The following is a 144,179-nucleotide window of genomic DNA, read 5'->3' as shown; positions in this document are numbered from 1 at the left end:
GGTGAGATATCTGCACTACCCCACTGAACTGTCTGCTGTGTTAAACTCTATGCATGACAATGAAGTCTTTTGAAGCTGCACATACAGAACAATGCATACAGGAAGTAAGGCTACATTCACACAGTCAGTGTTTGGAATGGACAAGTATATTTAATAACAGATGTGACTCTCAAATTGACCTGTTCAAACAACTGCTTACTTAAATGCTGTCTGTATGAATGAATAAATAACTGAAGTTAAGCCCCTTTTGTCTTCTTGTCATATCCATGAATAAAGCCTGAAACCATAGTGACATGACTAAACTAACAGTAAATTAGATATTAAAGATGGTGACTTCCATTGCACTGGAAAGTCTTGACATAATTAACACATTATTTAAAAACAATAAAAATGAATTAAAATTGTAATGATTCAAAAACACTTATCAATCAGTTGGAGCAGTTACTAAATCAATCTGAATCACTTACTGGATCGCAAGAAATTGACAAAATCATGTCCAACTCGAAATGAACTGTTACTGTGTTATGTGTACTTAAAAGGATAGTTCACACAAAAATTAACATTCTGGGATCATTTACTCACCCTCATGTCTTTCCAAACCTGGATGACGTTCTTTCTTCCTTGGAGCACAAAAGCAGATGTTAGGCAGAATGTTTGTCTCAGTCACCATTCACTTTTTTACTGTATGGCACAAAAATGTAATGCGAAAAGTCGATAAGTCCTTGAGGTATTGCACTGAATCAAGTAAGCCATACAGGTATGAAAAAAACAGATTAGGTATTTTTAGGGTTAATGCTCTATCAAGTTTTAAATCAAATCCCTGCACCTTAATAAGGAATATTCCTACCATCGGAGCAATTCAAGCTTGAAGTACCACCTGTTTTCTCAAGGGGGCAGTAAGCACAAACTCCAACTGTACAGGCAATGCACAGCTTATACAGAGAACAAATCACATTTACCGACAGCTGACATCACTTTGGCAGGGTGGAGGGCGGGGCCGGGTCGTGATTACACACACCCGGTCCCTTATCAGGCTAATTAAGCCTCCGAGAGGGATAAAGGCCGATGGCAGACGGTGGTGCGATGAGAGAGAAATCGTTTACGGACATATTAATTCATGTCCGTCATGTGTGTGTTTGTGTCTTTTTAAGTTTATCATTAAAACTATTATTTATATCGTCAATATTTTTTTTTCTTTCAGTTCTCTCTCCTCTCTCACTCTCTCTCACTGCCGCTCTGCGTTGGCCTTTTCCTTCTCGTTTAAATTTTTGTGTTTTTTTTGGGGAGGTACTACACTGTTACAGGAAGTACCCCCACATTTTAATTATTTCTGTTTCCCTCCCCTTGTCCCCTCCCTCGTCCAGGTAGATGGGGATGACCTGCCGGCAGACCAGGCTTAAAGCACGCCCTCCCCCAGGGAAAGGGGGTGTACATCAGGCCGGGGGCTCCCCAGCCTGAGAGAACGAGGGAGGAAAGTGGCAGGGTGGAGGGCGGGGCTGGGTCGTGATCATACACACCCGGTCCCTTATCAGGCTAATTAAGCCTCCGAGAGGGATAAAGGCCGATGGCAAACGGTGGTGCGACGAGAGAGTCCTTGTTGTCTAGTGGTCATTTCACCAAGAAACTGCCGTGCGATTCATACAACGAACCATGTAAACATAATTAAGCAAACATGTAGGTATACTAACTTCATTCTATGAGACCAGGTTGGTATTTAGCACTCTAAAACAGGCCTGACTACCATATTCTGCTGCTGTGTGATCGCAGCCTCAGAGAGCTGAGGGGACATTAGAGAACGAAAGGACACAGGACAGACAGCACGATGCCCTCTAACCACCCAGGACACGGTTTATGGTCTATTGCATACAGTGTGATTAACCCAGTGGAAAAACACACTCAACTAGATTAATCCTGTTCCTTCCAAGAAATTCACCTTCTGCTAAGTCTCACGCATGATTCAATGCCACTTCACTAGTCCTGTCTAATGAGCAATAATCGCACCCGAATGAGCTGATTAATTGCAGTAGGATGATCAAATTGTGTGTGTATGTGTGTGTGATCGCTGGGGTAAGGGTGCTTTATGGTAGATAAAGCTGAAATCATCCTCTAGCGCACTATATAGCTGGTCTGTTTGGGGTGAGATTACACACCGAACCTTTGTGCAGAATTATAGACAGATGGTTAAGACTCATACTGTTTCATTGCAGCCCATTTGGACAGACACACACATAGACTGCGGCAAACCGATAGGCTTTCAATTCCCCCGCGGCTTCCAACATCTCCTGCCTTCATTCGATACTATAATTAAATCCTCTCAAGGCATGCTGCGAAGGCGTCCTTCGCGATCTGAGCTTATGGAGTTAGTGAGTGGCATGTTTGATTATTCAAGGCATTTTGTGCAGCTTCAGAAACTCTTTATGGGTGTAAAACAGGATCCTTTTTTTCTTTTGTTAGTTTTTAGTTCACTGTAATGTAACTTAAGTTAACATTTATTATTGAAATTTCTTTTCGCTATATATAGTATTATCACTATATAGTGGCATTTGTTTTTTTGTTTCACATTTTATAATATATTGTGTATCGAAAACTACAATTAATTTGTGGTGATTTTTATTTGATATTAGGTAGTTTTGGAGTCTGAAAATCTATATTTCTTTAGTTTCAGTTTTTCCAATTACGTGTTATTATTATTTCTGTTTAACTCAGTAGAGTTCATGCAAAAATGAAAGTTCTGTCATCATTTATTCAACACCATCATGTTGTTCAAAACCCGTAAGACTTTCTTTCTTCCCTGCAACACAAACAGGAGATGTTAAGCAAAATTATAGCCTCGGTCACCAACGTGGACGGATTAGGGAAACTAAATTTTACAGAGCATTTTTAGTTTCTGCGGCCCACTGGACATACAGTAGGTTCATCATAGATATCTACGGTATTATCTGTTTTATTATTATTATTATGTAATATTAATTAATTTGAATTATTTATATGAATTATTATTAATAGTATTATTAACAAATGTATATAGTTCATATAGTCCTGGAGTGGATTATGGTAAGTAGATTTGGTGTGCTGTCCATAAGAGAGGGGCTTCTGCTCTTGAGTGCAAAATGGGGCCATGTACACTGATCGTGTTTTTGCGTTCATCCAAGCTTTTTTAAAATTGTTTGATGTAAACATGCTAGATAAAAAGTTAAAAAGAACTTCAACCATTAAAAAAACAATTGAGACACCTGCATTCTGCTCTAATCGTAGCGCTTTGTCTAGCTTTGAACAGCACCTTTTTGCTTTTTTCACAAAGCTGAATGCGTGAAACATTCACCAATGAAGCATTATGGGGACCGTTTTATATTCAATATGTTTTACCAAAATGTTTTATTTTATTTTAATCAATTGGATATTTTAAATGTATTTTTTATGTTTTGCATTGGCCTGCTAGTGGCCCAATCAGCTCACCGGCTCATGGGGAATTGTCCTGCCCCTCCCAATGGCCAATCCAACCCTGGTCACCATTCACTTTCACTACATCTTGTTTTCTTACATTGGAAAGAAAGTCTATCATTTTGCCTAACATCTTATTTTTTGTGTTCCACTTTTGAAAGAATGTCTTAAATCACACCAAATGTATATTTGTGTTTTCAATTGTTTTTTGTGTAAACATGCGATTGACGGACTTCTTTAACCATTGAGGTGCGTCATGCGCAAAAGCTTTTTTAGCTGCCATGTCAAGATAATAAAAAAAAAGTTACCTGTTTAAAACATGCGTCGAGACATCTGTATTCGGCTCTATTCGTGGATCTATTTTAAGGCATTTTGTGTCGACGACCCCATATTAGTTTGGAACAATATAAAGTTGAGTAAATTATGATAAAATGTTTATTTTTGGGCAAACTATCCCTTTAAGTTGGGTGAACTATTCCTTAAAATTTGTGTTTTACTTTTTGTCTTCCTTGCCTCCTCTGAGAAAACGCCCCTGGTGTAATCCTATCCTGATTCCTGTACTGCAGACTGACTCTAAATTAAAGAGCCATGTCTGTAACAGTATTTGTTTTCTGATTGAGTTTTTCAGTGCTGTGCGGTTTGAAGAACATTGATTGAGCCTTGTGGAATGAATCGCACACACTTTGCTCTCTCTGTACAATACATATTCATTCATCGAGCTCAGTGTTGGTCTCTCTAACAGTCTGCACTCTCGAGCTCTTCACATTGATCTCAGAGTTGGAGAGATACTCTCATAGACACTGTAGGGTAATGAGCTCTGGAACCGATGGGAGATTCAAGCACAGCAGTGCAGGAAGATAGACTCAATGGTGCAGGAAAATGCATGCACACCCATGCACGCTGTTTCAGGCTATTAAATTTGACTACCCCATATCAAGCCTACAAACTCTGTAGGGTGTTTTGATTGATCAAATGCTGAAAAGACTTCTTTATGATGGTTTGGTGTTGGTCTAGCTGATGATAAACCAGCATGGCATTTTTATGTGAAGTTGGTTGACCATGGAAAGATTTGTGGTTAAGCTGTGAGTGCCAGAGTGCCAGGTATACCAGTTTTCTACAATGAGCACTTTAAAAAAATAATTTGTTTTTCCCTTTTCAAGGTAGGCTATACGGCATTGAATCTTTGAAAGAAGCTGGTTTGATGCAAATAGCTGGTTAGATGATGGATCCCCAACATCTTAGCTAAGGTGGTCTACCAGCTCTAACCAGGTCTGCCTCTTCCTGGCTAGTTGTCCAGCTGTTCAATCATGTAAACCAGCTTGGACAAGCTAATGATGATAACAGACTAGCTTCAAGCTGGAAACCATGTAAAATAGATATCATCAGAAGCTCATTTTAGCTGGATTTTCCAGCAGGGAATTGACTAATAAAGACAGAAAATTGATTTGACTTAAATGTGGGGTTTTTTTCATATTCAAAATGAACCTGTCTTTTAATAGCTAAACCGCATTGATCACCACTGAAGCAAAAAAATGGCTAATGAATGGCAGACATAATATAGCCATCCAGGGAACACATTTGTTAGTCTTTCAAGACTTTAAAATGGATTTTCTGGTAGCTTTTATCCTTTGATGTTAACGAAGACGATTCACTGCACATCTTTTTAGCGAGTTTCTCTCAGAGGGTTTATGAAAGGAAAGAAACAAAGCTTTGCGTTTAAACTTTTCTCTGCAAAGAGAGAGTGCTTACTATAGCAGGAGCTGTGAGAGAAAATGACTCGAATGAAAGCAAAAAAGAATGACTTTTGATGACTCTTAGAAAATTAATGAGTGTTAGCATTAGCGCCTTAGCATTAGGCTAGATATCACAGATTGAGATATGGAGACAACCTAGCTGAAAATAAATGCATCTTAAACCAGCATAAGCTCTGTTTGGCTGGTTAAAGATGGGGTTTAAGGGCTTTTCAGGTGGTCAGGCTGGAAAACCAGCTGGCTAACCAGGTAAACCAGATTGACTTTTATAAAAACAATCATTCTGACTTGAGTTAGAAGAGGTAGAATTTGCCTTGATAGCATGCTAATATTGATAGCATGGTAATAAATCAGCTAAAACCAGCCTAAACTTGTCTAAAAAAGATAGAAATTGCCCAACTGAAACCAGCCAGCTGGCCAGCCTGACAAAAGACTGTTATATATATATATATATTAGCTATAGCAGAGGGGTTTATGTATGAGGGGTAATACTGTATAAACCTTTGGTCAGTAATCATGTGTTTGTAATAAACTGCTGATATTTGTGTACAAGGATGTGCATGTCCTAAATTCCAGTTCAAGTTTATGCAGAAATGAGAATCGTGATGGAAGACGACTGCTTGAGGAATTCCTCTCACCCATTTCAGAATTACACAGAGTCGTCACATTGTACAGATTAAATGAAATAAACACAATTTCTTCTATTAGTGCACAACTGCCAGTTGGTCTGGAATAGCCCACTGCTGAACTACAGCAAAAAGCATCTGTGTGGTGCAGAATTTAATTTAAGTCTTAATTAGTGTGGATGGTGATTTACTCAGACCTCCGGTAATAGTTCACAAATGCTTTAGATTGACCAAAGACAACTACAGTTATGTAACATAGCACAGCTGTTATTGTTTACTGTTTATATATATATATATATATATATATATATATATATATATATATATATGCCCTTAATCATTTAACAATTAACGTACTACAAAGTGCAGTAAACATTAAATAAATTAAATCAAAATTTGGTGTGACCACCCTATGCATTTTAAAAAAAACACCAATTATCCTAGGTACACTTGTGCACCATTTTTACAGGTTGTTGGCAAATACTGTAGTTTGTGTTTACCACACACACGCACATACACACACACATACAATGGCAGCCAAAAGTTTGGAATAATGTACAGATTTTCACCAAAGTGGCATTCAACTGATCACAAAGTATAGTCGGGACATTACTGATGTAAAAAACAACACCATCACTATTTGAAGAAAGTCATTTTTGATCAAATCTAGACAGGCCCCAATTTCCAGCAGCCATCACTCCAACACCTTATCCTTGAGTAATCATGCTAAATTGATAATATGGAACTAGAAAATCACTTGCCATTATATCAAACACAGCTGAAAGCTATTTGCATCGTTAAATTAAGCTTAATATTGTTTTTGAGTTGCCACAGAATGAAATAGACTGGCATGTCTTAACTTATTAGGTCAATATATAGAAACTTGTCAGTCAATCATTGTTTTGAGGAATGAAGGCTATACAATGCTTGAAACTGCCAAAAAAACTGAAGATTTCATACAAAGGTGTCACTACAGTCGGCTCTAACAAGGACAGAAAGAGATGTGGAAGGCCAGATGTACAACTACACAAGAGGACTACACAAGAAGTACATCAGAGTCTCTAGATTGATAAATAGACGATTCACATGACCTCCGCTGATAGCTTCATTGAATTCTACCCGCTCAACACCAGTTTCATGTACAACAGTAAAGAGAAGACTCAAGGGTGCATGTCTTATGGGAAGAATTGCAAAGAAAAAGGCACTTTTGAAACAGAAAAACAAAAAGAAAAGGTTCGAGTGGGCAAAGAAACACAGACATTGGACAACAGATAATTGGAAACGAATGTTATGGATCTTAACCCCATTGAGACTGTAAGGTGCGTGAGAAGTGCACGACAAGACAGTCACACCTATGGCAAGTGCCTATATAAGTGACTATACAATGTGATCAGTTGAATGCCACTTTGGAGAATAAAAGTACCAATTTCTTTGCGTAAGAGCAAAATCTGTTCATTATTCCAAACTTTTGGCCACCAGTGTGTGTGTATATACATATGAGTATATAATATATATATATATATTTGTTTTGAAACGCTTGACTGAAATGTTTCTTATGATCTTAAAAATATTTTTTTTTTACTTAAATTTGACTCCATGTATACTTATTTCCCATCAAAATATTCAGTCAGTTTCTTCTTGGAAAATATATATATTTTTTTAAATGTTTATGTTTACCAAACAAAGTATTCCACAGTATAAAGATAAAATAGCACCATTTCAAGTAACATTAAACATTTCTCAAAATATAAGTGTGAGGTTGAATAAATTAAAGAACTAAAGGATGAAATATCTGAAACCCTCATCCTCCAGAATATTAATCGCATATTAAAGTCGCATTCACATGATTTGCGCCTTTTCGAAGTCTTTTGAACGCTGGCACTGCGCACGTGAATGATACTTCATCTGAACTGTTCAGCAAGACAGAAGTGTAAATGTAGATGTAAATTTAGGTGATTATGTAACGCAAACGTTAAAATGTATGCCTTACAAGTCATGCACTATAGTAAAAGTGTTTAGATGTTATAAGATAGCATTGTGTGAGAAATAGAGTGAAAAGTAAGCGTTTATTAACTGATAATCTGCCATTTTACTTATGATTTGTGTGAAAGGTGTAAAAGTCATTGTTGATGTTGCACCTCTAGTGTTACTTTCATCAGGAAACTGCTGTGTTAAAATAAAAATATTGGTAAAAAAATAACAATGTGATTCTATAAAAACAGGTTGGCTTTTTTTTTTGTCCAATTACTAAACAAGCAGAAATGCTCTTTGTCTGTCAGGGCAAGGTTTTGGAGGGAAGGTTGTTGATGTTAACAACATGGCAGAAGGCTAAACTATAAGAATAAAGTGATATTTTATTGTTAACTCACAAAAAAATGTTTACAAACTTTGGTGGAAAAATGTGTGTATCTTTGCAGAGTTTTGATGATTTATCTTGCAACTCCCATCTGTTGGCCAATCCATTTTCATAACAGCAGCATTCTCCCTCCTTCCCAAACACAGATGGAGAGCAAGTGCAGATGAGAGCAGACAGGTGTCCTGCCTGTGTCCTGATTTCATCTGAAGGTCTCCACGCAGTAGTCCTGCAGACATTGGATCAGACAGCAGCTCAGATCGCATTGGCCCGGCTGCTGGAGCTGTATGGTCAAAATCCAGCACCACAGTGCAAAGCTGCCTAAAAACAAGACAGCCAAGTCACTCTGCATTCACATTCTCTCACATCCAAATGCTCATCACACAATGCCTCTGAATCACTGCTTGCTTTAAAGTTTTAGATGTATTGTTGTTTGCCGAGTGTAATTTATTTACCAACAGAAGGGTGAATTCAAGCGCCCACATCATAGAAAACTCGTAAATTCTACAGAAATATATTTCTATTGTATCAAATGTTTGTTTTTTAGGCCACTATGTATTCTTGCAAATGTCATTCCTCCTCAAGGAAATATTACTTCATTACTTTCAACCAGATTTTTACTTTTTGCATTAAACATTTTGAATTTTCTGGGCTACATTGGCTGTTTGAGTGAAATAATAGTTCCTCGAATTGAAAAAAACATAACCTATTTTAAGCTATCTCTGAACAAATACATAATGAGATAAATATCAAATATCGCAAAAATAATTATAATAACAATATTGAGATATAATTTTTGTAGCCATATCGCCCAGCCCTAGATGTTACTAGGCATTTCAACTCTTTCTAACTATATCATGAGGCAGATCAGGTGAGCGACACTGTCTTAATTTCCATTAGTTGCTATGCATTTGCATAAAGTTTAATTATGCTCAAATTTGTTGCCTGGCCAACATGTCTCAAATCCCCAAATCACCAAATCTGTTTTAAAGTTAACCAATTTTTGTCCCTTTGTTCTTGCAAATGTTAGTGTGGAAGCTCGTAACTTTCACAGTGCACAGCTCAATACCTGCTCTGTATTCAGAAACTTGGTCCAGCCGGATTAACTACAGTGTGAACTACGCTAATATGTGGAGGTTAGCCAATACTAAAGGCTTTAAAGCCTCAAAGGTAGAGTAGCAAAACCAGCCTGTTTGATTTTAGGGGTCAGAGAGAGGGTGTTGGGAAAATGTTAATATAAAACTTAACTACAGCTGTTTTTGACATAAGCTCGTTCACACGGGAACTTATTTATATTTTTGTTTTCACGAGGTTTAAGCAAGCCGTTGTGAACAACTCCAGTGGCTTAATCCATGTCTTCTGAAGCGTTATGATTGGTGTGGATGAGTCCTTTTTTACTATAAATTCTCCTCCCTTCCCAGTAGGTGGGGATATTCATAAATAAAGTAAATCACCAGAAACAAAAGAAGAATGTGAACGTGAAAGTGGACATTTATAGTAAAAAAAGGACTTATTTAATAATATTACCTATTATGTCACTTCTGAAGACATGGATTTAACCACTGGAATCGTATGCATCACTTTTATGCTGCTTTATGTACTTTTTGGACCTTTATAGTTCTGGTCACCATTCACTTGCATTGTATGGACCTACAGAGCTGAGATATTCCCCTAAAAGTTCTTTGTTTGTGCTCAGCAGAGAAAAAAAAGTCAAACACATCTGGGATGGCATGAGGGTGAGTAAATGATGAAGGAATTGTAATTTCTGGGTGAATTGTTCCTTTAAATGTCATGTTGTTTTTATCTTATGCCTTAAGAAGACTTGAAATACAATGCACAGGTCACATGGTCCACTATGAGCTTTTGTGTCAATCTAATCTTCTATACTTTAAAGTGAGTCACTATTAGCTGCCACTGAACAGAAATTAGCGAAAGAGACATTCTTTAAAATATCACCTATTCCATTCTGCATAAGAAAAAAATCCTTATGGGTTTGAAACAACATGAGGGTGAGTAAATGATCACAGAATTTTCATTTTTTGAGTGAGTTTGGGACCATTCAGCATTCTTGCGCTAAAAAAGGTTGCGGCACAACAAATATAACAGACTTGGGTGTCTCGAGACACAAGTTTTTTGACACAGAGTCTAAAAATGCAGCACTCCTGCACAAGACTGAAAAAAACAAAACATTGAGAGTGTAGTGCAGCAGTCAAAAACGTCCATCTAGTGCATGCTTACATAGAAAAACAGTTAAAAACTGCACATACGTATTAAAAAAACATGTTCGGTGTGAACAGTCCCTTATTCAATTAATATTAAAGCAGCAGAAGTGACTTACTGTAAATATAGTGTTGGATTACTTAATAGAGTGCATACAATAGTATTTTTGGATATTAATCCTGCATAATATAATTTCATAATTTTTCAGGTGTTTTAATTCAGGGAGTATTTGAGAGAGTTTTCACTGACTCAAAGAAGAAATGGACTTCAAAGAGGTGATTTGAGGAATGATTCACCACACCGAGGAACAGCACTATCGACTTCCTGTCTCTTCACGCTTCCTGTGAGCTAGGCTTTGTCTTCCATAATGAGATTTTGTCCCCCTTGAGTCAGTTTCACACCCTGCGTATATTGACTGTAAAACTGTCTACATTTATATAGCCTAAATTTTTATATTGATATCCTTGACTTGCCTGCAGATATGCCCAAAACGTCTTGCTGATGTTTTCTATGCACACATTTTTCTTTAATCCGCCCGTACAGCTGCTTTGAGATCAGCGAACTGTCTAACCAACGATGCCGATAATTAATTAAATTATTTAAGTTATATTAAGGTTCAAGGGTGCATAAATTCTTTAGTGCTTAAATTCTTACGTGACAAATTTCACGGCCAATGAATAAAAATGAGCCTCAAACATTGTAAGGCTGTTTTGCATCTCGGAGTGCAAAGATGTGGCTCTCCAAACTTAATGAAGGAAGATTCACAAAGGAGGTTTTTAAACCAGATGACTGATAGAAACGTGTTTGTATTTCTGAAGAATCTTCACATGGCTCTTTTCCATACAATGACTGTTCGTAGTGACATAAACAGCCTATAAAGGGATTAATGGACAGGAGGAGGTTAGAACCGGCTTGACGAGATAAATAATATTTTAATATGAAACTTAAACATAATACAAACACAAAAAGGTGTGTCGCACTGCCACCTTCGGTCGGCCCTTATCCCTCTCGATGGCTAATTAGTCTGATTAGGGGCCGGGTGTGTAGCATCATGACCCAGCCCGCCCTCCGCCATGTCACACGGTCCATATGACTTGTGCACGACATCAAGGTTGCCAAGTTTGCATTTTTTCCTGTAAAATCTAGCTACATTTAAAGGAATAGTTTACCCCCCAAAAATACTAGCATTGCCCCTGGTGAAGTAATCAGTGAATAACGACTTTATTTTGGTTCTGGACCTCATACAAATCTATCGTATGGCTTCATAAAACTTGGAATATAGTTGTATGGATTACTTTTATGGTACTTTTATAATGGTTTTTGTACTTTTTGGAGCTCAGCACTATGAATTTGCCATTGAATAGCAAAATTCCAGAATTTATTAATGTTAGTGTTGCCGGTCCTTCTCGCCCCCACTCCGAACGGGACTCGAACCGACGTCTCCGTCGTGGGAGATGTTCAGGGTGAGCTAACGAGGAGGCTACAGCCTCTAGCGTCAGTCGCTAGTGCACCTCTTGAGGTTAGGAGAGTGAGGTTTACACACTGCACAGCCATCTATCAGCTGGCTCCCATTACACTCACCCCCCCTAAACCTCACTCCTATCCGGGTCATGGCACCAATGTTGCCGGTCCTTCTCACCCCTGCTCTGAACGGCACTCGAACCGACGTCTCCGGCGTGGGAGGCGGGTGCACTAACGAGGAGGCTAAAGGCCTATGTTTACATTAACTAAAATTAATAAATACTGTGAAAGAACTGTTCATTGTTAGTTCATGTTAACTGATGTTGTTAACTAATATTAACAAATGGAAACTTATTGTAAAGTGTTACCATTTAAACTTTAATCTACTCAAGATATGATGTTTTGCATGTTTTAATAAGACTAAATTAGGTTTACTGCAAATACTGTAATCAACTAATAAATGTCAAACAAACTAATAACTTGTGTAAGTAAATGTTTAACTTCAGAACAAGGAGTCTTTAGTAACAATTTAATAAGCCAATAATGATTAGTCATAATCAGTGTTGGGGTTAACAAATTAAAAGTAACATGCATTACGTAATCAGATTACTTTTTCAAGTATTGTGTAAAGTAAAGCAATATCTTTTTATTTTAGACCATAATATCGGAGTTGCTTTTGTACACCTCTACTTTCCCTGTATTGTGAGAAATCAGGTGTAAAAGTGTGCAAACCTCGGGGAGGAAACGTAGTGTATAATGAGCATTGTATTTCTATAGAGCGCTTAACCAAGAAGTTCTAGCACCCAACCATCAATGAATGTAGAAAGGAAGTCCTGCCTTGCAGGAAATCACCTTTTAGATACAGACATCACCTGTCAATCAAGTCGCTACAGCGCATGCGCATTAGCTGAGGTCAACGTAGGGCGGCACGGTGGTGCAGCGGTTAGCACTGTCGCCTCACAGCAAGAAGGTCGTGGGTTCAAACCCTGGTTGCCCTGGCCTTTCTGTGTGGAGTTTGCATGTTCTCCCCGTGTCTGCGTGGGTTCTCTCCGGGTACTCCGGCTTCCTCCCACCATCCAAAAGACATGCAGGCTAGGTTAATTGGTGTCTCCAAAAAAATTGCCGTGGATGTGGAGGTGAGTGTGAGTGTGAGTGTATGTCTGTCTATGTGTGGCCCTGTGATGGACTGGCGACCTGTCCAGGGTGTCCCCTGCCTTTCGCCCAATGTTAGCTGGGATAGGCTCCAGCCCCCCGCGACCCTGTACACAAGATAAGTGGTTGACGATGGATGGATGGATGAGGTCAACATTTGGTTGAGTGAATTGATACATGTGTTAATACACATGTATCAATTAAAAAATCCATTGGCCACGACATGATACTCAGGGTGAAATAATCACTCAATTCTCTGACTTATGCAACCGACCTGCTCCGTGTTACAGCTCACCCTAACTGGGAGAAGGTGATGAGAAAAGCTGACTCTGGATCAGTGGCTCTGAGCAATGTTCTACATCGATTGTGTATGCAGAGAAAATGTCTTAGTTTCTAAAAAGATTCTACATTTTTGTTCTATAATAAACAAGTAGTTTGACTCATGAAACAATCAGTTTCTATGACATATTGGCAGCATTACAAACGATTCCATTCATGTTGTTTCAACATGCGCCATTTAAGTTGTATGCGATCAAACAGTGGCGTCTGTATGCACCATGGATCAACTCAAATCAAGCGTGCACTGAGACTTACGTGAGACTGAAGTGAAAAATATAATTTTATTATCAGACATATTCCTTGAATAAGTTAGGCTGGCATTCCTCACTGAATTTTATCCTGACTTCTGAAAAACATCTCAAGTCGACTCTGACATTGTCATGGCTGTCATGTTGATGGAAAAACAAATTATGCATATTCATGTTCTTGATTCTTTATTATAAATGCAATGTGAAGACCTACTGACTGTCTAAAAAATATCTGTTTGTTTGCTATGTTGTTTTGACATGTGTTGTACAGTAGCTAGCATGACCTTTAATGTCTCTTGTAAGCAATGCATGGCTTATTTGTATGGAATGTATAGCATAGCAGAAGAGCAAGTGGCTGTGAGAAAAAAGTAACGCAAAAATAATGCAAAAGTAATGCTTTACTTTCCATAAAAGTCTAACAGGCAGTAAACAGTAAAAACATGTAAGATGAATATAAGGAAACAAACAGGTCAGCTCTGCTTATAATTACAATATAACAAATTCATAAGTGCAAGTGTGTGTCACCAGAATGTTACTAATGATAATAAGAAATGATTATCAGACAGACAGTAAATTGTGAGATAGACAGGCAGAATAAAGACCTTATGTGTGTTTGCTTACGTTTGAATTTCTTGACAGTTGGAGTTTGACTTTATGAACATTCCGTTTGCTCATTTGAACATGGAACAATGGAACTCAATGGAATTTTTCAAATTTTTAAAAGTTGTTAAGAGACTATGTTGGTATAGCTGCTCAGAAAATTTGTAGTTCAAGCAAGGACAACATGGAGCGTAAAATATGAACGTCATTGAGTGTAGGTGTGCGCTAAACAAGTCCAATTCCCTTTCATCAAACCTGTTCCTACGCTCCGGTCCAATTCTTCAAACGTTTCCTTGAAGTGTCACAAGAGAAAACGTTATTTTTCATGATTTCTCCTCAGCTCACTGGTACAGCGCCCGTGAAAAATCTGACATGTTTGTTAGTAAGATGTTAGTTTGATTTAGAACTGCCACAATGCAACATTACGTTCAGGTCGAAGATGATAAAAGCGTCATCCATAAACACGAAATCAAACTGGCCTTTCGTCACACATAGCCTGACCAGCACATGAAACATTCTTCAGCAGTATAGTGAAGGTGCACACTACATGAAGTGCATGTGTGTGTGGAGAGAGGATTTGGATGCAGTTGTAAAATGAGTGTGTCCTAAATCCCAGCACAGCAGAGTTTCATGCGTATTGTCTTCAGTGGTTTGGCTGCAGTTGATGTTTGTATTCAGCTCCCACTCTGATATAAGAGCCAGATTTAGTTCTCAAGTGTCAGTAACACTATTACTCTGCTGCATCGACTGGGCCTGTTTGTATAGCTTGTTAATTCAAATATAATTGTATTTGCTTAGCTCATCTAAGTCACAGGTAGTTCGACAATTATTAGAGAAGCTTCGGTCCAAAATCTGACATAATGTAATTGTCATTGGGTGTCCGAATGATACTTGAATTTGAAGGAATAAGTTCTCATAGGGACAAAAGTGGTCCATATGACTCATACAATATATTTCAAGTCTTCTGAAGCCATATGACAGCTTTGAGTAAGAAACTGTTAGATCTTTTTGTATTTGGCAGACCAGATATGTATCAGATTTCTTCTAATTTTAGCTCCGAGGAACACAAAAGGACAATTTTGAAGAATGGTCGCACAGGTCTTTTGCAAAAAAAAAGAAAAAATAAAATTAAAATAAATAAATCATAGTGACCATGGGCTGTCAAGTTCCAAAATAGCACTATAAAATCGTGTCAAGCACTACAAGCAGGGCTCGAGTTGAGGAGGATGCGAGGGGATGCCGTCCCCTTGTTGCAAGAAATACCAAAAAGCATCCCCCTTGTAAAAACCACCATCCCACTTACCATCCCCTTTGAACTAATCATGCATGTCAAATATTTAATTCTCTAAGTTTGATAGATAACAGACTTTAAATAATGGCAATTAGTTTGCCAGATTTCAATAGGTGAAAATCCCCAATTAAATCTACATTTGTACAGTTTGGAAATATTCTGCCATGGTGACGCTTTAGTCAAGCAATCTGGCAACCATGAGTCCACAAGTTCTCTCTCAACTGCAAAAGGTGCCGGTTTTCTGAAAACATCGGCAAACGGGTATGTCAGACTTGGCGTTTCGTGATGGGCTGACATATCCTTCCTAGTGTTCACATGAAACTGATGACACTGAAGGTGATGCAAGTTTTCAAAAGTTTCAAGCACTTCAAAAATGGTAAAGAGAACAGTTCAAATAATTATTTTGTCTTTCTTTAAAAGATATTGCTATGACAAGTGTACAGTTACAACATGTGCATGTTTTTAACCCAAACAATTTTCAGGTTTTTGCACATTAAAATGCTTTTGAATGTAGAACAACTTTTTAAGCATCCTTCATAGAAACAGCACAAATGTCCTTGTGTATGTGACAGTGGGCGAGCGACCTAAAGAAAAATCTTTTTCATGATCATAACGTAGATTCTTTACACAAGATTCACCACAAAATTCAATTACAGAGGGGAACAGGTGCAGATTATGTCCATGATGTATGGTCCATGAAGTTATGCTCATTTTTGTGGGTGGTTCTCACAAAACTGGTCAAGAAAATGTCCTGGTGTAATTTAACCCCAAAGCAATAATTTTTTTAAAGTGGAAAAGAAAAAAGATGCTTTTGTACTATTATCTTGTAAAATTATATATATATAAAAGGTTTTATGTTAAAAATAAAAGGCAATATCAAGGGAAAACTACTATGATATATAAATACTTTACAATTTAAATAATATCTTTCTTTTTTTTTCACGTTGCAGTATTGGGAATATCATAATGACCAGCTTCTGTGCTATTGCAGTGAGAAGTAAAGGATACATTGTGTGTAATTGTCATGAAAGTAACGTAACAATGCAAAATATACAAATGGGCCTTTTTTACAAGCAAAATATCTTTTATTTATTTATTTTGATTTTGAAGCAAAATACAACCCAGACATTTTTTTTGACAGGTTTCGTGAGAAACACCCGTAAATGCCAATTTCCAAAATATTATTATAATTTTTTTTTTTTTTATTAATTATTTTTGTATTAATAAATTCAAACCAGGCATTCTCTTCTTTTAATTCTTTTAGTTCAATGGGTGCGTAGATCCGTTTAGTACACGTCATACAAGGAGGTGATGATCCGCACACAGATATCATATCTCTATTACTTTATTATACTATTAATGTTTTTTGTTTTTTATCAAATTTATGATTATAAAAGAAACAGGATTTATTAATAAATATAGCACTATAAAAGCAACATAAAAGTAGTCTTGAAAATATATATATATTTTGTGTTTTAAGTGTGTAAAAATGTGATTTCCACCCCTCTAAAAGTCATGGAAATTAATCAAATCTGAAAAGTTTTGGAAAAGTCAATATTTATATCATGCATTAATATTGTAATATGTAGAAAACATACAGTATATTTTCCTAATTTTTATATTTTTCTCTGCAAAATATTGCAGGTTAATGTGTTATTGTCAATTTTGGTCTGTTCCTCACATATAGCTTTTGTATGACTTGAAAAAACTTGGAAATATAGCGCACAAGTTGTCTGGACTACTTTTATGTACATACTGTATACTGTCATTGTGTGGAAAAGATCTATGTGACATTCTCCTTTTGTTTTCCACATGAGGGTGAGTAAATAATGACTATATGGGTGAAATTTTATTTAAAGAGATCATATTTATTCACTCTGGGTAAAGATAATGTGTTTTTTATTTGTGTGCATGCAAATGCTCCCTTTGGGGAGCAAACGTGGAACACAAACACTACTTAAGGATGATATGTTGTCTTTAATGAGTGGCTGCCAGCTTCTTTTTATTTTGCCAGGGAAGAGCACGTGGATCATGAAGGCGTCTCTGTAGGGGAATTTTACATGGTATTTTCATAGGATAACCTTTGTGCTGGAAGCATCAAGAATCTCTGAAATCCATGCGGATTGCTGCAGTGCATGCTGGGATCGGATGGGGCTGTCAGAATGCCTCATTGACGCTCTCATTATGAAGGCTTGATTAGAAATATGTGGTCATGACTGAATGTTAGTGAAAGGTCAGGAATTGTTATTCACATGCTGAACATGAAATGTTTTCTTTTTACTGCTCGCTTCTTGAGCTCTGTCATCATTCAGGTGAGGGAAAAAAATTCAATCTGAAATATGAGGTTAAAATCATCTGTCTTCATTCAACCACCAAATACAGAAACATATTTTCTCTTTGTTGGTTGATAAGTGCTTCTGTATTCATCTGGTCATGTTCTGACGTGGCTTCAAGAGCGCTTGTTGTATTGCAGAAAATGTAATGTGGGTGGATACACACACACACACACACACACACGCGCACCCACATAGCTAATTGCTTGCTATATTTTAAGTTTTCAGAAGCCATGTGATAGCTGTGTGAGGAATAGAAATTTAAGGATAGTTATTGTAACAAGTTCAAAGGAATAAGGAAGCAGGAGATGGTGATTCCAACTCAGGAATGTCACTTTTATTGACAAAATAATATGTTTGCTTAATTGCGCAAAGATATAGTTTCTTATAACTCAGTTGGGCTCTCTATTGCTCACACTCTGAGGACTGGCTCTTTTATTTCCCCCATCTCTCACTGTGAACACAGAAACAAGCAATTACCAGCAATTCATCTCAGGTGAGAACCCTTACTGCTTACTCTCTTTCCAGAGGAACGCTTGACCATGCCCTCGCCTCCACATACCACAACAGACTAACGAACCCCACCCCAGCCGCCCGTTCAGACTCCCGTTCAAGATGCTCATGCAGAAATGCATTCTAGCGAGCGTCCGGCATGTCTCGATCCTTCCTCGACACAGACCCTTTCTCTGGTTTGCCTTCGAGGGTCAGGCATATCAGTACAAAGTCATCCCCTTCAGCCTGTCCTTATCCCCTCTCGCCTTCACGATAGTCGCAGAGGCAGCCCTTGCCCCACTAAGGAAAGTGGGCATCCTAATCCTCAACTATCTCGACGACTGGCTAATCTTAGCTGACTCGTGGGACATGTTGTGTGCTCACAGGAACCTCAGGCACCTCAGCCACTTGGGGCTTCGGGTCAACTGGGAAAAGAGCAAGCTTGTCCCCGTTCACAGCATCTCTTTTCTCGGTATGGAGTTGGACTCGGTCTCAGTGATGGTGCGCCTCACCAACGAGCGTGCGTAGTTAGTGCTGAGCTGTCTACATGCGTTCAGACAGAACACGTTGGTCCCACTGAAATCCTTTCAGAGGCTCCTGGGGCATATGGCATCCTCAGCGATGGTCACGCCGCTTGGGTTGATGCATATGAGACCACTTCAGCACTGGCTACAGACCCGAGTCGAGAGACGAGCATGGCACCATGGCACACACCACGTCCTTGTCACGCAGGCTTGTTGCAGCTTTCTCAGCCCCATGTCAGACCTAGCATTCCTACAGGTAGGAGTTCCCCTAGGCCAGGTCCCCAGGCACGTTGTGGTTACGACAGATGCCTCCCAATGGGGCTGGTGCGCCGTATGCAACGGACACTCAGCCGCCCGCCCTTGAATCAGCCCGTGACTGCGTTGGCACATCAACTGCCTCGAGTTGCTGGCGGTACTACTTGCCCTGAGGAGGCTATTGCCGTTGATCCGGGGCAAACACATGTTGCTCGGACGGACATCACAGCTTCGTTAGCGTATATCAACCGCCAAGGCAGCCTACGCTCTCTCCATGTCACAACTCGCCCGCCGTCTCCTCCTTTGGAGTCAGCACCGGCTCAAGTCGAGCCACTCATATCCCGGACCACCTCAACAGCACAGAGGACGCGCTGTCGTGGCAGGTTTTGCAATACCTGATGTGTGTTTGCAGCATCATTCCTTTAATACCCATATGTCCGGGGGAGTGGAATGCAAATTCCACACACCAATTTCCATTGGCCTTTTGTCAAGATCAGAGATGTCTGGGCTCCACAGGAGCAACCCCTAGTGTCAACTCATCGACACAACATCTCGTTCCCTCCATTAGGGAACGGAGGTTACATCAGTAACTGAGACGTTTCAATTGTTCATACAGTATTGTGGACTGGTGAACTTTTGTTTACCCTCCCAAAACAATAGCATTTTTAATTCCACTGGTACATTTACACCTCTGTGGGCTGATGTGGGATATTCATCCGCTCCACAGTAAACTGTTATATGTATCAAGTGGTGTAATACAGTTTGACATAGTGGCACACCGCTTATATCTCCTCATTTGGAGTGGGGATCAGTAACCCCTGTTTGACGCTGTGTAAATCATTTTCTCATTTACCCTACGATAGATTATGTGAGCTCTGAATTTAAAATGTTAGAGCATTTCTTTTGGAGAGTATGATGTTAGCGGTATGGTTTTATGCCATAATGTTATCTTGCACATATTACTATATTTGAATAGATATTTTTGGTTTAAATATTCCCAGAATAATGTCCCCACTGAAGTCATCACACAGAGGAGAGCAGAGGTCAGAAGCTGTCAGTGCTGTACTGTAGGTGTTTAAAGGGATAGTTCACCCAAAAAGGAAAATGTTCTCATCATTTATTCACCCTCATGTTGTTCCAAACCTGATTGACTTTCTTCTCCCTCCACCTTCTACCTTGTAGTAGGTGGCTTTATTGTACTACCCCACAGCTGATCTTGCATGCTTTTCTTCAGTTCTTGCATTGTTGTACCAAACTGTTTAAATGCTTATTGCATTAGGGATTAAAGGTTGTCTTATGTCCACCGGGCTGTGTAAGTCAGTGTTATAAATTAAAAATATGAAGACAAGCATTAGGTCTCCACTGTAAAATACATGAGCAGGGTTTCTTCTCCAGAGCTAAAAAAAAAAAAAAGTCGATTTGAAAGCAATCTTAAAGTGGAAGTGTGTCATTTGAAAGAAAGACAGAAAGAAAGATGTGAAAAGAAAGACAGAAAAAAAGAAATAGAAAATGTCACAGTCAGTAAGTCTGCTGGTTTGTTCCAGTTTGTCATTACATGTTCTCTCTGTTTGGTTCAGGTGTTGCTGGCTCGCGTAATCAGCATTGCCACGGAAGCCTTGATTGTTTTTATGGTAGCGTTGATCATTCCAGCTTGCTGTGAGCGAGTGGCACCTGATCGCCATTATGCCATATAGAAAGAAGGAAAGTTATAAATAGAGAATGAATTAACGTAAAAAGATAGAAAGAAAGATTGTTTCCAAACAATTTTCTGAACACACCTTCTGGCCTGCTCACTGTCTCCCATTGTTCCTGACAAACAGACAGTCCCACCCCAAACTCAGTAGACCTCTGAACTTTTAAACAGCAGTTATACAGTATATATTAGTATATTTAGGGAACAATTTGGTTTTTTTTGTGTGTTAGAACACTCCACACACGTTGGATGTAGACAGCACATTTGAATTGGCTCCACAACAATAAATGCTAAAAGGCAGCAAACCTTTACTGCCTACTATCTGGAACAGCCTCATGGCTTGAGCATGCCTGTGGTGCCTAAAAACGCTGTGTAGGTAGACAGCTCAGTAGGGTTTGGAACAGAGCCATTCCATCCTGTCAAATACCTTTGAGGGAGCAAATAAGAGACCAAAGTGACTTTTTTTGTTGCACTAAATGAAATGAGAATGGCAGCAGGATATACGGCCAGCAGCACTGAGCACTGAGTTTTGAATGCCACTGACATTTCCAACTGAAGCCCGTGATTAGTCTCTGCATGGCTCTACATTTATGGGTTTTCAACGGTAAATGTCAATTATCATTGTAGTTCTATTCGTCAGCTAACCTTCAGTTCTAAACTGTCTTTATCTTTCCACTGCCTGTCTCTATGACAGCATCAGTTTCACCCTGAGAAAGGGCTGTAATGTTTGGCTGTTGAAGAACATATCCTGTTTGCTTTCCTCAAAGATTCTCAGAGGATATCTTGAGGGGAAGCTACAAGCCGCTGGGATCCTGCATAATATGGTTTTGGGTGGCGACTTCAATATTTTAATTGATCCAGTCCTTGATCTTAGTGATGCAAAGGTGTGTAGACCCTTTAGAGCACTGGTCCTCAACCCTGCTTCTAGAGGCCCCCAACACTGCACATTTTGTATATCTTGCTTTTCTGACACACCCAATTCAGGTCAGCCAACACAGTGTCATTAAAGAAAGGTAAACTACCTTCAACCATGGCACAAGCCCTGATCAGTCTAATTCTTAAAAAGATAAGGACCCAAATTAATGTCAAATTTATCGTCCAATTTCCCTGATTCAGTTAGATGTAAAAATATTGTTAAGATTCTGGCTAATTGATTAAGTAGAGTAATTACATCTATTATACATATAGATCAAGTGGGGTGTATTCATGGTCGTAGATCTTCTGAAAATATTAGACATTTTATTAATATTATCTGGTCAGTAGCGTATGATCAGACCCTGATCGCTGCCATCTCACTTGATTCTGAAAAGGCGTTTGATAGGGTGCAATTGGACTATCTTTTTAAGATTTTGGAAATTACGGGTTTGGGAACACTTTTATTTTGTGGATTAAGTTAAGCAAATGTTAGCAGCAGTACAAACTATTGGATTCATTTCAGATGATTTTTCTCTTGGTAGGGGAACCCAGCAAGGCAGTCTTGTCTTGCCCTGGAAGCATTAGCAGCTGCAATAAAAAAGAGGATGATCTTCCAGGTATCATCTTTACGCAGATGATATATTATTATTTGTCTCTGATCCTAGTAGATCTATGTCTAGCCTCCATAAATTTCCTTCTCAAATTTTCAGGATATAGTGTGAATTGGTCTAAATTGGAAGCTCTTGCTCTGATAGCATATTGCACTGTAACGGATTTCCAATCTGGCACCTTTCCATGGCCCAAGCAAGTCATGAAGTATTTAGGCATTTTATTTTCAGAACATTTGAGAGATTTAGAGTTAATTTTGACCCATTAATGAAACGGTTCTCGAGAGAAGTGGATAGGTGGGCTTCACTACTTTTGTCAATGGTCAGGAAGGTCAGTGTTATAAAAATGAAATGTTTCCCAAAATTGAATTATCTGCTACTGTCTCTCCCCTTTGAAGTTCCTCTTTCTTATTTTAAACAATTTGATTGAATATTTAAGTCCTTTTTTTGGAATGGTAAATTACCTCAGTTGCATTTCAGGAAGTTACATTTAACAAAGGAGGTTTAGGCCTCCCCAAAATGTGTTTTGTTACTATGCTTTTAATCTTAGGCACTTGGCCCATTGGTCTCTTTCACCTGAGAGAGCCGCTCCCTGGTACTACATTGAACAAGCGGTCCTTGCCCCAATCTTTCTATCATACTTCCTGGTGAAGTAAAAATGCATTCCATTATTTCACACTTAGATTCAGTATGGACAAAGGTTTCCCTTTTGTTCAATTTTGTATGGGGATTAAAGTTGATTCTGTATATATATATATATACATATATATATATATATGAGTGGTGAATTCTCATGGCCAGAAAATCCTTCTCTGCTGGCTTAACATGCCAATTAAATAAAAAAAAAATGTCATCCTTTCATTCTCAATCACCTTTTTGCCTATGTATTTTTAATTGCTTTACAGTCAGAATGTATTCCTTGATGCTTACAAGCAAAGTGTGACAACTGTTTCACAAATCGCATGCCCCATGATGTCACACACACATGTCGACACTCAGGGAGATAAACAAACTAAGTGATAAACACTCACTTTATTAAGTAAAATCGATAAATGAGTTTGTTTCCACATTACATGATATTAAAGGGTAACTAAACACCTGCTCAGAGTCTGACTCCACCCACTAGAAATATTTGAAAATGCTGGAAAAGTGGGCAGACCCCGGCGGGGATAGAGGGAACGAACCGAGCGGGCTGAGCGGGGCCACCTGAGACTCGTGGGGGCACCTGAGACTCGTAGTGACGGATTAATTGACAGCTGCTGTCAGACTCTATGTTATTATTATTCCTCACACGGTCGCAAGACGACATGTACATGAATCTGGCGTGGTGAGCTGGAACCTGCTTACGTCAGCTGTCACCGCTTACGTCACGAAGTACCGCAACAGCCAATAGGAAAATTCAACTGCATTAGCCACCGTTCAACCTGAAGAGGGCAGCATTCAGATGTTTTTACACCATATATTGTAGAATTAAAACACTTTTTATACAAATGTCAAAAAAATTACTTGAATCAATGACCAGTACTAATAAAGCCCCATGCTTACAGATCATTAACTAAAAAAAGTTGGTTTAGGGTTTAGTTACCCTTTAAAGCTTGTTTAACAAACACCTGCAGAAACAGGTGTATAAAACATTATAATCTCTTTTGATAATCGTACACCTGTAGCACAAATGCTAGTGCTGCAGCATTGTTTATCAGTTGGGTTGCTAGGAGTCAAACCCCTGCTAAGCTAACGGGAGCGTTGCAGTTCTGAATATCGGGGAATGGAATGCATTTATGGTCGGAGATATCAAGTAGGAATAGCCCACATCCAACTTGAATGGAACGCAGCATAACCGTGTACCCTGACGAAACGAAATTTATTGCAAGCAACATTTAAATCGCAAATATTATTAGATAGGTTTTCCAGGTATTATAGACCTCCTTGGTAGATTCATATGAAAATTATGATTTTTGAATGTCTGTTTGGGAGATGTTCATTTCACAAAACAATCATGTTGCAGTTAAAATTAGGCTTGCTTGTTCATTAAGTGTCTTTTCGAGTTCTGGCTTTTGTGCATGGACGTGTTTTTAAGATGTCAATTGGTATTACTAGTTAGCTGCGATATAATGTATGATGCCCAAAGGCATTGGGTGTCTTATTCATTGTGAAACTGTGATTTCTTAATGGTATGATTCACACTGAAGGCCTAGACTTTAAACACACGGCCCGCCACTGATATATATATATATAAATATATACATGTATATACAAGATTCTCAGAGGATTGGAGCCTAAGTGATCTGATGTTTGTGCCAAGTGTGGATCCAACCATGGGAAGTCTCAAGCTCAGACTTTCCTTTTCATCTGATGTCACACATTCTTCTTACTTTAAAAACCTTCCCCTTCAAGTTTCTGGCTCAGTTCTGGAATATGATGTCCACTTTTTGCAATGCAATCAATTCCCAATGGAATTCCCACCCTGTATTTTTCTTGTTTAATATCCCTTTTCAATTGGAAATATGTCACATGGATAAGTAATTTTGAAAATGTAATTACTATTATTAATTTTATTTTTTTTTTAGATGTTAATAGAACTACTTTAGTAATTACTCAAGACTTTCTGTATGGCGTTGTAGCTGTTGTTTCATGTTGCCATGTTAAATGCTATGCAATTTTGCTTGTGTTGTTTAATTCGGTTGAGAGGTGCTTTTCGCCATGCTTGGCATAACTTATATTTTATTATAATATTCAAATTCAATCAGTGAGTGTTTTACATTCAAAGTACAGTAAGTGAGTGTTTTGGTCCTGCAAAACAGCCTAACATCAACCAAGTGATTAAGTGTATTCGGCATTATTGCAAATGCAATTATTCTAAACAAAACAATATTTGTTGTTTGATGTTAAATTTAGGTTTTAAATTAACCACAGGTTCTTTGTCTTCTTCCTTTGGTGGACTCACAGCACCTCTGAAGTAATTATAAAACTGATGGTGAATATTAGGAGATTTATCTCTCCCTGAGCTCCAGCAGTTCATGCAGTACTAACACAGTTTTGTAGAAATAAACATCAATGGCACAATCTGCTGCATTTATGGTGTTTGAACTGCATAAATCACCATCTCTATACTACTGTTTGTGAATGCTGTGATATATTGCTGATCTGTTACATTTAATAACAAAAAAGTAACAAAAATACTATAGCATTACCATGCTTTTTTGGACATTGTACCATGGTAATTTCAGGGTATTCTTTGAAATACCTTAGAGTATCACCCATGGTAATGGCATGTTGTTGTTGTTTTATTTTAAACATGTATTATGGTAATACCATAGATTTTGAAAATACCATTATGATAATTTCATGGTATTCTTCTAAATATCTTGGAGTACTGTGTTTGTTTGGACATGTACCATGGTAATACCATGTTTTGGCCAATACCATGAAGATAATTCCATAGAATTATTTGAAATACCTTGGACTGCCATGTTTGTTGGATAATACCAGGTTTTTTGGACACGTGCCATGATTATTACATGTTTTTGGCCAATACCATGAAGGTAATTCAATGGAATTCTTTGAAAGACCTTTGAGGACCATGTTTGTTTGGATAATACCATGTTTTTTTGGACAATTGTGGTAATACCATGTTTTTGGACAATACCATGAAGGTTATTCCATAAATATTTTTAAATTTAAGGTAATTCCATAGAATTCTTAAAAAAAAACCTTGAAGTACCATGTTTGTTTGGGAAATAATATGTTTTTTGGGCATGTAACATGGTAATACCATGTTTTTGGACAATACCATGAAAGTTATTACATAGAATGTTTTTAAATACATTGGAGTACCATGTTTGTTTGGAAAACACCATGTTTTTTGGACATGTACCATGAAGGTAATTCCATACAAGTCTTTGAAATACCTTGAAGTACCATGTTTGTTAGGATAATACCATGTTTTTTTTTACTATGTACCATGGCAATACCATGCTTTTGGACATGTACCATGGTAATACCATGTTTTTTGGACAATAGCATGATGCATTTCTTTTAGCAGCCATTTCTTTTTTCCACAATTCGAAAGTATCTTGAACAAATGATACTGCTATCACTCTTTCTAACTTTAAAACTAGCGGGTTGATGTCAGATGTCGGAAATCCAGCTGGTAGTGACGATTCTCCCTGACCAATCGGTGATCTGCAGGACTTTGACGTCACATTGGCTTGCTTGGAACCTCGACCAAGGTCGTACTAAAAAAGGTATCAGGTACCAGGTACTATCCACAATGGAAAACCCCCAAAAACCGCGCAGAGTCGAGCTGAGTCGAGTTGTACCGTGCAGTGGAAAAGCCGCATATGATATATATTAAAGTACCATGGTGTTACTATTTGATTACCCTCACAATATCTTTTGCTTTAAGGGTTGAATTAGAAATTCTGCCTTTTGAACTTGTAATTTTATGACTGGTATACAATACAAAAAACGATATAATGATTGAGAAAACATGATTAGGAAATGACAACTAGACTTGAACTCATTTTGCCCACGGGAGCACAACAGCTCAACGTGTTAGATCATGTGTATTAATTGCTTAGCCACAACTCCAACAAATTCTGCCTTGTATATAGCAGGAATCAATATGTTGGTCTGATGTGAGGAGAGTTCATAAAAGGAGGCGTAGCTCAGCTGGTGATCGCCTACATACATAGCCTATTCCAGGCCTGTGCTATTTCTAAAACAAATAAAAGGCCTATTTTTGATTCACAAGGTGTAAAATAATCCCGCTCATGTGGCGCAGTCATTTTCCAGTGAGGAGTCATTTCAGGGGAGCAGGATTGTATTGCACTCCGACTGAGAGGTAATTAATTTATTCATCTTTTCGCTTGACATTTTAAGGAGTAACACTGATGTGGAGTTTTTGTGGATTAATCCCAGCTCATTTCATTTTAAGCATTATCCTGCTTTTTTGTGTGTTTATCTGAAGAAAACAGACCGAACGGGAGCGCGGGTGACCCACATCATTAACCAGAACTAGAACAAACATTTACAGGTAATCTCAGGTTAATGTGACATCGGATGTGAGTTTACACTAGTGCGGCCTGTTTACTGTCCTTCACATTGAGCCACGGAACAAAAGATTGTGTGAATATTTAATAAAGATGCTTTTGTAATGAGTATACAGTCCATTTAGCAGTCTGAAGTCATCGATTGAGAAAACATACAAAATATATAAGAATTTAAATCACTTTTAAGGGTAAACAAATGTGATGATTAAATATGAATTTTGAACTGACCATGAAAGGAACAGAAGACTCTGAGCAGGGTGAGGTAATCATCTATTTGAACAGAACTTGTTTATTTATTCTGAAACAGACCTTGTATTGATCATTAATCAATATTAATAATCATGATATGATATTAACAATAAAAAATAGAAATATGTATTATATTAATGATCATTTTTGTATATATACACATAACGCAAAAAATAACGTTGATCATCTCCTAACAAGGCCACGTGTCGAGGTCTGGGTAGATTAGATGGTAAGCGGACAATCGGTTCTCGTGGTCAACGTGTTGAATGTAGAGAAATGGGCAGGATTAAAGACCTGAGCGACTTTGACAATGGCCAAATTGTTATGGCCAGATGATCGGGTTAGAACATTTCTGAAATGGCAAGGCTTGTGGGGTGCTCCCGGTCAGCAATGGTGAGTACCTACTGACAGTGGTCCGAGGAGGGACAAACCACAAACCGGCGACAGAGTGTTAGTTACCCAAGGCTCATCAATGCAAGCGAGGGCAACGAAGGCTATCCCGTCTGGTCCGAACTGACAGAAGTTCTACTGTGGCACAAGTAACAGAACATTTTAATGATGGTTAAGGGAGGAATGGGTCACAACACACAGTGCATTGCACCCTGCTGCGTATGGGGCTGCATAGCTGCAGACCAGTCAGAGTGCCCATGATGACCCCAGTCCACCGTCAAAAGCGCCTACATTGGGCACGCAAGCGTCAAAACTGGACTTTTGAGCAATGGAAGAAGGTCGCCTGGTCCGATGAGTCCCATTTTCTTTTACATCACATGGACGGCTGTGTATGTGTGCGCCATTTACCTGAGGAATTGATGGCACCAGGATGCACTGTGGGAAGACGACAAGCCGGTGGAGGGAGTGTGATGCTCTGGGCAATATTCTGCTGGGAAACACTGGGTCCTGTCATTCATGTAGATGTCAGTTTGACACATGCCAACTACCTAAACATTGTTGCAGACCAGGTACACCCCTTCATGGCAATGGTATTCCCAGATGGCTGTGGCCTCTTTCTGCAGGATAATGCGCCCTACCACATTGCACATGTTGTTCGGGAATGGTTTGTGGAACATAATGAATAGTTCATGGTGTTGTCTTGGACATCAAATTCCCTAGATCTCAATCCGATTCTGTGGGATGTGCTGAACCTACAAGTCCGATCCACAGCGGCTCCACCTTTGCAACTTATAGGACTTGAAGGATCTGCTGCTAATGTCTTGGTTCCAGATACAACAGGACACCTTCATGGGTCTTGTGGAGTCCATGTCTCAGTGGGTCAGTGCTGTTTTGGCATTACATGAAGAACCAACAACATATAAGGCGGTTGGTCAGAATGTTTTGGCTCATCAGTATATACATATATATACTGTATATATATATATATATATATATATATATATATATATCCATCCATCCATCCATCGTCAACCGCTTATCCTGTGTACAGGGTCGTGGGGCTGGAGCCTATCCCAGCTAACATTGGACGAAAGGCGGGGGACACCCTGGACAGGTCGCCAGTCCATCGCAGGGCATATATATATATATATATACATACATACATACATACATATGGGGTATTTTACATAAATAGTAGTGGATATTAATTGGTAATTTTTGAAATGCCACCTATAGAACTGTTATTTAAATTCAATGTACGTATATGTATTTCATAAATTACCTTTAATTTTACGGGACATAGTGGAAGAACACTTTCTATTCAGTAATGCTCTAATTTACTTTATAGCTATATTATATAAACAATACCATACAATCACATTCATAAATGACAATATCAATATTATAACATTTAATATTGTAAAGTTATCTGAAAACAAAGCGGTGCACAATTTATGGTGCTGTATGGCTAAATTATTATAAAATAATTTTCTTATTCTGTATATCTTATTTGAATTATTATCTTATTACTTATTATTAGTATTAGTGGTAACACTTAAACAAAAAAGTTGTATTTGTTGACATTAGTTAACTACTTAACATGAACTAATATTCAGCATATACTAATACATTTTTAATTAAAAGATTTAAGTTAAAAATAAAAAAATAAAAGTTATCATTAGTTAATGCATTATGAACTAACGATGTACAATTGCATTTTCAATTAACATTAACAAAGATTAATAAATGCTGTAAAAATATATATATTGTTCATTGATAATACATAATGCATTAATTAATGTTAACAAATACAACCTTATTGCAAAGTTTTACTCTAATAATGTGCTGAAATACAAATAATATAACAATACAAATTCATAAAATACATAAAGTCTGACAATAATTTGGTGTGTATTTTGTTGTACTTTTGGCAAAATCAAAGTCTGTTTTGATGGCGGTGTGATTATTTTGACAGTAATGAACTTAGTTTAAATAATAATAATTTATGTAGTTATGTTTAGTCATAAATCTAATGTGTTGGGCTAATGAAATTCCTCTGTTGTGGGACTTTGTTAATTGTCTTTAAATAGCAATATAGTAAATTGCTCTTTATGTCATTCCAATTCCATTTCAACACCCTGTGGGCGTGGCCAATTCAATTTAAATTCCAACTTAAAAATTCTCTGTTTTTGCATAACCCTGCTGCACACACACTGTTTTATGCACACATTTGAGATACAAAGGCTCGGTCCTCTCTCTCTCTCTCTCTCTCTCTCTCTCTCTCTCTCTCTCTCTCTCTCTCTCTCTCTCTCTCTCTCTCTCTTTCTCTCTCTCTCTCTTTTCTTTTATTAAACTGTGTTGTGCTGCAGCGTCTGCTGTTGATGGATGATGTGCTGCTCTGGCTTTAGCTGCAGTGTGTTCACTGTGCAATGCTGAGTTTGGTGGCATTGTGATTCTTTCTCTCTGTTTGAACGCCCATTTATTGCAAAGCGGCTTACAACAGCAGTGCCTTTGTCATGTGTTATTATTTTGATTTCCCCAATGAAGGCCAACAGCATCTGCCCACTGCTTCAGCAGTGTGTGTGTGTGTGTGTGTGTGTGTGTGTGTGTGTGTGTGTGTGTGTGTGTGTGTGTGTGTGTGTGTGTGTGTGTGTGTCGGCTCTCATAGGACAGCAAAACACAGGAGCATAATTGGTCACTAGTAAATGTGGTGTTGTGGGTGATGTTGTGCTGGTTTCCCCACTAGGCCTCCAACAAGAGTACCTAGGTCAACCATAGGTCAAGGACCAACCCTAAACCAGCACTTACTAGCAGAGATGGGACCAAGTCACACATGTGCAAGTCTCAAGTAAGTCTCAAGTCTTAACCTTCAAGTCTCAAGTAAGTCCCAAGTATTTTTTTCTTGGGCAAGTCAAGTCAAGTCACAGGCTATGTCAAGTCAAGTCCAAGTCAAGTCACCTTATTATTTTAATTTTACCTGCAGAATCTGATCATAATAAAGTGAAAAGACAAGATATAAGTAACTGTCAGTAAATTACAATACTCATGTTCAGTAAAATACATCATGGAATCAAACAAAATTGTAACTTCATAAAATTATTTATTTTTCACTTCTGCCAACAGTGTTTGAAATGTTTTAAATTTTCAACATTGAGTCCATAAAACAAATAACAGCTTAACATCCAACAGACTCCTCTCTGAACACCTCCCTCTCTCTCTCTCAAACACAGTTATGTACATTAAACTTTGTTACATTTCTCCTCTCTCTCTCTCGCACACTCTTTCTCACACACACTCTCTCTCACACACACACACTCTCTCTCTCCCACACTCCCACACCCACACTCACTCACTCACTCACACAGAGTATATCCATAAGCCTATTTTTGCAATGTCTGTGAGTTGGAAACGTTGAGGTACCAGCGCGCGTGAACGTCATGGCAACGTACAAAACAAAGTACCTCGCGCGGGAAACACTTCACGTAAATGCGCGTAACTAACGTAAATCAAGCAGGCTAGTATGCAGCATAAGCCACGAAGTGTTGGCGAAATAAAAAATTAATGGACAGATTTTTTTTTTCCAGAAAACTTCTTGCACAAAATAAATTCAAGCACTTTCAAGGACCTGTATACGTATGTTTATTTTCAAGAACTTTCCAGGGCCTTGAATTTTATTTTTCAGATTCACAAACTTTCAAGGATTTCAAGGACCCGTGGGAACCCTGCTATTATTACATTAGCTAACTACCAACTAACCAGATAAAATTAACAAATTGACAAGCACTTACTGGGCAGAATGGCTCTTCAAATGGCGGACGAAATTGGAGGTTGTCGTCTGGCTGTCCGCGATCTTAACGTTGCATGTCTTGCAAAGCGCTGTTCGTCTTTTGCCATCTTGATAATAATTTTTGAAGCCGAAAGCGATGACCCTCGGTAACGTTACCCCTCCGGCTGACATGTTGATGTTGTTATCTGATCTAAGTGGGCGTGGTGTGCGTAAGGGCACGAGAGGGCATGGCTGATGATAGCCTATAGTGTCGTGATCCAGTCATGACAAAACTATTCTCAGCCAGCGCTCCAGCTGGATCAACTTTATTTTTTTAAATAATTTATATATTTTATATTCAAACTGAAAACATGATGTGATTAACACTCAAGTCATTCAAGTCTTCGTCTCTCAAGTCAAGTCAAGTCCCGAGTCTTTAACTTCCAAGTCCGAGTCAAGTCTCAAGTATTTTATTTTTTGTCAAGTCAAGTCACAAGTCATAAAAATAGCGACTCGAGTCGACTCGAGTCCAAGTCACCAAGTCACAAGTCCCCATGTCTGCTTACTAGTATATATTTATTCTGGTCTCAGCTGGTTTTACAGTGGGAACTGTAAGTTCATTTTTTGCTGATTTTAAAAATAATGTTATTATACCTACATTTTTGCTAAATGATGTTGCTTTACATGGCTCGTTCTTCGTATTATGCCAGTTTCCTGTTTAAACTAGAGGCACTACAACATCAACTTTTATACTTTCACACAAATCACGAGTAAAACGACAGGTGATAATTTCATAAACACTTTTCACTTACTTTGTACTATATCACATGACTTGTAAGGCATTATTGCACAGAAGCTAAACTGATTAAGCATTGCACTTGCAATGTAAAGGATTGGGTATGAGTCCTGAAGAGCACTCGTCCATATGTGACCTGAAAGTTTCATAAAAGCGCCACAAAATGACGTGGTTGCTTCATCAATTGTTTCTCATCTCACATTTGCTTTGAATGACACTATCTGTTAGGTTTAGGTTTGAGGTTTAGTGTTGGGAGGTAAATTTGGTTGATTTAAAACTTGAAAGAGCATTAATTAAAAACAACTTCATCTGTTTGGTGTAACAGTTAACTAGCTTTTAGCACCAAACTGGAACTGTTGCGATATGTGTAATGAATGACATAATGACATTTTCATGAGATCAGGCTACATCATTTACTCACCCTGTTGCTCTAAACCCGTTTGACTTTCTTTCTTAGGGGAAACCTTCTGTCATAATGAATATCTCAGTCTGTCTTTTTAAAACAGTGGCAGGTGAAAGTTACTCACTTTAAAGCTTAGAAAAGGTCCCAAATAATCATAAAAATTCTCTTTGCAATTTGTGCATCATATTCCAAGTCTTCTGAAGGCATACGATAGGTATTAATGAGAAACAACCCAAAATATGAGTCATTTTTCAGTGAAAATCTTGACATTTGTCATTTAGTTTTGTTGTTTTTTATTGTATGTCTTCAGAAGATTTTGATTATGATGAACAAGTCACATGGGCTACTTTTATTATACTTTTAGGTGCTTTTTAAGCTTTAAAGTGAGTCGCTATTAACCACCAGTGTAGTGAAGACACTATGTTACTTTATATTCATTAAAACATCTCTTGTGCTTTTGCATAAGAAAGCATATCATACATGTTTGGAATGACAGAGTAGTGAAGTGAGTAAATTATTAGACAATTTTCATCTTTGGGTGAACTATTAATTTATATAACAATAATAATTCTCATCATATATATATAAAAACAGCAGAATCCCTCTTGAGTTTTCAGATGCAGACTTAAGGTTAACTTCTTTCAATAATACTTCATGGGAAGTGTCATCATGGCACTTGTTGGGGAACTTGGGTATGTGGTTATGGTCTATTTGAATAGCCTGCTATATATCTGGTCGATTAACCATGACAGTTTCATATGAGAAAACTAAAACACTGTTTAAATCACTCTGAATATAAGGGTCTACAAATGCGATTCTGGCGGCACGCGTGTTGCGTTATGGATTCGCACAAGCACTACAGAAGTGCTAAACAGTTTGTTCCCTTAAAACTGTATTCTGCTCTACAGAATTATTCATTTATTCATCATGTAATAAAGTCTGCATCTTCTGTGAATGTCTTAGCTTTAAATGTGTTCTGCTGAAAATGTAGGCCGCGGACAGCTCCTGCACTAGTGCTGTGTGTGTGTTTGAGACTAGAGCTCAGTGCCAAAACCGAGAGATAACGAGCCCCCTGATGATCATTAGCTTGAATGACTGTATAATGAGCCTGGAATATATGCAGAGGTCAGGGATAAAGGCTTCTATTAAAAGCATTATTAATCCACAAGGGTCAAAGTTCAGGATGGCGAGAGATAAGGAGTGTTCCAAGGTCCAGTTGAAGGAACTCAATGAACAGCTGTCACCTCATGATAGGGGTAACAAATACAATCATATAGCGATATTTTATTATTATTTTTCTGTTCTGATTATTTCAGTACACTGATAACTTAAATTAGGAGTTTTCAAACTTTAAAGACCCTTTTGATCCCAAATAGAAAAAATCTAGATTTTTTTATAAACTCTCTTAAAAAAATATTAACTTACATTAACACATTATACTTATTAGATCATTAGTTAATGTTCACTCATATAGTTTTCACTATATGTATATTTAGATGTGCATTAAATACATATAGATACAGGGCATCTACATAAGTGCAAATTCTAATACTACATTTCGCAATGCGGTAAGAGGCACTTCTATGAGGTGCCATACTAGATAAAAGTGAAGAGAATTTCACCACATAGATTGAAACTGATACCTGATCTAATTATGATATCTTCATGCATCACAATAAATTGAATTTTGATATATAGGTATGAATTGCATTATCATATCATGAGGTAGCCAGCAATACCCAAGCTACTGTATGTATCATACACACCAAACAAATCACCATATAAACATCATTATCTTTATAAGTCATTATTATAGTCAATGCTGTATTATTGGTCATTATTATGCTGAAATTGGTCTGACGCTAATGCACACTGATAATTTTTTTCTCTTACTTTACATTTTTTACATTTACATCCTATAAAAACAAGATACATTTACCTGAAAAGCAAAATGATATAAAATATTAAGTCAAAGTAAAGTCAGCAAAGTGAAATAAAACCCAATGTTTAAAAAATTAGAGTACATTGTGTTTGTAAGCGTAGCGTTTCGTGATAAATCGCTCAAATTTAGATAATGGCAAATCGGATGAAAATAGAGACTCCAATCTTTCGACTCAAACGGGTTTCAATGTACAAACTTAATTAGGTTTCATGCCAGGTGTAGTTTTGTTGGCGTTTCTCCCAAAGACAAACTCCGCTGTGATCAGCACCATGTTGTTTTGCCGCATGACTCAGTACGTCAAATGTTTATCCTTTTACTGTTTATCCTAAACAGAGAGCAGTCAGATTAAATGAAAGCAAATTATGCGTTGCATATAGCGAAGCAAAAATACAACGTCCATGCACACGGACGCGGGGTCACACGAGGTTAAAACAAGAAAAAATTATTTGCTAATATGGTAAGAAAAAGAAACTTGAAATAAAATAAAAATATCCATAAGTATGCATAAATAAAACTAAATAAGCATAATTAAAAGGAAAACGCGTTATTTTCTGTTTTTGTTCCTTCCCCATTGCTAAGTATTTTTTTCTTTTTTAATGCATGAATATTACATTTTGTTGGATTTCTCTAAAAAAACAAGACAATATCTTGTCATTTAGTGTAAAATAACATCGGAGCTGTGACCCTGTTACCATGCATGGTCAGACACATTGAGCTGTGGTGCTAATGTGGCTGTTGCCAGTTTGAGTCTAGCTTGTGTCATTTTCTGTTTTTTCTCCTTCTCACCAGCATTTGCTGTTCTCTCTCAACTATCCTTAAGACTAAAATTAGCAAAAAAGCCAACAATAGAGAAAGAATGAGAGCACTGTCTGTCCTTGAAGGATTTAAAGACTTCTAGATAAAATTAAACTCAGCATTTAAATCTGGTTTTCTAGTAAATATACTAAACAACCTTGAAACTTTTTTTTAGTTGAGAAGCAAAATGGCATACAATATATAATCACATTTACATATAAATCTAATAAAATGTTGTGATGTTTATGCTTAAAACTATAAAGAAAAATATACTATTTGCCAAGAGGGCAAGAAAAGTAAACTTAAACAAAAAAAAAAAATCTAATATTAAAAAATATTATAATAAAATATATAAAAAATATAGTGTTAAACTGTAATAATTAAACTATAAAAAATAAGCTTAATTCAAGGGAGAACAACTTGTCTTAATATTTTACTAACCTTATTGGCAAACTGTTTTAAGGTTTAATGCGTGAATGAATTTTAATAGTTAAAGCATGCATATCCAAAAAAATAAATAAATAAATAAATAATAATAAATAAGTATATTTTATGTAATTATACTTATGCATCTCATTGGTTTGGACCCCCCATAAGACTTGATTCAATTTGAGCACTGGTTAGACACCTGACACTTTGTAAACATCTGCCTGAGGACAATACCTCAAAATGGGGATGCAAAGGATGTGTGTCATCTCCCATAATACTCCAAAATAATTGTTAAAGTCCGCAAAAGCACACCAGCAATTTTCAAACAAGTCTTAACTATAGTTTGCAGACGGTTCCAATTCTTAAGAGAGAGCAATGAAAACCTATAAATGAAAAACATAAAATACTCTCGATAAAAGTGCTATAAAAAGTTAGCAAGATAGAGTCTTTGATGAGCTTTCTTAATAACGAACTCATTGTTCTGAACAAACTTTAATTTACTATCAAAAATTGTCCCACGGTACTTATACTCCTCTACTCTGTTCACCTCAATTCCATGAATGTATACCGGCAGCAGTTCAGAAGCATTTTTTCTAAAATTGACCACCATCTCCTCTGTTTTAGTGATATTTAGTTGCAAATCTGCTCCATCACACCAGGTAATAAACTTGTGCACTGCAGGGCTCGTCATACTCCAAGCTTGAAAGCAGAGAAGAACTGTATCGTCCACATATTTAACAACATGACAATTGGCTTGAGAACTTCGGCAGTATAAAAAGAATTGATGAAAGTACACATCCTTGTGGTGATCCAATAGATGTATATAATGTGTCTGATAAAATGGCATTCACCTTAACCCTTTGCTGCCTACCTATCAAAAAAATCAAAATTCCACAAAACAATCACATAAATTCTCCAGCTTGTTCCAGTCGGGGCAAGTACCTCTGGGGAGCTGCTTTTCGCAAGACTCTCTAAGGTCAGGTCTTCTGCATCTGGCATCCGTGCAACACCACAGCATCTCGCTCACTCTGGGATACGGTACCAAATGCTAAATTAGGACACAGAAAGCCTTCATTCCAATAAAGCCCCAGTCTCCTGAGTCAACGGACAAAAAGATCAGGGTTTGCTGGAGGAGCTGGTAAATTATTCATGGCTTTATACGATTTGCTGGGAGCAATTCTCTCTCTCTCTCTGTTCCTCTCTCTGTTTCACTCCTCTAGACCTTCTCTCCCTTGCTTCTCTTGAAACTTTTCCTCCAACCTGCCACTCAATACACTCAGTGTCCTTTCAAATACTTGACAGGGTCTGAATATTACATATCTGGTATTTGGACAAATCAGAAGACTAACTAGATTTGTCATGGTTTAAATGTGAACAACTTTGACCCTAACTCAAATTGTGAATAAAATGTAAATGAGTGTGGTAAACCAACAAAAGATCAATTCTGTATCAGCAAATATCTTGGAGGCACTTACAATGGAAATGAAGAAGGCCATTCTGCAAATGTTAACATTTACATTTACATTTATTCATTTGGCAGACACTTTTATCCAAAGCGACTTACAAAAGAGGAAAACATAAGCAAATCATCGTAAGTAGACAGTGGTACAAAAGTGTCATATTACAAAGTTTCGCTAGCATCAGAATAGTATTCAAAACATATACAAGTGCACATTTGTTTTTTTATTTTTTTGTTGTTAGTGATTAGTTACTATGCTTTCTAAGTTGTTTTTTTGAAGACACAGAGTGAGTCAGCTTCACGGATGGAGTTGGGAAGGTCATTCCACCATATGTATGATGAAGCTGAAAGTCCGAAGTGTTTGCTCTTGTGTTGGTGCACAAGCATGTCCTAGCCGAGGCTTCTGGTGGGAACGTAGCTCTGCAGAAATGATTTTAGGTATGTTGAAGCAGACCCAGTCACTGTTTTGTATGCCAGCATCAGAGCCTTGAATTTGATGCGTGCATCAACCGGCAGCCAGTGGAGAGAGACAAAGAGTGGTATAACATGTGCTCTCTTTGGTTCATTAAAGACCAGACGTGCTGCTGCATTCTGGATCATTTGCAGAGGTCTAATTGCACATGCAGGGAGTCTAATTGCACATGCAGGGAGTCTAATTGCACATGCAGGGCATTACAGTAGTCCAGTCTAGTTATGACGAGTGACTGAACAAGCAGTGGTGTGGCATGTTCAGATAGGGAGGGTCTTATCTTCCTGATGTTGTAGAGTGTAAATCTACATGATCTTGTCCGTGAAATTTAGTTTGTTATCAATGGTTACCCCTAGATTTCGGACTGTTTTTGAAGGCGTTACTGTAGTCGAATCCAGCTCTATGGTGATGTTGTGTTCAACAGCAGGGTTGGCTGGAAAGACCAGGAGTTCGGTTTTGGCTGGATTGAGTTGCAGATGGTGTTCCTTCATCCAAGCCGAGATGTCTGCCAGGCAGGCAGAGAGCAATCATGGTGGTATCGTTGGGCTGGAAAGACAAGTAGAGTTGTGTGTCATCGGCGTAGCAGTGGTATGAGAAACCATATGCCAGAATGATGGGTCCCAGTGATACCAGTTAAAATACACACTATTTCAAAAGTATAGCTACAAGACGTAAACAGTATGCATGTTAACATGATTTTAATATGATAAAATCGCTTAATAACCTTTTCAGTTCAAAGCCAAATTATGCCACAAATGCTGTATATTGAGCTTTATCTTTGTATTTAACCTGGGAAATTGCTTTTAAATCAAATATGTTCTGATTGTCTGTGATATTGTTGTTTCATGCAACATTTTTGTTTTGTAGTAATGTTTTTGTCTACTAGACGTTGAAAACTAGTGTATGTCAGGCCAGTTGACATGATGTGACATTATTTTCTTTCCAAACAAAAAGTTTCCAAACAAAAACAGATTTGTGCGGATATGACCAAAAAATGTATACGAAACTGCGCGAGGTGCTGAATAAACATTGAGACGTAGTGCGGGGGAATTAAACAGCAGCAACAGCAATATGATAAAAGGCGCCAATGTGCAGTTACATTCAATACAATATTACTTGAAATAATTCCTAATTGGAATAAACAAGTTATAGAGATCATAAAGGGTTGTTCACACCAAATGCAACCTTGCTCTAAAGAAAACCAGACCCAGCACCATGATTAGAACGGAACGCATGTGTCTCGAGACACATTTTTAGAAGTTATTTTAAAATTGACACGTCTAAAAAACAGACAGATCATCTGCGACAGATGATGAAAACGTGAGCACAATGGTCGGAGCAATCCATCTAGCACATGTTTACATCTGGATACAATTGAAAAACAGCATGGATGGATGCAAAAACATATTTGGTTGGAACTTGCCAAGCAATGTAGCAACTTGTGACATTAATATAGAATTCAAGTAATGTGAATCCATATGGTAGCGTGCGCATATATCGCATATTCCATTTATGCAGCTGGAAACATGGCTCATTCCATCAGAATGTAAAGACAATTTTTTTTTCTACTATTCCAGTATGTACTGTAAGTTTGCCCTCAATTTACATAAAAGACAATCTACAGACGTTTCTATCCATAATCAACTTAAGTCCAAGAACAAATGAATCTGACCAAACAAACAACAACCTTTGTTGCCTTTGCTGAAAAAGGATATTTGAAGAATCTTCTAAAGTCTTTTATCTCATGTGAGGAAACTTTCTGAAGTCACACTGATCCTTCGCTTTGATCCTGAGCTTTCTGTTCTACAGGATCCTGTTCTTCCTCCTCCTCCTCGCTATTTTCCGAAGTCTCATTTCTTTTTGTCCCTGTTTTATAGCATCTCTACCAGGCTGTTGCATTGTGCTCATCCTTGTCTTTCTTTGCATCTATGAGACTGATGATGTTTAGACTTCAGCTAACATACTTTAAAGGAACATAAAAGATCCATCACTGTCAAATGTGGAGTAGCATGGAATAGCATGGCACTAACAATGTCAAGAACGTGGGTTCCAGTCACAAGAAATGCATGAACTATGAAACACCGGATAAAATGGATACCCTTTAATGCAGTGTAAAGGGCCGTTCAAACCAAATGCGTTTTTCGCTAAAAATGAAAGACACAGCGCTATAAATAAACAGAACGCAAGTGATTCAAGACGCGTTTTTTAAAAGTTTAAGTTCTTTTTAACCTGACGTGGCATCTAAGGTCATGTCCACATAAATAAGTTTTGTTTAATAAATACATTACTCCTCTCATCCAAACTAGATCGTTTTCCTCCATCGAAAACAAAGCGTTTCGAAAACACTCTCCATTACCGCATACTTTGGAAAATTATGATGCTAGCAAAACTGAAAATGGATTAGTGTGAAACATTTTCATTTAAAACGCTGAGGTGGGACCAAGTCATTGTTTCGCAAGTCACAAGTAAGTCCCAAGTCAAGACAGGCATGTCCAAGTCAAGTCCTATGTCCTTAAATTTAAGCGACAAGTCTTAAACAAGTCATTAGTGCTCTTTGCCCAAATTAGTGTCAGAGGATTAATTACTATAGTAATTACACCCTCCATAATATTAGCATGTTTTAGCACAATGTGCTGACTTTTCAGACGGTCCCTTACCACACCCTGCACAGCATCAACACGTTTTAGCACAATGTGCTGACTTTTCAGACGGTCCCTTACCACACCCTCCACAGCATCAACACGTTTTAGCACAATGTGCTGATTTTCCAGATGGTCCCTTACCACACCATCCACAGCATCAACACGTTTTAACACAATGTGCTGACTTTTCAGATGGTCCCTTACCACACCCTCCACAGCATCAACACGTTTTAGCACAATGTGTGGACTTTTTAGACGGTGCCTTACCCATGTAGACAAAATTTCAAACTCAATGTTAAATTAACGATCTGGAACGATTCTGTCGTGACACCATCTGACCAGCTTAAATACAGGACAAATCATGTCCATTAATGATTCTATATGGGTTGCATCATTTCATATTTAAATACAGGACTATCCCATATTTTACAGGAGTTTCATCAATGAGGCATGCAAAATAATTCACACCAAAACAGTAGTTGCTGTGCACTGAGCTCTGTAGAACAAAGTAGACTAGCTAACCCAGCTAACACGATAAGTTAAATGCTACTGAACTAAGACGCTAAGAAACAAATGTTTTGTTTTTTAATTGTGGACGTGACCTTAAAATGCAGCGGCCCTGCACGAGACATGATATAATGGTCAAAGACGACCGTATAGCGCATGTTTGCATAGAAAAACAACTGAAAAACAGCACAGAGGGACGCAAAATTGTGTTTTCCTAAATCACTTTGGATTTACCTTTGGTGTCTACCAATTGCCTAAATGTACTTTATATTATGCAACATCATGTACTGTATCTTGACAAATGTAAGCACAGTTTTAGTCATTATTGAGATCTCTTTTGAGTCTAGTGAAGACCAGTGCTGGGTAAGTTTCTCAAAAATAGTAATCCACTACAAAGTACTAATTACTTCTCTAAAAATTGTAATCAGACCATTTTACTGAAAAACTAATCACATTACTAAGTACTTTGCTTTTTGTATTTCCACTCAACATATTGAAAGATTTCCTCCTTGTTCATTGTCGAATGCAATCATACACTCGGCACCATTCATTTCTCGCACACACCCTTCAGCTTGCACAGAAACGCAAACAGATGTACATATGAATATAATTTATGCTTTAAATATTTTCAACATATCTATTTTAGAAATATGTGAAACCCATGTAATGTACTTAAAAGTAATTAACTGTAGTCAGTTACTTTACTTTTTTGGACTACAGAGTAATTTAATTACAGTAATGAATTTCTTTGTAATCACAATACAGTCTACACTGGTGACGTCACATTACTCTTATTGAATGAGATTACTAGGGTATTTTTCTAAGTAGAAAAATCTTAGAAGACTTTAAAAAAAGGCTCCATTTGCTCTCTATGTAAACTTTTTGCTGTTTAGGAGAAACAATTGAGATGTTTCAGAGACCTCATTTGTAATTTGTCTTTCCTATGGGCCAGTTTGTTCCTCTAAAAAGCAGCAACTGTGATGGCAATGAAGAGAACTAATTTGATTGGCTGCATCTCTCTCTGCATCTTCTCCCTCCACCTTGTGTCGTCCTAGCGCCCTTCTCCTCTCTCTCTCTCTCTCTCTCTCTACCTCTCTCTTGGCTGACTGTAGGTACGCCCTCTGTGTGAATGTGTTTCGGTGTGGTTAGAGCGTGCCTGTGTGTTCATGCGTTCTGGAAGCAGGTGGATCACGGATGTGTCTGTAAGCTCTTAATTAAGGTTTTGCCTGCTTTTTGTTGTCGTGTGAGGAATCCTAACTGGATATAATAATCCTGTGGATACTGAGACACATTAATACAGACAGATCTGCTGTCATTAACCATCCGGTAAGAGATCTTTTCATGAATCTGTTAAAAGGTGTTTATTTGGGACAGAGAAAGACCCCCTGCGTTATGAAAGAGGAACTGAAAAAAATGTGAGACAGGTTATATTTAGATTGATCTCTGCAGACTGTTTAGCCCAAAGTTAATGTTAAATTGAACAGCATTGCTGTATGTGTGTATATGTGTGTTCTGGTCAGTGTTTTGCCCTAATTGAGGTTTGTTCTCTTTCGAATGCTGCAAATCTTCTTGGAGACGTTCAGTTTGTGCTTGTCTCGGCACTGATGCTTTAAGCAGGCGCACATAAACAGCAATCCAAGCAAACATACATTGGAGGTCTGGTTTCCCATTAAATAAAGCTCTGATTTTTGGATACTTGTAATACGAGAAGTGTGTTTGTGTGAGATATATCGGTTTTACATGGAGATCTTTTATATTTCAGAGATCGAATCGTGGAAGGTCTATATTTAGCTGGTGTGGCTCCAGAGAAATGCTTTCATTAGTACGTACGCTAAGATATCAGTCTCTTCAGTTTCCACAGGACGGGCAGATCATTTAAAGAGCAGGAAGGGAGGGGATGGGTACAGCTGACACATCTAGAGAAGCAAAACAGGAGGCGAGAGAGACAGGTAGAAGAGCTTGTGAGAGAATGAGTGCCTTTACTCTAATGAACATCAATATTAATTAGATTCACCCACTTTGAAGGAGGAACCTTAATTTCACTCTGTATGCTTGAAAACTAATAAAAGAGAAATGTGATTAGGCGGCATGGCTAGAATGGCAGTTTGCACTCTCCTCTTGCAGTTTTGAATCTATAAATGACAATTTAAGGATGCTTCTCGAACATTTTGGGTCCCTGCAGTGGCATCCATGATGGTTTTTATTACTGAGTCAAATATAATGACCTTTCTTTTTCCAGTTGATCAATACCCACAAGTTATTAGTATGTTTCCGACCCATCTCTTCTGCACAATTGAGCCCAAAACGTGATGATTTTATTCGCGATGGTTTCCATAAGCCGTTGATTTCACATGAGGCCATGCTGACAACAAAGCTCTGAGCATGTCATGGGGATATCACCGATTACTGTGGTCAAGATTCCATTACTGCCACTGTCACATGACCACAAACAGGCTGTCAATGACGGTGTGAGTTTTTCTGTCTAATATGAAAGGGTTTTGCACAATGAACTCATGTCGGGTGCTGTAAAATTTGTTTATTTTTTAAATTGTACCTCTCTTTTGAAAGCAAAATATATACATCATATATATCTTAAATCAGCCTAAAGGGGTTTGCTGGTCTTAGCTGGTTTATGCTGTCTCCGCTGGAGTCCCAGATTGGCTAAGATGGTCTTCAGCTGGCCTAGCTGGTCTCGTTTACAGGCCAAGGTGGTCCTCTGCTGGCTTAACTGGTCTCCCAGACTGGCCAAGCTAGTCTTCATCTGGTCTAGATGGTCTCCCAAACTGACCAAGCTGGTCTTCATGTGGTCAAGCTTGTCTCCCAGCCTGGTCAACTTGGTCTACAGCTGGTCTAGTTGGTCTTCAGCTGGTCTAGCTTGTCTTCCAGCCTGATCAAGTTGGTGTACAGCTGATCTAGCTGGTCTCCCAGACTGGCCAAGCTGGTCTTTATCTAGGAGAGTGGTGGTGGTGGTGTAGTGGACTAAAGCACAGAACTTGTAATCAGAAGGTTGCTGGTTCAATCCCCACAGCCACCACCATTGAGTCCTTGAGCAACACACTTAACTCCAGGTTGCTCCGGGGGGATTGTCCCTGTAATAAGGGCTCTGTAAGTCGCTTTGGATAAAAGCGTCTGCCAAATGCATAAATGTAAATGTAGTCTAGTTCATCTCCCAAACTGACCAAGCTGGTCTTCTGCTTGTATAGCTAGTCTACCAGCCTTGTCAATTGGTATTTAGCTGGTGTAACTGTTCTTCCAGCCTAGCCAAGCTGGCCTTTAGTTGGTCTAGCTGGTCTCCCATACTGACCAAGCTGGTCTCCCAGCCTAACCAACAGGTCTTCAGTGTGCTTAGCTGGTCTTCCAGCCAGGTAAAGTTGGTGTTCAGCTGGTCTAGTTGGTCTTTAGCTGATCTAGCTGGTCCCCAAACCTGGTCTACGTAATTGGTCTTCAGCTGATCTAGCTGGTCCCCAAACCTGGTCTACGTAGTTGGTCTTCAGCTGGTCTTCCAGCCTGATCAAGTTGGTCTTCAGCTGGTCTAGCTGGCCTTCACTCCTGATCAAGATGGTTTGTAGCTGGTCTAGCTGGACTCCCAGGCTGGCATAGCTGGTGCTCCGCAGTTTCAGTTGGACAGCCAGCTCGTCCAGCAGCCTGACCAGCTATAAATTGCCCAAAACTCCTCTAAAACCAGCAATAAGGTCAAATTCACCAGACCGAGAGAACAGGTAAGACCAACAAACATCTTAAACCAGCCTAAGGTTGTTTACTGGACTTAGCTGGTCTAGCTGCTCTCCCAGACTTGTCAAGCTGATTTTCAGTTGGTCAAGAAGTTTCTTGTCTAGTTTAGCTGGTCTAGCAGGTCTACCAGACTGGGCCATTTTGGTGGTCTAGCTGGTCTCTCTGACTGACCAAGCTGTTGCTGCACTGTTTTAGTTGGTCAGCCAGCTGGCATCTCAACCATGTGCCTGAACACCAAAACCAGCAAATAGCTCAGCCTGGTCAAGTTGTGAGACCAGCCAAGACCTGCAAACAATCTTGGGCAGGTTTTAAAAAATAAATAATTTTTTAACGGTCAAAATTGATCTGCTGGAAAAAAAACCTGAATAAACCAGCCTAAGATGGTTTGCTGGTCTTAGCTAGATTAGCTGGTCTCACAACCTGACAATGCTGGATTTGTGCTGGTTTTACTGGTCCCAGACTGGACAGTTGACAATTGTTCAAAACCTCTCTAAAACCAGCAAAACAGACCAGCCTTACCAGCTTGGCCAGGCTGGAAAATCTGCTAACCACCATAGGCTGGTTTAAGATGTGTGGTTTTTTTTTTTTTTTTTCATTAGGGTTAGTTTAGTGAAATCTTAATATGTCTAGATTCCTTTTCACCAGTGCTCTCTTTGAATATATAAGTAATTGATCAGTCTGGGGGTAACACATGTCTTACTTCTTACCAGATATTGTGACATCTCATTTCCTGCTTTCTTCTGAGCTCAGCAAAATTTATGGTGCTAAGAGTTTGATGACTTTTTCAGCTAGTTAGTGCTAATGGTGCTAAACCCACTGTATCAAACACTCATTATACACTAACACATTTGCTTAGTGATGCTGATGCATAGGCCACCATATGTTGTGTTTTGGATGCTGGTGTCCCCATTAAACTTTTAAACTTGCTTAACCAGCAAGACGTGTATGGTGTCCAACAACTAGAACAGCACCAACCAGCATAGACCAGCAAGAAAATGCTGGCATAAGCTGGACTTTTCAGCAGGGGATTCATCCATTTGGCTGATGCTGTATTCATTTACCATATGTCAGATGCTGTGTGGCTAAAGCTAACATGAGTTGGATGGTTTTTGTCTGTTTTTATGGTTAAAATACCATTTCTGTTGGAGCTGTGGCATAGTATTAGGGCCATAACCAGCATAGATATTGAGAGAGACATGTCCCTCCATCAATATTGAAATTAGTGGTCAATAAATATGCGTTTTCGATTCTTAAACTTTTATATTTGGTCCTCTACAATATTTAATAGTTGGTTACATACTTGTCTTGAGGTTAATTCACATGCTCTGACACATTGAGCTTTGGCGCACATTTGACCGATAGCCTTCACAGTCTTGATTCTCCTTCTTTTCAAAACCATTTCATGGTTCTTTATTTAATTCTTTACCCTACTATAAATAAAGGTGTCAAAAAGTCCAACAATAAAAATAAAATAAACTTTTGTAGCTAAATCAAAAGTTAAGGTGAAGTTTGGTATTGAACACTGTCCAAACAAGCTGTGTACTGTAAAAAAAATAATAATTTGAACAGAATTTTTTTTTTTAAATATTACAGTAAAAAGCTTTCATTGGTTTACTGGTCATATACGAAAATTATATGAAAAATAATGTTACATTTATTAATGTAAATATTTAAAAAATATATATTTTTAAAATAAAGTTAATAATTCATTACCTTATAGTTAACAGTGAACATTTTTATTATGTTTAATATTTGAAAATATTTTATAGAAGTTATATTTCTTATTTTTGATATCACTAATGTTTAATGTGCATTTTATGTTGTTTATTTAAAACTGAAGTGTGTAATTTCTGTGCCACAGAACGCAACAGAAAAAATAGACATTGTTTTCAATCAGCCTTCTGAAAAAAAACCCTGTCTGACATTGACCAAACAATGGATAGTCCCTTCCTAAAATTCCTAAAACAAGTTAATGTTGTTGTGTCAGGCTGTATGGGTTGCTTAAAACAAACAGGACAATTTTTCTAGTGCCACAGAGACAGTTTGAGAAATTTGAGAAACTTAACCAACAAATGACTTGTTTATTGTTGTCTCTGGTTATTATGCTGGGATAAGAAAAAGTATTTTAACAACAAAAAAGTTTGAATGTTTATCGCATTATTTTAGTGCCTTTATGTTACCCTGATTGTGTTTTGTGTTTGTGTGAGTGACACTGTGCATTGTCTATATTGTACATTGCTCCTGGAAGGTAGGGGACTTCTGTTTTACCATCTGCTGTATGAAACTTTTGTCATTAACAGTACAATTTAAAATACAAAAACTGTACTGTTACCAAGAGTCTCTGGATTACAAAGAAACTGACAGTGTAGAACTCAACCTTAAAAAACTGAAGCAGCACCTTGTATTGTAAATAACACCTCATTACAGGAAGCATGCCTTGCAGTCTCTGGAAGCTTTAAAGAGGAAAGGTAATCGTCTCAATTACTGTCGTAACCTCCATTCCCTGATGGAGGGAACGAGACGTTGTGTTGATGTAGTGACATTAGGGGTCATTCTTGGCAGCCCCAAACACTGATCTTTGAGAAATAGCCAATGGGAATTGGCGAGTGGAATTTGCATGCCACTCCCCCAGACATACGGATACAAAAGGAGTTTTGCGCTGTGGAGCCAAGACAGTGTCCCGGCCATTTCAGCGGGTAGTACAGCGTTGTGGCAAGAGGGACACAAGTTCCCTCCATAAGAGAACGGAGGTTACTACAGTAACCAAGACATTCCCTATCTGTCACTCACTCAAAATTGTGACACTAGGGGTCCCTATACGAAGTGCCAAACCAGCTGAACTGTGTTACGTGGACTGATGGTGCAGATGAAAGCAATCTGCTGTGTGCCTAATAGCAGGTGCATCCGGTCTGCATGTAGCCTACCCCAACACCTCAAGGACTTCGCACAGTCCCTCGCACCCCGTATCTACAATGGGAACAGGCTGCACCAGCCGCTGCCTTTTCTCTCATTTTTCTTCCCACAGAGTGAGGCTGGGGCCATATGTATTCGTGTTGGGGAAGGTGTTCCCTCCCCAGGAGGAAAAGACACCGCAGAGACCACATCCTGCCCGAAGGGGAGGTTAACATGTGGCAGACACGTCACATGGGCTTACCAGCTGCACGTGAAAGAGGTCCCATGGTAGGTCTACAAAGTTCTACAAACACGCTGACCGTTGGCAGAGAAAGCTCTACCCAAGGTGAAGTGGATTTACCAACAGGGAAACCGTACAGTGGAAAATACATCACAAAGTGTTACCACAGGTAACCAGCGCATGTGGAGCACCTACCCCAGTACAGGGCATACTAGCACTCGTACAGGCCCTGGCTATGAATTCCTCTGCCGAATTCGCCTGCCACAGGTCTAGGCAGGAAAAACATCCAGGGTTCACCATCTCATGAACTCGCATGGGGGGGAAAGCGCACGTCTTCCCCTCTGGGAGGGAAAAGGCGCTGTATGCAATCGGTACACCAGGCCAGCTGCCCTGCATACTTACTTGTTCACACCTGACAACACATGGGACGAAACCAGCTTTACCCTGAGATTGTAAAATCTTGAGAAGGTATGGGTGTTGTCCAGCCCACTGCTCTACAGATGTATGCTAGAGAGACGCCGTTGGCTAGTGCCCAGGAGGATGCCACACTCCTTGTAGAGTGTGCTCGTAATCTCAAAGTGGAGGGCACGCTCTGGGCCTGGTATGCCAAAGCGATGGCATCCATGATCCAGTGGGCAAGCCTCTGTTTGGAGACAGTGTTCCCTTTCCACTGTCCGTCAAAGCAGACAAAGAGCTGCTCAGAGCATCTAAAGCTCTGTGTGTGGTCCAATTAGATGCACAAAGCATGCACTGGACACAGCAACGACAAGGCTGGGTCTGAATTCTCCCGGGGCAGCGCTTGCAGGCTCACCAACTGACCCCTAAAAGGGGTTGTGGGAACCTTGGGCACATAGCCTGTTCTGGGTCTCAAGATCTGGTAAGAGTACTCTGGACCGAACTCCAGGCTGGTGTCGCTGGCAGAGAATACCTGCAGTTCCCCAACCCTCTTGATGGACGTGAGCGCAGTCAGGAGAGCAGTCTTCAACGAGACTTTTATCTCAACTAATTCTAGGGCCTCAAATGGGGCTCTCCACATGCCCAGCAGGACCATGGAGAGATCCCAGTAGGGAATGAGGTACAGCGTAGGAGGATTCAGCCTCCTTGCACCTCTAAGGAACCTGATGATCAGGTCGTGCTTCCTGAGGGACTTAGCGTCTTCTGTGTTCCAAGCGCGTGTTTGTGAAACAGACATGATTGGTTGATGCATAAGTCGAACATTTTCATACGAACATTGTCGTATCTCCGAGCTCAAGCCCAGTCCCATGCTTGAGCCCTTCTGCTATGGATTGCATGCCTACTTAATTTACCTTAATACACTCCAAGACTATATGTACCGGCAAATTTGTGAAATTTATTTCGAAGTTGTGTAATTAATTATCAGTGATTTAAAACAAGATTGTATAAATAAAGCAGAACCATCAAGCTATCGATATTGGCAGATGTTTTTCTAAATAATCAGTACCGTATCAGCAAACAAATTTTCTATCAGTGCATCCCTACTTTTAATCTTGAAACGTATTAGTATGTTGAATTTCCTCCAATAAATACAAAGTAATTAGTTACTGTAATCTAATTACTTTTAATCATAAAGTAGTGTAATGCATTACATTTTAAATTCTTGTAATCAGATTAAAATTTTAGGTAAATAATTTGTCATTTGTAGTGGATTGATATTTTTAAGTAACTTACCCAAAGCTGACCACTGCACCAAACTAATGTTAACAAATACGTCCTTATTGTAAAGTATTACTGAAAAAGTGCTAACAAAATTAAAGTTTGCTTTCTAAAGACTGGTTGGAAATCATGAGAATAATTGTGATTGTTTTATTCTATTGACACCTACGTATAGTCTTTAAACAGTTAGAAATATAAACTAATTTGCATATAGTTTTGTGGGGGGAAAAGTTCCTTACAATATACATACTTTCAAGAATAATTTATATTTGTGTTTTAGCTTTATGTCGATAATATAGCTTTTTAATTTTGTCTTATATAATACAGTTTCACACTTAATATTTTTCAATTTTTTGAAATTGTCATTAAAAATGTGAAAAAAAAACAGGGCAAGACTATTTTGGGAAACGTCCAGACTACTAAAACAATGCAAAAGTTTGAAGGCGTGTTTTTCTAATCTCATTCCCCATTCTTCTCTGCATCATTTCCTAACTTCTCTCTTCTTTCCTATCAATTAAAAGTGACACAAATGTCTTTGACGTCTTCTATATCAAAGGTTTGGGGGAACTCCTAACCCAACCTCTTTACACCTGACTACATTTCTAAACCTTAAAGGAATACTTCACCCAAAAATTAAAATTCTGTCATTATTTACACACACTCCTGTCGTTCAAACCCCATAAGACTACATTTGTTCTGTGCAAGATGTAAGGAGATCCCGTTAGGACCTGACTCCTCAACAACAATCTGAATGAGGCCTGAGAGTTTTATATATATCGTAACTTATCTCATCAATCACCAAAAATATATGTTCTGGAGCACATATGGGAACTGAAATCTGTGGTGTTTGATGCATGTCAAGCTATAAGCCATCAGTCTCTCCTCTTCCTCTGACCCGACATGAAGATCAGGATGGATTATTAGATATAAAAGTGTGAAAGAGAAAGACAAAGAGTGAAGAAGAGAGAACATGACCTTAAATTTCCAGATCCATCTGTGTCATGTTCAGTGTTCTGTATGCTGCCTAAACCAGATCTGATAGTTCTGAAAGGTGTTGCTTTGGGTTGATAACCTTAAAACTCTTGACATATAGAATCCATTGCTCGGCAACATCTGTTATATTCATGCACATTTAATGAAAAAGGAAAAGTCTGCTCGCCGCCTTTTATCAAAGACAAATTGCTCTCATCTAAGCATTTCCTGATCAGAATTCCACGCCAGGCACTGGCATTTAATTTGCAGCTAAATTGAGGTGAGGAGTGTGTGAGAATGGTGTGTATGAACAGGGTGATTCTCTGATCCAGAGGCATGTGAAAACAGAATGGCTGTTATGCCTTTTTAGAAAGGACAATGACAGCTGGCACAATAAAAGCTTTTAAAGGAGACAAAGAATATTGTGTAGAGCTGGAAAAAGGTTTGAGAGTTCACCGAGGATAGCCATTACAATTTGCACTGCACTCCAAAACATGGTTTTCTTAATCAGTATGTTTGTCTTGTTTTCCAGGAACATATTGAATCATCCTTGAAACAAGAAGCAAAATTGTGTGAGATAAAAAAAGGTGTGGCTTCAGAGAATATATTTTAAATAGGTTTTTTTTTTTTTTTAAAGGGGTCATGACATGAGAAACCAAATTTGCCTTGATCTTTTGGTATATAAGAGGTCTTTGTATCATTAAAACGTCCTGCAAGTTTAATATTTTAAGACGTCCTCCCCATTCTAAACGAATCATTTATTTAATCAAGCTCAAAATACAGCTCGTTCTGGATTCATGGTTAGAAGTGACGTGTCGGTTAGAAGTGACGTAACAGCGTTTGCATATGACCGCCTCCAGCACAAGACAACTCACGCTCATTTCAGTATCGCCGTCGCGCTTCACAAGTGTTCAGTCGATGGACAGCGAGCTCTGACAGAGACTACTTGTGCACAGGAAAATTACGATGCCACACAGATGTACTGTTCCTGGCTGTGGTCAAACAAAACCTCTGAATAAGCTGCCGAAAGATCCAGGCGTCAGGGAAAAATGGATGCAGTTTATTTTTTGCGGACGTCCCAGTCACGGCAGTGTTAACTTAAGCGTTTGTTCTGTACATTTTAAGGATGACTGTTTTGAGAACAAATCTCAATATGATGCTGGCTTTGCCAGAAAACTGTTGCTCAAAGATAAGTCCGTGCCGACTATTCTGGGAACAACGACGACGCAAACTGTAAGTAATCTATTTTAAACTTTAAGCTACTTTTTAAAGCGCAATTTCATTCATTATGAATAATCACAGTGTTTTTACTTAGTTTACTTGCATATTGTTCTGGCTGGGAGCGTCAATAATTGATACATAGGCACTGACGTTAGCCAATCATAACAGTGAGCGTTAACACTGAAGTCTTAAATGGAAAGCGCCCCCAAAACAGACTGTTTGAATCAGAGGATGAGAAACAGGGTGGGAAAAGGTCATAAATCACTAGATTTTAAAAGTTTTCTTAAAAAAAATATATTAATACTATAATTGCACCTAAGGGAACATAATAATACAATAAAAAAAAACATGTCATGACCCCTTTAAGCATAAATCTATACAACTTTGGTGAGGTACAGTATATTCTAAAAATCCTATATTCACTATACCCAGAATTCTCTGAGGTTAACTCTTAATATCTCATGCAATTTTGCTTTGCAAGTAAAATTATCTTTTTTTATGGTGGTTAACAAACAAGACTGATTAAGAAAATTATGAATCACACACACACACACACACACACACACACACACACCATAAATGTTTGACTTCTGCCTAACATGTAATAATTCACCGTTATTGCTTTGCAACCTACAATTTTACTACTAATGCAAACTCATAACATCATATAAACAAGAGTTAATCTGTAAATACAATCTTTTAACATCTCTTTTTAGTACTATATTATTAATTTTATTTGGTGTTTAAAAAAATCCTTTCTCCATTTTCTCTATCTAAACGAATGTGATTTCAGTCTCTCTAATGTAAATAAATAAGAGACAGACAAATGATCAACTGATTAAAAGATATGAACAAATAAGTAAACAAATAAATTAACGAATGAAACAAGTAATGTAACAAAAGTCAACCTGAAATCAGAAAAGACCCTATTTAATTTTTAAGTACAATTTATTGGTGCATGTTATTCCAAAAAGAAAACATGGGCTCTATTTTCGTGCCAGCTCAAAGCGCAACTGGGCTTGGGTGGGAGTTTTTGCGCTACTGTCAGGGCTGGACTGGTAATCTGGCATATTGTGTTCTCCCGGTGGGCCGACGCACTTTGGGGCTAATCAGGGGCGGACTGGCCATTGGGAGCATGGAGTATGGCTCAGATGGTAGAGCGGGTCGGCCACCAATTGGAGGGTTGGCGGTTCAATTCCCGTCCCACATGACTCCACGTGCCGAAGTGTCCTTGGGCAAGACACTGAACCTCAAGTTGCTCCCAATGGCAGGCTAGCACATTGCATGGCAGCTCTGCCATCATTGGTGTGTGAGTGTGAATGGGTGATTGCGACACAGTGTAAAGCACTTTGGTAACCTCTAAGGTTAAAAAAGCACTGTATAAGTGCAGACCATTTACCATTTAATTTTTAATTTTTCTCATTCATTGCACAGAATGCATACAGTCCATATGCAATACCAACGTCTTATTAATGTGCTGTCTTTGTTTCAATTGGTGCTTGAGGGAATAGACTATATAATAGGATGAAGACGTTGAATAGCCGGAGAAGAACGTCAGAACTAAATGTCAATTGGTCACGCCTTTTGAGCATTACGCGGGCGATTTCGCCAAGCCCATTTGCGCCTAGACATGGCGCATGCTTGTATGAAAATAGCAAAACCTAATGGCCATGCCCATTGACTTTGCGCTTATGACTTAAAGCCTTGCTTTGCACATAATACGATCTTAAAATAGGGCCCTGTTTGTTTTCATAATCTTTCAATAAAATATAATGGCTTACTCTGCCTCTGTAACATCTGTCTTTTTCGGCTGACATCATCAAGCCCTCTTTAGCCACTTTAAACGCCTGGCTCCGTTCTTGATTGCAACACCTATTTTTTTTTCAATCCAATCAAATCCTGAGGGAAACATCAAGTCCTTTCCTAAGATTTTTCTCAAATATCCTGTTTTACTCAGTAGATTTATATGTGCAGTTACAGTATAATCAAGTTACAGCTGTTTTTTGTGTCTTCATTGGTCTATCCAAGTAAACGTGACACAAAGCGTCATCGAATATTTAAAAGACGACAAATACACCGGCTTAAATAAACGTTGCACATGTAACGGGAGCCAGCTGGTAGATAGCTGTGCAGTGTGTAAACCTCACTCTCCTGACCTCAAGAGGTGCACTAGCGACTGACACTAGAGGCTGTAGCCTTTAGCCTCCTTGTTAGAGCACCCGCCTCCCACGCCAGAGACCCAGGTTCGAGTCCCGTACGGAGTGGGTAGAACAAGAGCGTCACACACATCTATAGTAGCATGCACACAACATAGAGGCCAATTGTGGGCTGACATTTATACAAGATGGACGAAGCCGAGCAATAATCACATTATTTAGGTTTTTTAGTCTGACATTGCAAAAATCTGACATTTACATGACACTTAAAAAGACAAATCATCGTTCAAGTTCAAGTATAATGACTTATGAATGGCCTTTCATGTTGACTTTAATGTTGTGTCTCTATATAGCTGCACTGGGTTTCCCATGCTAGTTCTCAGGACCATGCAAAGAGCTGTTTAGTGACCCAGCTTCGACCAGCCACTGTTCTCGGTTCTTTCTGTGTTTTTTAGGTTAGGCTCCATTTCTATTTTTACATTTTAGAGGTTGTTTTGATGGCGTTTCGCATGAAGCGCTACAGAAGCCAGCGTATCCTTGGGTGAACACACTTTTAAAAACGCTGCCGTCAGAGCTGATTGCTTTTGCAGTGGTCTGTAATGAAATGGATGTGGAGATTCTTGTGCGAAAACAAATGCTGTTGCACGTCTCTGTCTAAGCTCCAACCTCCTGCAATCAGAAAGAGGCGATTGAATTCCGCTCATTAACAGCATGAGCACATTGGCACTGTTCCAAAACTCTAGTGAACTGACTATCTAGATGGCATTTTAGACACTAAAGGACAAAAAGGTTGTACAAAACATTGATGCTAGCTTCAGCATGGCTTACTTATGCAGTTAGTTGTATTTCAGAGTAAAACAGGGTTTTAAAGATAAAAAACAAAATGTAGGGAGGGACTTGATTTTATCCAGCTGGATTATGAATAGTGGGAATTCAATGCCAAAACTGAGCCAGACCTGAAAGCAAGTTTGCTTAAACAGTGCTTAAATGTAGCGATTTGGCTATTGGTTTACATTAAGCGTGTTTACACGAACACCCTTACACTGATTATGGTTAAACACATTCAACGGGGTAAGGTTGTAAATAGTTTAAGCAGAAACTGATCAGCACATGTAGGTTTTTGCCCAGTGCCCGGTTTCGCGTTGCATTTAACGGCTTATATTATTACAAATATTGTGCGCATGTCTTTTAATAAGAGAAAAATCCAATGATTTTAATCTCATGTCAACATGATTTTCTGACATTGTCTAATTTTTAGAATGAGCAGAATGTTGGTCGCTTTTGGTCGGGATATAGGTGTGCATGTAAACATACTATTTATCCTATAGCCAACATGGCCTAGTTGATGTCAGATGAAAAGGAAAGTACTTTCGGAGGCAGAGGAAGTAATCCTAGAATGTACTGTATTGTGATGTGCTTAGTGGACCAAAATGTCAGATGAAGTTGAGGGAAATGTTGATAATAATATAGATTTTACTCTTTAGGACTGGTAATGTTTCAGGAATTATCATAGAAAATATTTAATTGTAAAAAATTCAATTTTGGTTACAATGCTGCCCATGTTGGCAGTAGAGGCAGCTCTCTAGGGTGAGCCATTACCTTAAATGGTGCGTATCTCATAGATATTCATACCTATGATAGAGCTCTGTATTATTAATATTTATCACAGACTTCATTTTGCATTTCCGTCAGGTCCTCATGCAATGATTTGGCAGGAAGGACCACAAGGGGCATACTGGGGCAGTTCGCTTGACCGTGAGCTTAACCAGAATTCTGTAACACTTTACACTCTGCACATTTTATTGGTGTCAAACTGCAGCTCTGCCTTACCAAGATTACAGTGGTGGTCTGGCCTGAGAGTTACTCTATCTGCTGAGTACGAATTATTCAGAGTTACATTAAAAACACCTCTCAGCCTGATCTATGTCGCGGGTGAGCGCATCATCTGGAAAACTACCCTCTCATTCCAACACCATTAATCAACACGGAGAATGCAGTTCAATTTTCCAGTTCGATGTTAATTAAATAGAGTAACTCAATGCAGGTAAAAATCCTAGAGATTTAGCTCCCGACAGTAATTTTATAAATGAATATCTAAAAAAAATGGCTAGACAACTATTAATAGCAATCTAAAAGGGCAAAAAGCCCTGATCACCATAAGCTGTCTGTGACATAATCCCTCGTAACCTCAGTATGACCTCGATGTGTAAAGATCACACATCCATTTAAATGCTTTGAAATTCTGTTTTTGTTTCATTTAAATACTTTAAAGGGGTCATGACCTGAGGAATCCATTTTCCTTGATATTTTGACATATAAGAGGTCATTGTACTCTAAAAACATACTGTACATTTTTTAACTCAAATCGTCGTCCTCACTTCAAAAGACCATTTGTTGAAACCAAGCTGCCAAAACGACTTATTGTCTACTTCCACCACATTGTGATGTCACACTGTGGTAGAGGTTTGCGTCTGACCGCTTCCACAACAACACATTAACTGCAACTTTTAACTTACCACTTTGTTTTTACAGTATACAGGAGATTCTTCTAAGCTTGCAAAGATTTCATCCACTGGTTCGTGTATTTCAACGGTGACGAATGTAGATTGCTTCTAAGACGAGAGCTGAATCGCTGTCTTGAAGGAATACAATTATGAGGAATGGTGTTTGCGCCCTCTTTTATACCGGAAAGCTTCGTGCCTAAATGGGCGGGGCTTAAACACCACAGCCAATCTTAGAATTGCCGTTATTGTAGAAGGGTTTCAACTAGGTCGTGTGTAGAAGGACACTTCCCATAAGCGTCAGCTTACTGATGCAATATCAAGTGAACTGAATCGTAAGGGAACTAATTTAAGACTGTTTTGGTGCAAGAAACTTTAATATATTTAATAAGTAGTGAAGAAAAAACAATACTCATCTATATAGACTTGAGAGTTTTGAGTTGACTTGTGAGAGACCTCTAAATGCTCACGATGGGACCAAAGGAAAACCAGCAGACTGATGAATTCGATGAGATCAAAAAAGCGCTCGACTTCCTAACAGAGGAAATTTCTGCCGTTAGGCTGCAGCAGAAAAGTATCCTGGATCTGGTCGAGGAGGTGAAGGCTTTGCGGACTCAGAATGCCGAGAAAGAAAAGAGAATCACATACCTTGAGAGCAGAGTGGCGGACTTGGAACAGTATTCCAGAATGAATGATGTGATTGTCACCGGGCTCCACTTAAAACCCCGGTCATACGCCTGACGGAAATCAAAGCTCAATGTTTCTCAGGCCAGTGGATGAGAATGAAATATTGGAAATTGTGAGCAATTGTAAGAACAAAAAGTCTACTGATTACAATGACATTGACATGACTATAGTGAGAAAAGTCATTGAGGAGATCTCAAAACCATTGACATATATTTGTAACTTATCATTTCAAACAGGTTCATTTCCAAACAAAATGAAAACAGCCAAAGTCATACCTCTGTATAAAAATGGGAGCAAATACCACTTCACAAACTATAGACCTGTCTCCTTACTTCCACAATTTTCCAAAATTCTTGAAAAAATCTTTAACAACAGATTAGATACATTCTTGGATAAACATCAATTACTCACTGACGGTCAGTATGGATTTAGACTAAATAGATCTACATCAATGGCAATAATAGAATCAATAGAGGAAATCACAAGTGCCCTGGATCATAAAAATTATGTAATGGGGGTATTTGTTGACCTTAAAAAAGCTTTTGATACAATCGACCATGACATACTAATAAAAAAACTGGAAAGGTATGGTATCAGGGGGATAGTATTAGACTGGGTGAGGAGTTATCTAAGTAAGAGACAGCAGTTTGTGAAGTTGGGAAGCTCCAGGTCAGTATGTTTGGACATTGCTTGTGGTATCCCCCAGGGGTCAGTGTTGGGACCAAAATTATTTATTTTGTATGTTAATGACATATGTTCTGTATCTAAGTTGTTGAAGATGGTTTTATTTGCAGACGATACCAATATATTTTGTTCAGGTGAAAACTTACAGCAACTGGTGAAGGATGTCACTAAAGAAATGAATAAATTAAAAATATGGTTTCATAGTAATAAATTATCATTAAATTTAAATAAAACTAAAATAATGTTATTTGGGAATTGTAATATGAATATTCAGGTGAACATACAAATAGACGGGGTTATAATTGATAGAGTTCATGAAAATAAGTTTCTTGGGGTAATTATAGATGACATAATCAGTTGGAAATCACACATTAATCATGTACAATCTAAACTATCAAGATCAATTGCAGTAATAAATAAGGCAAAGCAGGTCCTGGATCGGAGATCACTCCACATGTTGTATTGTTCACTGGTTTTACCATATTTGATTTACTGTGTTGAGATTTGGGGACACAACTACAAAAGTTCATTACATTCACTTTCTGTACTCCAAAAAGAGCAATAAGAATTATTCACAATGCTGAGTATAGGGAACACACTCATGCATTATTCATACAGTCAAAATTATTAAAATTCACAGATCTTGTGAAGTATCAATCAGCCCAAATAATGTTTAAAGCTAAAAATAATATATTGCCAAGAAATATTCAAATATTATTCAGGGTAAGAGAGGGAGGTTATAATTTAAGGGGACACATAACTTCAAAGTTAACAGAATTCGGACAACTAGAAAAGGTTTTTGTATCTCCAGCTCTGGAGTAAAGCTATGGAATAGTCTCAATGATGAACTAAAGCAATGTCCAAACATAAATCAGTTTAAAAATAGGTATAAAGATATTGTCTTCAAGAGATACAGGGATGAAGAATGGGGTGAATAATCAATGAGTGTTTTGGGGCTAGTAATTATTTTTCGTTTCTTTGTGTTATTATTATTATGTCATTTCTTTTTCTGAGCTACTGATATTTCTAAGTTATTCTTCTATATTGTTTATTTAATTATTATTTTCCTTGTTTAAATAATTGATCATTTATTTAATATTATTATTTTTTCTTTTTTTTTTTCTTGAATTATTTTTCTTTGCTTTGGGGTATAATAAAGTAGATTTATGATGGAACGTGGGTCGACTTATGGTAAGCTTTTGAATTATGGATGGGGGTGGGATTAAATACGTTTTTTTTCTTCTTCCCACTCCTTTTCGAATATGTAATGGACATTGACAAGAGTAAGAAAAGAAAAAAAAAAAAAAAAAAGTCTTTGACTGTAACCATTGTAATTAATTTGTTTTATTGTGTTATTGGAATTATTTTGATTTGTTTGCTTGATTTTATTTTCTTGTCAGATGTTCTTTTGCATAAATTCGAAATAAAAAAAAAATATATATATATTCATCTTTAGTCCCCATAGTTTTCCCACACATAATGCAAATGGAAGATAGAGGTGCAGACAAATAAACTGTACTGCAGAAGTGATTATGTTCAACGGAGTCAGTGTGTCAACAACAGACACCAGTTCAGACTGTACGGAAGCTAATTAGTCACACTTCATTATGACTCTGACTGAAGGTGATTGTAATAATTCCATTCAGGTTTCCCTGTCATTCCGACACATGAACCATTGATGGCAGCTTCTCTGCAAAAAACAAAGGTCATTGTTGCTTTTCTACACAATAATAAAGGTGATCTTGGGAATCTCTCGAGGTAATGGGCCAGAACCATGTAAACAACCAAATGTGTGCCATTAACTGCAGAAACGAATGGCCACCTCAAGTCATTACAGACTGGTTCACCAAACAGCTGTGGCAAATTACGGAATATTTGAAGCCAAATAGAGATGACAGAGAAAATCTGAAGACATTTCAATTCACTGTACTTGATCCATGGTGAGTTAAAGTCAGATTTTAAATGGGCCCAGCATTTGTAAATACTGCATTTTGGCAATACTTTACGATAAGAATCTGTTTGTTAACATAAGTAAATGTATTAGGTTGTATTCATTTTCAATTAACAATATTGATTTACAGTATTTATAAATCTTAGTTCATGTATTTATGTACATAAATGTTTTTTAGTTCATAATAATACAACATATTCTAATGCATTTTTAAAACTAAAAATGGTGTATATTAGTATTAGCTCATGCATTATGCATAACATGTCGTTACATTTCTAGGCACTCAAAGCGCTTTACATAGCATAGGGGGAATCTCCTCAACCGCCACCAGTGTGCAGCATCCACCTGGATGATGCGACAGCAGCCATAGTGTGCCAGAACGCCCACCACACACCAGCTATTGGTGGGGAGGAGAGAGTAGAGTGATGTAGCCAATTTAGGGATGGAGATTAATACAAGGCCATGATAGATACGGACCAATGGGGGGAATTTGGCCAGGACACAAGAAGTGTCCTGGGATTTTTAATTACCACAGAGAATCAGGACCTCAGTGCCTTTTTACAGTATAGTGTCCCCATCACTATACTGGGGCATTAGGACCCACACAGGAGGTCTCCCATCCAGGTACTGGCCACCAGGCAAGAGCTGCAGGGTGATATGTCTGCCAGCATCTTTACAGCATCAACGTTAACATATTCAAATGTATTTTTTAAATTAAAAGTTGTACATGTCCAAAATGGTCATTAACCAGGATTTATAAATGCTGAAAAAGTATCATTGCAAGCATTCATTGTTAGTTCATGTTAACTAAAGATATTAAGTAATGTTATGAAATACAACCTTATTATAAATTGTTACTGATATTTTTTCACTATAAAACATATTTATAATCTGTGGTTCATGAAAACTGTGTACTAGCTACTATAAGAACTAATAAGACTAATAAGAATGTTGTATTTTAAAAATATATACTGTTCCTAAACTATATAATATAATTTTAATAAAGAAACATCAGTGATTGCTTGACGTGATTAGACATATCTTCGATAGACAGGTCATAGATCAAACATCTCCCTTAATATCCTGCAAAGATTTAATTTCCTGTCAGTCTCTTTTATGAAAATCATGCAGAGAGCAAAGACCCTATAATCACACAAACAGATTAGATATATAAAAAAGTATGTTTACTTTACAAAATGAAACTCATTAAATACAGGAAGTGACTGTCCTCATATTGCCCTCACAAGGAGTGCCTCTGACTTCTCAAGTGTCTGACTCGACTAGCTTACTACTTACTAAATCGAACAAAATGTGGTGAGGTTTATGCTTAAAACAAGAAATAACTATTACTTAATGTAAAGGAAAACAAGTACTATAGTACAAGTATAATGGTAGTACTATAGCTCTGCTTCTCCCCTCTCATCTGGGCATTTGCATTTGGCTGAAAATGTCTTCTGGGATGTTGACAGTGCTCCTCAGGTTGACTCTATGTTGCGTAAACAAAGATTAGTGACCATACTGGCTCTCAATTAAAGTCAGAAACTTGCTAGGGGACAAACCAGGCCATAAAATATTAATCTCAACAGTCCCTGCTGCAGCCCACCACTCAGGGGCTTCCAGCAAGTGTTTGTGTCACGATGATGTCTCATCACACACAGTCAAGAGGGATCACAGGGTATCATGACAGATCAAATGATGCAATGGATCTGAAGGGAGGAAGACCACCAGGGAAACATTCAGATGATGTCTTTAGACTTTTTAAAATGCTCAATGTTTCATTCAGAGAGATTAAATCCATGTAGGCTGATGTCTCAATGTCGTTGGCTTTCTGGGTGTTTTGATTCAGTAGCTTTTTTATTCATGACTTTGTGGATTTAAGGTCAAAGTGTATGGGTTTGGAGGATGGGGTTTAGGATGTACGATTTAGGGATTAAAGCTGAGGTTTATGTTTTAGACTTCGTGTTTAAGGTTTGTACAAGTGCTTTGGGTTTAGGACCGAAAGAGCTGAGGGGTTAGGATTAGATATAGTTTAGTAAGTTCTAGGTTGAAGGCTTCAGAAATGAGGGTTTAGAGTCTTTCTTTGGTAAAATTAGAGCATTTAAAGGTTATATTTAAGTCACACTAATACGTTTTTGTATTAAAGCATGTTGCGTTTTTACCTCCCATCCACACTTGAATGACGTTGTCCTCCACCAAAAATGGAAACGATCGAAAACACCCTCTAGTATCACATACTTTGGAAAACAATGACTTTAAGAAGTGTATTAGTGTGGGGTTTAGAATTTAGGCTAAGTTTTTGTAGTGAAGAAGTTAGATTTAGTCATAATAGTTTAGGTTGTAGACCTTTTCAGGTTTAGGCTTTAGGTTTAGTTCTTAGGGTTTACCGAAACTCAGCTAATGGAATTAGATAAAGTTTTAAGTGTTTTAATTGTGGACTTTTGAGTGGGTTTAGGTTTTAGATTTAGGATTAGATTATGTTTGAAGGGTTTACTGTAGGTTATAGGTTTTGGAGTTTAAGAATAGGAATTAGGGTTTAGAGTTAATTATTAAGGATTTGGAGTCAAGGAACTAAGGGATTATTTAGGTTAAAGGGTTTAGAAATTAGGTTTAGTGTGTAAAGTTCAGAATTAAGATTAAGGATTTAGATTTAGTCTTGAGGGCTTTGGTTGTAGGATTTGAAGTTTCAGGTTTAGGATTTAGGTTTACAGCTAAAGAGCTAAAGGAATTCGATTTATTCCAAAGGGTTTTAGCCACAAGAGTTTAGGGTTTAGGTTTAGGATTAGATTAAACCATAGGGGCTTTGGGGTTTAGGAATTGGGTATATAGTTAATTATTAAGGATTAAGCTAGGGAATTAGATTTAGTGTAAATTGCAGGATTTTGAGTTTAGAGTTTAGGATTAGGTTTAGATTATGTTTTAAACTTGATGGTTTAGAATTTAAGATTTGTTTTTAAGTTAAGGAGTTAGGGTTAGTCTGAATAGCTTTTCAGGTTTAGGATTTACATTTAATTTTAGGAGCTGAAGGAATTCAATTTAGTGTAAAATTGCAGGCTTTGGAGTTTAGAGTTTAGGATTAGGTTTAGATTATGTTTTAAACTTGAGGTTGTAGGATTTGGAATTTAGGAATTGTGTTTAGAGTTAAATATTATGGATTCAGAGTCAAGCAACTAAGGGATTAGATTAATATTTAGTCATAAGGGTTTAGAATTCAATTTAGGTTTAGTGTGAAGAGTTTAGAATTAAGATTAAGGATTTAGTATTGAGGGCTTTGTTTGTAGGCTTTATAGTATAAGGTTGAGGATTTAGTTCTTGGGGTTTTATATTTAAGAGCGTCAGTTGTAGGCTTTGGTGTGAGGTTTATTAATAAGAGTTTGGGGTTTGTAGTATTATATTACAGTGACTCGCTCACATTGTTAATGGATAGTTGAAAATAGTTGAGTTCACTTGTTCGTAAAATCTAAGTATGCTATACGGGTTTGTCTTGCTGTTAGTAATGTTAGGATGTAAATATGTATTGAGTCAACATGAATTAATTACTACCTGGTCTCAAAATATTTTTTACTTTACCTACATTACCTACATAGCCTTTATCCCTCTCAGAGGCTTGATTAGCCTCATTAGCGGGGCCAGGTCGTGTATAATCACGACGTGGCCCTGCCCTCCGCCCTGTCACATTCCTCCCTCGTTCTCTCAGGCCGGGAAGCCCCCGGCATGACGTAAACCCCTGCCCCAGTCCTCCAGCCCCTGGTGGACGAAACATCCCGCGGCATTCTCAGAGAACAGAGGGGGTCTCCCTGCCCCTGGCAGTGGTTCTCCAGCTCTAGGCGGTCTGCAGTGAGCCCCTCCCCGCTTGCAGTCGGTGGTCTCAGACCCCGCCACATTTCAGCGGCTGGTAGGGGACTCCTCCACCCCTGGCAGTGGCCCTGATTGCTCCAGGAGGCCAGGCTCCTCCGTCCACTGGCTGATGGCCATGGCTGCTTCATTGGGGTGGATGGTAGTGGCAAGAACTCTACTACGGCACATCCCTCCTCCTTTCGGGGTCTTCGTCACCAGTGTAAAGGTTCAATGGAAAGGAAGAGGCATGAACCGGCTTGACAATATAAAAAATAGTTTAATAAGGAAATAAACCAAAAGACACAAACACACATGGGATGGACAGCTGCCCGTAAACGTTCTCTCTCTGTCGCACCACCGTCCGCAGTCTGCCTTTATCCCTCTCGGAGGCTTGATTAGCCTGATAAGGGGCGGTGTGTAAAATCACGACCTGGCCCCACCCTCCGCCCTGTCACACAACCATAAATGGAAAACAACTGACAAAGAATACAGGAAAACCAAGAGATTAAATACACAAGGGGCAAACTAGAAAACAAGGAACACCTGGGACTAATAATCAGAAGAACCAATGATATAAAAGACAATGACAAGAACTACAAATCCCATACACAAAACACAAGATAGGCAGAGAACAATAAACAATCGTGACAGTTGGTAATATAATTTTGCGCAAATGTTGCCACAATCATGGTTTTTCACGAGATCAGACTCATTCATTATAGTAAACAAAGGTTATGTTGGGGTTGCCGAGAAATACCTTAAGGTAAGCTACAGCAGTTTATTTATCATTTGTGTCGTGATTGGATCAAATGAACCCTTTTGGTGTAGTGTGTCTTTAAGAGTGGGTGTTCGAGCAGAAAGTGTGTAGTAGATTTGTTAGCTTGGTGATTAATGCACAGCTCATCTGAATAACAAAGCTTGGACCATGTTTAATTGGCCTGCTGGAGACAAAACCTCACAGGGAAGAGTCACAAGACTAATGTCTGTAGTATACACACACAAACTCATTTTATCCTCTGTAATTCACAAGCCTCACATTTCCAATAGAACAAGCTTCTTTACTTCCTGTCCTTCATGTCATTCAGCTGTTTGTCTGTGTTTTACAGCATAATAAGCATTAACAATTTACAAGGATTGCTTTAGTGCATCGTGGTTTTATGGCTTCCAGGGATGTACAATACATTAATTATAATCATGGTCTTCATTGATTCATTCCAATCATCCAGTTAATATGTATTCTACTTCCTGTGTGTAGAATACATGAGTATCGATAGAAACAGAGCAGAGATGTCTGGTAAAGTGCTTCCTTGGAACATGAAGCTGGGCGATCTGAGCTGGTTACTCTAATCATAATGGGTGATCATTGATTTTGTTATGTACTCTAATGTTCTGTGGAGCTTAAGAGGCTCAACCAGAGGAAAATGTTTTAGCTCGAAGGTTGTTTCTTCATTGTTTAGGTGACTTAATGGAATCCTCCTCTGTTTTACTCATAAAGTAGAGGCAAACGAGACAATTGTTGCCATACAGTAAGAGTACAGAGGTATAACATTTATTTGAATACCATAGCTCATAATTCAATAAGAAATGTTTGCATTCATACTGAAATCTCCCCATTGGATAGCAAAATCACAAATGAGGTCTTTTTGATATTGTTGTTTCTCCTAGAAAGCAAAGTTTGCTTAAAGGGATGGTTCACCCAAAAATGAAAGTTCTCTCATCATTTACTCACCCTCATGCCATCCCAGATGTGGATGACTTTCTTTCTTCTGCAGAACACCAACAAAGATTTTTAGAAAATATCTCAGCTCTGTAGGTCCACACAATGCAAGTGAATGGTGGCCAGAACTTCAAATGTCCAAAAAGTATATAAAGGCAGCATAAAAGTAATCCATACGACTCCAGTGTTTAAATGAAGCGATATGGTAGGTGTGGGTGAGAAACAGATACATATTTATGTACATTTTTACTATAAATTCTCCTCCCTACCCAGTAGGTGGTGATATGCACAAAGAATGTGAATTACCAAAAAAAAAAAAAAAGAAGAATGTGAAAGTGAAAGTGGAGATTTATATTTAGAAAGGACTTAAATATTGGTCTATTTCTCACCCACACCTATTATATCACTTCTGAAGATATGGTGAGAGAATAAAAATTTTTGGTGAACTAGCCCTTTAAGTTTCCTTCTTTTCAGATATTTTTGTTTCACATTTACATTTATGCATTTGGCAGACGCTTTTATTTAAAGCGACTTACAGTGCACTTATTACAGGGACAATCCCCCCAGAGCAACCTGGAGTTAAGTGCCTTGCTCAAGAGCCCAACAGTGGCATCTTGGTGGTGCTGGTGCTTGAACCCCTGACCTCCTGGTCAGTAACCCTGAGCCTCAACCACTGAGCCACCACTGCCCCTTTTCTCTATGAGAAACAGGTGATATATTGATGCAATCTCATTTGTGATTTTTCTTTCTTATCAGAATATTTTATATCAGTGTAACACTGTATATAGGTCCGTACTTCTATATAGCTTTTTATATTTAATTCCCATGAAAACAGGAAGTGCATTAGAGTTAAGAGCTTTCATTAATGATTAGAACATGCTGTTCTGTGAAAGCCCAAACATTGTTTTGTTTCATTTTGTTTTTCTTCACATTTTTCTCTGATTCATGGTTCCCTATATGTGTAGTGAGAGTTTAATTCTGATGTGAGTTGAAGATCAGTTAGTGTGATCCTAGAGCTGAGATATATATTCATTTCCTATGTTCCTCTCTTGTTCTTGCCTGGTTTCCATGGCAACAACAGAGAGATGAAGGGCAGTCTATTGGCTGTAAAATCTTAGAGTGCACTAATGAAAATGCTCCGGGAAGTATACAAACAAAACACATCCATACACACACACACACACACACATTTACACACACATTTACACACACACACACACACACACACACAACACACACACACAGGCTCATTCACATATTCACACGCAAAGCCAAAATATTTACTTAGCACAAATTCAATAGACGTTTAAGGTTAAAAAACACTACTAAGTACCATGTAAATACAATGGTAAATGAATGTGGTAAACATACAGTACTATGGTACATATAAAGTACTATGGTATTACCATCTGATACTGTCACTGTGCTATGATACCGCTGAAGTACTTTTTGTAAGGGTAGTACCATGAAACAAAACTTGATCATGAGATGAGAGGAGAAGCAAGTAGATGATATGAAAGAAGAGAAGAAACAAGGAAATTAAATGAGACTAGATGAGATGAGGTGAGACTAGATGAGAAAATGATGATGGGAAATGTTTCTCAGCAGTCTTCATGGCATCCATACAGCATGTGAGATGTTTACTCTGACAGCAGTGTTGTGTAAACTACAAACAGAAGACATTTTAGACAGAAGACATTTCTTTCTTACACGCTTCTGTGGAGTCAAAAATAGGAGACGCTGGTTTAAAATGGTGGCTTCTATGCAGTGAGAAAAATGAAATATTGAGATAAATATAAGCCTCTGGAGTGCAAATAGCACCGTGCAACTCAACAGTATTTATTCCTTCAAAACAACGAGCTCTCAGGAAAATAGAGAGGGGTTTTTATGGGCTGCGCTGCTTGCTGGGTAAATATTCTGGTGTCTTAACACATTCAAACAACAACAATCCAATTAAAAAGATACGTTTAAGACAGGAAATGACACCGTAATGGAGATTTTATGCAGCCCAATAAAAATCCAAACAAATGCCAGAAATGCAAGAGAGAAGTGTGTCTGTAACAGAGTGACAAGAACAACTCTGTTGCTTTTCTAAGATTTTAAAATGCATCTCAAATATGATCAAGTTTGAATTCTTTCGATTTTATAATAATTTGAATCAATCATTATCAATAATTTATGATCAAATCCATTTCTGGCAAATTTTTCAGATTTTATAATAATTTTATGTATGATATTTCAAATAAGATAAAGCTTAATTTGGTTTCATTCTGTACATTTTATAATATTTTAAATGTAATTTGATCAATTAGTCGTTTCGCCATCCGAGCAGGTTTCTGAGGGGCACAAGGAAGCACCCAGCCCCCATTAGAGTCGGCCATGATTTTAATCAAATATGATCACTTAAGATAAAGTTCAATTCTTCTGAATTCTGCAGATTTTGTGATCATTTTAATTTGATCACGTATGATTAAGTCCAAATCATCTCTCTAAATATTTAGTTTGAGATTATCAAGTATAAAGTCCACATCTCTGTAATTCTATACATTTTATGATCATTTTAATCAAATGTGATCAATCAAGTATGAGTCCAATTATGTTAATAATTTGAATTATGTAGAATTATGTGGAATTTTATCAGGTAAAATAAAGACAAACTCTGTGGATCTTATAAGAATTTTGATTAAATAAGATCAACCAAGCATGAGAAAGTCAGATTCTATTCAATTCTGTAGATTTTATACTAGATTAATCAAATATGATCAATCATTTGATAAAGTCCAATCCTGTTGAATTCTGCATGGTTTCATAATCATTTTATTCTTTTATTATGATTAATTAAGCGTGATAAAGTATAGATTTCTGCAGATAGTGAAATAAAGTATTTTTAATGAAATATGATCAGTTAAGTATGATAGTCCAATATTATTGAATTCTGTTTAAAGCAGTAGATATTATGATTATTTTCATAGACTAAATGTACAAAACCGTTTGCTGCGCCTGGTGCAGGCTGCACAGATGATTTCTTCAGATGCTCCTGACAGCATTAGAGCGCAAGGTAGCACTGCAGAAAAATCAATATCAGCTTGTATAATTGATGCTCAGAGTCTGTATGAAGGTCAAACACAACTGCTGACTTCATGATGCGCAGATTACACTCCACGTCTGATATACTGGCATCTGCTGATCAGAATAAACAAAAACTTGGCACGTGTATAAGATTCAAACATAACATTTCATTTTTAAAAGAAGTATTCCTGGTATATCAGTAGATGATCTATTAGCTTAACTCACCTTGACTCGTGAAATTCTATTTCTGAACATCAGGGTTATGAAAATGACCAGGATCTGTTGTGTTTGGTCCCGAGTGGGTTCTACAGCCTGTGGGGATTTGATTTAGATCCTCCCACCACATTTGGAGGCCATGGAACAAATGATGGATGTGATTATTTTACACAACGCACTTGATACATACTTGAACTCCACTGGGTCAGCTGGGACTAATCATTTTGAGGGCATCATTTATGTTTAGTCTATAAATAGAGGTACATTTCTGTGGTTGGGAAAAATGGATTTTATGCTCTATTTACAAAGAGGGTGTCTGTTTTCTGTAATTAAGGAAGAGAATGTCCCATCAGGGGAATTCATTACAGATGACATCTTGTTCAGTGTTACTGCTGCTTAGAAGGCTAAATTAAATTCTACTCTTCATCCCAGCTGGACTTAAAAATGACCAGCCACCGCACTTCTACAGTATTGTGTTGGAAAAACATTTTATGTTGCGTTGTGATTCTTATTTTGTATGTGAAGTGACATGAAGTGACGTGACATAACATACAGTACGGTAATTTTGTATTTACATTTAAAACCATTGTTTTTTTTTTATAAAGACATGGTTGTTCAAATGTATTGTTAACCTTGGTTAACTTTATTTTGTTTTTGCCAAATTTTACAATCGCAAACAAAAATTTGCACATAAATGCAAAGTTCAACCAAAAGACACAAACATAAACACATGATGGACAGCTGCCCTTAAACAATCTCTCTCTCTGTCGCACCACCATCCGCAGTCGGCCTTTATCCTTCTCGGAGGCTTAATTAGCCTGATAAGGGACCGGGTGTGTATAATCATGACCCGGCCCCGCTCTCCGCCCTGTCACATTCCTCGCTCTTTCTCTCAGGCTAGGGAGCACCCGGCATGATGTACAGTTCTCCTGCTCCAGGCGGTCGGCAACGAGCCCCTCCCCGCTCAATGTCGGCGGTCTTAGATCCCGCTGCGTTTCAGCGGCTGGTAGGGGACTCCTCCGCCCCTGGCAGCGGCCCTGACCGCTCCAGGTTTTCGGTTAGGGTCCCCTTCTCCCCTCGTGGTCAGCGGCCGTTCCTCCGCTTCCAGGCGGCCGGGCTCCTCCATCCACTGGCAGACGGCCACGGTTGCTCCATTGGGGTGGATGGTAGTGGCAAGAACTCTACTACGGCATATCCCTCCTCCTACCCGGGTTTCGGCACCAGTTTACAGGGGTTCAATGGAAAGGAGGAGGCGAGAACCGGCTTGACAATATAAATAATAGTTTAATATAAAACTGAACAAAAAAACACAAACACACACATGATGATCAGCTGCCCGTAAACAATCTCTCTCTCTGTCGCACCACCATCCACAGTCGGCCTTTATCCCTCTCAGATGCTTAATTAGCCTGATAAGGGACCGGGTGTGTATAATCACGCCCTCTGCCCTGTCACACCTTGGTTAACTCTATTTTGTTAACCAAATATTTCAATCGCAAGCAAACGTTTGTACTTACTGTAAATGCTGAGTTCATATATTTATGTTAGATGTTTATTTGTATTTGTTTACATTGCATTATGATAATTGTAGCTTTACACAATTAACTGCACGTGGTGTAACATACAATTATATATTAACATTTTTATTTTATTGTTTATTGTTAACCTAAATTAACCGTATTTTGTAGCCCAATTTTATATTCACATGCAAACGTTTGCACTTAACTGAAGTTAGAGATTTTTATTTTAGATCTTTATTTACTTATGTGTTTATTTTATATATATATATATATATATATATATATATATATATATATATATATATATATATATATATATATATATATAAATCTATATTTACATCGAAAACCATTTTTAAGAAGCCATGGTTGTTGAATTTGTTAACCTTGGTAAATCGTGTTTTGTCAGCCAAATTTTACAATAACAAGCTGAGTGTCAGCGTTTGGGTAGGGATGAGCTAGAAGCAGAGGGGCCTCTGTTGAGAGAGTCTCCCGGACCACCAGAGCTATGAGCAGAGGGAACTCCGTCAAGGGAGATTCCAAGACCACCGGAGTTAGGAGCAGAGAAGCCTCCACCGAGGGGGTCTCCAAGACCACCGGAGCTAAGAGCAGAGAGGCCTCCACCGAGGGGGTCTCCAGGACCACCGAAGATGAGAGCAAAAAGTCAGCCCTTCATTTCAGAGATAAAATCCTGAAGAGACAGAAAATCACAGTCCAAAGGGGCCAACTTCCTCAAAGGGCCACAAAGTCCTAACCAGAACATTACTCTGAGGAATCTCTCATTCCAGTTCAATGAGTGGCCAGATTCCAAAATTTGAAGCTGTACTCCGCCGCAGAAGTGGACCCTTTGGAAAGCCGCTCATTCTGTTCCGCAGGATCCATATTGGGATCGGCTCTTCTGTCGGGGTTTGTGTAGGGATGAGGCGAGAGAAGATCCAAATGCAGAACTTTAATAATAAAGAAGAAGGAGGTAACTCAGATAACAAGGAGATGAGGATCACCTGGGATCAGTGCCATATTAAGGTGCTCCGGGGCCCCAGTTTTGCTGGGTCTCTGTCAGCCATCAGAGTAGGGGGGGAACGTTTGCACTCAATCACCATGCACTACATGGACTGATTTAGCCATTGTGCACATTCTCTGTGTTTACATCAGCGTCTCCAGCTGAACGCGTTTTCATGTACGCCTTCCTGAGAACGTCGACGGGGGAAAATACTGAGGAGGATGCCACGATTGCCCCCCCCCACCTACATGACATGTTCTCGAATACACCATGTATTTTTTATTATTTTGTGTTGATGTGCAAGGCAATCTTTAGTGTAATCCCAATGTGTAGGTAATTTTTCTACTTACAATAGAGTTAACATAATTAACTTTATTTGCTCAATCCACTCAATAGTTTGCTGAGCAGTTGCCTATTTAATTGAAATTCATGTTTATTTACCAGCTAAGGTGTGAAAAATCAGCTAACCTACACAATGTTTGAAGAGTATCAGTGAATCCCCAGTGAATCTGATGCTTTTCACGTGTATAACAAGTATAATCTCTCGATAGAGGATCCAAATATCTTGTATCTGATTGTTATGATGCTGTGTATGGCTCTCTCTGTCTCTCTCTGGACGTTAAGAGGAGAGTGGGGTGTTCAGCATCTCTGCTTGTGATGAATGGATGCTCTGATTTGACGCAGACTCTGCAATCGCTATCCAGCTGTGGTGCTGTTGAAAGCTGCTGTGTCCTGAAGGATATTTCCCAGCTGTTCCCTCGACTCTTTGGACTTTCATTTGTCTGCATGCATGAAAAACACAGTGTGCGGCTGGTACATGTTCACGCAGTGTATTTATGAAGAGTATATTAGAGCTATTTTGTGACCTAAATCCATCAAACACACAAAACAAGAGTCTTGAGTAAAACTTTACTATGGTACTATGGTATGGTATTATGGTCTTTTAAGGAATAGTTCACCCAAAAATGAACATTCTGTTTATTATTTACTTACCTTTTGGTCCCAAAACACGTGACAACAAATGGTGTCGCTGCGTAATTTTTGTAGTCCATTCGGTGGAGGGAAATATTAACAGTGAACCTTTACTTAAGGGAATGTTCTGGGCTTAATAGAAGTTACAGTAAAGCACTTAAAATGGAGGTGGGGCCACTATAGCCACTTTTGTGTTGAACCTGGAAAATAACCCGAACATCTTTAAATTTTGGTCTGTTTCTCACACAAAGCTACTGTTTGTTTTCAAAACACTTGTTATATAGCACACATTCGATATGGGCCACTTTAATTATACTTTTATGGTGCTTTTTTGTCATTTTGGAGCTTGACAGACTCAGTCCCCATTTACTATTATATGAAAAAGAGCTGCCAGAATTTTCGTTTGATGCAAGAAAGTCATATGGCTTTGGAACAACATGACAGTAAGTAAATTATGACATAATTAAATTTTGGGGTGCACTATTCCAATTAAACACGACTTAAATATGTACTCAATTACACACACACCTTGGTTCTAAGATTCTGCTGTGGTGTTAAGATTCCAGTTTGGGTCTGAGATATGAGGAGTGTCCTGATCCACAGGTCTGGAGGTCATTAAGAGTGTTAAGAGTGATAAATGTAGTCTTTTGTGCTCATGAGAGAACTAGAATGGCTGAACTCACAGTCTTTGGTGTGTCAATCTCTCTGAATGGCAGTCTTATCTCAGGGGCTGATGGCTGGACTGAGCCATTATTTACCCGCTGTCAGCGCCGCTGACCTGTACGGTCCACAATCCTCCATTTTCACATCCAGAGCATTGATAAGGGTTTTTAAACAGCAGAGATCCACTCCGGAGCCTCTGTTCAAACACAGATTCAGATCATATCATGATCATATGAGCTATAGCCTAAATACAAGTACAATGTTAGCTTCACTTATCATTAACCTTTTTTTTTTCATACATTGAAGAATAAGCACCATGGAATGGAAAAGGGTCTACTTTTGGATTACTTTTTACTTGACATGCAACACTTCAAAATGCAACACTAATGCAGGACAATAAAAAGAAGCACGAGACATGACACAGCAGCAAAAGATGTCCATCTGAATGCGTTCAGAGAATCGTTCACCTTCCAAGTTGTCTAACAGCTAAAGCACCACTGCTTTAATATCACACACCAAAAAAAAAAAAAAGGTAAACTTTTCATCCTCACTTATTGACTAGTGGGTTGTTGGGGACTTGTCGACCATTGTAACCCATCAACACTACTTGTATTTTTTGTATCTTTTAGTTTTACAAAAATGACTTCTATTTGATCATGCTGCTTAGTATTTTTTTTTAAGCATAACATTTCCATGGACAGATGACAGAAACTGGGCTTTAATGGAGGATATTCTAGAGGGTCTATTCTCATATCTCATTCTCAATTAGCATGACAAGTCATTTCATTCTAACACCTCATTAATCTGAAGAAAAGAGAAAAAAGCCACTTCACTGCACTTTCTGTCCATTCTGCTGGTGAGTGGAGTTAAAGTCCTTCCACTAGCATTTTTATTCTTTATATTCATGCAGAAAATCTTCAACAGCTCGTGCCATCTGCTGCTGAGCAGATCTTACAAGTTCTCAGAATCGCTGCATTTGTGATTAAATATTTGCTGGCCATATTAATCATTCAGATGAGACTCCACAAAAATGTGATGAATATATGTTTTATTGTTAGCAGATGATGTGCGTGTGAGTGTGTGTGTATGTGTTCATCCATCACCCCAAACAGCATATCTAACAACATATCTACAGCTCAAAATGAATCTAGACACAGCTAGTGTAGAACTCTAGAGTTTATATTGCATATAGAGTTTATTGTCTGAGAATTCTGGAGTTCCTAAAGAATCCAGTCTTAATTTTCTGAGAGTTCTAGAGTTCTAATATAATTTAGACTAAATTTTCGGAGAGTTCTAGAGTTCCAAATGCATCTAAACTAGTTGTCTGATAACTTTACATTTCCGGATTGAATCTAGGGTCAGTTGTTTGAGAATTCTTCATTCTTTGTCATCTGGGAGCCAACAAAAATTAAAAAATGCTAAAATTCAGCTTCTCAAGTCTTACAGTTTTTAAGTCTTGTTGTTATAGTAATCTAACAAAATTTGGTGGATTTATGCCAACAAAAAAAAAAGAATTAAAAACTACAGTATTTGCCAATAGGGTAAGAAAAACAAAATTGCTTTCCCTTTGACTCAAGTCATTCTCTGAGAATTCTACAATCCAATTCTCTTCTAGAGCTAATAATCTGACAATCATAGAATTTGAAATTAATGTAGAGTCAGTCTTCTGAGAATTCTAAAATGTAATACTTTTCCAGACCCAATCATTCAAGAATCCTAGATTTCAAAACTCATCTAGAATCAGTCATTTGATAATTCTACAATTCAATACTCCTCTAGTGCCAATCATCTGAGAATCCTAGAATTTGAAACTAATCTAGATTCAGTCTTCTGAGAATTTTGCAATTTAATACACATCTAGAGCTAGTCGTCTAAGAACTCTAGAATTTGAAACAAATCTACTTTGTCTTCTAAAATTCTAAAATGTAATACTCTACTAAAGCCAATCATTTGAGAATCCTAGAATTCTAAACTAATTTAGAATCAGTCCTCTAAGAATTCTTCGATACAATACTCTTTTAGAGCCAATCATCAGAGAATTCTAGAATTCAAAATGAATCTAGAGTCAGTCTTCTGAGAATTCTACAATTCAATTCTCTTCTAGAGCCAATCATCGGAGAATCCTAGAATTCTAAACGAATCTAGTAAGTCTTCTAAACTTCTACAATTGAATTAGATTCTAGATTTAGAAACTAATCTAGAATCAATTGTCTGAGAATTCTACAATTCAGTAATCTTCTAGAGTCAATCATCTGAGAATTCTAAACTAATCTAGTCTTCTGAGAATTCTACAATTCAATACTCATCTAGAGCCAATCATTCGAGAATTCTAGATTTCTGAACAAATCTAATAAGTTGTGTGGGAATTCTTGGGTTCCAAAAGTACCTGATTCAATAGTCTGAACAATAATTTAGCACAAATCTAGAATTGTTGTTGTCTAAGATGTCTAGATCTGCAACAGTAGCTGTCTGCTTTCAATCTGTTTCACCCTGCTTAGCTTAAATGTTCTGCCCTTACACAGTCAGCACTGAAGTTTCTATCTGGTCCACATACAGATTTATGATGACTACCTACTCACAAACACACACTAAATGAATTAAGTCCAGTAATGACTGGTCGCAGCACTGGACTGGACAGAACTTCCATGCATGGTTAAATAAATGTTAAGCAAGTTGTGATCCATAACCAGTAATATCCACAAACACACAGTCCATTTATAAGCAGTTTGTTTCCCATTTTTCTCACACCCCGACTGCACTCTGTAAATCGAAGATCTTGTTATCCAGAGGCCTGCTGAGGGGTTTTTTATTCACAGTGTACTGAAGTGTAGAAGATCTCCATTTTAGAAGCACTTTATAAAGTTTAGTATCCTTGTTTTAATTAATAAATCATCTTGTAAATCAGATTAATTGTCCAAGTAGAAGCCCAATTGAGTATTTGATAAATTACCAGTGGTTGAATTAGGGCACTTATATACTAGAGAAAGATCTGATGGAGCATTTGATGGATACGAATGAATAAGATCCGTTTTGAGAGTGTGGGGAAAAAAAAACCTAGTCAGTGTAAAATCAAGTGAGACTCCAGCAGATTGGATTTCCGAAAGAACAACTGGACCCTCCTCTCTTAAATTCTCAGTGGTCAACGGATGTCTATGTCAGAGTGTGTTGCAGGTTTGCAGCAAAAATTACATTTATGATTGGCAGACACTTTTATTCAACCTACACTTTTCAGTACTTTCGTTCCCTGGGAATCGATCCTGTGGCCTTGGCGTTGCTATCACCAGTTCAGCAACAAATTCAGCATCTGTTACATTTTCTCAAATTGTGGTCAAATGAAGGAGCGTCACTTTTGCAAACCCTTTGAAATCAATTAATTTGTAGCTTTCTCTGATGTAGCACATACTCTAGCGTTTAATCAGCCTTAAAGTGAGAACTTATATCTTTCTGATAAACATCACCATGCCTCCCTCTCTCTTTGAAGTTTGAGGTTTCACTGTGACCATATAAATCTTAAAAATAAACTTTTACGATAATAGCTTTTGATATTTAGGATAATAGAAAATGAAGGTACATCAAAACCCTTCCTCTTAATCCTTTGGACACATCTACTACAGAATGAACTAATAGTAACATTATGAAGCATATTCCACTCAGATCATATTTTCATTTCCTATGCTGCTTCAGTCTTCATTTACAAAAAATACCACAGTCCCACATAGATGCAACTGAGCTAAAGTCAACATAAAATGGCATTTATAGCCCATTGTTGTTGGTTGATAGGATGTTCCAAGCTTCTTGGAGATTTCACCACAGTTCTTCAGTCTATTTCGTCTGTCTCAATTGCGTCTGTCTCTTCATGTAATCCCAGACTGACACGATGTTCAGTGGGTGGGTTTGTGGGGGCCATGACATCTGTTGCAGGGCTTCCTGTTCTTCTCTTCTAATCTTTTCAATTTGCAAAAGTAGAGTCTAACATTTATATTTCCTTTTGACACACTAAAGCTGAAGATTTAAATAACCATCTTAAGACAAATGCTTTTGTGAAGCATCTTATGTGCTTAAGACTTTTGCACAGTGCTGTATTTCCGAGTGAAAGAGGAAAAAATAGTTGGGCGGGATTTGATATTCTCCAATAGGAATTGAATGGATCGTAAAAGTGGGTATTCCATACCAGAATAAAGGAAGGTGGTTGGACTTGAGCTGTTGAAAAATAAATACTGATTTCACTGTGAATTTGGCAACAGTAAAAGTTCTGCTTCCGAAATTGGTCTGTGCTAACTGAAAATTGAACCACTGCCCCCAGTGGCCGAAGCTGGAAGTGTTGCTGACCAATTTCCAGGTGAAATGTCCACAGGGTTGCAACAAAAGCAAATGCATATTTTACTAACCATACCCCCTAACCCAAACCCAACCCTAAACCTAACCTTCAGTGGAGGAAAATTTTTATTTTAGAGCATAAATGCAACCTCTGAATCGCACTCACTACTGATTATGTGAACATGACTATTTCCTAGTTCCCATGGGACAAAAACTAGGCTGCGTTTCTTTCCAAAGGGCTCATCCCTATGCCCTAATCCCTTTAAAGAGCTTTGGATGGTTGAATGGAGTAGGGCTCAAAAATATTGGCCATTTGAAAATGTTTCAATGTCATATATACCCAAGCCAAAGGATTTATTAGAATAACAAATCAAGTGAATTTACATAAATTAAATAACACAAGCAATAGCCAGTTTCAAACAGAACGTTTTTAAATATTTTTTTATATTTAAGTTTTATAATACTTTTAAGGCAAAATATCCATCAGTTAAACCTTACAGAAACATTAGTTTGGAAGGCCCTTCGAAGCAGCTATTTATGAGCACTTCTTTTTGGAATGACCCTTCAACAAACTTCGAAGTGCCCTTCAGAGGCTGATGAATGCAGGGCTAGTGTCCCTAGTACCACAGGAAATGGTAAACACTCTTGAAATGATGCAAATAATGTCTTATAGGAGATGGTGCTGGTCAGTAATTCAATCGATTTTAGGGTACTGGAAAATTCGGTAGCAGTATGTTGATTTCCCGTGTGATAATGTTGGGAAAATACGATGGCTGGGAAAGTTGTTAATTAGATTTAATATGTTTATCAAGTCTTGCACAATAAGATCAGAAATGTGTATTTTGAACGTAAATAGGGTCAGTAGGTTTCATGTTGACTTTAAGGCCCAGCTGGTGAGTGCCCCAAAAGGCCAACAGTTTCCAACATGACATGTTACATTTTAAAATATTCAGAACCAAAGAAATAAAGTTATTGCTAAGCTTCTGATTGTCAGAGTACATGAGATGTATGTGTCTCACTGCCTGTGGTTGAGGGTGTGTTTGGTTTGTGGAGTGTTTAAGTCATGTCTCCATCAGATTAAAGCTCATTACTACTACAGCGCAACAATGTCTATTTTGGTCTCCACTCGAGCAGAACTCAATGTTCCATTTTCCATCAAACTCTAGGTACATTACGTTAAATAATTACAACTGGAACAAACCTGAAGGATGATTACAGTGACAAATAGACAAATTGTGTGTTTAGAATATCAGATATTTCCAAGGTGATTAAATCCATTTTCTGTTTTCATTTGAACACTTTGAGCTCATTTTGAATTTTTCTGTCTGTCTTTTCTTTTATGGTTATATATTTATTTTAGAGGTAAGAAAATGTCAAATCCCAATATTTTAACTTGTTATTCTGTACAGTATCTATGCTCAGTGCTACTTGCTATATATATATATTTTCTATGATAAACTCACTTGTAAAGTTATAAATGAACTGAAACCACTAAAAAAACCCTTCAGAGAATAGTTTTTTGTTCTCTGTTTATTTAAAAAAATTGTAGAACATGAATCAATAATTTCGCAACTTTTATCAAATAAAGTTACATGCATCAAACGCCACAAAAACCTAGTATTACAATAAATGTCACATTTAGCTTAGTTGTTATTTAGTGCAGTGAATTAACTCCAGATTATGTTTCTCTGTATGTTATTAACTCGTGACTTGAGTCTTTATAAATTTGAAATTTGAAAAGTTATTATCACTTAGATTAGATATTTTAATCTCAAGAGACTAACCTGGTAAAATAAAGGTAGAAAAAAAATGAGTTCAGATTTGTTTACTTGTGTAAATTTTTATAAATCACACTTTTATGTCAGTAGGTTGCAACAAATGAGCGTTTTTTATGAGTCACTAAACCACTGATAAATTACCAAGTCATTAACAACCAAATCAAGTCTAATTATACTTTATTAAAAGTTTTTTTCTACTTAGAGACTTCAGCAGATTGTTTAAGCATCATAAGCCTTTTCCCTCAAATGACAACAAAGCATTTTTCATTTTGTGAACTGCTGCGTATGACAATCAAGCTATAAAAAGACAACAAAATTAGCCTAAAAATAGTTACAAGTTTTAATTTATGTCCTGATAGCATTGTAATATCATTAGTCACTTTTACTCCAAATTCATCCAGCCCCTTTCTCTTCTTGTTAAATGAGATTACAGAACTAAACAAATGACATGTCTGCTCCTCTCCATCAGTCGGTCAACAGACACTGATCCTCGCTCATGCACGAATGGAATGGGGAATGGGCATATTCATTTAGTGGGTCAAACCAGTGATATGCTCCTTCACAGCCCACATTTCAATGCTATTGGCTTACACTAAAGTCCAGTTTTTACAGGTGGGAAAAGCCATCAAAGCAGTCTAGCACTTTTCAAACCGTGGCTGTCACTATTTAAATGATTTGCGTCATGATTGCAGAGTATGTATGTTGTTGAGAGTATGTAAAGTTGAGAGATGTATATAAATGCATATATATATATATATATATATATATATATATATATATATATATATTTACCATCCTACAGGTTGCCTTCTACCCTACTGTTATTGGCTGCTTCATTTTTGAAAAATCTTCTCAGATTTTTATATTATTTGCCTGTATGTCATTCTCTGCTTTTAATTGCCTGATGAAGGTGAAGGACATGACCGAAGTGTCTTTACAGTGTTTTTTGTTTCTTTTTACATAACAATCAGAGAAAAACCTTAATGTGAGCCATAAATGACAGGGATTGAGACTTCTCAGAATAAATGTTTAATAGAATCATCGCTGTGGTGAAATTTAGTTCGTAAAATGCCCTGGCAGAGACTCATGACAGAATCTTTTGAAAGATGTTACACACAATAAATGTCCTTTTTGAATGTAATATATGTAACTTCAAACAGATGACGAGTGAGAGAGAGAGAGATCTGAGCTAAGAGCACTGCGGGGTTCCTGTCGAGGAGAAAAAATGTCAGAGTTTTAAGGTAACTGTGAAGGATGTGTCATTTTCCTCTAAAGCTGATGGAACCTGAATATGGTTATGCTTAGGCAGGTGTTCAGAATTTATTTCAGCTAAGAATAGATATAAGGCCGAGGTCAGGGAGTGACCCTAAGCCCACCCACATAAACTGACAGCCCAATCATTTCATCCGTAATTGGTTCTGACCCTCCCACAGCCTGTCTTAATCATTTAACCTAGCCTGGCCCTGTGCCCCGCCCACAGTACCACTCCATTCATCTCAGCCATGCCTGGCTTTGAGCCCCACCTCCCCACACAGCTCACTGGCAGGATTAAGCTCCATTGTACGCAGAGAAAGAGCCGGCGTTGTGCCAAAACTTGACTCCCCGCTACCTGACTGGTCCTTATCACTAAAGCCTTTCCCTACACCCAGCCCTAACCTTAACCATAGTAGGGAGTCATTGGTCCCTATCCCTAAAACCCACCCCTAAACATAAGGATACTAGGGAATCAAATTTCGGCACAACACCAGAAACAGGCCTGTCAACTTCCTTGGGCCCAGGGAATAATAAGGTCTAGACTGAGAGATAGTCGCAACTGCGGAAGAAAAATGTAGTAATTCTCATATGTGCCCTACCGCAAAATGGCAGCAGCCATTAACTGAAATGATGAGGAATTAAATTCTCTGCAGTATTTTAACAGGAGCTCATTTGCGGATGAGAGACGGAATATTGCGCAGTACTTCTCAATTTTGTCGGTGGATTTCAGCGGCCTTTGATTGAAACTCAGTTTGGGGTTTTCACTCAGACAGGGGGACAGCTAGGAGATCAAAATAAAGTACTTGATAAGGCTATTCAGTAATTAAAAGAGATCCAATCAAATAGATCAATGGGGATGTTAATGTTTAATGTGTCTAATCAGCAGTATAAGATCATGGGTGCAATCCAAGCAAGTGTGTTATTAAAGCAATAGTTCACTCAAAAATGACAATTCTATCATTTACTCACCCTCATGCTGTTTTACTGATTTTCTATGTTCTGTGCAAATTTTGGATGAATATCCTGAATATAATTGTTCTTGATTATCTTGCAGTAAAATCATCTAATATACTTAAAACAAGATATATTTACTTGAGACGCTAAATTAATTCTTCTTTTCAGAGAAATCAAACAAAATATAGTCATGTATATTTTTAAAAAATTTTGCAAATGGGGTAAGAAAAATGTACTTGCTTTCTCTTTTAATTAAGTTTATTTTTCTTACCCCATTGGCAATGTTTTTCTTATTTTTAAAGAATATTCTGTGTTCAATACAAGTTAAGCTCATCGACAGCATTTGTGGCATAATGTTTTTTTTTAATTTATGTTTATTTAGATAGGGTCAGATACAAATAACATAGATAAACTTTGACAGTAATCTGATGCATGTATCATAATGTTTTTAGCTATAGCTAATTTGCAACACTTGTCCCTAGAAGGGCTTTTTGGGTAAATGTAATACAAAGATAAAAATGTAGTACAATGGAAAATAATAAAGTAGGATTAAAAAATAGTATACTGAAAGGGCAAATTCAAAAAGTCTAAATATGAGAGCAACATTGTTCCTGAATTAACCACAATTTGTTTTTGTTTTTTGAAGATGTTGATTGCCACAAAAATTAATTTGGACTACTAACTTTTCCCTTCTTTGATTTAAAAATAGGCAAAAAGCAAGGTTCCAGTGAGGCACTTACAATGGAAGTGAATGGTGCCAATTTGTAAAATGTAAAAATGTTCCCTGATTCAAGTAAATCCACAAGATGTAAACAATATGTGTTTTAATATGATTTTAGTGTGATAAAATTAGTTACTATCCTTTTCGTTGTAAAGCTATATCCAATTTCACAACTCTGTTGCCATGACGACGCAACGCCATAAACCCTAAAACTCCAAAACAACTCTAAATATGTTGATTTAAACAACTTTACAGCTCAAATAATACACACGTTCTAACAGAAGAATTAATGTAAGTGCTTTAACAATAAGCAAGACACTGAACCCCAAGTTGCTCCCAATGGCAGGCTAGTGCCTTTCATGGCAGCTCTGCGGCCATTGGTGTGTGAATGTGAGTGTGAATGGGTGATTGGAACGCAGTGTAAAGCACTTTGGTAACCTTTAAGGTTAAAAAAAGCACTATAGTCTTCTGATAAGTCATACATTAACTTTGTGTAAGGAACAAAACAAAATGATGTTATGTGCTTTAAACCTTTTCTTCCAATGATCTGTTTGCTATTCTGACTGGATCATTGAGTCATTGACCACGTTTGCATGCACTTAATAAAACAGTTTATTCCAGGGTTTTTGCAAACAGATGTGTTCTGAAACATCATGTAAATGAGAACGGAGATTTCCTTATGCCATTTAAAGGATTAAGAGAAAGCGGTTTAACACACCTAGGTTTCTCTCAGAGAGCACGGCTTAATGTGGCCATGTAAACACATTCTAACAGGATTTTGAGTAGCGTGCATGGAACAAACCGGTGAACTAATGCCATAGCATGAAGCCCAACAATGTCAACACAACGGAAAGAATTCTACATTCTGGGAGAAAGCCTATAGTGGGAAAAGTACACTGTAAACTATACCCATTTATACACACCAATGTAAAATATCAACGGTCCTATTGAGAACCGAATCAGTTCAATTTGGGAATGAATCATTCAGACCTGTTTGGTGAACTGAATCAACAAATTCATTGAAAATATCTGATTCAAAAGAATGATGAACTCTCATAAACATTCCGACTAATGTCAAGATTATTTGTAAATAACGACTTCAATTTCAGCCTGCCAATGACACAATCGTTATCATAATACTTCAGAAGAATTTGAATTAACTTGACTTTGACTTTTATCAAACTTTACTGTATTACGGTGCATTTTTGTAATTTGGTGCTTGACAGCCTCATTCACTTCCATCCTATAGAATTTATAGGAGGAGTGGCCAGGATATTCTTTAGAAATTCAGACATTAAGGTGAGTAAAGAATTACAGAATTTGATGAACTATTCCTTTCATTTGAATTTCTAAAACATATCCTGATGTTCTGATGCTTTTAATCATCTCTTTGAGGCTGATCAGAGCAATGGCTGCTGCTTACTGCTATGAGATCTTCAGTCAGTAAGAATGTTTATTACTTATCTCTGTAAGACATTAGATTAAACTTCAGTCCTGTGTGGATTCGTGTCAAGTTGAGTAATAACTCAAAAGCTCATTAATTAGTCTTTCATTTGATTGCTTTTCCAATATCCAAAGATCATGGTCTGGCTCTCATCATGCCACTCGACTTTTTCAACATAGCAAACAAATATATTTATGAGTCAGTAATTGCACCTTTGATCTTGTTGTGGGTCAAAGATTCATATCCGGATCAGGGATCTACTTAAGTAGAGAACAGAACTGTAAAGGAGTTCAATGGAAAGGAGGAGGTGAGAACCGGCTTGACAATATAAATAATATTTTTATTAAAGAACTAAAACCAAAAAGACACAAACACACACATAGGACGGACAGCTGCCAGTAAGCGCTCTCTCTCTGTCTGCAGTCTGCCTTTATCCCTCTCGGAGGCTTGATTAGCCTGATAAGGGCCGGGTGTGTAAAATCACGACCCGGCCCCGGCCCCGCCCTCCGCCATGTCACATTCCTCCCTCGTTCTCTCAGGCAGGGGAGCCCCCGGCATGACATACATCCCCCCACCTCTTTCCCTGGGGGAGGGCATGCCTTATGCCCCATCTGCTGGCAGTTCATCCCCACCATCCTGAATCTGGGATGGGACAGGGGGAGGGAAGCAATATTGAAAAATAGGGGGGTATTTCCTATAACAGTGTAGTACCCCCAACCAAAAAAACTGTCAAATTTAAAAGAGAGGGGAAAGGCCAATGCGGAGCGGCAGTGGGAGAGAGAGAGGAGAGAGAGAGAGAAAGAAAAAAAAAAACACTCTGTGGTTCTCTGATACGGCGTAGCTTGGTCCTCGGCCACTCCTCCACCCTCGACAGCCACGCCTCTCCGGGTGTATCGGAGGCAGTCCTCCAGCCCCTGACGGGGGACATCCTGCCACTTTCTCGGGTAACAGAAGGGGTCTTCCCTGCCCCTGGCAGTGGTTCTCCCGCTCCAGGCGGTCGGTAGTGAACCCCTCCCTGCTCATAGTCAGTGGTCTCGGACCCTGACATGTTTCAGCGGCTAGTAGGGGTCTCCTCCGCCCCTGGCAGCGGCCCTGACCGCTCCAGGTAGTTGGTTAGGAGCCACTTCTCCCCTTGCGGTCGGCGGCTGTTTTTCCGCTTCCAAGTGGCCGGGCTCCTTCGTCCCCCGCCGCAGCTGCTCCGTTGGGGTGGATGGTAGCGGCGAGAACTCCACTACGGCGTGTCCCTTTTCCTTCCTGGGTCTTTGGCACCAGTGTAAAGCAGTTCAATGGAAAGGAAGAGGCGAGAACCGGCTTGACAATATAAATCATATTTTTAATAAAGGATTAGCCTGATAAGGGGCCGTGTGTAAAATCATGACCCGGCCCCGCCCTCTGCCCTGTCACAAGAACATATCCAGAACTCTTTGCTATAAGCATGGTTTTACATAACGTCACGACGTTTTGTGAGATACAAGGGTTGGCTGCAAAGCAACAATCTTTGTTTTCTTTGGATTCAAATCAAAACTGTGTTTTAGGAATGGATGGATCGATCTTAAAACATCAATAGGGCCTACTTCCAAGGTTTTTTAAACTAGTGATGCTATTATTAATTTAGAGTGAAATTGTTAGCAAATACCACTCATTTTAACATCATGTCAAATTTTTCACTCAACTGAATAACAATGAAGTTATTAATGATCAGTTTTTAGGTTTTTGTTGGTGTTGAGGTCTCATAATTTGATGTTTATTTGTTGTCAATGATGATGGCTTTTAAATATAATCGTAACGCGGGGTCAATTCCAAAAGAGTGGATTCCTCGCCCTAGTATCGGAGTCAACTCTAGTGTAGAAATCGGTTAATTTGGTATATGGACTCCTATCCTAACCCTAACCCTAAATCTCTGTAATTATACATTTTATTCTTAGAATTTGCACACCAAAAAAAATCTATTAATAGAAGTATCCATCTTGTATGGTGAGTGGTATCACCCATCACTAATTCTCATGTTCCCTTCAAAGAAAATTAAAATCCCCCTCACAGGAAAGAAAAATCAAAAATGAGTTCTCTTTAATATTTCAATTGTTTCTACTAGAGAGCAGTGAGGTTAAATGGAGTGCAAATTGAGACTGCCAAACTCTGCTCAAATTCTCCAAGATACCAGTCTGCAATCAAAAGTCAGAGATTTCAATATAAACGTTTCTCCTACATTTTTTTTCCAAGACCAATTTATCTTAGCTATGCGATCCACATTATTTTTATAGCTCTAAACTGTTATTGTATCTCATAAATTCTCCTGAGGAGTTTTAGGAGAATTCTCCAAGACAGAATTGAAAAGGCAGACAGATCCTGAGCTATGAAAGAGCAACATCTGAGCAATAAAATGTGCACTTCCTAAATCTGAGCTGCACTTTTCCTTCTTGACGGATGGCTGTGCTTTTGTTCTCTTAAACCCAGTCAGGCTGTTTTTAAAGATGGTTTGGTTGTTTTAACTCTAGCTTGCTGCCATAGTTAATGGTTTTAAAACAGAATGCACTCTTTTCATTAACTTCTGTTTTAGAGAATGGGTTGTGTTACAGCTATTTATTTACTTTACAGCTTTTCAGCATTAGGCCTCATTTACACCTTGCATTAACATGGGATTTATTTCAGGATAGTATCTGGATATTCTTAACTCATTTCAAAGCAAGACTTCATGTAGATGAGGTGCTACTATACTACTATTCAGTATTATGCATTCTTCTCCTGCAGTTAATTGAAGTAGAGGGAGTCTCTACATGAACCCCCACCAGGGCTGGACTGGTAATCTGACATACCGGGCATTTTACCGATGAGCCGACGCACTTTGGGGCCAACCAGGGGCGGACTGACCATCGGGCGAACCGAGCGCGCCGGTGAATCGGCCGTGCAAAGTGCTGATTAAGCCGCGATAAGCAAAATGAACCACCGCGTTATGCAGAACGGACCTCAAAACAGTGCCGCGATATGCAGAAAAGGACAATGATTTCTCTTCCCAGTCCAGTCCTGACCCACACCACCACAAAATATGTTATTAAATCACAGCTGATATGGTTGAAAAGTCTAAATAGGTTGTATACTGCAAATTTAAAAACAAAATTGTAGGAGATTCGGGTATTGCATAAATAGAGAAGATTTCAACCTGATCTTATGACATTTATGTGACAATGGCAAAACTTTTGCAAGCCAAAATTACATGGTTCATTACATGTTTGGTTGCAATTTCGCAGTGAAATGTCCAGCGGGGGGCGCCAAAAGCGAGTGAAATTATGTTACAAGCAGACAAGATTTTTAAGGTGAATATTAGATGGAATTTAATGAGTAAAACATACCTCTTTAACCTAAAACTTCAACCTAAATCTAACCAATAATGTTCAAATACATAAATGATAGGTGAACAAAACTAGCACGTAAAACTCAGTTTGCAAAAATTATTGTAACATTCATTCTATGAGACTAGGTTGCAAGATTTGCATACTGTGCACAGTGTACATTCTATTTATTGCAGAAATAGAATTAGTAGAATGGTAGTATGCCTTTCTTAACATAGCCATCGTGTAAGCTCCAAGAGAGGATATTGCCTCATAGAGAATTTTAGATGCAACCTCTCATTCTCAAGTAACTTTCAACATTAAATTGTTATTTAGGAAAGTCATAACCCTTAGTAGAATATTCAATTTCTGTTTAATGAATCTGAGTCATGAAGAAGTATAATCTTATTTTGACAATTTGTAATAAGCACTGTAGAAAACAGTCCCCCTATTATATCAAATCTGCACATTCATAGCTATTAAAAATACCCACATCCCAGTCCCCAACTCCCCGAGCAGAGAGCTGTAATACAGGAAGTGGCTTTGATGATTTGCGTGGGTGGGATTCAGGTGGAGATGAGACCGCAGTGGGAAATTCACTCTGAAATTGATGGGTGGGCATGATGGTCTCTTAGCATGTGTCTGACTTTTGAATTACTTCCTGTAGTCGCACCTTACGACCAGTTAGAGATAGAGAAATTCTAATTGTGTGGCCAAGAGGAGAAAAGAGATGCTCCCAGTGGAGCGAATCAAAAACAGTGAATGCTCACAGAAGAGCCAATCATAGTTCTCATTTAAGATGTACTGGGTATCTTTAACATCTTAAAATCCACGATCCCGGATCCGGGATTTAAAATTACGTCAGTAATAATGTACTGCCAATTTTAAATGTATGCGGAGGAGTTATGAGCTCATATCTGGTACCATTTGAAAGCTTAGAATGTCTACTTTCTTGAGATATGCATCACTTTGGCATTTGTTTTACACTAAGTAACTTATTTACAATAAATTACATAGTTCCACCCATCAAAAGTCGTGTCATAATTATGTGCGTTTTTGAATACGCATATTTCTCATATCAGCTCAAATATGACGCACATGTACAAACCATGTATCAAATGAAAGCTCTCATTGCCAGTAAGAAGTTCCAATAAGTCTTTTTATTGAGGTATAATCACATATCTAATACACTTCGAATGAATCATGAAGTATACAATCAACATTTGTAAACATACAAGTGAAATTATTGAATATTTGCCGTGCTACTCGCACTAGACAGCACAGTTAGCCACAAATGCTACATAATCCTTTACCTTAGGTTATTCTCTGCAAAATGAGCCGTTTTTCAGTGTTTTCTGCGGTTGTGTGCCCAAGTCATCCCTCGAGTGCAGAAACACCACAAAGTAATGTTATATGATATTCAACAATCCAGGAAAATATGTAAACATCCGATCCGGATAAAGCATATATTGCCGTAAAGCTTAGACCCTCCGCTTTCCGGCAATGTCTCTCAAGATCAAATAGACCAATCAGGGGCTGTGATATTGCATCCAGACTGTGAAGTGATCACTGGGTAGGTTACGTGCACAAAACACACAGACAGCGTCTCACCAGACACCAGAGCGCATATTTACCACTTTCAACAGTGTTTTATGTAATGACAAAGGGTTTTCTGTAAAATTACACTGGGATTTTGCATTTATAGCACTGTATATGGGTATGGGGAGACTTTAGATTTGGGTAGGTGGAAAGTACACCAAAAAAGGTAATATTCCTCCCTTCAATTAAATTGAAATAGATATTAAATAAAACATGATACAGACAAAATTCCTTTTTCAGGTATTTGCTGACATCTAGTGGAAACAGCCAAAACTGTCTGCTTGCTGCTAGGGTTTACAGGGCTTGAGTTATACACTTTCAAAAATGAATTTATATAAAAAAAATCAAAAAGCGCCTCTTTTTTTAGGAGGGTTATTACTGTTCAGACAACATATATTTAATTGTTTTTTATTTTTAGCAGTGTTTTATGCAACTTCAAAGGGTTTCCTGCAAAATGACACCAAAACTGTGTATTTAGGCCAAAGTATGTGGGAATGGGAAGCTTTTTAATTTGGGTAGGCCAAATCCAGGCGGAAATCCCCAAAAATGGCAAGGATCTTACACTAAAACTGTGGTTTGAAGCATGGATAAATGTATGAAGCTCAAATTAAAATATATTATGTCCATTGCCATAAGCAGGTTGATTCCTCAAAGTGTAAACACACTGTGGCACCTTTAAAATTTGTTCTAGTTGTTTAAGCAAACCGACCAGCCCAAAATAGCAACACTGGCCAACCAATGGTATACATTTGAGGTGGGTCTATCTATTTTTGCGGCCAATGGCAGATTGAGGGACTGTTTGAAAACAGTCATTGTTTTTGCAGTTTCGTTTGGTGCTGCTTATGGTGCAGAAATTTGGTTTGTATTGGTTTGTAGTTTGTTGCTATGGGGTTCTGGGTGGTCTATGGGATTTTTTTGCATGTTTTATAGTCAGACGGGCAAAAAATCATAAGAAAATACAAACTTCACATTTAAACTGGGAAATTACGATGATAGTTTCTTCTAAAGAAATGTGCTTGGCCAGGGATCATGGACTAATCATGAACTTTCAGTTAATGTGAAACTGGGGGCTACATACAAACTCCAAAATATAACAAAGGAATTCGATCTTCCAAACTCGTATCCACCAAAAAAGCTCCTTTGGGAGCATTTCAATGACTAAGAGTTACTGAAGATGACGGATGTATAACATGCAGAAGTCATGAAGTACACATCCTACAAATGGGACATGTTACACTAGTCGTCTAACGACTAACTTGTGAGTTTAATATTTTTAGCTGTAGTGAATTTAAAGGCATGAATTGAAAGATGCAACTTTTTGGAATGTTTAAGCGTGCTGAAAGCATGTGGTGCATTTGCGTGTAGTTAGCCTGGTAGCTAACTAGGTAAACTAGGTAAACGTTTCAGCATGGTAAACTTTGAGAAGTTGCATCTATAATCATCATTAGTTGAAGCATTGCTTGTGTAAAAATTCACTGCATTCAACAATACATTTAAATTTTAGTCATTATCAGGCTTTAAAATGCCTGCTGTAAGCAATATTCCCATTAATAGCCTATGCATAGCCCACAGGTTTATTTGAGTGTTGTTGTTGAGGTGTTTATGGAGTCTGTTGTAATTTTTTATGGTGGAATGTCTGACAGACAGCAGATTGCTTTATTAAACTGTTGCATAGATGCCGTGAACTACATGTTGCGCACCACAATAATTTTACAGTTATGCACTCTGGTTACATCGAAGTGCATCATTATGTGCCTGGGATGCGCATAAGTGTTGCGAACGTTGAGCGCATTTAAAACCAGCAAAAAATGAATTGCCAAGCAGCCTCTTTTTAATGCTGCATTTCTGGGAGAGTGAAGTTAAAAAGACACTCATTGCTAAAATTATATTCTTGTTTATTGTGAATTTTCAGTGTAGCTATGTACGACGCATCACCAGCACAGAGGTCACTGCCAAACTAAGCAATGTCCTATTGGTAAACGCTGCAAAATCACCTGTCAAAGTTCACCAAACTTGAACTCCACATGAAATCCACAAGGGGAAATTCTTCATCACCGGAAGTCTATTGCGCAAAATGTTGAGATGACTGTATTTCGCCCACTGAATTTTTCTGTGCAAAGGCAAATGTGACCATGCCATAATAAGCTCAATGGTGATAACATGTGGCCTCAGTACTGTTGCATATTAAGAACATTTGCAAAAAATCTTAAAACCTGTTAACTGTGATTTTGGTCATCGGTAATCTAATGGTCAAAAACTAGGAATCCCTAACTTCAACTTTTAAAAACGTGTTTTGAGACTGCTGCGTTCTGTTCTATTGCTTACGCTGTCTAGCTTTTTTAGCATAAGAATGCCTTCCTTTTGAATGACCCCTAAGACATGAAATAAAATGAAATAAACTTCTATGCAATGAAGTGCATTCAAAGAAAATGATAGACTATTTATACACTCTGTTTCTCTGTTTCTCTGAACATAGGTGTTTCTTCTGCTTTGGGATTGTCCACTAAGGAAACATTAAGAGAGGGCATGTGGACCCAGGAGAGAAAGAGTCTCTATCTCCAGCACGACTCCCTGTGAACCAGCCTCCACACTAAAAAGCAGAAAAGCGTTTACTGCCGTGAGTACAACTCGGTCTCTCCTGCCGAGCAGATGATTTGTGTTTCTGTGATGTTATGTAAGTGCTGGCACTGTATATTTCTCGATATACTGTCGTCTCCTGAAGCTACACTTTAAATCATATTAAAGCTGATGTGCCAGAAAGGAAATAGAGTTGATTTCAGAATAAAAGAGATGTGCCGCGACAATAATTGAGCGTGGTGAGTGATGTCAATGTATCTGAAAAGCAACAGCTTCTGTAGAAGTGTTCAAGGGCCAATCAGAAACTTAAAAGGTCACTGGCTGACCTTCGTAAGGTGCTCAAACAGACCAGAACAACACAACCACCAATACTTGGTCAGGATTAGTCTTAGGCCATGTCCACACTAACACATTATCAGTTGAAGTCTCAGTTTTCCTTTTCCTAACACCATCATTTTAAGATTAAGATTCAACTTTATTGACAATGAAATCAATGAAATGCAGTTGTTTTTGCATAATCCAACTAAGCTGGGGTCAGAGCACAGGGTCAGCCATGAAACAGAGTCCCTAGTGCAGATAGGGTCAATGGCCTTTCTCAAGGACCCAACAGAGTTTCTGGGGCTTGAATCCCTGACCTTTCGGTCAGTAACCCAGAGCCTTAACCACTGAGCCACCACTGGCTGGGTGAGAGGTGTGAACGTAGCGAAATCAATGCGTTTTCAAACGAAAACGTATTAGTGTCAATGTGGCCTTAGATCAGAAATAACTCTGAGAGCAAAGCAGAAAATACAGTTTCAAGGATCATTGAATCCTTCAACCATGTAATATGTTGTCATGGACTTAGCCTCAGATGGCATTCAGAGTGTTTATAAACTGCCTGGTGCATATTGAACACAAAAATGCCGAGAGCATTCTCAAAACATCCAACTGCAATCTGATTGGCTAGCAATTTCTGGGAGTTAGGGTGCCTTGGTATTGGTTTGTTGGGAAACCATCATGTATAGAAGGTAACATGCATCTCTAATTGTATATACATATATGAACATGTCTGTGTCCCTCCCGAATACTCAACGAGTACTTGAGTTATTACTTTGAGTACTCGAGTTGACAAAATAGCCAACATGCCTAGTCCACACTAATCTGTTTTCATTTCAAAACTCGTTTTCAGTGTCCTAACTTCATTGTTTTCCAAAGTATGCTATAATTGAGTGTGGTTTTGCTTTCGTTGGATAACTTTACATTGATAGTTAAAAGTATAGCTTTGCAAGACTGCATTCAACACAGTTTTATGTAGTCAGAGTTAGGCCTACTAGTTAGATCCACCATTCCTTAATGGCTCCTTCCATGTAATTGGTTGTAGAGTGTTTTTTGATGCAGAGCAGTTTTTGTAGCTTGCAGAGACCATGAAGTAAAAGATCTGTCCAGAGGAATGGAATAAATGAGCCTTGTATTATTTTGGTTTGTCATTTTGAATGATGCCGTATGAATTCCAACCCATAAGCCAGGATTTGAAAGCCATATCTGTGTGGAAACATTACAGCTCTCCTCCCTCCTTCCTCTCTCTCTCTTTCTTCCACTCACGTCTTGCCTCTTTTCCCCATCATTTATCGTGGCTGTGCGGAGAGGAAACCAGCCTGCAGTAAAATTGACGGACGGCATTTCGCATGACTGAAGACAAACGACACACTAGATTCTGCATGTGTGAATCTCTTTTTCAAAAACAGAGGGAAGATGAGAAGCTAGATTTCCATCTGAGAACAAGAACAGATGGTTGGGGCATTTTACCTCCTGAAAAATGGTTTAACTGTTCAGAGTCTTGTGAAGGTTCTAAGAAGCTCCAATTTCTCTCGTCATTTTCTGTCAGATTGTAGATATTGGCTTCGTTTTGTGTTTGTCTTGTCAGGGGTGGTTACCCTGCTGAGAAATGTGTTTTGGAATATGGAAGATGGTTTCTATTCTATTTCTGTTTTTATAAGATGGTAGACCATCTAGGACCAGCAAAAAACAGCTACAAACTACTTACGTTTAAACTTTATTTTTCAGTAGGTTAATACATATCTCCCACAATTCTCCTCTTTGTGGCATCCGTTAAAATGTGAATGTTTCAGAAATCCCTCATAAATGCACCTGTGAGCGTTTCTATGGACACTGAGAAGACTGAGTTGGGATTGTTGCTCCACAAGTTCATGACCTTAAATCAGATCAAAGAGTGTTTAAATCTAATTGTTAAAGTATTTGAAAGGATAGAGGGACTATGGGACAGACCATATGAGCCTGTCCATTGAGCCTGTCCAATCGCTCCTCTGACTGTATGTCAGGGCAGATTGGCAAAGCTCGCATCAGAGAAACTGTTCAAAGAGGACACAAATCTGCTCTTCAGCTTGAGTTACAGATTTAATTAAATCTGATTTAAAGATGTATTATGAGCCTCTCCTACGGACTTTGGTATCTTGGCAAATCTGAGCACTGTTCGAAACATGGTTGAGATCTCTTCTGAAACTCTAGAGGAGCATGCTGGGGTCTGGTTCTTTTACCTTTCTTCTTTTTTCCTTCCTTTCTTCCTACTAACTACTTTCTTGCCTTCCTTATGTTACTTTTTCCTTCCGTCTAGCCTTCCTTCTTTCCTTTCCTCCTTGCTTCCTTGCTTTCTTCCTTCTTGCCATCCTTTCCTTCTTCCTTCCTTTCTCCCTCCTTTGTTTCCTTTTTCCTTTCTTCTTTCCTTTTTCCTTGCTTCCTTCCATCCTTCCTTCTTGCCTTCCTTCCTTTTCTTTTTCCTTCCTTTCCTCCTTGCTTGCTTGCTTTCTTCCTTCTTGCCTTCCTTCATTTCCTTTCCTCCTTTCTTCTTTCCTTCTTTCTTTCTTCTGTTCTTCTTTCCTCTCTGCCTTCTTTCCTTCATAAGTCTCTATCTAGGACTTTGTCGAGACATTGTTGAGATCACTTCTGAGACTGTAGAGGAGCATGCTGGTGTCAGTTTCTTTCTTGATTCCTTTCTTCCTTCTTTTTTCTTCCTCTCTTTCATTCCTTTTCTCTTTCCTTCTTTTTTCCTTACTTTCTTCTTGCCTTCATACTTCCTCCCTCCTTCCTTGCTATTCATTAATTTTTTCCTCTTTCCATTCTTTTTCAATTTCTTTTCCATTTAATCTTTTTCTATAGTAGAAACAATTGAGATGGATCTCATTATTGTTTTTTATATCCTGTGGGAAGTTTATTAGAAATTTTGTTAGACACTAAGTAAATTTGATATTTTTGAGTCATTCTAAAATAAACTAATTGTAGTTAGTCACATGTGTGGTGGGCGGCTTTTTGTCTAAATATGGTGTGGACTATTTGGCAGTTTTGGAGCATGGACTGATAGTTTCATGGTATGTTTAATAGATCTGGTAACCAATGTCTTGCTGCTCTCCTCTCCAGTTGACCATTTCAACACAATGTACTGGTGCATGCTGGGAAACACTGCAGATCTCTGTTAAAAGAGCTGCAATTTTCTGATTGTAATTGTTAAGAAACTCAAGCAAACCACATCCTGCTCGCTTGTGTGTGTGTGTGTGTGTGTGTGTGTGTGTGTGTGTGTGTGTGTGTGTGTGTGTGTGTGTGTGTGTGTGTGTGTGAGCGTGTATTTATCACTTTGTGGGGACCAAATGTCCCCATAAGGATAGTAAAACCCGAAATGTTTGACCTTGTGGGGACATTTTGTCGGTCCCCATGAGGAAAACAGCTTATAAATCATACTAAATTGTGTTTTTTGAAAATGTAAAAATGCAGAAAGTTTTCTGTGAGGGTTAGGTTTAGGGGTAGGGTTAGGTTTAGGGGATAGAATATAAAGTTTGTACAGTATAAAAACCATTATGTCTATGGAAAGTCCCCATAAAACATGGAAACACAACATGTGTGTGTGTGTGTGTGTGTGTGTGTGTGTGTGTGTGTGTGTGTGTGTGTGTGTGTGTGAGTGTGTGTGTGTGTGTGATTGTGATTGTGTGTGTGATTGAAGAAAGGGGAACAGAGTAAAGGTTTAGAAACCAAGCAATACTTTGTGAATATTCATATGAACATTTGAATATTCATGTTCAAGAACCCATGCATGCTTAATGAGATAAAGAAATGTTTGCGCTGCCTCACAGTAAATTTGACTGTAATCTGAGTTTCCTGTTCTGTTGAATAGTGCTGCTGAGATATAAAACCATCAGAAGTGGAAAAATGGATTTCTAGAAGCGCGTGTGCTAAAGTAAGATTTGGTGTAATCTGCGTTTAAGAGCAAGGACTTGTCGTCAAGGTCAGTCTTTTCTCTGAGAGGCGGCAGTGTGAAGACATTTCTCGGGTGGTGAGGAGGCTGCTGGGAAGAAGATTTGTAGCCAGTGGTGAGAGAAATGGAAAGAGTTTGGAGATTATGCCACACGTGTGAGTTTGAAGTTTTGTAATGTGAGCTAGAACAGGGAACTGGTGACCAGAGCTCTTAGGGAACGTAACTCAGGAACTCACTCAATCTCAGTTGCTCATTGAAAGGGATAGTTTACCCAAAAATGTACATACTGTCATCATTTACAGTACTAACTTGTAGAGAGGCAGTCTGCATTTTCAGAAAATAAACATTCAAGAGCTGTTAACTGAACCAAATGTCATAACAATCATTCACATCAGAATATGGAACCTGTTCCAAATAAGAACCGGTTCTCGGTTCCCAACACTAGTGTTGACGTACTGTACAGCATAAGTATAAGGGGCTGTTCACAGCGAACACATTTTTCCATCCACGCTGTTTCTCACTAGTTTTTCATACAAACATGCACTAGATGACCATGAAGCTTCATCTCACCATTTTTTCAGCATCTTGCACAGGAGCGCAATAACACGTTGGATGTTACTGTCTGGTAGAAACAATTGAGATACAGTATATAAGAAATCTCATTTGTGATTTTTCTTTCCTAGCATACCTTGCTTACATAACTCACTTGCTGATTTAATGTAGCCTACAAATTTGTATACATTTTTTAATCGAATGCAAACTTTTGTTGTTGATTTTCATCAGAAAGCACTTCATTGCTTAAATTCATACTGAATGTAATTACTATAGGTTACAAAGCAAGTAATCAAATAGTAAATAGTTTTGTAGTATTCTGAAATGGATTTTATTTTCCAGCAGTGATAATAAACCTGGGACTGATCCAAACAGCCTGTAACTGTTTTGCATATTCCAGCTTTATAAATATCCTGCCTGAAAATAGATCCTATGTGTGATGTTGTTAATCATAAGGACATTCCCTTAGAGTGTAAATGAGCCAAAAATTAACAACAAACTTTTGTCAAGCAAGAATTAATCCACTAATCTCATTTAAAGAGATAATTCAACCAAAAATTTTTATTCTGTAATTTACTTACCCTCAACTCGATGGTAAAAAAAATAACAGAATTACAATTTTTAAGTGAACCTCTTTAATATGTCGAAAAATGTCTCCAAGTAGAAACAAAATTCCCTGATATCTCCTCAGGTCACCAGGGAACATTAATGTCTTTCTCATGGAAAATTCAAGCAATAGTTCCAGATGAGCCCAGCTGATTATAGCAGACACAGTAGGGGCCTTTGGGTAAATCTGTTATTCGCACCCTCGGTGTGGTCAAAGTGAGACCGTCATTACATTTGGGGAAAGCAGCGATGGCTTTTTAATCATCTTTGAATTACATCAAACTCTGAAAGATTATCTCTGCTGCTGCCATCTGCCTCTTAATTAAACTAGACTGACTAGACTCTTTAGACTGAGTTTGTCTATAGGGAGGATATGGGAGGATCTACCTAAAGATGATCAATCAAATAGCCACATGATCCCTATCTAAACACTGTCGCATTGTTCTCTCTCCTGAACCTTGTGAAACATACTGTTGGTAAAGATTTTTCTATTTATTTCAGCAGTAGTGTTTTACCAATACAGTTTGCCTTTGTGAACTTTGTGAAATGTATGAACCACTTAGGAATTACAGGAGAACATAAACGTACATGCACACTTACACATTCAAATAATGTAGCATCATTGATCTGTAAAATAGCGCATGCTTGTTTACTCTCTAATACCTTTAAGCTCTGAGGGTGCTTTTAAAGATTTCCTGTTTCAGTTGCACACCCAAAATTAAACAAAAAAGGCTTAGAACAAAAAACAAAAACACTTGAGCCAAATATTTACTATTTTTCTTATTTGACATTTCAGGATATATATAAGGTAACTCCGAAAACCTGCTTTTATTTTATTCCCAATCATGCAACCTGTAACTGAGTAAAAATGTTGTGTTGAAACAACAAATCAATCAAACATTATAGCATTACAAATATAATTTATCCTATTGTCCAAATATGTCTCCAAGTGTCCTAAAGCCTCTCCAAACAAACAAAACAATAATTGAACATAAGATCTAATTGTGCATGCAAATACAACAATGACTAAAGGTATGCTCTCTCCAAAGCATGCAGGCATGAGTATCGAGATCTCATTCAGTTCCATTCTGTGTCATTTGTGTCATCATTGAGTCTGTGTCATGTACTCGGCGCCTGATCTCGGGTCGCAGCGATCTGAATCCCAAAATTATTGGTTTAGCGTCCCATGATGCTGAACAACGTACTACATAATTTCCGATGGAGTAATCTGATCCAGTAAATCTAACGTGTTTTTAGCCAAATAGCACATTGTGTGCTGTGTGCATGTAGTGCTTTGTATGGATTATCTAAAGATCTTTGCATCCGACTAAATTGTGTGTGGGCTCGTTTCAAAGATTATTGCCTCCTCTAATTAATGGTATGTTGGTATTATATTTTGTGTGTGTGTGTGTGTGTGTGTGTGTGTGTGTGTGTGTCTGTGTATGTGTGTGTGTGTGTGTGTGTGTGTGTGTGTGTGTGTGTGTGTGTGTGTGTGTGTGTGATGAGCAGAAACATGGCATACTGTATAAGCAACACCTGTTTACATGTAACTTGTATGTCTAAGACATATACTTAGCTATTACTCGCTATTTTATTGTCTGTAATGTAAAACAAATAGACAGGTTGTATTCTACTCTTGGAGAGCTTTCAAACAACATATGACACATCAGGTTGATGTTTTACTGATTACAATAATATGTGCAGTGCATAATAATTAATAAATCATCAAACCGGAACACTTCTGGTTTGTCTGCAAATTTCAAAGCACTTGTTCAGTTTTGGTCATAATGCCTAAATGTATTGTAAAGTGCAGCTCTTAAGCTTTTAATATCTTGATAATAAAACAACATTTCTCGATATGTCCATCTGAGCTTAAGGGTTAAAGCAGTTTTATTATTGTAAGATATACCATTTACTTTGTATTTGCACATGCTAAATAACACCGAAGGGTCAAGCTTCAAGGTGGGCTGCATCCATATTCCCAAATGTCCATCTATATTCTTCTTCCATCATTTTCCTAAAGTTAACTTTCCACAAGCTAAGTGTTTTTTAATTGATCACAATTTGGGCATTCATCTGGGAAATTCCATAAACCAAAGTCGTAACTGAGATGCAAGATAAAAATAGACTATTGGTTTCCAGACAGATGCTACAAGATCAATTCTCATTCAAACACTGAAACTAAAGAGGATTCACTACTGGGTGTGCTGTATTTCAATGCTACAGGGTTTCAATATTGTAATATTTCAGTGCTGTAGTATTTCAATACTGTAAGATTTTGGTGTTTTAGAATATCAGTAGTAGTTATAGTATGTTGTCACACTGTATGGGGTAAGTTGACACAATGGAACCTGCCATTACAAAGCAAATAATAGTCTTTTGAGCAAAATGTAAGCAGTAAAACAATTTTAAAACACAAAAAATATCATGAAATTGTAAAAGACGAAAAAAGTAAGTGAACCCTTTGGAATTACCTGCATTTATGTATACTGTAAATTTGTCTTTAAATATGGTTTGATCTTCATCTACGTTACAATAATCAATAAACATAATCTGTTTGAACTAATAACACACAAATAATTGTATTGTTCTTGTACATATTGAATACATCTTCAACCGTTCACCGTGTAGGTTGGAAAAAGTATGTGAACCCCCAGGCTAATGACGTCAACAAAAGCCAGTAGTTGGCAAGCCTGGTTGGAGACGAGATTGGAGGTGTGGGTTAAAGCTACTTTGACTTATAAAAGCACTCAAACATTTTGAGTTTGCTATTTACAGTACAAGAAGTATCTGCTGACGTGGACCTTGCCTCATAAAAAAAGAGATCTCAGAAGACCTATGATCAAGTATTGTTGCTCTGCATAAAGCTGGAGAGTGTTACAAACTTATCTCGAAGAGTTTAGATATTCATCTGTCCACAGCTAGAAAAATTTTCTATAAATGGAGATGATTTAGTACTGTGGGTACTCTCCCTAGAAGTGGCCGTCAAGCCAAGATGACTCAAAGCGCACACCGCAGAAAGCTCAATGAGGTAAAAAAGAACCCTAGAGTGACAACTAAAGACTTGATGGAACTGCTTTATATTTCTTTTCATAAGTCTTCTATATGGAAAACATTAAACAGGAGTGGTGTTCATGGCAGGACACCACGAAGTAAACTTTTTTTCAGGATTTTGAGGTGGCTTGTTGAACGTATCACAGCAGTTTCCTTGTGAAATAACCAAGAGAGGTGCCACAACAACAATTACTTTTATTCACTTCACATTAATTACAAGTAAAATGTGATTATCAGTTCATAAACACTTACTTTTAACCTGTTCCTCAAGATCTTATGACATCAAAATACTGTAACTATAGCGCATGACTTGTAAGATTTTAACATTTGCATTTCATAACCAACTACATTTACAAGCTTGTTTGAGTGCGATCAAATTGCGTGGTTGCACAGAGATGCAAAGGACCGGGGTACAAGTCCTGAAGAGTATGCTAATCGACACTTGAGCCAAAAGTGTCATAGAAGCACCATAGAATGACGTGGTTGCTTCAACAATTGCATTTTTCATGTAATTTGCTGTTCTGACACTATCGGTTAGGGTTAAGTTTAAGGTCTTGGGTAAGGAGGTCGGTTTTGTTCATTTAAAACTCGATAGAGCATTAACCTTAAAAAACACTACTGTTTGGGAGAGAATTTAACTTGCTTTTAGTGCCACACAGTGGCCGTGTAACAAACCACATAATATAATTTTACAAAAATGTCACCACAGTCATATATTCTCATGAGATCAGGCTGGATTCAAACCAACATTCAAACCCTCTGAGAAAACACATTTGGACTTTTTACTTATAGTCACTGAAATATAGCCCTTGGGACAACTTTCCACTATGACAACTGGCTCCAGTATCCCCTAACTAGCCCCGGTCTCCCCTACACTTTCATTTTCAACAATTACAAATTTTAATAATACAAGCAGAACTGTATGGTAAGATGTCAGTACTGTAAGGTTTGAGTGCAGAGATTATTCCTCAAAGAATTGCTACATGTGTATGTTTCATAAAGTGTTTGATTTCTTAGAGAGAGCTGCAGTGGGTAAGTGATTATTTAAAATCTGATCATTGACATTTTTAATATTGACCTCATGACTTCAGTCACAACTTTACTGGCATGGTTTACTGTGTTATTGAAGCTCAGAATTTAACAGCATGTGTATTCGAATGTCAAAGGCTTTGTTCACACTGAGGAAGGCTGAGGAAAGCACATCTCCCAACCCCCATCCTCACTACATTCTATAGAGGGACTATTGAGAGCATCCTGAGCAGCTGCATCACTGCCTGGTTTGGGACTTGCACCGTTTCGGACCGCAAAGCCCTGCAGAGGATAGTGAGGACAGCTGAGAAGATCATTGGGGTCTCTCTTCCCTCCATCAAAGACATTTACAAAAAACACTGTATCCGCAAAGCAACCAGCATTGTGGACGACCCCACACACCCCTCACACAAACTCTTTACCCTCCTCCCGTCTGGCAAGAGGTACCGAAGCATTCGGGCCCTCACGGCCAGACTGTGTAACAGCTTCTTCCCCAAGCCATCAGACTTCTCAATACTCAGAGACTGGTTTGACACACACGTGTCCTGAGTTGCACTTTAATAACTGTCACTTTATAACTGTCTGCTACCTCAATAACTGCTATGTGCATAGAACATTATCTCATAGTATGTTATGTTTACATTTTAGAAACTGTCATCTTTTGCACTACTGAGTACTGGTCGGCGCTGCACTGTCTATTGTCCTGTTCATTGTCAGTAATTTGTTGTACTGTCCTGTACTTTTTGCACATGTTTGCACGTGCACTTTATATAGGTATATATAGGTAGTTTATATAGGTATTTTATTTCGTTGTGTTGTCTCATGTGGTCCTATGTTGGTCCTTTGTTGTTTTTATGTAGCACCATGGTCCTGGAGGAACGTTGTCTCGTTTTGCTGTGTACTGTACTAACTGTATATGGTTGAAACGACAATAAAAACCACTTGACTTGACTTGACACTGCAGGAAAAATCAGATTTTTCCTCAAATCTGATTTTTTTGAGTGACTGTATAAACTGCAAGTTATATGTGACTAGATCAGATTTGTTCTGTTCAGACTACAGTCGCTTTTGCTATCACGTCCACATTATTTGTCATTGTAACGCAGCAAACATGCGTTACAATGACATGCCTAAGATGTTAGCGATGGATGTTTTACTATTCATTATGCTTATCATGAGGGCAGTATCCAAATATGAACATTCTTCGCAGACAACAGCTTAAAAATGGGAGAGGTGGCAAAAGTTTGTTGCTGCTTCGGTCCTGTATTTGAGCAGAGAGCGAAACATCCCGTATTGAAGGCCTTGTGTCCTGTATTAAACCATAAAAAGGTCAGATGGTGAGACTAGGACCCGCGTCATGTTATGAAATGCACCATAGAGAAGGGATGATCTCTATGCCCTGTTTACCTTCCACTGTGAGAGTTTTGGAGGGCTGAAATGTGTAATGAAACAGGCTGAACTCAAATTTGAAGTAATTTCAAGAGAATTCTGTTTGTAATGATCCTAATGCGTGGCCACCTATGAATGTGTTTTGGATGAGGCTTGTAAAAATCATTTTTTGTCCCATTCAGATACAAAAATCTAAACGGATGTGTGACAGAGTCCGAAAAATCTGATTTTTTTTCTGCCTGTGTACATTATTTTTAGCCCTAATGTGGTGGATCTTTAGTGTGATTTCTTGTATTTTTTTATAGCTTATATATATAAAATACATTTTGGGGTGAACTATCCCTTAAATCATTGAATGGAGGGCACTGCATAAACAATCTCTATTATTTACGTTCTCTGGCCTCACTGGTGCTCACAGAGTCAGGGAAAAACAGGTCATTCCAAAACTGGTTCATGGGATGTTCATTCTGTGCTGCTCACCCACATGACCAGGATCCTATTTTCTCAAACCTTCAATCTGTAATCATAAAATTAGATGCAGGTAATCCTGACTGTCCTTGACTCTGTGTGTGCTTATGATCTGGGTAGATACAATTGCTACCAACATAGCTAGAGAATATAGAGCAAGAGAACAACAAGAAGAAAATGAGATTTGTTGGTTCCCTGTTAGATGGTATCTGTGCAGACATTGGCTGGAAACATCTTTTTAAGTAGCTATTGCTGTTTCTACACTACAGCCTGGGGCTTGAAAATGCCATGAGTACAGAGAAATATCTCAACATGGTGTCTTTTGCGTATGCCCAGCTAAAGTAAGCCGAGCCATTTGCCTATCTCCTCTTTTCTCCTCTTATTTTCATGATCAGTTACAATCTGATTGTCTGGCTTCTATGCTGTATGTCAATAAAGTAGTATTTCCGAATCCTTAGTATACGTTAAACAGTAGGTGGTGGAATCCGGTGGGATTCTGAAGTGTGCATCCACTTGACACTTTACTGTCTGTTAAGACCACGGGAGATGTGGAGATGTCACATTCAAAACACTGACTTTTTAAAAAACAACACAGACATATATTTGAAAAATTGACCCAAACCAAAGTTTCTTTTAAGGCAAGTCACTCCACTTGGCGGCCATCTTTGAAATGCCCTATTTTCTATTGACCCAAGTGGCACAAAAGTACAGTTGAATGGGGAAAGACTGAAATCTCCAAAATGGTTGGTTAAGATTATGATCAAAAACATATTTCAAATCAGCAGTAAAATCTGACAACAATGCTATCATAAATTTGCCCTCTTTAGCTCAGAAAAAGGCTGGTTCAGATAATGCTATTGCTACATCCGTTGTCCATTAGTTCCATTTTTTCCCATTCGTCCCAGTGGTCCGTCTCTGCTGACTATTTCTGCCCAAACCCAGGCCAAAACCCGAGTCCCACAGGGCTTGGGTCGGGTAGCACATCTCTAGTTACTACGTTATATATAAGGGTTTGTAATTGTACCGTACCAAACCATGCTCAAGTGTAAACACTATTGGAACCATTACTTGTTGTGCTCATCTGCTATTTTTCTGTGTTTTCTGTATGTATTGAGTTTTTCCGAGACTATTATTTCAGCTTTCTATTATTGCAGTATATTAATCTAAACTATTTCAGATAAATCTGCCCCTAAATGGCACATTAATACAAAACTGCGGTTGGTCATTTTACATGTCAGTCAAACATGTACAATTAGGGCTGGGTATCAATACACATTTCACAAGCTCTCGATTTGATTCGTTTCAATTTCAATTTAATTAAGCTAGTGCTGTTAATTAAACAGGGGACCTTCTAACTAGGTAAACTGTGAAAATATAAATTTTACAAATTACATTTAATTTGTAGGGCCTGTACACAGGATAAGCGGTTGACGATGGATGGATGGATGGATGGACATTTAATTTGTTTTTCATCATTTTGGTAACATTTTAGATTTTCAAAAGTTTATAAATCCATATATTCCATCAATAAATATGATATTGTTACATATATTATATTTTGTTATATGTTTATTGTTTAATGCATCATTTATAATATTTACAAGTATTTACATTGATTTGTAGAACACGTGCTAAAAATTGGTACTGTCTCTTTAAGATAACCGGCAGTTCTTTAAAGAGTGTCTGTAAATGAGTGCATCATATTAACGAGAGACTCGACTGGCTTGTTTACCTCATCCGTGCTATTCGTGATTAGAATTAAATGATTTTTTTTATCAACAATTGACTTTATAGTACAGAAATGATATTAAAAGAGACATTTTTCAATGACAAATGAATTGCGTGGATCTCATCTTTGGAAACACAATGAACGGAACGAGTCAAATCAAATTTTAACACTCAACACACAGTGGAAGGATGCTGAACTTCTTAGCCAATATACTACATAATCACTGGTGAGTTAAATCTGAACATTTACCAGCTAGTATCTAATAACAGACATTTTTAGTTGTATAGTGTGGAATTTGGTCTCAAATACAAGTGATTAACTCGCATTGTAGAGAATTGTAAAAGATAGGTCTTGGCATTTAACGCGCCACCGAATGCAATTGTGATAATAAGCAATATTTTCAAAACAGCTTTCTGAATACGGCCCTCGCCTGTATTTGTTCAAACCATAGATACCTATACGTAGATACCTTATTAGTAGCTGTTTCTATGGATCGCGATGTACGTTGGCGCATCCGCCATATTGGATAGGTCAAGAGCCGTATGTCAACACATGAATGTAAACTGACAGATACAGTCAGCAAAAGTTTGTCTTTTTATTTGATTTTCCATAAACATTGGGCAATATTTTAGATGATATTAAAAATCCCAACTTAACTGCAAATAAAGTCCTGTACAAATTAATCATGATGGCAAACATACTGAAAATTAGCACCCAGTCAGTCAATTCATTACATTATGAAAAGTTGATGTACTGAGGTCTGAGGCTTCTCCTCCATTTACTTACATTCAAACAGCTCTCCGTGTTGACCATTCCAAGATGGCGCCACGGTTGACGTATCAGCCAAATGAGGCATCTATGTATGTATATCAATATTTCAAATACTCTGATAGCCCCACCCCCCAACTCATGCCATTGGTTGAGTTGCCTAGTTGGGGCGGGTCACTCAAATCAAACACAACAATTTTCGATGCCCCAGAGACACAGTGTCGAAAAAATTTACCAAAGCATGGCTTACTTTTAGATGTCCCTGCATATTAAGCTGGTATAGTAGATAGTATTTTAACCCTGAAAAAGTTACATACTTCAGCTTTAAGAATCAATATTGAGATTGTTCAAATGAAGATTTGTATTCATCAGAAAGTCTATATTTTTATCCAGTCCTACAGAATGTCTAAGTGGGTGGTTCTTGGCCAGAATAAGCTGCAAAGTCTGGCTATGCGACACTGTTCTGCCAGTAAAAGCTTTTTTTTTTCTGTACTGGTTAGTGTTGTCTTTGACCTTTTTAGCCTTGGAAAGACAAGAAGCAGGAATGGAAAGAGAAAAATTGACAGAATATTTTAAAACCTAAAGCTGTTTTGTGTGCAGATGGAATTTTGCATCACACCGGATTCTTATCAAGTGTCACTCATATGTCAGATTAGTCCTCATATGTGTCTGCCCTCGTCACAACTTTATACACCTTATGAACAAGTAAGATTTGCCACACTGTTCCAACATTAACTGTTTTATCCCTGCTGAGGGCTCTATTACTCTTTGTCTTATTTTCCCCAGTCACAAAGAGTCTTTAAAAACTAAGGCTGTCTCATTTCACTCCCTGTTTCCATTAGGCATGAATAAGCACTAGCAAGGGCCTTAAAAGTTTCAGTGCACTGGAGCAATTTTGACAATGGGGCAGTACACTCACTACTGAAAAAGGGAGCAGATTGAGACACACCCTAGTACACTCATCAAACCGCCATCTCTCTCTCTCTCTCTTCCTCTTAGATAGTATAATTTTCAGCATTTTACGACAGTAAGTTCACTTTGAGAACTTGAGTCTTGTTAAATGTGACACACACACACACACACACACACACACACACACACACACACACACACACACACACACACTCAGGTGTTAAGTGACTCCCGTCCTGTCTCCATAGTCGTGGCGTCTGCAGAAATCTCTCATAACTCATCTGTTAATTCAGCCCTGTTGGAATAAGGCCATCTATCCTGGCACACAGATGTCTGGGAAAATTCCTGAACGCAGCTTTATACTGATTTATCACGCAGAGAGGAGCTGAAAAATCCTGGGCCGTCCATTTACCGAATGCAGTTATGGGTGTGTGCAATGTGCGCTGAGCCCTGTGAATTTAAAAAGACAGCTGTTATGTCATAGAAGGCTGTTTGTTTATGCTGCTCACAGCTATTGTGTTCAAACAGCTTCTTCAAGCACATGCTTCAGGTGCCCAGAGAATGATGTTTTTGACGCAATGGAAATCTGAGTGAGAGCAACAGCGCCCCCAGGACCTCATATGCAGTGCTGCAGTCAACAATAGCAGAGAAACGCTGATTATTTTCAACATTTGCTTCATAAAAAGTGCTGTGGATGGTAGCATGGTTCAGCTTTTATTCACCAAAGTGGCATTCAACTGATCACAATGTATTGTCAGGACATTAATAATGTGAAAACTATTACAATTTGAAAAAAACGACTTAAACTATTTCAAAGAGTTCTCATAACAATTCCTCCACATGCCACAATGACAGCTTTACAGATCCTTGTTATTCCAGCGGTCAGTTTGTCCAGATTCTCAGGAGACATTTCACCCCACACTTCCTGTAGCACTTGCCATAGATGTGGCTGTCTAGTCGGGCACCTCTCACACATCTTACAGTCTATCTGATCCCACAAAAGCTCAATGGTGTTTAGATCCATAACACTCTTTTCCAATTATCTGTTGCGAAATATCTGTGTTTCTTTGCCCACTCTGACCTTTTCTTTTTTTCTGTTTCAAAAGTGGCTTTTTCTTTGCTGTTCTTCCCATAAGGCCTGCACCCCTGAGTCTTCTCTTTATTGTTGTACATGAAACTGGTGTTGAGCGGGTAGAATTCAATGAAGCTGTCAGCGGAGGTCATGTGATGCGTCTATTGCTCAAACTAGAGACTCTGATGTACTTATCCTCTTGTTTAGTTGTACATCTGACCTTCCACATCTATTTCTGTCCTTGTTAGAGCCAGATGTCCTTTGTCTTTGAAGATTAGTGTACACCTTTGTATGAAATCTTTTTTGGCAATTTCAAGCATTGTATAGCCTTCATTCCTCAAAACAACGATTGACTGATGAGTTTCTAGAGAAAGCTGTTGACCACTGTCTTTATAAATAAATAAATAAAGCTTCTTAGGGGCCATTCACACAAACTCGTAATTGCGTTAAAAAAAAATTTGAGTATTGCCATTGCAGCCACTGTCTTTATAAATAAAGCTTCTAAGGGGCCGTTCACACTGAACGCGTATTTGCATTAAAGAAAGGTATAGACACTTGCCATTTGCAGCCACCTTATTTATAAATAAATAAAGCTAGGGCCGTTCACACCAAACACGTCCTCCTTGCATTGAAGCTTGAAGCTTACCATTGCCGCCACTGTCTTTATAAATAAATAAATAAATAAAGCTTCTTGGGGGCCGTTCACACAAACTCGTAATTGCATTAAAAAAGTGTGAGTCTTGCCATTGCTGGCACTGTCTTTACAAATAAATACATACTTACATAAATACATAAATAAAGCTACTTGGGCCGTTAATACCAAACGCGTATTTGCATGAAAGAAAGTGATATGCTTGTCATTGCCACCGCTGTCTTTATAAATAAATAAAGCTTCTGATGGGCCGTTCACACTGAAGGCGTCCTTGCATTAAATAAAGGTAGATAAATAAAAAAGTAATAAGGGCCGTTTTAAACGTCAAAAAGTCCTTACACTGAAGAAAGCTTGAAGCTTACCATTGCCGCCACTGTCTTTATACATACATAAATAAAGCTTCTTATGCGCCGATCACACCGAACTCATCCTTGCATTAAAGGCGTTTTTAACAGATAGTTATTTTTAATTAGACACATCGTCTAAAAAAACGCGGCGCTCCTGTGAGAGACGCGGCACAACTTCTTAAGAACGTCGGTCTAACATGTTTACATAGGAAAACACTTGAAAAACAGGGCGGACGGGCGCGGTGTGAACGACCCCTTACACTATTTGAATGAGATCCCAGATTAATTTGTACCGAGTCCACTGTAGCAACTGTTATTTGGCGGGAAATGTGGTTACCATGGTACATGGGCAACTGTTATGAGAAACAGAAAGATTTTTCAGTCTCCATTGAAAATCTTTCCTTCTCTCTCTTTCCATCTTTCTCTCTCTCTCTCTCTCTCTCTCTCTCTCTCTCACACACACACACACACACACACACACACAAATACAGAGATAAATGCATCAGTTAGTTCGTTCGCACAGACAGTCGGATGCGTAAAGAGACTGGATACCTGGACGAACGCGAACGGAGACGCGCGCGCTCACGTGTGCGTGTTTGCGCGTGCAGAGCGTCTATGTGTGTGCTCGAGCTGGGTGAGTCCAGACTGCAGACGGCAGAGAAATCGACTCACTGCTGTGATTTTAAAGGACAGACGGAGAATCTCAGAATTTTTTTTACTCTTTCAGCTCATCGATCAGCCGATAGATGAAGAATATGGTGATGTCTGTGATCATATGAAGAGTTTATAGGTGCAAATGTGTGCTGGTCGTCTGTGGTTCTATTAAGATTTCATTACACGGATACTTCGCTCGATATGAAACAATCCGAGGCGTTTCTGGACGGATCGTTGCGTTTTATGAGATGTAAATACCAGTGTTTGTGTTACTGCAGGTACAGAACAATGCTGTAAGTTCAGAAAGCTTCCGATTTTAATTTGTGTGTGTGTGCGCGCGCGCGTGTTTGCATGTGTTTCCGAAGTGTTCATATATAATTCATATAATAAATAATACATTATAATATGTATTAGGTCTATGTATTAGTATATAATTATAAATAATAATAATTATTATTTTTAATTAATAATAATAGCATCTGACAATGACGCCATAACGTAATTAATAATAGCCTATCAGTAATAAATTGGAATATATGCTTCATATATCTAGTTTTTATAGTTATATCTTTGCTAGAACTCTTTCAGTCATTATGATGCTGCCAGAATCCCAGACAATCCAACAGCGAGCATTAAAGGGTCAATATGTGTTGTCTATGAAGCTTCCTTCTGGATTAATGATTTTGCCATTGAGTTATATGGCAAATGGTTGCAGTTTCACCACACAGGGAGAAGTCTTTGTGATGTGTTTTCTAGTTTTAGTGCTAGATAAACTGCAACCATCCCACCAGAGGTGTCCTAGAATTGGTTTTGAAATTGTTGGATCGAGTAGGCACCTAGTAGGGCCATCTCAAGGTAGGGTTTTGAGTATTGTAGGATGACTGGCTATCCTGTGGTCTTTTATGAACAGTAAGCATTCAGTGAAGTTGATTTCTACTGGAAGATTTGGTGTGTCAGGTGCTTTAGTGTCTGTGGCAACAACGAATATTAAATCAGTCTGGGCAATTCAAACCCAGCTGGCTCTGGGTTTTGTTTGTGTGGGCTATCTGTTATGCCTGCTGTTCTTTTGATTCACTGTTGTAGCTCATATAAATCTCACAGGAGCTCATAGGTTTCCCACACAAATACTGGTCCAGATATCACTTCCTCAGTGTGAGTTATAAATTCAGGGCCTTCATGTACAAAAACGTTGCATACACACAAATAAAATGGAATACAAGGCTCAGGGTTTTTTTTAAGCAGCATAATTTGATGTAAAAATGTGCTCACCCGCATGCAAACTTTAATGTATATGTTCACTGCACTGGTATGAACTGAGCCTTAAAAATGTGCTTTTTGCACTGTGTTCGCTGGTACGGGTGTAATCTGCAGGATCGACTGCGCTCAGCATATATACATGATTTCAAAATCATTCTCAAAACATATTGACCTATGCTTCTCTGACTCTTAATATATAAATTTTTTTGTACTCTCATGCTGTAAAGCAACCTTGACTTTTAAGAAGGAACTATATCAAATAAACATATTATTATTGTTATTATTATTATTATTATTATTATTATTATATACACCAATGCAATAATGGTTTTCCAAAGTGTGTGTGGTAATGAAGAGCATTTTCAAAACACACTGTGGAGGAAAATGTCCCTCTAGTGTGGACGAGAGACATAAATGCAGCGAAATTATAGGGACAGTTCACCCAAAAATGAAAATTCCCTCATCATTTTCTCACCTTCATGCCATCCAATCTGTGTATGACTTTCTGTCTAGGTGTAGGTGAGAAACTGATCAATATTTAAGTCCTTTTTTTACTATAATCTCCACTTTCACATTCTTCATTTTTTGTTTTTGTCGATTCACATTCTTCATGCGTATCGCCACCTATTGTCAGGCAGGACAATTTATAGTAAAAAAGGACTTAAATATTGATCTGTTTCTCACCCACACTAATCATATCGCTTCTGAAGACATGGATTTAACCACTGGAGTCGCATGGATTACTTTTATGCTGCCTTTATGTGCTTGTTGGACCTTCAAAGTTCTGGCCACCATTTATTTGCATTGTATGAACCTACAGAGCTGAGATATTCCCCTAAAAATCTTCGTTTGTTCTGCTAAAGAAAGAAAGTCATACACATCTGGAAATGGAATGAGGTAGAGTAAATGATCAGAGAACTTTAATTTTTTTTATTAACTATCCCTTTAATATATTTTCAAACATATTTGTGTGGGCGTGGCCTCAGAATCTAGACCGAATATGCTCATTGCTAAAAAGGATTGGCCATTTTCAAGTTGAAAACTTGATGTGCTGTGTGTAAAATTGTTTCAAATTGACAGTAGTTATAATGGTAACATCAGACTGTTTCTGTCCACCTCAGTGAATGTGCGGTTTTCGGAAGTTTGGAAGATGTTCACTCAGCATTTTCTGTTTTATTGGAAACCCCTACAGAGACCAGTGAGAGAATGTTTTTGAGGCTTTGCTTTTGTGAGAAGCATCTGAACTGATTGCAAACAGATGATGATCGACAATATCGGGAAATGGCAAAATCATGGATCTGGGAAGTCGGCAAATATATTAAACAGTGGCCAGGGTGGGAAACCATCACCAGCCACCCGCAAAATGCACCGAGGCTGAATCCGGTTCGCAAGCTCCTCCTCAAAGTGTATTTCATATGCTGGAAATTTTGCTCATCTACCCGCAACAGGCAGATGACTTGTAAGACGTCTCGGAGACTTTATATTTATACTGTAATTGTTCTTAATCTGTAGGCTATTAGTCATTTTCCATCTCTGTTGATGGATGCGTGCGTGATGGCAAATGGAGCCATTGGAGACAGTAAATGTTTATATTTGGGGAGGTGGTTAAATAAAAAAAATGGATCACTTCGTAATTTTATTACTTTGTTCATGTAGTTTAAAGTACAATTAGAATTTAACAATGTCTTTTGTTTATGTTTTTCATGGTTCAATAAACGAATTGGACTATGATAAATATGGTGGCAGAAAAGATAATGTGGTGAATTTGCAGAAAACATGGTGTATGTACAAAAGAAAGGCTTAAAAAGCAAAATCTTTTGTGGCATAAAAATAAGTTTTGGCTTGCCCCTCCTTTTCATGAAACAAAAGCAAAAATATGGGTTCTAGTGAGACACTTAGAATGGAAGTGAATGGGGCCAATCCGTAAACATTAAAATACTCGGTTTCTAAAGTTTAGCCACAAGACATAAACAATATGCATGTAAACATGATTTTAGTGTGATGAAATCACCAACTTTGTTGAAATGACTAAGTAATGTCAACAAACCCAAACTCTAAAACATTACAGCTCAAATAATAGATCTGTTTTAACAGAAAGTCCTTTAATAAAATTTAAAGCTTTTAATCCCTCCAAAAATTGGCCCCATTGACTTCCATTGTAAGTGCATCACTGTAACTTTGATTTTTTATTTTTTTTTTATTTAAGAAAAGGACGGACGAGTCTTAATGATTTTTTGTGTTAATCAACATTATGCCACAAATCCTGTCAATTGAACTTAACTTGTATTGAACCCGGAATATTCCTTTTAAGTTCCATTCCCAACCCTCTGAATCTTAGTTGATTACTTCCGATGTCTCACACATTCACATTCACTCACCTCTGGCTTTTTAAAGTCAAATCACTTTCGTCTCATTGTCAGGGTGAGAGAGAGCAATAGAGCAGCTTACTGCTAATCTTTAAATGAAATGTTTTTTGCCCAGGAGAAAAGCCCTGCTGAATAACTATTATTGTATCCATTAGTTTTGCTTTAGTTGCCTCAATTTAAATGGCTGTCTGTTTAGAGAACAGTCAGGCGCAGGACACCCAAATTGAATTATTTTGAAATCAGGATTTTGCCTGTGCAGTATCAATGTAATACTCTCCCTCTCTTTCTCTCTCATTGTGTTAGTGATATATTCCAGCAGATACGTTGCAGCGTCATATTATTTTTTAAAAAGACATTACATACCGTTCTAGACATCTCCATAAAACAACATGAAACAGCTTTTATGTGTGATAAATGTATTCTGGATTCATGTTTTTGTGATAACTCTGAGGATGTTCTTACACTGAATTGGCAGCAACAAGCCGACAGAGCTTGTTAGTGTTGCAGCAAGAAGATGCTCTTGACCTGCTGTGTAAATGTTAATTATAATGGAAGACTCTGACAGAACAACCTTGAAATGTCAGGTAGCTGTAAGACTGGGTGGAACCTGTTGCTCTGGACAGTGAGTGGTGTTTGTATTTTGCCCATGGACAGTACTTTTATTGTTACTCTGAGTGGTGCTGGTGGTGGCGTAATGGGCTAATGCACAGAACTGGATAGCAGAAAGGATGCCAGTTTGACCACCATTGTGTCCTTGAGCAAGGCACATAAATCCAGGTAGCTCCGGGAGTTCTGCTCTCTAACAAGCTCTGTTGGCCAGTAAGTCGCTTTGGATAAAAGTGCCTGCCAAATGCATAAATGTAAAAAGATTTCAAATGGTGCTTGTACTGTGGCCAAAGTCTCTTCTTAAGGCAAGTCAGTCCACTCTGTGGCCATCTTAGGAATGCTCCAGGGCAGCTATTTTCTATGGATACAGCTCCTATCTACTTGAATGAGGAATGAATGGTAAATGGTCTGCACTTAAATAGCACTTTTTTAACCTTCGCTGTTTCCAAAGCACTTCACACTGTGACTCATTCACCCATTCACACACACACTCGCACACCAATGACGGCAGAGCTGCCATGCAAGGCGCTAGCCTGCCATTGGGAGCAACTTGGGTTTCATTGTCTTGCCCAAGGACACTTCGGCATGTGGAGTCATGTGGGCAGGGAATCGAACCGCCAACCCTGCGATTATTGGCCAACCCGCTCTACCACCTGAGTCACAGCCACCAAGATTGCGATTAACTAACATATTTAAAATAGACAGTGGTATAAAACTTTTTTCTTTTTGTTTAATTAGTCTACAAAAGAAATCAAATCTACTCCAAAAATATACTCAAATCTAAAAAAGCCCATTTTACAGACTTCATGTCAATTGTACTCATAGAATGAGGCATAAAGTCATAACCCATTTTAATGTCACATTATTTAAGGTTTTACATGTGGCATCCTCATATTTTAATGTGCTTCTAAACGCCTCCCACAACCGTGTGCGGGTGTCTGAATCATTGCAAACATTATACAGTTGCTCGGCTGTTTAGAACTTCTTTTTACCCCTGCACGAAGAAGGGAACTTCTCCGGGCCTTAATGTGCATGCATGTTCATGGGCGGTGCTTCTGCCAACATGCAGATCTGAGTCAAAGAGAGTGTGTGTGTGTGTGTGTGTGTGTGCTTCTCGAATGGCTAAAGTGTTCTAATGTTTTTTTTCTTGTGTGAGTAGTGGATCAGTATGCAAAGTGTGTGTGTGTGTGTGTGTGTGTGGTGTGTGTGTGTGTGTGGTGTGTGTGTGTGTGTGTGTGTGTGTGTGTGTGTGTGTGTGTGTGATCAGTATTCCTCTCAGGCCAATAGATCGATGGCAGCTCAGCAGCTGGTTTTGCTTGCTGAATGAGATGGCAACACCCATCATGTTTGTGTGAATGGATGTGTATAAGTGTGTATACTTACTGTATGTATGTGTGTGAGTATATCTTCGGCTGATTGACATTTGTGAGCTATAGTTCCCAGTGGTTGTAAATTCTACAGGATGGTCGAGCCAAACAGTGATGCTCAGTGTCAGTGCTGCTTAAAGCTCAGATTAAAGCGAGTGTGCGTGTTAAAGGGGCTGAGGTAAGCATTTCCTGGCTAAGGCTTTCTTTAATTGGATTTCTTTATTCATCAGCAGAAGACTTGCTGGATTTACTGTGTGCAGTAAATATGTAGAGAACAACAGCAGTTACTCCAGATCATCTACATGAGAGGAACCACAATAGCTCAGAGCCTCATGTGATCATTCATGCCAAATAAAACGATGGAGATGAGTGTATGGCATAGCTATCCTTAAAGGGCACATATTCTATATTTTGTGTTTCCCCTGAAGTCCACATATTTAGTTTGTGTAAGGCTGTTTTTGCTGCTGTACCTTTAAGATTTCTATATAATCTGATTTCCTCTATGCACCAGTTGTTGCATACCAGTGTCAGGAGTTGCATTTTCTATTAAGAGGTGATATCTGCCTATCTATCCACAGAGTTGATATTTGGGGGCATTTTTACTTTTATTAGGGCATAATTTTCCTGTCCATTGTAATATTTGGGACACTGACAAATAAGGTTGTCTGAGGTGATAAAAATGGATTACACTCTTAAAATGGAATACAGGGATAATACAGGAATTACCAACTAAAGCCTTCATCAGTTAAATAACAAAGGACAATGCATCTGTGTGCACTTCCACGGTTAATTCAGGATAGACTTCAACAGACTTTAGTCATTAATCTTATAGTTCATACAAATCTTTTTGTTAAAACATTTAACACTCACTTACCAAGATTAGTACTCCACATAAATAATGTTGTCATTATAGCCAGAGGGGATCTGGCCCCCACAGTGAGTCTGGTTTCCCCCTAGGTTATTTTTCTCCATTAACCAACATCTTATGGAGTTTTGTGTTCCATGCCATAGTCGTCTGTAGTCTGCTCACTGGGGGTCTATATATTACAAATATTATTTACTTATCTATTTATGTATTTATTTATTTTAAGGTACAATTTACAATCGTGTTTTTTTTATTAAAGCGCACCATTATGACTCTAAGACATTACAAATATTACAGCTTCATTTTCTGTTAATGCATAATTTTCTGTAAAGCTGCTTTGAAATGATCTGTGTTGCGAAAAGTGCTATACATTCAAAAATGACGACTTGATAAAAATGATAAATCTTTTAAAAAACACTTTGTGTCCACGTTGGTTTCATAAATTGTTGAAAATTGAAAAACATTTATAGCATTTTCTTCAAAAAAAGATTAGACAGACAGACTGACAGACAGATACGACAGACAGACAGATAGATAGATAGATACAACAGACAGACAGATAGATAAGATAGATACAACAGACAGACAGATAGATAAATCAATAGACAGACAGACAGATACGATAGACAGATACAACAGACAGATAGATAGATACGATAGACAGATACGACAGAGATAGATAGATTGATCGATCGATCGATAGATATGATATACAGACAGACAGATCGATAGATACGATAGACAGATAGGACAGACAGACAGATAGATAAATCAATAGCTAGACAGACAGACAGATACGATAGACAGATACGACAGAGATAGATAGATCGATCGATAGATATGATATACAGACAGACAGATCGATAGATACGATAGACAGATAGGACAGACAGACAGATAGATAGAATAGACAGATACGACAGATAGATGGATAAACAGACAGACAGATAGATAGAATAGACAGATACGACAGATAGATGGATAAACAGACAGACAGATAGATAGAATAGACAGATACGACAGATAGATGGATAAACAGACAGATAGATAGAATAGACAGATACGACAGATAGATGGATAAACAGACAGACAGACAGATAGATAGATAGACAGACAGATAGATAGACAGATAGATCGATAGATACGACAGATAGATAGATAGAATAGACAGATAGATAGATAAACAGACAGACAGATAGATAGATAGATAGATACGACAGACAGACAGATAGATAGATAGATAGATACGACAGACAGACAGATAGATAGATAGATAGATGGATAGAATAGACAGATACGACAGATAGATAGATAAACAGATAGATAGATACGACAGACAGACAGATAGATAGATAGATAGATAGATAGATATATAGATAGATAGAATCATCATATCCAAGGTGTATTAAAGTAATTGTTTTGTGTGGATGTGTATTTTCATGAGTTTTTTTTTAAATAACCTAATACATCCAGACCAAGGAATGAGTGCATTGCGAGGGAGCCTTGCATTGTGAACCTAAGATGTCTACTTACATACTATAGAATTCATGCAGACAGTGCGTTGTTGGCCTACACAGTACCCCATGGAGGGTGTAAGTGGTGTTTTGTGGTTCTTCGTGTGATCTGTATGATCGATTTGTGTCGATGATCCTCCTCTCTTAATTTTTTAGATCGATTCGCTGTTACTAAAATAGAAGCAAGCAGGGGTTTGTGTGATTCAGAGAGGAAAAGAAGGAGAGACAGCGTTGTAGAGGCGGTGGAGTTACACATGTCATGTGATCTCAGCCGAGGGTTCGTGTTTCATGAGAGGATGAGTGTGTGGCGTTCAGCAGATGCCTGGAGACAGCACAATTCATGAGCCTGACCGAGAGTGTCACAAAACTGTTGGTGAAAACTGACCTAAGTGTGTGTGTGTGTGGATGATATCCCTGGAAGCCAGTATTAAAGAGGTTGAAGAAAGGTGGAGCAGTGGTTTTGGGATGCATTTTTTTAATTTAAACTATATATATGTTGTCTTAAAAATGCCAGCAATGCATTTTCAGATGCGTGTGTTGTGACATCCCTGTTATGTGCCATTTCCAGTTGGAGTAAGAGAGATGAGAAGGATAAAGGCCCAGCTGACTCACCGACTCACAGAAAGTTATTCGGAGACACACACTTCTGTGATTGTTGATGGATGACATAGTGAAATTTAGAGTCTTTTCATATTAGAGCAGAAGGCACAGATCAATTTCCACTTCACAAACTCCCTGATGAATTCACAGGAAGACGAGAGGAAGGATTTGGCTTTCTGAAGAGCAGGATTAGGTGCTGCTATCAGGGAAAAGTCGTGGCTGCTCCCAGTTAAGAAGAAACCAGATAATTCCAGCTAAAGGTGGTTAAGCTGGTTATTGGTTGCTGGGTGAATCTCACGAAACCTGTCGAGAACAGATCTAGGTTATATTTTACCGCAAGATCTAAAGAAATAAATATTAAATAGCATTTTGCTTAAAGAAAATGAACCATTATTAGTTTTTGCATTGTGACATTATTTTTATGACAACTTATCATATTTTCCCAACCAATTCCATTCCCAACCAATTCCATACACTTTCCCAACCAAAAATCAAATTTACAACCATATAATGCAGACAATAATTATGTATTATTTAAATGTTAAGGTATTCATATGTACTTTACAATTATATAAATATGAACCACTAAGAGTTTTTCCATTGTGCCATTATATTCATGAGAATTAACCCTTTAAGCTCTGAGGGTGTTTTTAAAGATTTCCGTGGCATACCCAAAATGTAAGGCTTACGACTCGACACAAAAAACAAGGAGGATCAATTGTTTGGTATCATTGTAAAGAAAACCTTTCAATTTATTTCATTATATAGATTATGTTAAATTATGAGTCTCTCGTCCTTAGAAGCTGCTGAAAAATCACAAAAAACATGAGCCAAAAATGTACTTCGTACCTATGATTTTACATTATACACTCAACTGCGACTGTATTAGGAACACCTGTACACCTACTTATTCATGCGATTATCTAATCAGCCAATAGTGGCAGGAGTGTAATTGATAAAATCAAGCAGATATGGGTCAGGAGCTTCAGTCAATTTTCACATCAACCATCAGAATAGGGAAAAAATGTGATCTCAGTGATTTGGAGTGTATATCGAGTGTAAATAATGGGCCACTGTGACAGGGCGGAGGGCGGGGCCGGGTCACCGCCTCCTTTCTATTGATCCCTTTACAGCCACATTCATGAAATTTCATAAATATATTAAATTAAATATATTAAAAACACGTAAACTTTCCGCTGTATTTACGAATGCTTCGTACTCCCCAGATTTGTTAGGACAACTTGTGTATGTTAGTGAATTCATAAAGTTCGTAAATAGAGTGCGCGTGCACGCACATTCACAATGATCATAATCTACCTGCATGAAACGCCATATAAGGAAGGCTTCAGACTCGTTAGTAAATGAAAATAGAAAGATTTGAAACCATTCCTCCATAAACTGGTTTTAGCAGGTTTGTGTGCTGATCCAAGTTGGGCTACAAGGTCATAACTAGATCTACCAGCTTGGAACTGCTTGTTACCATGTTAAACCATCTTTCTCCTTAAGCTAGTTTTAGCTGTTTTTGTTTTGCTGGCTCTAAGGTGCTCTTTCAGTCCTTGACCAAGATGGTCTACCAGGTCAAATCAGGTTTACTAGTTTGTAATCCAGCTGATCGACCATCTATGCCAGATAGGACCAGCTAGTGCTTATAACTGACCAGCTAGAAACCATCTGCAACTTTAAGCTTGTTTTAGCTGGATTTTTGCTGTCTGGCATTTGGATCTTAGCTGATCAATACTGAAGACATTAATGTGTTCTGACTTAAAATCACTTGAACGAAAAGAAGAACTTTTCTCAAGTTGATGAAAAGAGCATTTTCTCACAGCATATGTGTGAAATCTAAATTCCTTTCACGAAATGTGTCATTTGACATGTTTCTGCTGGTGTTTCGGAAGAGACTCGCAACTGTACATCATCACACCATTATCTAGTTAGTTCCTAGCCAATCATACATTAGCCATTGCTTTAAAAGCCTGCTTTCAATGTACCTCTTTGCTGTTTCCGTGTGCCAACACCGCAACCTCCACCTCCCCAACACCACCAGTTGAGTCCCGTCCTTCACGGTGACAGGTTCCTCGCCCACTGCCTCCTATCTCTGGCAGGATCTGACGGTTCGGGTAGCAATCTCATCAGACCGCCAGTCAGTTCAATATAGTTTCATCAAATAAATGTAATGTCAGCCTTACCAAGCTTGCAAGTCTTTGTAATAGAAATGGCATGGTTGCTTCAGTAAATGTGCTTTTCATGTCGAATTTGCTTTTAGGACACTACCGGTTTGGTTTAGATGTTGGTTAAGGGTAAGGAGGTCTGTCTTGTTCACCTATCATTTATCTTTTAGGACACTATCGGTTAGGTTTAGGTGTTGGTTAAGGGTAAGGAGGTCTGTCTTGTTCACCTATCATTTATCTTTTAGGACACTATCGGTTAGGTTTAGGTGTTGGTTAAGGGTAAGGAGGTCTGTCTTGTTCACCTCTCATTTATCTTTTAGGACACTGTCAGTTTGGTTTAGGTGTTGGTTAAGGGTAAGGGTAAGGAGGTCTGTCTTGTTCACCTCTCATTTATCTTTTAGGACACTATTGGTTAGGTTTAGTTAACATTTTTAGGTTACGGAGGTACGATTTATTCTTTAAAACCTTCACTTAACATTCCCCCTAAAAATCGTGTCTGATTACAACATAATTTCACACGTTTTTGGCGCCCTCCGCTGGACATTTCACTGGGAAAGTGCAGCCAAACGTTTAATGAAGCTCGTAATTTTAGTTTGCAACAATGATGCCATTGTTACATAAATTTAATGTGATCAGGCTGAACAGATTCTGACAAAAGGAGATGTTAGACAAAATGTCCAAACTGCTTTTTCAATACAAAGTAGATTTATTGGTGATTCTCAAGCTCCAACATGTTAATGATAATTTTATATAAATGGCAGAATTTGTATTCATGGGTGATCTATCCCTTTAAATTGACTTGTTTCTATATGCAGGTGAAAATTTGTTTTTAGATTCATAAAGAGAGTGCTTTACTGAGCCCAGTAGCTACAGAATTTTCAAATTACAACTGATCAACTCTATACAGGAATGAGATTGCATTTTGAAGCTATAATCACCATTTGTGTGCTGGAGAAGGAAGCATGAAGGTGGGATGCATGCTGGGAAATTGATTGTTTGCCTTGCATCTGCAAGGGTTCCTTAAACAGAGCGTTCAGACACATGGTATTAACGGCTCTGGTGAATTTGCTCAAAAATGTTTTAAGTTGCATACCAGCCAAGCAGCTGTCATTGAGATGAATGAGAATGCTAATAGATAGCTTTCTCCAGGTTAATTAGACCTCCTTAAGCTGCATCATGATTAAAACTAATGAACACAGAGTGACTTTCTAAGTTTACATGATAATGTACCTGTCAGACTATGTTTACTGGGTGTTTGTGGATGCCATACATACACACTCGCACACACAGATCCGCCACACAGGTAACCTTATAAGAAGCAGAGTGATGAATACTGTTGTATAATATGCACAAAAAAACATCCTACACTGCATGCGTGTGTATTTCAGAGTTTGTGAGCATGTGTATATGAGTATGTTTCTCAGTGCAGTCTATCTCATGACTCATTCACTGTTCAACAAAGTGTCACTCTTTTATATTTATTCTGAGAAGGAAATGAGAGAGAAGAAAAAGAAAACAGCGCATGTGTTTTCATAGACAGGTGTTGGTTTAATGTGGGGCAGGGTGAGGAAGAGGCGATGGCTGGTCCTCTTGAGTCTACGTCAAGAAACATTGATGTCTTTGCATATATGTTATGTAAATTCTGTACATAACCTGTGAAAAAAAAAACACTGCAGATTAATTATTTTCAGGGTTAGCGTTAGCACAGAACAACTCTTCATAGGTGCGCTACAAACAAGGGCTGTTCCAAAAAATGATGCTGCCTTAGAAGGTAACTAAATAATGTGTATCCTTTGTGAATAAGGCAATCCCACAAAGGATGCATTGCGGAAAAACTCTGTGAAATTATTCATTCAAGTCGGAAGGGAAATGGTAATTGTAGGTATTTTTATATTTTATGAAATACTAAATAGTATCAATAGAAAAGAGTTCAGTGTCATTATAAATCACTATTTGACCCTATTTTCACCCCATTGGTTGAAGAAACTTATTGGAAAACCATTCTTATGTAAAATTTTGTAATCAATTCAATTCAATTTACATAAGAATGCTTTTGCAAATTATTTGAAGAAATTAATTCTGCTTGCTAGTGTTTCATGAATAATATATTCATGATATTCAAGATATTCAGAATAATTCAGAGTATATATAAATATATATATACACCTGCTCAGGTGTTTAGCTTGCATGTGTGTGTATACAGGATTAGCGAACAGGCAAATCGTAAACTGGATTAGACTCTTAGCATGCTGTTCCAGTAGCAGTGACAGATGTGCAGAATTCAGCTGCTCAGGTGTTTAGCTGCAGTCTTTAAGTGGGATTTTAGCTGCTGGAATATGTCATCCTGCCTGCAGTAATTCACAATCAGACCGATAGAGTCATATGTATCATAAATATATAATAGTTAATGATGCAACTGGTTGCAATACGGCCCCTAATCATGCTGATCAAGCCGAGAGGGATAAAGGCAACCAGAGAGAGAGAGAGAGAGAGAGAGAGAGAGAGAGAGAGAGTTACATTCAGCTGCCCTGAATGTGTCATGTCTTTTTGTTTAAGTTTATTGTTAAACTAGTTTTAATAATTCCATTGAACTTTGTTACACTGGTGGTGAAACCCGGGAAGGAGGAGGGATGCGCCGTAGTAGAGTCCTCGCCACTACCATCCACCTCAACGGAGCAGCCGCGGCCATCCTCCGGGGGATGGAGGAGCCCGGCCGCCTGAGAGTGGGGGAACGGCCACCGACTGCGAGGGGAAGAGGGGCTCCTAGCTGACCACCTGGAGCGGTCAGGGCCGCTGCCAGGGGCGGAGGAGACCCCTACCAGCTGCTAAAACTCAGCAGGGTCAAGAGCTGACCGCGAACGGGGAGGGGCTCCTGCCCTGACCCCCTACCCTGTTCTGTCCACCAGGGGCCGGAGGACTGCCTGGGGAGGCACGGCTGTCATCCACTATAAGGTGGAGGAGTGGCAGAGGACCAAGCTACGGTGTATCAGAGAACCGGCGAGTAAAAAAATCTCTCTCTCTCTCTCCCTCCCGCTGTTGGCCTTTCCCTCTCTTTTTAAATATTATTGTTGTTGTGTTTCCCTCCCTTGTCCCCTCCCAGATCCAGAAAGGTGGGGATGGGGGGTCGGGGGGGGTGGATGTACATCAGGAGGGGGTTCCCCGGCCTGAAAGAACGAGGGAGGATTGTGGCAGGGTGGAGGGTGGGGCCGGGCCGTGATGCTGCACACCTGGCCCCTAATTAGGCTGATCAAGCCCGAGAGGGATAAAGGCATCCGGAGGCGGCAGTTAGAGAGAGAGAGATTTACGGGCAGCTGCCCTGCATGTGTTTAGGTTTGTGTCTTTTTGTTTAAGTTTCTTATTACACTATTATTTATATTGTCAAGCCGGTTCTCGCCGCCTCCTTACCTTTGAACTTTGTTACGCCAGTATTTTGTAGAGTGAATGGATAAAATACTAGTATTCTTTCGTTGATGAGCGAATCTTTTTTTTTTTTTTTTTTTTCAAACAAATCTTTAAGCGATACAATTTTTTTCGCTTTGTTTCGGTAGTGAGTGACTGAGTTTTTAATGAATAAGTCGAATCAATGATTCAGCGATTCTCTCATAACACATGTTGGATTATGTGTGTTTTATATTTTCATCCAAGTGAATCAAGTCACTAGCAATCTTGTGCCCCCTTTCCCACATGTTGAAAACCCCTGCAGTGACTGCAATCTGCTGCATCATTTGCTAATTTATTCACTTCGATGTTTAACATACTACCACACTGCATTACTTTACACAATAACTTACTGGAGGTCGAGTGGATTTTGCTGATACTGATAATTAGGTGGTGGAAAAGGCTGATAACTGATTAATCGGATGATTAATCACAGAATGTTTCAACATTTCCTTAGTCAGCACAGACATAGATCCCAGAGTCCAAAATGAATAAAATCCCAGATGTAGTTTATTTTTCAATCAAAATCCCAATAATAACCAGAAATAAAAGACAACTGGGTGCATATTGTGGGACTTGACCAAATTAAGCTTTTTACAATTATTATCATTATTGGAGACAATATATGTGCTGATGAGGGACATTTCTATAAAAGTCGCATTTTTCTTTGCATGCCCTCGCTTTAATTTAAAAAGATACATTTCAGAGTAATACAAAAAAATACGTTTTTTATATGAAGGTAGACTGGTGCCGATAGTTGCTTTTTGGAACTACCGGTTATCGGCTATGCCAATAGTTGCAGATAACAGATAGTTCCAGAAAGCAACTATCGGCACCGATTAATCGGTAAAACCGATATATCGTCTACCTTTATAACTGACCATGTTACTTTACATGCTACTTCATGGCACTACTTGACTGGGGGTTTTTTTTACATGCCTTACTGCTTTAGAGTCTCACTTTACACACTATCTCACCACATTGTTTTCCATGCAACCACTCAGTTACTCTAGAGGTAGAATGAAGGTCACCGACCCCAACAACAGAAGAGTCTATTAGAGGGCTTTATATTATCTGAGTCAAGCATTGATTTGGATTATCTTAAATTCCGGTTTGAATCCGGAAAGGTTTCCTTTCTCTCGTTCAGCATGAAATAATACATAACTCTATTTGATTTGACTCCCAAAGACAGATAATTAGCAATATATTCTTACACCTTGTTCCTTGCCAGCAGTGAGAGTTCTTTCATGTCAGTTTCATGTGAGGAATATTTACATACTCTATACTCTCAGGTTTAGGCAGCACACACTTTAGGGCGCTTCATTTGCATTGAGGAGAATCCAGCGCTGTGCTTGAATGCATGCAGAATGCTCTTAAACTCATTGCTTCTGTTGCTTCATTATTGATCCTGAAGAACAGCTGTGGAGCTCACAGTGGGAACACTGCAGATTATTCATTACAAATAAGCATTCAACATTACTGTAGCTCAACGGAGAAAACATACTGTAGCACTAGCAATGCCACTTTGACTATTTTTGACCCAGGAAAATGGTTAGAACACTCAGACACACAAAAATGTTTAGGGATGATGCAAAGATGCAAAGGGAGTAGAGCTAAATGGAATGCTGTAATTGACACTTTTCACGATTTGTGAATCGCGGCAGCTATAATAGTAATCTCGATTAATTATTCGGAAACACTTTACAATAAGGTTCCATTTGTTAACATTAGTTAACTACATTAGTTAACTACATTAGTTAACGTGAACTTATGGTGCGTTCACATACAACATAAAGAAAATGTTCGCCTCGCTTTGCTTGCGCAAGTTTGACGACTGGATTATACATTTGTGTTTAAACTCGCGTTTGCGCGAGTAACACGAACCCGCAAGTATTCCCCCTTCTCTTCCGGAAAAGGACAGGAGGCTGGGCTTCTACGACGTGGTTCATAGTAAAGTACAACCAATAGCTGGAATCAAGTAGACACGCATATTTTCAGAACTTACCAGGTAGTCCAACTTCCTCGCTCACTTTCCTCCAAGCGATGTCTTCATTCGTCCGGTCTCTGTACATGTATGATGTCGTGTCATACAATTACAGGTGCCCACACACCGCTACAGCAATTTTTTCATCAATTTTTCCAGAGTTGAAAAGTTTCAACTTGCGTGAATATACCTTAATGCAGCGAATGAAGCGATTTCGCGTGTTCGAGTCGCGCCATTCGCTTCATTCGCGTCGCCCGGCACGAATTCGCATCTATTCGCGTCTTTGCATTGACTTTGTATGTACTCTCTTCACATTGTATGTGAACGCACCATAACAATGAACAATATTTTACAGCATGTATTAATATTGGTTAATGTTAATTTCAACATGTAGCCTACATTTTGTTAATTATAATTTGTATGAGTTAACATTAGTCAGAGTGTTATATACCAACATAAACTAACAATGAACAAATATATTTTTATAAACTAGCATTAACCAAGATTAATAAATGCTTTAAATATTTGTGTTCATTTTTGATACCTAATGCATTTACTAATGTTAAGAAATGGAACCTTATTTAAAGTGTAAAACATTGCATCCCGAGCAAAAGCCCACAGAAATAACACTGTCATATGAAAACATTTTAGATAAAAAAAAATGAATAAATTGTTTATGAAGTTCTTCCTCAACATATTTCTTATGAATTACTCACAGTATTTTGAGTTACAGTGTAGATTAGAGGTGCACACTGATAAGATAAGAAGACAAGATTTTAATTTGCACTTGGGAATTTGCTAACAAGATCTTTTCCACTTTTAGCTTTCTTTAACACACACAGGCTCATTTAGAAGACATATAGTGTGTGTGTGTGTGTGTGTGTGTGTGTGTGTGTGTGTGTGTGTGTGTGTGTGTGTGTGTTTGGGTGATTTACGAGGATATTTCTAAGGTTAAAAACTGGTAATTACACAGGTATTATGCTTTTTAGTGTCCCCATATTTCAAATCACTTTCAAAACGCACTAAACTATTTATTTATTTTTTTTTCAAATTTGAAAGTTTTTTGTGAGGGTTAGGTTTAGGGGATAGAATCTAAAGTTTGTTCAGTATAAAAGTCATTATGTCTGTGGAGAGTCCGCATAAGGATTGCTGCACCAACGGGTGTGTGTGTGTGTGTGTGTGTGTGTGTATGAGAGAGAGAGAGAAAGAGAGAGTTCTTCTGCACTCCATTGACTCTTTTTAATGGTCTTGTGCTGCAAGATAATTCCCTTTAGAACCATTTTAAGGATCATAAACACTCTACAAGGTCTTTGAACTGGAAAGTTTTGCTTGTGGGGGTCATTGTGATATTAGCATGAGGAGGTGTTTACCAATATAATATTTATTTCAGGGCAAAAGCAATCATCACTTGCATCAGACTTCTTAATGCAAGTTGTATGTTTTATGATAATGCGACAGGGATGTTGCATTTTAAGACATAATATGTGCGTTAATGCCTTATTTTGGCCAGATTCTAAGGCAGCATTGCACATATACATTGCGGAGAAAGCGATTCCGTAATAGTGAAAAATGAGATCCAAGGTGACAAAATAAAAGATGATAAAATCTCATTCACATTTATTACTTAAATTGTACAGTATTTCCACATCATGACAGGATAAGTTGCACTGCCTTTAATTTAGGCTGATTTTATATAAAAAAATATATATTTATAAATAATTTAAAATCTTAAAAATGACTGTATTGGTTAATTAAATTATTAATTACATTTTTAATGAAAACAATGTCACAATGCAAAAAATAATTTAATTTTAATGGTCCTAAAAATAAAAATATAAATTTGTGTTTTTTTTTTTTTATTTATTTTTTTTATTTGTTTTTTTTTACTTGTCGTGAAATGTGACCTAGACATGTTTTTAAAGGTGAGATTCACATTTAGTTTATTTGTTATTCATCAGAGAGAGAGAGACATACAGACAGAGAAAAAGATCATTTCAGGTCTGCCTTAAAGCAATTCCCTTTTTTTGGTCTCACATGCTCCGGTGGCAGATGTTAGCTGGTTTATGTGTGCTCCTGCTGACTTTCTGTGAACTGGATTTCTCCCTGAATATTGTAGATAAATTCACATGTATCCGTGCCATCATTTCAAATGGAATCCAGACATGCAACTGTGAATACTCTGAGGATTTGTGAGTGAAAAGACTGGTTGGACAAAGAAAGAGCCTTCTAAATCACCTCTCAGCTGTTTAGTTGCACCAAAGGTTTAGACGATTCACCAATCTCTTATGATGGTGATGTAACCCTTGCAATAGATTCCAAGTCCAATTCTGGCACTTCGTGTGCATGAGTGCAACTGTGTGTTAAAAGCCTTTGAAGATGCACTTGTTCAAAGCAAAGGAGATGGAACCCAAAAGTGCCAATTCGCAAGTTGATGCCATTGGCGTATCTTTCTTCTTATAGATCCGAATAATCATTGTGACTGTGCAATTGTTTTATGAACCTCAAATGCATGTGGCCTGCAACCTTTTTGAGAGGATAGAGAGACAAAGCAAAAACCCTGTTACATATTTGATAAAATTGAGTGTTGAATGTTTATTTGAGTAAAGCTTGCTATATAATCATATGCATAAATTACCATATTACTCTACTATGTTATGATGCATATATTGCAAAGTCATTGAAATAATAATTTTTCATATACTTTGTAAATAAGATTTATTTTAGGATGTGATTTAAAGATTACAAATTACTCATTCGTTTTACCATTTAATCATCATCCTTACAATTTAATGCATTTTAATGTGGGAGAGACAATAATTTTAGAAGAACTTGAACTTCTTAACTTTAGGTTTGGTTGAAGTCAATTTAAAGGAAACGTTCACCCAAAAATGTAAATATAATAATTTACCCACCATCATGTTGATTTAACCCTGTTTGGCTTTAGTTTTTTCTGTGGATATCAAAATAAAATGTTATGAAGAATGTTAGACCCTCAGTAACTGCTAAACTGAAGCTGTGGTTTTGTCTAACATCTTCTTTTGTGTTCCATGAGCATATTTTATAAGCACATTCCATTTAAAAAAAAAAAAAAAGCAAATTAAAAACTGGAAGCTTCAGTCAATAATGTGCAGTTTAATTGTTTATTAATTTGGATGCCTTTAATTTCATATTTAATAACTAAGTAATGCTCTGTTTCTCCTCCTCTCCCTCTCTCTATGCAGGTAACCGGTAGGATGGTAGCAGGGGAAGTGAGTGGGCACAGCTTCCTGGTGGCATGCTGGCAGCCCATTCTGATATTAATGCTGGGCACAGTGCTGTCTGGCTCTACCACAGGCTGCCCATCACGCTGCGAGTGTAACCCACAAGAGCGCTCAGTCATGTGCCACCGCAAGAAACTAATGTCCGTTCCAGAGGGAATCCCGTCAGAAACACAACTTTTGGACCTCAGCAAGAATCGAATCAAAACCATCAACCCTGATGAGTTCTCTACCTTCCCAAACCTGAAAGAACTGGAGCTCAGTGAAAACACAATCTCCGCCATTGAGCCTGGAGCATTTAACAATCTCTACAGCCTGCGGACTCTGGGACTTCGCAGCAACAAGTTGAAGCTCATCCAGTTGGGTGTGTTCACAGGCCTCAGTAACCTAACAAATCTGGACATCAGTGAAAATAAGATTGTTATTCTGTTGGACTACATGTTCCAGGACCTCTATAACCTGCGCTCGCTGGAGGTGGGTGATAACGACCTTGTCTTTATATCCCACCGGGCATTTCATGGCCTCAGCAGCTTGGAGCAGCTCACGCTAGAAAAGTGCAACCTGACCTCTGTCCCGACAGAGGCCTTCACACACTTGCACAGCTTGGTTATGCTGCGTTTACGAAACCTCAACATCAACAGCATCAAAGACTACAGCTTCAAGCGACTATACCGTCTCAAAGTGCTAGAGATCGCCAACTGGCCCTACCTGGATACAATGACCACCAACTGCTTGTACGGATTGAACCTCACATCTCTAACGATCACCAATGCAAACCTGACGTCAATTCCGTATTTGGCTTTGCGACACCTAGTTTATCTTCGGTTCCTCAACATGTCCTACAACCCCATCCAGATGATTGAAGGCAACCGGCTTCATGACCTGCTCAGGTTGCAGGAGTTGTACCTGGTGGGCGGACGACTGACAATGATCGAACCGTATTCTTTCAGAGGACTCAACTACCTGAAAATCCTTAATGTGTCCAGCAATGCCCTGACCACCCTGGAAGAGTCTGTATTTCATTCGGTGGGAAACCTGGAGACACTTGCATTGTACGATAACCCACTGGCGTGCGATTGCCGGCTACTTTGGGTCTTCCGACGTCGTTGGCGACTCAACTTCAACCGCCAGCAGCCCACATGCTCCTCACCCGAGTTCGTTCAGGGTAAAGAGTTTAAAGATTTCCCTGATGTCCTTCAACCCAATTACTTCACGTGTCGCAAGTCAAGGATTCGAGAACGGAAGCCGCAGCAGAAGTTCGTTGACGAAGGTACAACTCTACACTTTGTGTGCCAAGCAGATGGAGACCCAACACCCATTATCTTGTGGCTATCCCCGCATAAACAGTTTATCACCACCAAAACAATAGGTCGGCTTACCGTTTTCCCTGACGGAACTCTGGAGGTGCGCTACGCTCAGATTCAGGACAACGGAACGTACGTGTGCATTGCTAGTAATGCTGGTGGAAATGATACCGCTTTGGCCCACCTTCACGTCCACAGCTACTCCCCAGATTGGCCCAATCAACCCAACAAAACCTTGGCCTTCATCTCCAATCAACCGAATGATAATGGAACCAATGGAACGAGAGGCACAGTCCCATTTCCATTTGATATAAAGACGCTAATTATCGCCACCACCATGGGATTCATTTCCTTTTTGGGTGTCGTTCTGTTCTGCTTGGTTCTCCTCTTCCTCTGGAGTAGAGGCAAAGGCAACAGCAAACACAACATTGAAATAGAGTATGTCCCACGTAAATCGGATGCTGGGATGAGCAGCAGTGGTGCTGATGCCCCTCGTAAATTTAACATGAAAATGATATAATCCAGCCCGGGTGCTCAAAGGACCCTTTCAAAAACAGACTTATAAAGACAGAAACAAAAGAATCCCTGCCTGAAGAACCTCTGACTCTGGAGAGAGCTCCCCATAGAGGAAGCGTGTTTTCCCTCTCTCGAATCAAAAGACGGATGTGTGGCAGAGGGGCCCGTGCTGTTGTTCAGTATTGAACATAAGAGAGGGAAAAATTTTCCCTCATGCACACTCCACTTAAACTCCGCCTACGGGGACCAATATCTTGAAATGATTTTGTTTGAGAGCACTTAATTTCCTGTGGATTTTTATGGGCAAAAATATGAAAAACAAATGGAACCTCCCAAAATGTTCTGTGTCGACCTTCAGAATGCAAAAGCAGAGCGTTCTTATCCCTGCTGCCTGCATCCTCTTTGTTTGTTTGTTTGTTTATTCGTTTAACCCATTTGTTTGTTTTTTACTAAAGCAAATAGTTTTATGACAGAAAAACTGTAGATATTTCAGGGGTGAAAGCACAGTAACAAAACTAACAGCTGAATTTGCCCAACATCTTCTAGATTATGTCAAACCGCACAATGTGGAATATAATAGATTCTGTTGGATACAAGTCCTGCCATATAGTTCCAGAAATGTTTATAGCAAAACTTTCATGGAACATTTCTTTCTTTGTACCTGTACTCTGCTGTTTCTTTTTACTTTGTATTGGATTTCTGTTTTAGATGTATTTGTTGAGTAAGTTGAGGAGATTTAATTAAAGGAACATCAAAGCATTGTAGTAACACCTGGATAACCACATTTATTGGTTAGAAGATTGGCAAGGTAAAACAGTTGCAATTATGTGATGTTTTTATTTTCATTTTTTAACCAATTTTTTATTTGATTTCATGTAGCCTGCAGTGAGCATTTCTGTTGTGCCAGGTCATATTTTAACCCATTTACAACAACGCATGTTCGCATTCTTATGTAACATGCCAATTCCTCTGTTAAAGCTTTGGATCAACAAGTTTTATTCCCCCAAAAGCAACACTGAGACAGTTTTTGAGAGGATGTGTCATTTCATAAAAAGGTGTCAATGTGTTCGACAGCCCAAAATCACACTCACTTGCTACCACTGCTGGGTCTCACACCATGAGAACATTTTCCACCATCGGGCCGAACGGTTCTCGCAGTTGGCGCGGTTCTGGTTTCACTGTGCTTCAATGTACATAACAGATACTGCACTTCAGTTGACGACGGCGTCAGAGGTCAACATTTGAGCGAGTGTGCTATAGAAGATGATTGCATATTCCAGTTTTTAGGACTGCTGTTTCCCCTGGTTTGTACTCTGTTAAAGCAAAGGAAAGACACGTCCCGTTTCGAAAAATGTCAAGCCAAGAGAAAAAGGCGAGAGGTTTAACATTATTTGCTGAGGGGCGGTGCATGCAACCTGACATGAACATACATAGAGGTAAAAGTTCCCAGACTAGCTTAAAAAGACATTTAGGGTGTGTTCACACTTGTTGTTCGGTTCCCTTGGTCTGGGCCAAAAATGAAAATGATACATTTAGTCGTGGTTTGTTTAGCGTTCACACTGGCATTTTTAACACTGAACCTAACAATACAAAACCAAAGGCATCAGGGAAAAGTCACGACCTGATTGGACAGAATTTATGACGTATATTTTTTGACGGAACTTTGGCGATATTTTGATATTTTGGCGAAATGCGCTCGTTGGATGTATATATGTATATATGGTGGTATTCTTACCAGCTGAGAACAAACGAAGAGTTAATAAAATGTGTAAAGGAGTCAAAACAGTGCCAGGGATTCCTCCGTTGTACACACAAAGGAAGATATGCTGCAAGGACAGCTGACGGGGGGTTCTGACGCCAGTATGGAACCGTAATGGGAAACATAGCTCCTATGATAAGAAGAACCAGGTATGCTTGAGGTCAGTATTAGGCAAATTACTTCCTGGTTTTGGTCCGTTTAGACGTCTTTGGTCCATGTTGGATTCATATATCAACCGAACCGTACCAGAGTTTGTTTGGAAGCGGACCGAGACCCACTTTTCAGACGGTCTCTGTTCGCTTGTTTAGTGCGCACCAAGGTTCGGGTGACAGCGTTCACACTTGTTCAAATGAACCGCACTAACAGAGCAATCGCACCAGAGTTCGTTTTAATCGTACCAAACCTACCAAGTGTGAACACACCTTTATTGTCAAAATATTACCGCATATTCTACCTCCCTGATGAAAAAGGCGTGTAGAAAATATATACTGTACTAGTTAAACCATTATCCAAAAAATCAGGAAGGAAGATACATAAAACACACCATTTTTTTTATTAAATGTTATTAACCTCACCATAGCCAAACAAATTAGTTGCTTTGGCATTGGCAAATTGACAATCGTGAGTCACCACGTACTAAAGCTATTCCACCAGCATGATTATGCACGTGCTGAGAACGGTTTAAAATCGTGCCGTGCCGAACCGTGCTCAGAACCATTTGGCCTGATGGTGGAAAAGAAGCTGTGGTCTCAGATCTGTCTTCTGGATCTTACACCTGTCTTATGGTCTCAGATCTCTTTTTCTTTATTTCATGTAAAGTGTTGGTGCCCAAAGAAACTGTCTCAGACGTTATCACGTCAGTTCAAAGTTATCCATCACATCTAAGGAGGCAAACGGTGCTGATTTGGTTTCTTGGTAATAGCACAATGTTGATAGTGTCAGGCAAATATTGCAAAGTTGTTAATAAGGCGCATGAATCTATAATGAGCCTAATTTGCATTGAAATGAGGTGTGTTTGTGCTGAAAGAAATGTAACTGGATTGCGAGTGGTTAGTGAATAAGACCTGAAAATACTGCACACAAAAATGGAGCAACGGTTCACTGAAGTCCAGCTGTGTGTTTAGTGTGTGGTTAATCTTATAGTGATTTCTGTAGAGCTGTTTTAGTGGACTGGATTTTGCACTAGTGTGGATGGGTTTCACCTTGCTAAGAGATTTGTACTGCTGACTGAAGCCACAGATGGAAGAATTGCACAGATGGTTTAACCCTTACTGATCCACTTTAGTTAATCTGTGACACACACACGCGCACACACACTCCTGAATCTCTCTAATCCTCTGCCTCTGTGCTCTACCTGCTGTTTCCATCGCATTATGTCTAATAAATCTTTATCTGACCGCTGCCCTCTCTGACATTCAGCCCAGGACGATAATGTGCATTAATGTGGTCCATAATATTCTTTTATACTGATGAAAAAACACTGATCAAAGATCTAAGGTGAAAAATCTAGTATGAAAAATGTTTAAATTGTTCTGTGCAATAAAAGTATTATGCATTTTCTTTTCGTTTTTTATTTTGAATTAACACAATTTTATTGATGTTGAATTGTTAAAAAATATGGTATGTTGTATTAAACAATCTATGGAGATTTTTTACCAAAAAGTGTGCCATGTTTATTTTTTGCTCTTCAAATATTGTGTGGATATGCTTTAATTTAAGTTAATTTAAAATTATTTTATTAACCTGCAGTAAAGCAAACAATAACCTGCTGCTTTGCAGCCCCTCTTGTTGCAACTACAAGATGTAATGTCTACTCTAAATAACAAGAAATGGCATCACAAATAAAATAAGTAGTCACAATTGCAAGATTTAATGGCTAAATAATATTCAAAAACTTTATTACAGACTCAGGGTCTAATTAAAATACTGTAAAATAAATACATTAAATAAATAAATACTAATTCATACAAATCAGTGTGTTACAAAGATGCAACGGTACCAATGTATCCATAGCTTGTGGAGACACAAGAAATTACATCATAAATATTAGACGAAAAAGGGCATCACAAGGCATCAGTTGACGAAAAAGGGCATCGCAATTAATAGTAGTCGAAATTTAGTGATGTTATTTCTAATTAACAAGAAATGACATCATTAACATGATTATTCACAATTGCGATACGTATTGTCTAAAAAAAACGAGAAATTACGTCATGTATTTTAGACGCAATTGCAAGATGCTACGTCTAATTAATTATAAATGACATCACAAATGTAAGTAATCACAACTGCAAGAGATAATATCTAAACAACAAGAAATTACATCACAAATACGAAATGTAGTCACAATTGCGAGACGTAATGTCTAAATAACGAGAAATTATGGCACATAAAATAGTTGCGATTGTGAGACGTAATGTCTAAAGAACAAAAATGTACATCAAAAACATGAGAAGTAGTTGCAATAGCAAGATGTAACATTGAATGAGACATTACATTTAAAATAAGAGTAATCGGAATTGTGAGGTGTAACGTAAATAATGGGACATTTTATCACAAATGTGAGTAGTTGCAATTGCGACACGCAATGTCTAAATAATGAGAAATTACTTAACAAAAATGAGAAATGGTCGCAATCGCAAGATGTGATGACTAAATAATGAGGAATTTCATCACAACTATGGGAAATAGTTGCAATAGCAAGAAAGTCGCACAGTTTCAATTTGGAGAATGAACACACCAATCGTGCAATACATTGTAAAAGTAATATCTTGTAAATGTACCATGACTAGTTTATTACATCAATGCTTCAATAAGCTGTTTAGAAGGCACTTAAAGTGCTGAAAAGTGGCTTGGAGTATAATATTTTTCATTTATTTGTTCATTGCACATGTGGGGCCCCATTGTCCCGATCTGTTGTCCATTCTTGCATTTATGTAGTGATGATAACGTAAGATGATGTCATTTTATTGCAATTTTTGGATGGGTTGTGAAACTCAGGTGCTGTAACTCTTAGATTTTCATTAAAGTTACAGTATATGTAGGAGCTGAAAAAGAATGAATAAGAAATGCTAAAATCTCTTATTCTCTCTGAATACGAAAATCACTAAAGATGAGATGCTCTGAGAAATAGATCATTAGAGCCTTAAAAGGAGTCTGTGAAGAACTGTACAGAGTTTTGAGAGTAAATTCTGTTCCTTATGGTACTGGAAATAATGCTGTAATCACATAAAGAAAGAGGAAAAAGATAGAGATGGAGAAAATTATGGTTTTCGTTGGAGACACAGAATCATCCGGAACTTCCCAGAATGAGGCACTCGATCTAATTTAGCTAATGAATAGAAAATAACTGTTTTGAGTTTATTGGTGGCTGACTGACACACACACAAACACAGAGAACTTTGATTTCCTTTTTCATCTTGTTTTCATTTGGGGTTTCCTCCGACAGGCCTGTTTAACAAGTATAGAACTGAAGAAGGTGTAATTATCCATTTGAAGGAAACTCATCTCCCTTCAAAAAGCATGGTAATAGTGCACTTTAAAACTCTTAAAAGCACTTATTTTATAGCCTAGGGATATAAAGATGGTTCCTTGACAGCATATACATTTCCTCTCTGTGTTTGGAGGAAGCTTTAAAAGTATTAGCATTAGAAACACTCATGGGGCTTTTCCACTGCACGGTACAACTCGACTCAACTTTTGGGGTTTTCCACTGTGGATAGTACCTGGTACCTTTTTGTACCACCTCGGTCGAGGTTCCAAGCGAGCCGATACTAAATGTGACATCAAAACCCTGCAGATCACTGATTGGTCAAGGAGAATCGTCAGTAGTAGCGTCACTGGATTTCTGACACGTGACATCAACCAGCTAGTTTTAAAGTTAGCAACAGCGATAACAGTATCATTTGTTCACGCGACATTCGAATTGTGAAAAAAGAAATGGCTGTGTGCAAAATCATGCTGTGTTCAATAAACAAGGGGTTCTAAGAACCTAGCAGATCAATCTTTATCCTACAGTTTGACGCCTGCACACCAACATTGAGGTAAAAAAACAGGAGATGATATTAAAAATAGCTTTACATATTTAACACAGATCTAGTAATCTGCTTAAATTGGCAAAAACAACCTCACAAACTATTACCTCATAAACATAAAAAAGCATAACTTGATGAAGACTCAGGCGCTGAAATAAACTCCACTTACAATGTGTGCTTAAAGAAGGATTGTCCTTTGTTTTTCTTATGTAGTGCATTTTATGTAATGCTGCCAGTAAAGAATGATATGCCAATAACTCTCATTTGTGTGTTCCTCTTCTCTAGATTATTAATTTAATCAACATCAATGCTGTTAAAAAACATGGATAAATGAGCATTGTTAAAAGCAACTTTGTAGAAATGATCAGAGCTGCTTTGATTAGACTCTGTGATTGACTGCCTATTAGGTAAGGGTTGTTTCGGCTAATGAAACTCACCTGTGATTGGCTGGATGGTCACTCAGTCAGCCCAAAGTAACAAAACGCAAATAATACTGTATACAAATCCTCCATTTGGACTCAATATGGATTCAGCTTGAAAATGTGCAGGAGACTAAAATCACCTTTTTAAAGAGCGTGGGGGACGTGTCTCACAATGTTATACTGTCCGTAACACATTCTCATTTGCACATTCTCACATATATGCACAGATTTATTAATAACGCAGACTATAGCAGAGCATGAATTAACACCCACCACCTGCCAATACAGCAGACTTAGAATCATGCCAAAGTGGCTTTGTTTTAGTTATTTTTATTGATCTCAGATTTTAAAAAAATCCTTGAAAATAATCACTGTACATCACAGGGTGTCACATTAAAATGACTGATTTCTCAGTAAAATTGGAAACAGTAGGTTGACTTTTCTTTAGCTAAAATCGGTCTGTGCTAACCAAAATTGGAAACACTGCCCCCAATGGCCAAAGCGGTAACTGATGTTGGACATATAGTCATATGTGTACCACAGAGGGGCACCAAAAGCAAGTTGTTTTCAGCTGTACAGGCTGCAATACAGTGAAGAGCAGTGTTGGGTAACGTTACTTTTAAAAGTAACTCGTTATAATATTGCATTACTCCTTAAAAAAGTTACATAATTAAAAAGTCATTTTTATGGGAAGTAAAGTGTTACGTTACTTTTGCATTACTTTTTTCTCACAGCCACTTGCTCTTCTGCTATGCTATGCATTCCAACAAAAAATTACATGCATTGCTTACAAGAGACATTACAGGTCATGCTAGCTACTGTATAACACATGTCAAAACAACATAAACAAACAGATGTTTTTTAGACAGTCAGTAGGTCTTTACATTTACATTTATAATAAACAATCAAGAACATGAATATGCATAATTTGTTTTCCCAACAACATGGCAGCCAATATGAATAATGAAATATAACCACTGTCTTGCCTAAAGCAGCAAAGTTCAACACTTGAACCGGCATCATATACGTCATCATGTGCTGTACCCATGACAATATCAGAGTCGACTTGAGGTGTTTTTCAGATGTCAGGATAAAATTCAGTCGGGAATAACAGTCTAACATGTTCAAGGAATAAGTCTGATGAATAAATAAAGATTTTTCACTTAAGTCTCAGTGCACGCTTGTTTTGAGTTGATCCATGGTGCATACAGACGCCACAACTTCAAAGATGCATGTTGATACAACATGAATGGAATCGTTTGTAATGCTGCCAAAATGTCATAAAAACAGATTGTTTCATGAATCAAACTCCTTGTTTATTATAAAACAAAAATGTAGAATCTTTTTAGAAAAGAAGACATTTTCTCTGCATACACAATCGATGTAGAACGTTGCTTGGAGCCACTGATCCAGGTGACGGGAGCAGGTCGGCTGCATAAGTCAGAGAATTGAGAAAGTGATTTATTTCACCCTGTGTATCATGTTGTGTCCAATGGAATACTAGTCTTATAATCCCTCTGCCTAAATGAGTTATATATAAAAATATATTATTTTTAATGTTCTTGACCTCATATCACGCTAAAAACACGAAAATGCGCATGCACGTTAGTAAGTTGATTGACAGGCGATGTCTGTATTTAAAAGGCGGGACTTACTTTCTTCATCCATTGACTGTTGGTTGGTAGAGCTTCTTGGTTTTTCTCCCATTCATTTAAATAGAAGTGACTTGTCTCTATCTGCTAGATAGTCTCTGGCCTCACACTCTAAGGAAATACAATATCTCCTCCTGGAGGTTTGCAAATGTTTACTCTTGATTTCTCACAATACAGGGACAGTAGAGGTGTAAAAAAAGCAATGGTCTAAAATAAAAAATATTGCAATACTTTACTTGTTACTCAAAAAAATTAATCTGATTATGTAACACATATTATGTTTATCATGTTACCCCCAACACCGGTGAAGAGGAATGCATATTTTACAAACTATACCCCCAAACCTAAACCTAGCCATAAGATAGGTTAAGGAAATATTTAGCCTCTGAATCATGCTTTACGCTAATTATGGGGTTGGGGTTCACTGCGGAATCCAAACCTGGGTCTCCCATACTACTGACACAACATGCTTCTAGTCGCGCCACAGGGAAATGTATATACGCTGGAGCCAATAAAAAAATTTCTAATTGGAGATGGCACTTGTCGGTGAGTAGTAGAGGTCTGCAACCCGAGTGTTCGGGTCAGTTTTTCAAGTAAGTCTTCAGGTTTGGATCAGGTTTGTATGAATGAAAAAATCAACAGGCTTGCCGAACTTGTTTCGCACACATGCTCATACTCACAGACACATGTGAACAGACGAGTTAGGGTCCGTTCACACCAAATGTGATTTTGCACGCATCTGTTCTGTTTTCCCATTGTAAACACATGCTGGACGAATATCTTTGACCTTTGCACCACGTAACTTTTTCTTCAGCGTCTCGCACAGGACCGGCACTGTTTAAACAGCGTGTCAAGTTAAAAAGAACTTCAAATTTTCCAAAACGGATGTTGAGACACCTGCACTGTTTTCAGCACAGTTGTCACAAAGATTCAACATTCTAAACAAGTTCAGGGGACTGTCGCATTGTTTCATTATATTCCAAATTGTTCTGCACCAAACGAAGTTTCAGCAAATAAACGGTAAGGCAATGCTTTTTTCCCCTCCTGCTCTAGTGTACTAAGGTGCTGTCATGCCTTGTTAAAACTGTGTATGTTTACTGTTTCAGTACCATTACGAATGTTGCCTATATGCTTACAGTACATAAAATACAGTCTATTGCTACAGTACTTGCTAGGAGAAGAAATTAGATCGTGAGCGAAATCGGGTTCGGGTCGGGCTTAAAGTCTGACGGTATCGTTTGGGCCGGGTAGGGTCGGGCCACACGGTTTCGGTTACGTGTCGGGTTCGGGTTTAATTTTAAGGCCCGTGCAGACCTCTAGTGAGTAGGCATAATGTGGCTGATCCTAGTGTACTCTAGGAAACAACATACTGATTTCCCATGTGATCATGAATATGTTATAAAAAAACAAGGCCAAACGGCACCTTTTAGGCCAAACGGCACCAGTTTCCATCACTGACTATGCCCTGATTAGAATACTACATTAGTGCTCTAGCGTACTGTAGACTTTGCAGTATATACTGCCTACTATTGTTTTTAAATGGTATATGAAACAGTATGCATAATGGAACGATAAACATTTTAAACAGTAGCATGCTACATTTTTGTCACATAACCTCACTATATTGCATGCTTAATTATCGTCCATTTTTAATCCCATCTAAAGAAAATTCACATGCTGCATACTAATCTGAACATTGTCGCTAAGCTACAACTCGTCCTTTATCCACATATGCTTTTGAAGGAACATTCAGTCAAAATCACACCAAATTTCAGCGTTTCATTCTCTTTCTAATAATTGAAATGTAGTGCAGTATATATGAGTGTAATTTAAATATACTAATTATCTCCAAGCAAGGCTGTAACCATATCTTGAACATTTGGGGGACCAAACCATATTGGGTGTGGGGGGGGTCGTGGGTGTCCTTGGTCCTTTAAAATAGTCAATGCGGTAAATGCAATAATTTTCTGAATAAAGGATATAAATGCATTAAAGTTTTTTTAAATGTGACCAAAATGTTATAATTTTTGGTTTTAAATGGTATGTTTTTTAAGTTCACACAGTACATGACAAAAACTGTGTCTGCATTGCTAGCAATTTGCCAATTTCAGTGTTTTCGTTCTGTTTTTGTGCTGTATCAAAGAAAAGGCAAAAATAATTAGAATTTCTTTTAATCATTGATTAACATTGTTTTTTTCCCCCCATAGAATCGTACAACAGTATTTTCTTCAAGAATCCCAATGATGCACTCTTCCATACAAAAACAATTCATATTGAGCACTACTGTCAAGGTCCAAAGAGGAAATGAATCATCATTTAAATACCATAAAAGTGGTCCATACAACACAAAGCTTTTCTATGACCCCAGAAAGCTTGGAATAAAGTGCATAAGTCATATGGACTGTTATGATGTCATTATACTGAACCTTTAATAATGATTTATAGTATTTGTCCTTTATGAAGCTTGACAGCTCCTGCTCAATATAAACTGTTATTCTATGGATAGAGCTGCTTAATATATCTATTTTTATGTTCCAAGAATAAGTAACAGCATGTGGGTTTTGAACAACATAAGGATGAGTAAATAAGTAAAAGTACATTTTCCATTTTTAAGTGAACTCCTCCTTTAACAGGTGCCTCATCCTCAAAATAAAATGGTCTCATATAAAAAAAGACTCTTAGGAGATGCTGTACAAAATTCAGAATTAATTATTCTGAATTTATTGTCCCCCTCAATGTATATTGCAGTTACGGCCCTGTTTCCAAGTGTCCTATACCTGCGGCTAGCATGTTGAATAATTACTGACTGTTAGCATCTGTACCTGTGCTGTGAGCTACACGCTCAGCACTTTAAAATGCCAAACATGCTAAAAGAGATGTGTGAACAATGTTTAAAGACCTTAAATGAGCGAACAGCCCTCTGGTCAGCAGCGACACAGGCATGTTAATTATGTTAATATTATGTTAATTTTCAACTGGAGGAGGATGAATGAACTGGTGGCCAAAGAGTGAAGAGGCCAAATCTGATGGATGAGAGCATTAAGCTGGGGAAAAAAAATGCACGTTCTCCATTGATAAGTAGTAGTATTTTTATTATGATTAGGCTTATTATTTATTGATTTTTATATTTGTATTTTTTGCATGGAACATAAAAATTGCATTTATATATACAGTATATACACTGATCAGCCATAACATTAAAACCACCTGCCTAATATTGTGTAGGTCCCCCTCGTGCCGCCAAAACAGCACCAACCTGCATCTCAGAATAGCATTCTTCTCACCACAATTGTACAGAGTGGTTATCTGAGTTATTGTAGACTTTGTCAGTGTGAACAAGTCTGGCCATTCTCTGTTGATCTCTCTCATCAACAAGGCATTTCCGTCCACAGAACTGCCGCTCACTGGATGGTTTTTTATTATTATTTGAGCACCATTCAGAGTAAATTCTAGAGACTGCTGTGTGTGAAAATCCCAGGAGATCCGCAGTCACAGAAATACTCAAACCAGCCCGTCTGGCACCAGCAATCATCCATGCAATTATCTAATCAGCCAATCGTGTGGCAGCAGCGCATAAAATCATTCAGATACGGGTCAGGAGCTTCAGTTAATGTTCACATCAACCATCAGAATGGGGAACATGTGATCGCAGTGATTTGGACCATGGTATGACTGTTGGTGCCAGATGGGTTGGTTTGAGTATTTCTACCTTGTTGATGAGAGAGGTCAACAGAGAATGGCCAGACTGATTCGAATTGACAAAGTCTACAGTAACTCAGATAACCACTCTGTACAATTGTGGTGGAGGGGGAGGGGCCACCACCTGAGAGAGAGAAGAAAGAAACACACCCCAACCAAACACATGACCCTTAGGGTCGTAACAAGAATGTTATTCTGTGATGCGGATTGGCGCTGTTTTGACAGCACGAGGGGGACCTATACAATGTTAAACAGGTGGTTTAAATGTTGTGGCTGATCAGTGTATAATATATACTTTATATATTAGATGTTTTAGCAGTTTATGAAAATTTTTGAACATTTCCATAGTAAAATTGTTTGGGAATACATGCTCAAGCAGCTATAATGATTTCCATTCATTTCTTTAAGTGCTTTTAAAACAAGTTTCAGAAGGTTTGCGGAGTATTACAACTCTTGTGAAGTACATTTGAGGTACATTTCTCTTGACAGATTTGCCGTGGTTCTGATATGGCTTTTGATATCTGTTTGTCAAGAGTGGAATTTAAAATACACATTTTTCCCCATTCGTTTCTATTCTGCTGCTGCAGTTTAAAAGCAGCTTTATGTTCCCTCAGTCCAACGAGCTAATGAACGTCTCATTGTGTGCCGTAATCTGAGATTAACACAGGAAGACAAAGGAATCCTCTCAGGAACAATACATTGGCTGTTTTAATGGCTGTACCATAAAAAAGCACTAGGCACCAAATTGGAGAACAGGATTACTCCTCCAGAAAAAGATAGCTTAAACCAGTTTAATAAGGTTAATTGGTCTTCCCTTAATTCGGTGTGCACTTGTCTGCTGGTCAGGCTAGGAGATTGACTGGTCAACCAGCTAAAAATAAAAGATTGGGCGTCCACCAAAACAAACTAAGACCAGCAAGCCGCCTTTAGCTCTAATTTTGGTAATTTACAATGTTTACAGCTAACACTGTGTTAACCTCTTTTTGGTTAACATAAAAAAAAATTATAATGTATATAATACAGCTACAAAAACTCAGCCCACACTACAAACCAATCTAAAAACAATTGTTTCATGCCAAAGAATACAAAACTATAGGAAGTTGAAAAGTTGATTAAATGGATAGTTCACCCAATATCTCAGCTCTGTAGGTCCATACAATGCAAGAGAATGGTAGCCAGACCTTTGAAGCTCCAGAAATCACATAAATGCAGCATAAATGTAATCCATATGACTCCAATCGTTAAATCTATATCTTCAGAAGCAATAGATGTGTAAAAAAACAGATAAAAAACAAGACCTTTTTTACTATAAATCTCCATTATCACTTTTACTTAAAGAATGGGAAAGATGTGACTTTCTTTTTTTCCATGGAACACAAAAGAAGATGTTATGCAGAATGACAGACTCAGTCACCATTCACTTTCATTGTATGTTAAAAAAAAAAAAACATTTTTTAAATAAAATAAAAAAAGATGCAATTAAAGTGACTGGTGACAGAGACTGTCAGTCCAAAGCAATCTGCCTAACAAACTTTCCCTTTAACAGGAAACAGAATGTCCTCCAAAATAAGAGACAGTCTGTCTCAAACATATTGCGTAGGACATTTTCTAAAGAGCCTCTATGGACAACATAGTCATGATTAGTTTGAAAATAAGAACTAAATAAAATCCTTTAAATCATTGTCTTTCAACCTGACAATCCAGCACACTTCAGCTTTAAGCGGCGAAAAGTTGTCAACACTAGCAAAAAGCAAGAGAAGGGTCACTTAACCCGCTGAGAGGTACAGGGTTTAAATGCCTGTTTTTTTGGTAAAAGTTGTGGTCTTTGATATAAATAGCACTGACTCTGAGGTCAGGTTTTGTGTTTGGCCTTTGAAAGCTTCCCTTTGATGCTGAAATGATCATGTTTTCGGGCCAAACACCTGCTCTCTGAGGAATCCCATCAACTGGAATTGTTATTAACTTACTTTTTCACATTTAAAGGGATCATTCTTTCAAAAACGAAAATTCTGTTATAATTTACTCTTACATTTACATAATTTACACTTTACTATTTACATTTACTAGCCTCATGTCATTCCCAACATTTTTTATTTTCTTTTATCTACTTGAATATTCACGCAGACCCGTAGTACTTATTGAATTGATCATATTGTAATAATCTCACCTTTAGTATGTCTGACAGTCCTCTGGGAAGTTATAAGAACATTCTGAATGTGAAAATGTATTTACAGGTTTTTTTTTTTTCATGAATAACTTGCACGTGTATTGAATGAATGAGTGAACATCTCCTCTGTTTTAGTGTAGTGTGTGGAGTTTTCAGACGGTCCCTTACATCTGCAAAACCGAATGTCGAACGTCAAACTTTCCCGCGCTAAATCAGTGAGGCCAACGACATCCAGCTGGATAGTGAGAATGGCACGAAAAGAGCAGGGGAGACGGAAGAGAAAGCAGGCAGCAGCGTCATTGGCGCAGAATATTGAACATATGTTCAAAAAGACCGCCAAACAGGGTACGGTTATAATACTTGTTAAGCAATTTGACAACATTGTAGTAAATATTTTCAGTGCATCAAAATGTGTGCTTGTTAAGATACCAGCAGACAAGCTAATCCAGCACAAATTAGTGCATTTAATTGTCACCAAAATGAAGTAATAATTAAATACAAAATAAGGGAAAAAACTGCAAAAATGTCCACTAAAAAAAATAAATAAATAAAGATTGGGTCTCACGTGTCCCGTAACTGATCATGGCAATTTATGTTTAATTTTTCGATTCTGGGTTAACTTTTCCTCTAAAGTAGTAGTGTGTAATTTTTGCGATGTTACAATACTTTTTTATTTATCCGCACTTATTATACAGACACAACAATAAGTAGCCATTTTTAGGTTAATTTCCCCTAAAACGTGTTAAAACTGACTGTTTTTGTTTTTTCAGGGGGTTATTACTTCAGGTTATTTCATTATGAAACTTCATACTTATCGTCCATTGTCATATAAATGCTGCCAAAGGGATTGTGGAGTGCCT

General features: G+C 38.2%; 1 protein-coding gene across 5 annotated transcripts; it reads left to right on the top strand.

Annotated features, from left to right (window-relative positions):
• Positions 1-30,744: 30,744 nt before the first annotated feature.
• LOC127638652 (leucine-rich repeat and immunoglobulin-like domain-containing nogo receptor-interacting protein 1) lies at positions 30,745-132,982 on the top strand. 5 transcript variants are annotated; one of them, XM_052120272.1, is made up of 3 exons: positions 30,745-30,840; positions 90,772-90,912; positions 127,731-132,982. In XM_052120272.1, exon 3 carries the CDS (start codon positions 127,743-127,745, stop codon positions 129,588-129,590), a length of 1,848 nt encoding a protein of 615 aa, XP_051976232.1. In that variant the 5' UTR covers positions 30,745-30,840; positions 90,772-90,912; positions 127,731-127,742; the 3' UTR covers positions 129,591-132,982. The 5 variants fall into 5 exon arrangements, with proteins under 5 accessions (XP_051976232.1, XP_051976230.1, XP_051976229.1 ...); XM_052120270.1 differs by lacking the exon at positions 30,745-30,840 and adding an exon at positions 42,381-42,526; XM_052120269.1 differs by lacking the exons at positions 30,745-30,840; positions 90,772-90,912 and adding an exon at positions 108,235-108,622.
• Positions 132,983-144,179: the final 11,197 nt, after the last annotated feature.

The sequence above is a fragment of the Xyrauchen texanus genome, chromosome 46, assembly GCF_025860055.1.
Source record: "Xyrauchen texanus isolate HMW12.3.18 chromosome 46, RBS_HiC_50CHRs, whole genome shotgun sequence".
Classification (NCBI taxonomy): Eukaryota; Metazoa; Chordata; class Actinopteri; order Cypriniformes; family Catostomidae; genus Xyrauchen; species Xyrauchen texanus.
Note: the sequence above shows the minus strand (reverse complement) of the source record. Positions and strands in the feature narration are given on the sequence as shown.

Excerpts from the sequence above, each read along its gene's own strand:
- LOC127638652 (XM_052120272.1), top strand. The coding sequence starts at position 127,743 with ATGGTAGCAGGGGAAGTGAGTGGGCACAGCTTCCTGGTGGCATGCTGG.